Consider the following 144179-nt stretch of genomic DNA (forward strand, 5'->3'; position numbering starts at 1 on the left):
CCTTGCTGTCCCCAGTCCACCTGGCCATGCTGCTGCTCCAGTTTCAACTGTTCTGCCTTACTATTATTCGACCATGCTGGTCATTTATGAACATTTGAACATCTTGGCCACGTTCTGTTATAATCTCCACCCGGCACAGCCAGAAGAGGACTGGCCACCCCACATATGCTCTCTCTAATTCTCTCTTTCTTTCTCTCTCTCGGAGGACCTGAGCCCTAGGACCGTGCCCCAGGACTACCTGACATGATGACTCCTTGCTGTTCCCAGTCCACCTGACTGTGCTGCTGCTCCAGTTTCAACTGTTCTGCCTTATTATTATTCGACCATGCTGGTCATTTATTTGAACATCTTGGCCATGTTCTGTTATAATCTCTACCCGGCACAGCCAGAAGAGGACTGGCCACCCCACATAGCCTGGTTCCTCTCTAGGTTTCTTCCTAGGTTTTGGCCTTTCTAGGGAGTTTTTCCTAGCCACCGTGCTTTTACACCTGCATTGCTTGCTGTTTGGGGTTTTAGGCTGGGTTTCTGTACAGCACTTTGAGATATCAGCTGATGTACGAAGGGCTATATAAATAAATTTGATTTGATTTGAGTTGAGAGGGAATAATGAGAGGAAGGTAAGTTTTAGGTTTTATTTATTCTCATCAAAGAAAATAACTGAAATACAAAACAGTACAGGTACAAAACTGGTAAAAACGGTGTGCAGGTGAGGTTGGAAGCTCAGTTAAAAGCAAATGATATTTGTACATGATATACTCAGTATACAAGAAAAAACATGTTTGATTATGTGTGTGTCTGTGAGTTTAAGAGTTGATTCTTGGGTAGTTTGGTTCATCAGGCTGACCCACAATCTTCGCTTGAAGTTATTGAGGGATTTGGAGGTTTTGGCAATGTGAAGATAATAATTCCATAGTATGGTACCTCTGTATCTGATAGATAATTTACTATGTGCGTGGGGAGGGTGAAGGTTATCGTAATGTCTTGTGTTATATAGATGGATTTCAGAATTAACCTGGAATAATCCATTGAAGGGTTTAGGGAAAGGGAAAGGGGGATACCTAGTGTCGTAGCGTGACTTCCATTAAATGTGAAGACAGTCATATTATCAAATAAATCCTCTATGTGTAATTATTGCTTACGTGAAAAAGTAATCATGTAAACTTTAATTAACTAGGGAGTAGGGTCACCATTTGGAAAATGTATAAAGAGTCTCTATTTCCCAGATATTTTCGTATCTTATCGATTACAGTCTTCTATTAATGTATTACCTCATCAGTCTCATTCCTGAATGTCGCAAACCCTTGGATATCTGCACGAACTCTAGCATGATAAATCATGAATCAGCGATATACAAATTGGCTTAATTATTTACATACTAACTAACTAATCAATCACAGAATTACATAAACACATACACAATAGTTATACATTGGTTAAGGACATGATACACTGATAAGTCCCTGGTGGGCTAAGCCGATATGACGGCTTAGTAGACAAAGGAAAGGGGTGGGGCCAGCTCAAAAGCGGGAAACTCAGAGTGGACCCACGTCGACTACACTACACTCATGGAAATGCTAATACTTTGAACATGAACAACCGCTCATTCAAAAAGAAACTGCAATTGACATATTTACGAGTGTATGCCTTTGTTGTCCCTCTCTGTCATCGCCGGTCTGTCTGCTGGAGTCAACAGAAAGTCTGTGGTTTGTCCACCAGAGATCAAAGTCTTTCGTAGTTGTAGTTTGTTAGAATTTATACGTCAGAGTACCATTTGGAAACATTCTTGAGAATGGATCTTTCAAAGTACCATTGTTCTTAGATCGGAGACGTTTACCAGACTAAAGTATTTAAACAGCTGAAGCCGGAATAACTGGTATTTTGTTTGTATATTTCTTATAGCCATTTCAACATGGGAACTTCCATTCCTGCGTTTTTAACTAAATATACATTTTGTCACGAGCCCTTTTATTAACTCTGTGGAAAGGGGCGTTCCATGACGTTTGGTTATAATGTCTGTGCTCACGGGGCCGTGGCCACTGACTGATCATAAGTTACTATGAAAAACAATTGTCATTTGAAGACTAAGATCATATTGTTATCTTTCCAGAAGTATTCTTATGCTTAATCATTTGTTTCATACAACATTCAGATGCAAACCCCATAATTGAAAAGTATATACAAACAAAGAAACAGTAATGTGTGTCTCCTGTCCTTCACCAAATGAAACAAACTCGACATGACTGTTCCTCAATTATTCAACCTTTTGATGTCAAGGTTTGACCAAGTGTCTCTCTGTGTTCCACAGTCACATTCCAATCTCCATACTACAGAGCCCAGAAGCAGAGTATTTTACGACCGCCATAAAGCGGCCTATTCCACCTCTCCCCCTCTGCGGGAGAGAAAGAGGGCGCTGTAGGGCTGTCCCACTGTAATCTGATCCTTCAGATATTTACAGGAGAGTCATGACACTAGTCAGTTGTACAACTGAAAGCATTCAACTGAAATATGTCACATTTAACCCAACCCCTCTGAATCAGAGAGGTGCAGGGGGCTGCCTTAATCGACTTCCACGTCATCGGCACCCGGGGAACAGTGGGTTAACTGCATTGCTCAGGGGCAGAACAACAGATTTTTTCCTCGTCAGCTCGGGGACTCAATCCAGCAACTGTCTGGGAATTTGTAGATGGAAGTGCATAATTGGAGTTCATTAGTGTCGTAAATAGACAACATATTGAGTTGATTCTAGCCATCCCGGATCCGGGATCGTGAATACAGCCTCAAGCTCATTCCCATAACGCAACGTTAACTATTCATGAAAATCGCAAATGAAATGAAATAAATATATTAGCTCTCAAGCTTAGCCTTTTGTTAACAACACTGTCATCTCAGATTTTCAAAATATGCTTTTCAACCATAGCAAAACAAGCATTTGTGTAACAGTATTGATAGTTAGCGTAGCATTTAGCGTTAGCATTCAGTGGGCAACATTTTCACAAAAACAAGAAAAGCATTCAAATAAAATCATTTACCTTTGAAGAACTTCGGATGTTTTCAATGAGGAGACTCTCAGTTAGATAGAAAATGTTCAGTTTTTCCTGAAAGATTCTTTGTGTAGGAGAAATCGCTTCGTTTTGTTCGTCATGTTTGGCTACCAAAAACAAACGAAAATTCAGTCATCAAAACGCCTAACTTTTTTCCAAATTAACTCCATAATATCGACTGAAACATGGTAAACGTTGTTTAGAATCAATGCTCAAGGGGTTTTTCACATATCTCTTCGATGATATATCGTTCGTGGAAGTCTCCTCTCTCCTCTGAATCACATGGCTGAATGCGTGCAGCTGAAGATTACTCACCAATTTCGACAAAGGACACCGGGCGGACACCTGGTAAATGTAGTCTCTTATGGCCAATCTTCCAATGATATGCCTACAAACACGTCACAATGCTGCAGACACCTTGGGGAAACGGCAGAACGTGTAGGCTCGTTCAGGGCGCATTCACAGCCATATAAGGAGACAATGGAAAACATCGCCTCAAAAATTTTGCTCATTTCCTGTTTGAAGTTTCATCTTGGTTTCGCCTGTAGCATCAGTTCTGTGGCACTCACAGATAATATCTTTGCAGTTTTGGAAACGTCAGAGTGTTTTCTTTCCAAAGCCGTCAATTATATGCATAGTCGAGCATCTTTTCGTGACAAAATATCTTGTTTAAAATGGGAACGTTTTTTATCCATAAATTAAAAGAGCGCCCCCTGTATCCAAGAAGTTAAACAAAGGTGTAGATGGAGCCAGGTAATTAGAGGAGGTGGCAAGTCTTGCAAATATATTTTGTATGATGAATAATTTGTGTAGGTAGGAGGCTTATGCACTGGCCCAGACAATATTACAGCAAATATGAGATATGGGTAAATTAAGCTATAGTATAGAGTTAGGAAGCAAGCCTGATAAACCAAACCACTAATCTTTCTGATGATACCAACAGATTTCCTCACTTTGAGAGGAATCTAGTGGATGTGACTTGTTCCATTTCATTCCCTCCAATTGAGATTCTGGCTTCTTTTTTTTTTTTTGCATTTTTGTTATCTCATTTGATCTATCAGATTATATCTTTAACTTCTATGCCTACTCGTTAGCTAGAATTTTTTATTTTTTTATTAGTTTATTATCCAATAGGCCACAAAGTGTCCCTTCCTAGACCACAACTTACCCATCCCCCATTTGATACCTGGCTCTGCCCAGGTAACAACCTTGCCTACTCTAAACAATGACAAGATTAGTAAATGATCCTCATGTTCTGACATTATCATGTAGGAGCGCCCCTTTCATTCTCCACATGTCCAATTCTCCCTTGGGCGTCCATTCATGTCTATCCTGTATCAATTCTCTGTCAAGTGTCTTATCTACTTTAAGAGTTATCTATGCTGCTTTGTATTGTTCTTAAATATATATATATGTTTATCTATTTAAACACTAACCCCTTTCTCTCATTTCTTATTTCACAGACACCAGTCAATGCTACTATTTCGGTGTCACTCCTAATCTTGCTCATTTCCTGGCCCCATAACAGTCAGTAACAGTCAGTAACAACCATGTGTTGTTTCCAAATATCATCTAAGTGTCTGACTGTTTGGCTTGATCTAAAATCATGGATTTGAGAAAAAACATGTCTATGGTGGCAATCTCTAAAGTCCTTACATAACCTTAATCAACCCATCTCGATCCTATCAATAATCCTAAATCACCACAGATATCATATATCCCTGCCAACTTTAATACTATTTAAATAAAATCTTCTAATGGTCAAATAAAGCCAAAACGAATGCTAACCATATCATATCTCTTTTCTGTGCTAATAAAATATCTCCTTTGGGAATCCACTGTATTTGATCTAACAATAACATGGGTTATCCTTAATCCTTATCCTTAAAATCAGTCTCATCACTAATTTAATATATGTTGAATAGGGTGGGATACCTTATCTACAGTAATTTACCATCCCTAAGAACGGCAACATATTTATTTTCATTAATCATTTTAATGCTTATAAAATCACTATTTTTCTATCTATGTATTTTCCTGTCCAAACCTCAATGTACCATATCTTCCCCTATTTATTATCGATGATAAATAGGATTTTTGTTCCTGTTGCATCTACCAAATCAATAGTAGCCCATTCGAAACCTTCACAGCCAATGTTTAAAACAGAATCCTCAACATCTTCCTCTTCCTCACTAGAGTTTATTCCCCCGCTCCTCATAATTTGTGCTGCCTCAATTCCACTTTCTCCTCTGTGGTTCAAACTATAATTACGTCCAAGAGCTATACACTCCATTATAATTAATTTACCTTACAACTAGTATCCCAAATGACCACAAATTCATTATCCAAATGGTCCTCCCCTGTGGCTGATCAGACCACAAGGGAAAGCCATGATAGAGTTCAAAGGTTATACAACCCTTTTACAGTCATGTTCCATACTATATTAGACATATTAAAGAACCCTTTATTAGAACCCTTTCACATGTTTAATTAGAACTCAGAAAATAAAACTCCTAATATTCCATATGAGTGTACCCCTTTAAGATTTCTTGTCTCTGGGAAACATGGAAATCCCCTTAAACCCAAACGTTTACTATAAACAAAACCTAATAATTCTGATAATACTATTGTACTCCCTCAAATCATTAGTTTTACATTTCCTCAATGTTTCATGTAACTCATCCAGTCTTTCTCCAAATAGTCTCCCCAAAATACTTGATAGGAATACCCTGCCATTAAACGTGCACTGTCCCTTTAACATAAAATAATCTCAGCCAGCAATCCACTTTGCGGACCTTTCATTGTTCCCCATAATGAAAACAGATTCTAATGTTAATAGAGGATTAACTTCCTGTTTAAATTCACTGGTGTTATTTGAACAATCAAACCAAAATCAATAACTGGGAACTATTAAAAAACTTTTACGATACTATTCAGACCCCCCTCTCTTATAGCCAAATATAGCCCAGTGAACGCCACCAATCAGTGATGGCCACCTAGCAATTTCATTGCCAAATTTAGCATCTTTTCAGACTACCCCGACAAATTTAGCTACTTTTAAAAATGTGTTTGGAACTTTTAGCAACTTTTGAAAAGTGACTCAAAGCTATAATGCACGCATTCTCCCTCTAAATGACACAAACAATTTTCTCTGTCACCCTCAGTCACAACCTCCTTGCCTGGCTGCAAAAGTGCATTGTGAGTGATGTCATTAACAGGCACTCAGCCCAGCCCAGGCTGCAGCAACTTTCAACAAATTGCAAATCATTGTTGGCTAACTGCAGCAGCAGTAGTACAGGTTCGATAAACCAAACCCAATTCATCACAACTGTTGGATCTTGAATAGAACCCAATTTGTAAGTCGCTCTGGATAAGAGCGTCTGCTAAATGACTTAAATGTAAATGTAAACTTACAACATCAATCAACATCTCTCAATCAAAATTGTACAGCCAGAAGTACAGAAAAGAGTGTACCTGAACAACGTTCAAATCAATTTGAGTAACATTATTCTGTATTCAACGTAATGACACCGTTTTACGTTATCACGAAACAATTCAACCTACCTCTTGGCAAAGATATAAACCCTATTTGGATTGAGTTTTGCTTTAATTCTATCGTAAAAGTAAAATCAAACTTTCCCTACTCCAAAATTTAAACGTACAATGTACTTCGCTAAATTTATAAGAACATTTCTACCGTAATTGTCTATTCGTTGTTATTTGGAATTCATTAGATTTAGGTTACTGTCTCTTCTATGATTCAGAATTGTTAAATATGACTCCATTCCCAATACGTTATTCAAGCAGATAATTTAGGCAACAGACACCGTCTTGCATCGAAATTCGCTTCGCTATTATTTTGAATGAATTAGTTTCTCCATTTAACCTAAACAATCTATGAAAAAAGTTAAATTTATATCTTATACAAACACTAGCGACCGTATCTTTCTAGGCAAAACATACAAATGGTTTAATTACAATGAAAGACTCAGATTTTAGTCAGAGCATTAAAGCCTTTTTGAAATCTGACACGGCGGCTGGATTAACAACAAGTTAAGATTTATTTTGATTTATTGCACTTGTGATTTCATGAAAGTTAAATATTTATAGAAATGTAATTTGAATTTGGAGCTCTGCATCTCACCGCTAGCGTCCCACTGATCCATATGAAGTTAACATATTTGCAAAATTGATCTAATGATCAATTAGTCTTTTAAAATGATAAACTTGGATTAGCTAACACAACCTGCCACTGGAACACAGGAGTGATGGTTACTGATGATGGACCTCTGTACGCCTATGTAAATATTCCATAAAAAATCAGTCGTTTCCAGCTACAATAGTCATTTACAACAAACTTCTTAGGGCTAGAGGGCAGTATTCGGAGGTTCGGATGACTGACGTGCCCAAAGTAAACTGCCTATATGATATGGGATATGCATTTAATTGATAGTATTGGATAGAAAACACTCTGAAGTTTCTAAAACTGTTAAAATAATGTCTGTGAGTATAACAGAACTGATATGGCAGGCGAAAACCCGAGGCTAATCCATCCGGATTTTATTATTTTTGAGTTCCTATGGCTTCCACTAGATGTCAACAGTCTTTAGAAGGGTTTCAGGCTTGTTGTTGAGCTAGAATTTGTAGTTTTTCAAGGTGGCTCTCATTTGGACTGTAGTCTTGTGGTGCGCGTGGAGGAGGGCGCACACTTCGTTATTTATCTCCGGTATTGAACATACTATTCTCTGTCTTAAATTTTATAGTTTATTTACATATTAGGGTACCCGAGGATTGATTAGAAATTTTGTTTGACTTGTTTGGACAAAGTTTATTGGTAATTTTTGAGATTGCTTTGTCTGCATGTTGAACGACAGGAACGAGTGGATTACTGAATAAAACGTGCCAACTAAACTGACTTTTTGGGGATATAAAGAAGGACTTTATCGAACAAAACGACCATTTGTTGTGTAGCTGGGACCCTTGGGATTGCAAACAGAGGAAGATATTCAAAGGTAAGTGATTTATTTGATCACTGTTCCTGACTTTTGTGATGTCTCTGCTGGTTTGGAAAATGTTTTTAATGATTTTATTTGCGAGGCACTGTCCTCAGATAATCACATGCTTTCGCTGTAAAGCCTTTTTGAAATCTGACACAGTGGCTGGATTATCAAGAAGTTAAACTGATGTATGACACTTGTATTCTCATGAATGTTTAATATTACAAATTTTGTATTTTGAATTTCGCACTCTGCAATTTCACCGGGTGTTATCGAGATGGGGCACTAGCGTCCCACCTAGCCTTAAGAATATTTTTTAACCATGTCTACACTCTATTTCTGATAATTTTTATGTTATTTTAATGGACACAAATGTTTGCTTTTCTTTCAAAAACAATGACATTTCTTGTGAACCCAAACTTTTGAACGGTAGTGTACATCAATTTGACAATAACCGTTTCATGGAGCATTAACTTCTATATTACGTGCCAAAGAAACATTTCCATTCTCTGTAAATTAATGGACAATAAAAATACATCTTATCTTACTGTTATTATTGATGGAGATTAAAAATTATACTGTCTTTGTTGACTGTACTCAACTTTTATACGCTGAGTATACAAAACATTAACATGCTCTTTCCATGACATAGACTTGCTAAAGCTATGACCCCTTATTAATGTCACTTGTTAAATCCACTTCAATTGGTGTAGGTGAAGGGGATGAGACAGGTGTGCCATTCAAAAAAATGTAAGTGCCTTTCAACGGGGTATGGTAGTAGGTGCCAGGAGAACCGGTTTGTGTTAAGAACTGCAGCGCTGATGGGTTTTTCACGCTCAACAGTTTCCCATATGTGTCAAGAATGGTCCACCACCCAAAGGACATCCAGCCAAGTTTACACAACTGTGGGCTAGCATCCCTGTGGAACGCTGTCAACACCTTGTAGAGTCCATCCCCCGACGAATTGAGGTTGTTCTGAGGACAACTCAATATTAGGAAGTCATTTCTGGTGTCAGGTTCTTACTTTTCCGAGTAAATAACTCACGGACACTAGAGAAGCTTAACCAAGTTTAATTCTTCCCAAAGAGTCGACTGTAATTCAGACAAAAGACATGGCTTTCCCCGTGGTGGTATTCCTACCCCACTTTGGGTGGAGTCTCCTCCTTATGTCTAAACATTGCATCCTTCCTGCTAAGCAGGGAACTAAGTTATATGAGCCTTCAACGGTTTCTCCCCTTATCAGTACTGTCACATGTGATTGTTTTCCCTGCACTCAGCCCCTCCCAAGCTTCATTATGGCATACCTCATGTCCCTTGTGTAAATAATGTTCCTATACTCTGAGTACAACAATATTCAAAGTTTACTCCAGAATCCAACACTGGATACCAATCAAGAACCTTACTGTACTAGAATTCCATAAAAATTAGCAAAATAGCTTTTGTCAAAACTTTTTCTCAAGCAAGAATTTTGCTAGGCCTGTCTGGGAGTGGTCTGAGTGGGAAGGGGAAAACAGAAAACTAGTTGGCATAGATGGTGATGTCACCATGGAAAGCCGAAACTCCCCCATGCAAACCTGCTGATTAGAAGGTCTTGTGTAGATTGTATTTTCAACCAGCAATTATTTTCAACCACACTGATAAAAAAATATTGTTTTATCAGCTGTTGTACAATGTGATATAAAACACAGGAAAAAACGGAATTTTAACTGGACTGGGCCTATACATATTTCATATTATGGTTCATTAGATGTGATATTGTATCCATTTTTACGTTCATCTATTTTCTCATTGCATTAAGACATAATGCAACAGCTTCAAAACCCCACAACACTATTTGTAGTAATAAAACCATACACACTGTGAGTAACTTAATATCGAGGCCTAAGTGTCGTGATATGAATCATCTTTATTGAAAGAGTTTCATCGTTATTGTCATAACATTTTTTTTCAGCAGCTACAGAGTCATGTAGTGCATGCACTATCCCAAACACTATAATCAAACAAACAAATAAAAATACAAAGGTAGTTCCACTCGACTGTACGTTGGTACATTGTTTTTTAGTATTCTTTTTTAGTATATACTGTATTAGCCATTATTTTATGCTTGTGATTCCTGTAGCACGATGTACTACAATACCCATAATGCTCTGTAGGTGCTACAGTATCAGAGATATGACCAGAACATTTTTAATATTGATTTACAAATCAGACAAGAGACAAACAGACACTAAGTTTCATCATCATAATCACCATCCCCAAACCTTACAATTTCCACATCACAACCTACAGTGCAGAGATCCAACCCAGTATCTGTTCCTAGTTGGTCTGTATTGAGTTATACTAGGGTTCCCTTCGGATACTGTACACTTATTACACTCTGTTGTAAACAGTTTTACATCAATACATCAACCTTTTACACCTAGAGTTCAAACTCTAAGTACTAGTGTTTATTTAATAAGGAAAGGCTGCTTTCAAATATTATTCAAACAAGTTGTTTACCTAAAGCACACAATGCATTATTGATTTTAAAGGGGCTGTTCCATTACACACAAAAAACATGTGACATTTGCAGTTTTCACATGTTGACCTTAAATTTCACACGTGAAACCATATTTTCACATTAATTAAATGTAGAGTTCACATGTTAACATCACCTTTTCAACTCATGTGAATTGTAAGTTTACATTTGAAAAACATTAACGTGTGAATCTCTTTTGCAGTTTCACATGTAAGAAAACCCCATATGGAAATCTCACTTTCACAAGTGGAATTGCAAGTCAAAGTGTTTTTATCATTTTTGTCATTCAGCAGATGCTTTTATCCAGACCGACTTGCAGGAGCAGTTAGGGTTAAGTGTCTTGCTCAAGGGACATCGACAGATTTTTCACTTAGTCGGCTCGGGATTTGAACTAGAGACCTTTTGATTACTAGCCCAACTTGCCCAACCACTTATTCTACTCACATATGAAAAAGGTGGGGTTATATTGCAGTAGCAATGTTTTCCACAAATGATTACTTATTATTTCTGAGCTACACCATTATTATTGTAGTCCTCCATGGTGTTGCATTGATATACGTGTATACTTGGTCTGTGACCATTGGAAGAAGCCGAGTGAAAAAAAACAAAAGCTAGCTCTCCGTGTCTCCTTTTAATTTGGTTTGTACGCATAGTTACTTCATCAAAATCTAGAGAACTCAACACAGTTTAGTTAAACATGTTTTCCTGTCATTTTGATGTCTAATTGAACTGTTTTGACTGAGTGAAAAACAAGTGAGAGCTATTTGAAACTGTGTTAATGTGTTCGCTTTTGGAATGAATGTAAACAGTTACTTTTCTACAAAGAGATGATTTTGAATTGGGGCCTCCAGAGTTAATCAGTTAAATTGTGTTAAAGTAAACTCACTCACTTTTGTACATCGCCTTGGTCCGTACAATTGACCTTATTTTAGCGCCTAAAAAAACGTAATACTTCCAGATCAACTGTAATGTCAATACCATTGTAAAGCACAATTTCTCCCCTTTCCAACAGAATGCATGGCGAGACCTCCACGCTGCCTGTTTCTGCATGATTGAAGACGGCAATGAGCTCCTTCGGGTCTTTTTAAAAATGGCGGGTGGGGAAGCGAAACTAATGCGTGGTAGAGAGAAGGAGAGGAGATGTGTGAGAAAAGCCCTTTTTTCACTCGATCTGTCCAACTTAATCCCTTATCCCTCTAAAATGTAAATAAAACACTATAAAGAGTTTATATAATGTGTCATTACATACAGTGGGGAGAACAAGTATTTGATACACTGCCGATTTTGCAGGTTTTCCTACTTACAAAGCATGTCTGTAATGTTTATCAAATGTATACTTCAACTGTGAGAGACGGAATCTAAAACAAAAATCCAGAAAATCACATTGTATGATTTTTAAGTAATTAATTTGCATTTTATTGCATGACATAAGTATTTGATCACCTACCAACCAGTAAGAATTCCGTCTCTCACAGACCTGTTAGTTTTTCTTTTCTTTTCTCCACTCATTACCTGTATTAACTGCACCTGTTTGAACTCGTTACCTGTATAAAATACACCTGTCCACACACTAAATCAAACAGACTCCAACCTCTCCACAATGGCCAAGACCAGAGAGCTGTGTAAGGACATCAGTGATACAATTGTAGACCTGCACAAGGCTGGGATGGGCTACAGGACAATAGGCAAGCAGCATGGTGAGAAGGCAACAACTGTTGGCGCAATTATTAGAAAATGGAAGAAGTTCAAGATGACGGTCAATCACCCTTGGTCTGGGGCTCCATGCAAGATCTCACCTCATGGGGCATCAATGATCATGAGGAAGGTGAGGGATCAGCCCAGAACTACACGGCAGGACCTGGTCAATGACCTGAAGAGAGCTGGGACCACAGTCTCAAAGAAAACCATTAGTAACACACAACGCCGCCATGGATTCAAATCCTGCAGTGCACGCAAGGTCCCCCTGCTTAAGCCAGCGCATGTCCAGGCCCGTCTGAAATTTGCCAATGACCATCTGGATGATCCAGAGGAGGAATGGGAGAAGGTCATGTGGTCTGATGAGACAAAAATAGAGCTTTTTGGTCTAAACTCCACTTGCCGTGTTTGGAGGAAGAAGAAGGATGACTACAACCCCAAGAACACCATCACAACCGTGAGGCATGGAGGTGGAAACATCATTCTTTGGGGATGCTTTTCTGCAAAGGGGACAGGACGACTGCACCGTATTGAGGGGAGGATGGATGGGGCCATGTATTGTGAGATCTTGGCCAACAACCTCCTTCCCTCAGTAAGAGCATTGAAGATGGGTCTTGTCTGGGTCTTCCAGCATGACAACAACCCGAAACACACAGCCAGGGCAACGAAGGAGTGGCTCCGTAAGAAGCATCTCAAGGTCCTGGAGTGGCCTAGCCAGTCTCCAGACCTGAACCCAATAGAAAATCTTTGGAGGGAGCTGAAAGTCCGTATTGCCCAGCGACAGCCCCGAAACCTGAAGGATCTGGAGAAGGTCTGTATGGAGGAGTGGGCCAAAATCCCTGCTGCAGTGTGTGCAAACCTGGTCAAGAAGGAAACAGGAAACGTATGATCTCTGTAATTGCAAACAAAGGTTTCTGTACCAAATATTAAGTTCTGCTTTTCTGATGTATCAAATAGTTATGTCATGAAATAAAATGCAAATTAATTACTTAAAAATCATACAATGTGATTTTCTGGATTTTTGTTTTAGATTCCGTCTCTCACAGTTGAAGTGTACCTATGATAAAAAATTACAGACCTCTACATGCTTTGTAAGTAGGAAAACCTGCAAAATCGGCAGTGTATCAAATACTTGTTCTCCCCACTGTACCTATTTGAAGGTTTGTGTCGAATTAGGTTTTTAGGACGGTGCTAAATTAATCTTCAGAAGTAAACAGCGGCTTTGAGAGTGACGATCGCTTACAGTGATGACGCAAAAAACGACTAGGTATCCCCCTCTTACCCCCGTCACTGTCCATTTCTTGTTTTTAAACGATGAGAGAAGTGCTACACTTGGTGGAGAGAGATTGTAAGACAGAAATAGTTGCTTTATGCGTGCTGTACATTACGGCATGACACGTCACGATGTAACGGAGGGTCAGTTGTTTAAACTTTTCTCCAATACCATAGAGCCATTACCATGTCGATCAACGCTTGAATAGAAACGTAGTTCACACCCCATATTTTGAAGTCAACACAGTCGCTACAGTCCCATTACTTTTCTTTGCAGCCTCGTTTGAATGTTGCGGTTGCGCACATTTGTACGGAATGGGGTGAGTTTATGTTACCTTTTTTAATACCATGTCATTGTTGAATACTTGTTTCTGATTGGCTTGAAGGGCATTCTAGAACGTGCATTATGTACCTATAACGCACAGTATATTTGCAGGGTAGAATTCAATGGCTATAGTTAATTCTTACATGTTCTATGTTTGAGCTGCTTTTGAAAGCAAAAGTCGAATTTAAAACATTATTGACTTGGTGAATTAGACTTTCCTAATGGCAAGCTAGGACTGATGATTTGGTTAGCTAAACTACCAAGTCTGTTTGTTTCGTTACCATGGCAAGTACTGTACCTATCTAGTAAACTTGCTAGCTACTTCAGTGGATGTTGAACATATTTCTACTGACAAATGAACACATTTCTAGCAGCAAATGTGCTAAATTATAACCATGGTGTAAAAGGGATAATCAACTCAGGGCTCTATGTGATCTCTGGAAAATAATGCAACTCCATAGAAGGTCAGTTCCACTACTCTAGCCCTCATTGATTATACCTTACTTATACCATGGCTTTATTGAATACTCATTTCTGATTGGCTTGAAGGGCATTCTAGAGCATGCATTATTTCCCTATAACTGTCACGTCTACTCGTTTAGTGACAATCGGTTCTGGCAACCCATCATTACGCACACCTGGCAACCCTCATTATGCACACCTGCTCCCCATCATTAGGCACACATGGACTTCATCACTTCCCCTTCATCTAGCAACCCGGGGTCCACAAGAGCAGAAGGATGGCCCCGTGATCATCTGCCTCCTGGGTTAGGCTTGAGTATTCCATCATCATCACTTTCCGCAAAACCCCTTTTAGTATCGATTTCACTAGCTGGCTGTCCTTCATAACTCTAGTGGATTCCGGTACCACTGGGAATTTTATTGATCAGACCCTTGCCTCCTCACTGAACATCACGTCATACCCACTCAACCTCTCCGTTTCTGGTTCAAGCGCTGGATCATCGACCACTGGATTCTGGGACTATCACACACATCACAACACCACTCACCGTCCATACATCAAGAAAGCCTTCCCTTTCTCATCATCAATGCACTCGTACACAAGATCATCCTCGGCCTCCCATTGCTCCAAACGCCATAACCCCACCATCTCATGGTCTGGGATGTCTGTCACGTACTGGGCACCCGAATGCCTGAGGTCCTGCTTTCCCTTCCCCTGTGGTTCCACGTCGATTGAGAGTGTTGTTGTAGCCCAACATCCCAGAGGTACACCAAGGCGTGCCCCACCTGTCTCCCTCCTCATCACCCCTGGGACTGTGCCATCAACCTGCTTGCAGGCTCTGCGCCTCCGCATCTACTCTCTGTCAGTGGCTGAAACCAAGGCTATGGAGGAGTACACCCATGAGGTGCTCCAACAGGGTTTCATCCACATGTCCAACTCCCCTGTGTCGACAGGCTTCCTCTTCATGGCAAAGAATGATGGAGGGTTACGCCCGTGCATTGATTGCAGAGGTCTGAATTCCATCACCACAAACTACCGTTACCATCGCCGTTACCCTCGGATGAATGGAAAACAACTTTCAGCACAGTGTCTTATGGATTAGCCGACGCTCCATCAGTGTTCCAGGCATTTGTAAAAGAGGTGTTCCGGGACATGCTCGGACGCCAGGTGGTCATGTATATCCACAATCTCCTGGTCTACTCACCTACCTTGGAGGATCACATCGCTCACATCCCAGTAGTCCTGGAACGCCTCCTGGCTAAACACCTGTATGTCAAAGCGGAGAACTGCCAATTCCATCAGGAGGCCGTCTCCTTTCTGGGTTACCAGATTGGCCTGCAAGGAGTGAAAGTGGATGGTAAAGAAGGTAAAACTGTCAGGTCATGGCCAGTCCGAACCACCATAAAGGGGTTACAACGGTTTTTGGGGTTTGCCAACTTCTTCTACCACCATTTCATTAAGGACTTTAGCTCTATCGCCTCTCCTCTCACCTCTCTCCTCACGGGTATTCCCTGTAAGTTGGGGTGGAGTCCTGCAGCCGACCAAGCCTTCCACCTACTGAAGGGACGTTTCACCTCCACCACGTTGCTCAAATACCCAGATCCTACGCTGCGCTTCGTGGTGGAGGTGGACGCTTCAGATGTGGGTGTAGGGGCTGTCCTGTCCCAACAAGGAAATCCACAGAAATTGCCTCCATGTGCATATCACTCAAAGACTCCTGCAGAGGAACTATGACATTGGCGATTGGGAGCTCCTGGCAGTGAAGTTTGCATTAGAGGAGTGGAGACACTATCTGGAGGGTGCCAAGGACCCATTTCTCATCCTCACCGACCATTGGAACCTGGAGTACATGCGGACAGCGAGGCGGTTTCACCTGCACCAAGCAAGATGGGCCCTTTTTGTCCACTCGATCGATTTCACTCTGACATATCGCCCAGGATTAATGACGTAAATGTGGTCATTCGCCAGGCCCTGGGGAAGGAACCCGCACCCAGCTATCTGTCCTCCTGAGCGCATCTACGTTCCCACAGGGATAAGGGATCGGCTGCTGACCTGGGCGAACACAGCTGTCATCGCTGGACATCCAAGTATGAACCAAACTATTCAAAGTACTTCTGGTCTACCTTTGCACAGGACATCACTCGCTACATCTCCTAAATTCCTCTTCCGTATGTGCACAAACTAAATCACCCCGGCGCGCTCCAGCAGGGAAACTCCTTCCCGTGGCTCAATGTCCTTGGTCTCATCTGTCCATTGATTTTGTCACTCATCTCCCCTGGTTGTGGACAGAATATCTAAATCCTGCCATTTTAACCCTCTCTCTGGTCTCCCTACCGCTCTCTCTAACTAGACAATAATTTGTTCCAGGTGTGATATCCCTCCTAAATAGCTCGGGCTAGTGTTCCTATCAACTCAGTAAGGCCAGCAGGCTAGTGTTTAAAAAAAATGTATGTATTGGTATGTAACTGTTATGAAAGTTGTATTGCCAATTTTGTTTTGTATTTACACACAATTTTAAACGTGTACAAGACACTGCAACAAAATTTCCCAGTGGGGACAATAAAGTCAGTAAGTAAGTAAGGTTGCTGCGGTACTGTTACAGCAGGTCTCAGATCTGCCCCCAATTCATGTCACGGGTTTGGAAAGCCTTCATTTAGAAGCTAGGTGTCATGGTCTGCCTCACTTCCGGGTACCGGCCTCAGTCTAATGGGCAGGTGGAGAGGCTGAAGCAGGAGCTGGGGAGGTTCCTGAAGAGTCAATGCCAGGACCAGCAGGGGGAGTCGGCCCGATTCCTTCCCTGGGCGGAGTACGCTTACAATTCATTGCGTCACTACTCCACCGGGCTGACTCCCTTCCAGTGTGTTCTGTGTTATCAGCCAGTCCTGGCTTCATGGACACCGAACCAGACCGAAGCTCCTGTGGTGGACGAGTGGTTCAGGCACGCAGAAGAGGTTTGGAACAATGCCCACGTAAGCCCCACCTATGCCGTAAAATCCCTCCTGGACTCCCGATGTCGTGGGGGTTGGCTCCAGTACCTGGTGGACTGGGAGGTGTACGGTCCAGAAGAGTGGTGTTCGGTTCCGGTGGACGACATTCAAGATCCCAACATCATCCGAGATTTCTAACTTCGCCATCCGGACCGGCCCCGCTCTTCACACTCGGGCCATCCAGAGCGCACACTGGACACTCTGGACGAGGAGTAGTGTTGATTCGAGTGTTTTGACAGGTGTTGATCATTCGTAAATTCATCAGTGATTCTGCACTCTGGCACAGTCAGATGAGAGTGCTCTGAAATCGGTGTAGATAGCCAGAGCAAAGTTACGAATGCACCCTTTGAATCACTCTACGGTCTTTATTGTTAAACTCACCAACTGCACCTACTTCCTTACTCCCAGCGTCATTGTTACAATAATGCACTATTTAATTGAATGATTATGAAGTTCTTTCTTACACGTTCTATGTTTGAGCTGCTTTTGAAAGCAAAAGTCAAATTGAAAACATTGGCATTGTTGAATTCGATTTTCATAACAGCAAGCTACTGTTGGAGGACTGTAAATGTCAGCTAAACTAGCAGGTCTGTTTGTTTTGTTATCAAGGCAACTAGCTATCTAGTAAACATGGATGTACTCCTCCATAGTCGTCTTTGACTGCACATGGGCCCAGTGGCGGCCGGTCCATTATGGAGTCATTGTTAAAAAAATGTAAACAAAATAAATTATATAATTCATGGATTGTTTTAAATGTCCATAAAGTGTGTTCAATGTGTACATGTTACTGTTTCAAAAACAAGCTTGGTAACTCTCAGCAAGCAGCAGCTGTGTTCAGCCGCCCAGCACTTGGATTGCATTGCCAGTTTTGCTAATGGGGGAGACTGCATCAATGAGATTGCAGGATTTCATCACATGAATTTCACAACAAAAAGTAAATGGACCATCTTGGGGCACTGGAATGGGTGCTCAGGCCTTCGGCATCTGCTCTTTCAGGTACTAAACAGATGGCACTAAAGAGAAAATTTCAATGAACTTAAATAATCATGACAGTCATTGGGAGCCTGGGAGAATTTTTTTATTTAACCTTTATTTAACTAGGCAAGTCCGTTAAGAACAAATTCTTATTTACAATGACAGCCTACCAGGGAACAGTGGGTTAACTGCCTTGTTCAGGGGCAGAATGACAGATTTTTACCTTGTCAGCTCGGGGAATCAATCCAGCAACCTTTTGGTTACTGGCCCACCACTCTAACCACTAGGCTACCTGCCCCCTCAATAAGCCAGACGTTCATCCATCAAAGGACAGAGGGATACACTAGATATAACCTTCTCGCGTATCTGTTAGGATCAATAAAACATGGCTCTGTGCCTAATTCGCAACATTGCTTTTTGTTTCCCCTGCTATTCATCATATGCTAGCTAGTGGGCAAGCTATGTACTGGTAGTGTCACCAATGCACTCGTGAGCTGGCTGCTCGTGAGCTGGCTGCTCATTCTAATCTAAATAGTTGGCAATCAAAACAGTCGCAGCAGTGGTGATTCTGTTTTTACATGCAAAACTGAAATAGGTGTATTTATGCTGTTGTTGAAATGCACCGATCACTTTATATATACTGAGTATATAAAACATTAAGAACACCTCTTTCCATGACAGACTGACCAGGTGAATCCAGGTAAAAGCTATGATCCCTTAATGATGTCACTTGTTAAATCCACTTCAATCAGTGTAGATGAAGAGGAGACAGGCTAAAGAAGGATTTTTTGGTCTTGAGACAAATGAGACATGGTTTGTGTATGTGTGCCATTCAGAGTGTGAATGGGCAAGACAAAAGATTGAAGTGCCTTTGAAAGTGGTATGGTAATAGTTGCCAGGCTCACCAGCTTGTGTCAAGAACTGCAACGCTGCTGGGTTTTTCACATTCAACAGTTTCCCGTGTGTATCAAGAATTGTCCAGCCAATTTGGCACAACTGTGGGAAGCATTGGCATAAACAAGGGCCATCATCCCTGTGGAATGCTTTCAACACCTTGTAGAGTTCATGCCCCGATTAATTGTGACTGTTCTGAAGGCTCAGTGTATCTTTCCAAAAAAGAAACGACAAGTAATTTGAATGCTGCTTTGTGTACCAGCCCTGTCTACAACCAAAATGTATTCTGATTGATCAGTTAGCATTCAATAAACAATGAATGAATAAATAGTATATATTAACATAAGAACAACCATGTGCAACTCAAGAGTAAACATATATAGTAAATAACATCACATTCAACAATAAAAAATGAAATAATGAACAGTATAAAAATAGTTGCTACACAATTACTAAATCTGTTATTTTTTACCCAGTTATATTTTCTATTCTGTGTTGGTGAATGTAATTGAAAACCACTGGACACATCACAGCAGAACAAACATGTTGAGATGAAGGTACATCAGAAATCTAGAAAACCCTATAGAACCTTAGAACTCTATGGAACATATAGAACACTAGAGAATCCTAGAGAACCCTATGGAACCCCATGGAACCTACAGAACCTCCAACCCAGGTAGATAAAGTAGTATCTTACAGCTCCAAAGTATCTCTGTCTTTCTTTCTTCATAGAATATATATACTGTACAGTATATAGCTCCCTTCTTTCAGTCTTGTATTGATGCATTGAGAAGCACAACATTTTTTTTTTTAAATCCGGTCATTTTTTTTCACCAGACTTTTTATTTTTACTTTTAGTAGTTTGCATCCTAGCAGATAACTTATTTGATGAAAACCTTAAGAGTTACTGCAGTAGTAAGCATACATTAAAGCATGCATTACTCTGAAAGCAAGCCTTGAAGGGCTTGGTTGCTGCGTCAGCATAGATAGACATGCTTGCGTCTGACTGTAGTTGCTGTTATTCTATAGACAGGATAACATACACACATACAAGTCCAACAATGAACCTGCTGGAGGAAGTTTGTGTATGACCTATGATCTAACTCATCCACATTCATAAGCTATTTACTCTGAGTATGAAAGGGGTATGGTAATTTACAAAATAAATAAATATATGGCTCTGGGCCTGACTACTCAACCGGCCATAGGGAAGAGAAGAAGTCATCTGTTGTCTTAATGGTATTGTGGAAGTTAAAGAAACAGCTGTCTGCTATGTTAACCTGCTCAGTTAGCAAACAGTATCATTATTACTATGACATCAGTCAGCTGTGTAAAATACTTGTCCAATACAAAATCAACCTTAATGGGGTGCATATATACATCTATATTGTATACACTTCTATATACATGAATAGAATAGAGTGAAAAATGGTCATGTATGAATATGTTCACTTTTAAATTAAGACGTTGCCATGCTCTGCGTGTGTGTATTACTTCGATCAATCTCCAATTGCAAGGTGGTTGTTAGTTTCGGTTGTTGTCTATTGTCACGCCCTGACCTTTAGAGATCCTTTTTATGTCTCTATTTTGGTTGGGTCAGGGCGTGAGTTGGGGTGGGCATTCTATGTTTTGTGTTCTATTTATTTCTATTTCTGTGTGTTTGGTCGGGTGTGGTTCTCAATCAGAGGCAGGTGGTCTATTGTTGTCTCTGATTGAGAACCATACTTAGGTAGCCTTTTCCCACCTGCGTTTTGTGGGTAGTTGTTTTCTGTTGAGTGTGTGTATCACCTGTCAGAGCTGTTTCGGTTATTCCTTTTGTTATTTTGTATTTAGTGTTCAGTTTCGAATAAATAATTTGAACGCGTGCACCTTGGTCCTCACCTTCTTCCTATGAATGCCGTTACATCTATTTTCCAACCGATTCTCTTTGTGTTGAATAGAGGTATTAACCATGCTTATATACTCTTATTTTTGATATAGGTACAGAAAAGGCCAAAAGAGCCTAAAAGGATCATGTCTCGTCATTTACCCTCACAATGTACTGTACCTCCTAGACGGAGAAGAGCAGGATGAGCGCGCCCTATTGCCACACAGAACACTGCACCATCACGCTCCAATCCTCATTGGCTAGTACACCTTCAATTCATTCCAACAGGGTCAGAGGAATAGTAAGGGCTAAGAGGAAGCTCCCAATTCTAGGTTGTGTGTCGAATGGCACCCTACTCCCTTTATAGTCCACTACCTTTGACCAGAGCCCGACGGGAATAGGGTGCCATTTGGGACCTAAGCCTAGTGGTTCAGTTACAGAGTTTTCTATACTGCCATGGTTCCTTTGTATACACAATCCATACAGTAGGCCTACTATACATACCCCCATACCCACATAGTACAGTATGTTATATTCATATCACTTACAAAGTATTGGACAAATGGTTCAAGAGAGTGGACAGGCGGATAGCAAGCAGGAGAGGCAGAGGGGAAAAGGCGGAGAAAGGGAGAAGGTGGAGGGCTACAGAGAGTTCTACAGAGGGAGGAAGAGAGTTGGTGTTACTGGGAAAGAGGGGAGGAGGATAGAGGGGTGATCAGAGGGCCGTTGATCCGCAGCATGCGAATTTACGAGGTAAGTCTTGGCAGAACCGGACACCTGGAGAGGGAGAGAGAAGGAGAAGAATAAACAAGGCAGTGAGTCAAATAAGCACTGCAGGCTTAGATTACGTCTGATAATATAGTCTTTATTGTGAGTGGGAAGAACTGTGCAGTTGAATTTCACTAGACTAGCTGGAGTCTAATGCTGAAATTAACTCCTACTGTGCATCCCAAATGGCACCATATTCCCTATATAGTGCACTACTTTTCCATTTAGGACGCATCCATCGTTCCACCCAGCCAATTAGAAGGCAAGATGAAGCCATACTAATAACAATAATTCTTACATCTAAGTATATTAGGGGCTCTCTGGCCATTTGGAAATCAGCATAAGCACGTCCAGTCCAGTGCACTCCATCTTCTTCTCCCTTTCTATCTCCCTCTCCCGGAGAGAAACAGAGAGAGGGGTAGAAAGAGAGATGGAGAAAGAGAGAGGGCAGAAATACACAAGGCAGTGAATCTGCCATCTTAGATTGTCTGTATTGACATACTCATTCAATATTTAATATTCTCCCTCCCCCTCCTTACCTATCGAGCTGGGTCACTAGCTGGCAGTCTGTTCTGGCTGGATGACGTGGTGCAGTTTGGCTGGGTTCTCCTGGTTGTGGTTGTCGCAGTGCTGCACATCATTCCTGGAAACAGCAACCGCAGAGTGGACACTCAGAGACATGCTATACAACACCAGGCAGGGCAAGCGGGAGGCACTCAGGAAGGTAGGCCACAGCAGCAGAAGGAAACCAGCAGCAGCACAGCATAGCAGTGAGGCACAAATTACAAAATTACATATAGGTTTTCGTACCCTGTAAACAGTCTATGGACGAGGTATGACAGAAATCCATGCTTTGGTTTAGTTTCCCTGGCACTGTTTTCACATGCTAACATTTTAGCGTTCACTGCAGAAATCCCATTCAAGTCATGGGACAGATATGAGCATTTTTTGCGCATCATGGTCAAATCATCTGTAAGTGACTATGTTGAGCTTCACAATAGATTTTTGATACTTTTGCATGATTTGGACATGTGCAAAAAATGCTAGATACATTTTGGGATTAAGTAGGTTAAAATCTTATGAAAAGTAAGAGGATGTTTTATTTTTTTATTTAACTAGGGAAGTCGGCAACAAATTCCTATTCACAATGACGGCCTACCCCAGCCAAACTCGGATGATGCTGGGCCAGTTGTGTGCCGCCCTACGGGACTCCCAATCACAGCCAGATGTGATAGAGCCTGGATTCAAACCAGTGACTGTTGTGACAACTCTTGCACTGAGATGCAGTGCCTTAGATCGCTGTGCCAACTGGGAGCACAGAGGGACATTTCAAAATGCTGACGTTTGTATTTTAGCAAGGCTTGATTTATGGATTTGTCTATGTGGTCTTTATTCAAATGCACTTCATGTAATATAACAGGCTTTTCAACATTTGTGCACAATCTTTACTTAAAATATCAAAGGGACACACAAGGCACTAATTTTGTGGAACGACCCTGTTATCAAGCATGCCACATAGTAGTGTGGTGTAGTACAAGCCTGCAGGGGGATTCAATACATAACGGCAGCCAGGTCTGTGACAGTGGTGGGCAGTCTTACCTGTTGTCATTGATATCTGTAGTGTTCCCTGTGGATAGATGAAGCAGGTGTCAGGGTGAGGATGCAGTCAGGCCAGTGTATAGTGAACAGCGAGGAGTGCAGACCATAGAAATAGAATTACACTAATTATATCTACTGTATTTCTATGGAGCAGACCAAGTGAGGAGTGAGTTGAAGTGGGGAACATTCAATGCTGTTAACCTTACCGTTGACACTGTCAACATCCACCATTTCTGTAGAGTTGACTGTAGGGTCCTTCAATGTAGAGCCTTTTTCTGTAGTGTCCTTCTCTCTAGGGTGCTTCACTGGGGAGTTATCCATTGCGGCACTATTCACTGTAGTGTTATCCACTGTAGGGTGCTTCACTGGAGAATGATCTACTGTGGCGGCATTGTCCACTGTTGGGTTATCCACTGTAGTCTTCTGCACTGTAGTGTCCTTTACTGTGCCGTTGTCCACTACGGTGGTTTTGGTTGGCTCAGCTGGCAGCCTACAGGACAGACAGAGACCCATCAGTCACCTAGTCATGAATGTACAGTATTTCAATCAATCAATAATGTAAAATTACACTTCAGTGTCATGTTTGCACTTTTGTATAAAGCTCATACACAGCGAGCTCCATTCCTATGTTTGTACTCACGTCTTGGTCTGATGGAGGCTGGTCTCATTGGAGTGGTGATTGTTGGTCTGGGTGGGGTTGGAGTTAGATGCTGTAGCTGGGGGAGCGGCAGGGTGGCTGGTGTGATGGCTAGCTGTCTGGCTGGGGATCTGGAACATGGCGTTACTAAAATGGATGGAGTGTTGCTGTTCAGTAATGCGAACCCACGGGTTGGTGGGGGAGCAGAGTGGGAACTGGCCCGGACGGATGGGCTTGGCTGGGAAGAGCAAACAAAGCAATGTTGGTGTCAAAATCTTCATTGTCATCATCGTAGTTATCATCATCATCATCATGGCACATGGTTAATAAATAGATATGCAACACGACGGCAGATTAAAAACTTTGAATTTTTCAATTTAAATGATTATACTAAATTATTGAAACCAATAGAATTTTATATAAAATCAGCAAAAAAAGAAGTGTCCTCTCTGAGTTAATTTTCAGCAAATGTAACATGTGTAAATATTTGTATGAACATAACAAGATTCAACAACTGAGAAATAAACTGAACAAGTTCCACAGACATGTGACTAACAGAAATTGAATAATGTGTCCCTGAACAAAAGGGGGGGTCAAAATCAAAAGTTACAATCAGTATCTGGTGTGGCCACCAGCTGCATTAAGTACTGTAGAGCATCTCCTCCTCGTGGACTACACCAGATTTGCCAGTTCTTGCTGAGAGATGTTACCAAGGCACCTGAAAGTTCCCAGACATTTCTGGTGGGAATGGTCCTAGCCCACACCCTCAGATCCAACATGTCCCAAACATGCTCAATGGGAATGAGATCCGGGCTCTTCGCTGGCCATGGGAAAACACTGACATTCCTGTCTTGCTGGAAATCACGTACAGAACGAGCAGTATGGCTGGTGGCATTGTCATGCCTGAGGGTAATGTCACGATGAGTCTGCAGGAATTGCCTACAATGACAACAAGCTCAGTCCGATGATGCTGTGACAGACCGCCCCAGACCATGACAGACCCTCCAACTCCAAATCGATCCCGCTCCAGAGTACAGGGCTCGGTGATACGCTCATTCCTTCCACGATAAACGCGTATCCGACTATCACCCCCGGTGAGACAAAACCGCGACTCGTCAGTGAAGAGCACTCTTTGCCAGTCCTGTCTGGTCCAGCGACCGTGTGTGTGTGCCCATAGGCAACATTGTTGCCGGTGATGTCTGGTGAGGACCTGCCTTACAACAGGCCTACAAGCCCTCAGTCCAGCCTCTCTCAGCCGATTGCGGACAGTCTGAGCACTGATGGAGGGATTGTGCATTCCTGATATAACTTGGGCAGTTGTTGTTGTCATTCTGTACCTGTCCCGCAGGTGATGTTCGGATGTACCGATCCTGTGCAGGTGTTGTTACACGTGGTCTGCCACTGTGAGGACGATCAGCTATCCGTCCTGTCTCCCTGTAGCGCTGTCGAAGTACGGATATTGCAATTTATTACCCTGGCCACATCTGCAGTCCTCATGCGTCCTTGCAGCATGCCTAAGGCACGTTCATGCCGATGAGCAGGGACCCTGGGCATCTTTCTTTTGGTGTTTAGAAAGAGTCAGTAGAAAGGCCTCTTTAGTGTCCTAAGTTTTCATAACTGCTTCCTTAATTGCCTACCGTCTGTAAGCTGTTACTGTCTTCACGACCGTTCCAATTGTTTATGTTTAAATCCTTTTCAATGAAGATCTGTGAAGTTATTTGGATTTTTACGAATTATCTTTGAAAGACAACGTCCTGAAAAAGGGCCTTTTCTTTTTTTGCTGAGTTTAGTATGTATAATCTGGAAGTAGAAGCATAAATTCATTAGTTTGCTCCAATTAGTGTTAGTAATTTTTTTTAACATCATTACTATCATTGTGTGTGTGTTAGCTATCTGAGCTGCGTGTGTTTGGGTGTGAGAGACCTGTGTGTTACCTACCTGAGTGGTGTTCATGCATTTATGTTTATGCCTGTGCGTGTGTGTCCGTGTATCATTACCTATCTGGGCAGCATGTTGCCTACGGAGGGGGTTCTTGGCCCTCATAACGTCTTTGATACTCTCCACTTCCTGTTGATAGCGTCTACGGTCCTTCATGGCCCCCTCCTTAGCCTCTTTCAGTGCACCTTCCAACGCCCGCACTCTCTCAGCTGTAGACCGAAGACGCTTCTCCAGCTTAGGAAGCTCACAACGCAGGTCTGCATTATCGCGTACCAACTGGAGAGAAAAAAAGAGAGAGATGGGGAGGCAATAGTCATGAGAGTGATAAAAATAGCCTGAGGTCAACAACGCATCTAATATTCTCTATTGGAATAGACACTATATATACAAAAGTATGTGGATACCCCTTCAAATTAGTGAATTTGGTTATTTCAGCCACATCTGTTGCTGACAGGTGTATAAGGTCGGAAACACTGCCATGCAACCTCATAGACAAACATTGGCACTATAATGGCCTTACTGAAGAGCTTAGTGACTCATCGAGGCACCATAATACGATGTCACATTTTCAACAAGTCAGTTCTTCAAATTTCTTCCCTGCTAGAGCTGCCTCGGTCAACTGTATGTGCTGTTATTGTGAAGTGGAAAAGTCTAGGATCAACAACGATAGCTGCGAAGTGGTAGGCAACAGAAGCTCATAGAACGGGAAGGTTGAGTGCCGTAGCAAGTAGCATGTAAAAATCTTCTGTCCTCGGTTGCAACACTCACCACTGAGTTCCAAACTGCGTCTGGAAGCAACGTAAGCACAAATGTTCGTCGGGAGCTATATGAAATGGGTTTCCATGGCCGAGCAGCCGCACACAAACCTAAGATCACCAAGCACAATGCCAAGCGTCGGCTGGAGTGGTGTAAAGCTTGCCGGCATTGGATTCTGGAGCACTGGAGACGCGTTCTCTGGAGTGATACATTTTACCATAATTTTACCATAACTTTACCATCTGGCAGTCCGACGGACAAATCTGAGTTTGGCAGATGCCAGGAGAACATTACCTGCCACAATGCAAAGTGCCAACTGAAAGTTTGGTGGAGGAGGAATAATGGTCTGGGGCTGTTTTTCATGGCTTAGTTCCAGAGAAGGGAAATCTTAACGCTACCTCAGATAATGACATTCTACACCATTATGTGCTTCTAACTTTGAGGGGGGTTGAGGTCAGGGCTCTGTGCAGGCCAGTCAAGTTATTCCACACAGATCTCGACAAACCATTTCTGTATGGACCTTGCTTTGTGCACTGGGGCATTGTCATGCTGAAACAGTGAATGAACTTCTCCAAACTGTTGCTACAAAGTTGAAAGCATAGAATCATCTAGAATGTCATTGTCTGCTGTAGCGTTAAGATTTCCCTTCACTGGAACTAAGCGGCCTTGCCTGAACCATGAAAAACATCTGGAATGCCAGATGGTGAAGTGTGACTCATCCAGTGGAGGCTCCTTAGAGGCGGAAGCAGAGGACCATCCTCCTCAGTGAATTTCACAAAAATACAATTGTAAAACATTTAAAAAGTTATCCTGTTAAGATAAAACTATACTAAATATATTCACGTCATCAAATAACTGATTAAAACACACTATTTTGTAAAGGTCTACAGTAGCCTTAACAGCACTCTGTAGGATAGCACCATGGTGTAGCCGGAGGACAGCTAGCTTCCATCCTCCATGTACATTGACTTCAATACAAAACCTAGGAGGCTCATGGTTCTCACACCCTTCCATAGACTTACATAGTAATTATGGGGGAAGTCCGGGGGAAGTCCTCCAACCTCTCAGAGCTCTTGCAGCATGTACTGACATGTCCACCCAATCAAAGGATTAGAGAATGAATCTAGTACTGAAAGTATAAACTACAGATAGGTAGCACTGCGGTGTATAAAATGTGGTGAGTAGTTGACTCAAAGAGAAAGACAATAGTTGAACAGTTTAACAAATTATTTTCTTCCAAAATGAAGGAGAAGCAAGAGAAAAAGAGCAAGATATTTTTTTTGTTCACTTTCAGTTTCACATACTTAGCTAGCAAATGCAGCTAGCTTGTTTAGCCTACTGAAACACAATGCTCAAACAGAGGGATGCTATGTTAGCTAGCTGGCTATGACTTTCCAACACAACAAATCAAATCAAATTTTATTTGTCACATACACATGGTTAGCAGATGTTAGTGCGAGTGTAGCGAAATGCTTGTGCTTCTAGTTCCGACAATGCAGTAATAACCAACAAGTAATCTAGCTAACAATTCCAAAACTACTACCTTATTGACACAAGTGTAAGGGGATAAAGAATATGTACATAAAGATATATGAATGAGTGATGGTACAGAGCGGCATAGGCAAGATACAGTAGATGGTATTGAGTGGAGTATATACATATGAGATGAGTATGTAAACAAAGTGGCATAGTTAAAGTGGCTAGTGATACATGTATTACATAAGGATGCAGTAGATGATATAGAGTACAGTATATACGTATACATATGAGATGAATAATGTAGGGTATGTAAACATTATATTAGGTAGCATTGTTTAAAGTGGCTAGTGATATATTTTACATCATTTCCCATCAATTCCCATTATTAAAGTGGCTGGAGTTGAGTCAGTGTGTTGGCAGCAGCCACTCAATGTTAGTGGTGGCTGTTTAACAGTCTGATGGCCTTGAGATAGAAGCTGTTTTTCAGTCTCTCGGTCCCAGCTTTGATGCACCTGTACTGACCTCGCCTTCTGGATGATAGCGGGGTGAACAGGCAGTGGCTCGGGTAGTTGTTGTCCTTGATGATCTTTATGGCCTTCCTGTGACATCGGGTGGTGTAGGTGTCCTGGAGGGCAGGTAGTTTGCCCCCGGTGATGCGTTGTGCAGACCTCGCTACCCTCTGGAGAGCCTTACGGTTGTGGGCGGAGCAGTTGCCGTACCAGGCGGTGATACAGCCCGACAGGATGCTCTCGATTGTGCATCTGTAGAAGTTTGTGAGTGCTTTTGGTGACAAGCCGAATTTCTTCAGCCTCCCGAGGTTGAAGAGGCGCTGCTGCGCCTTCTTCACGATGCTGTCTGTGTGGGTGGACCAATTCAGTTTGTCTGTGATGTGTACGCCGAGGAACTTAAAACTTACTACCCTCTCCACTACTGTTCCATCGATGTGGATAGGGGGGTGTTCCCTCTGCTGTTTCCTGAAGTCCACAATCATCTCCTTAGTTTTGTTGACGTTGAGTGTGAGGTTATTTTCCTGACATCACACTCCGAGGGCCCTCACCTCCTCCCTGTAGGCCGTATCGTCGTTGTTGGTAATCAAGCCTACCACTGTTGTGTCGTCCGCAAACTTGATGATTGAGTTGGAGGCGTGCGTGGCCACGCAGTCGTGGGTGAACAGGGAGTACAGGAGAGGGCTCAGAACGCACCCTTGTGGGGCCCCAGTGTTGAGGATCAGCGGGGTGGAGTTGTTGTTGCCTACCCTCACCACCTGGGGGGGCGGCCCGTCAGGAAGTCCAGTACCCAGTTGCACAGGGCGGGGTCGAGACCCAGGGTCTCGAGCTTGATGATGAGCTTGGAGGGCACTATGGTGTTAAATGCAGAGCTGTAGTCGATGAACAGCATTCTCACATAGGTCTTCCTCTTGTCCAGATGGGTTATTTGGGCGGTAAGCAAATTGGAGTGGGTCTAGGGTGTCAGGTAGGGTGGAGGTGATATGGTCTTTGACTAGTCTCTCAAAGCACTTCATGATGTCGTTTAGCTCGGTCACCTTAGCTTTCTTGGGAACAGGAACAATGGTGGCCCTCTTGAAGCATGTGGGAACAACAGACTGGGATAGGGATTGATTGAATATGTCCGTAAACACACCAGCCAGCTGGTCTGCGCATGCTCTGAGGGCGCGGCTGGGGATGCCGTCTGGGCCTGCAGCCTTGCGAGGGTTGACACGTTTAAATGTTTTCCTCACATCGGCTGCAGTGAAGGAGAGACCGCCTGTTTTAGTTGCGGGCCGTGTCAGTGGCACTGTATTGTCCTCAAAGCGGGCAAAAAAGTTATTTAGTCTGCCTGGGAGCAAGACATCCTGGTCCGTGACGGGGCTGGTTTTCCTTTTGTAATCCGTGATTGACTGTAGACCCTGCCACATACCTCTTGTGTCTGAGCCGTTGAATTGAGATTCTACTTTGTCTCTATACTGACGCTTAGCTTGACGCTTGCAGAGGGAATAGTTACACTGTTTGTATTCGGTCATGTTTCCAGTCACCTTGCCCTGATTAAAAGCAGTGGTTCGCGCTTTTATGGAACTCTTCCAAATCAAGGTAAACTTTTGGTATTACAAATGTATTGCCACCGGGGCCTGCAGGTGTAACTGTTTACTGACTGTACACTAACGTTACTGCATGATTGTAGCCGGTTTACTAACGCGTTAGTTCTATTAGCCATGCTGACTATGCCGTTACTGTAGCTAATATGGTGACAATGATGTAGGCTGTTTGTAGAGGTTTGGTTTGGAAAGTTTTTTTCGCCTGGTCACATACAGCCGATGTGTGGTACATTGAAGTCCGAAGGGAAGAGAAGGAATACAACGTGCCTGTTATGAGAGTGAACTCAGTGAACACGTGATCGGGGTGTATTCATTCCGCTGATTCTGTTGAAAAACTTTTCCTAAAATAGAAGAGAATGGAACAAAACGGGGTTAAACATACCTGAAATTGTCCAATAGATGCTTTCGTGTTAAACTGTTGGACTAATGACTACACCCTATATCGGCTAGATGCGGGCAAGCGGTATTGAATGTCACCTCAAATTTGTCTCACGATCTGTGTGCACCTACATTGTAAACTTTCATTCATAGGCTAGGTTGAAGCAACCTTATGATGGGTAACGTAAACTCACCCCATTCCGTACAAATGTGCGCAACCGCAACATTCAAACGAGGCTACAAAGAAAACTAATGGGACTGTGTTGACATCAAAATCGGGGGTGTGAACTAAGTTTCTATTTAAGCGTTGATCGATATGGTAATGGCTCTATAGTATTGGAGACCCTCTGCTACATCGTGACATGTCATGCCGTAACGTACAGCACGCATAAAGCAACTATTTCTGTCTTACAATCTCATCCTTTAAAAACAAAAAATGGAAAGTGACGGGGGTAAGGGGGGATACCTAGTCATTTTTTGGATCATCATTGCATGCGATCATCATTCTCAAAGCCGTTGTTAACTCTTGGAACTACCCATCCCGGATCCGGGAGAATTGTCATCAACTACACTAATTAGCATAGCGCAACGGTCAAAAACTATTACTAGAAAATATTGATATTCATGAAATCACAAGTGAAATATAGTGAAACACAGCTTAGCCTTTTGTTAATCGCCCTGTCATCTCAGATTTTGAAATGAGGCTTTACAAGCCTAAGCAAGACAAGCGTTTGTGTAAGTTTATCGATAGCCTAGCATAGCATTATGTCCAGCTAGCAGCAGGAAGCTTGGTCACGAAAATCAGAAAAGCAATCAAATTAACCGTTTACCTTTGATGATCTTCGGATATTTTCACTGACGAGACTCCCAGTTAGACAGCAAATGTTCTTTTTGTTCCATAAAGACTATTTTTATACCCAAAATACCTCCTTTTGTTGGTCACGTTATGTTCAGAAATCCACCGGAACGACGAATGTTTTTCCAAATTATGTCCATAATATCGACAGAAACATGGCAAACGTTTTTATAATCAATCCTCAAGGTGTTTTTCAAATATCTATTCGATAATATATCAACCAGGACAATTGGCTTTTCAGTAGGAGCGAGAGGAAAAATGACTACCTCTGTCTTTTACGCAAGAATCACTCTGAGAGCCCTCAGCTGGCCACTGACGCAATGTAGTCGTTTACTCTCATTCTTCAAAATAAAGGCCTGAAACTACGTCTAAAGGCTGTAGACACCTTAGGGAAGCCACAGAAAAAGGAATCTGGCTGATATCCCCTTCAATGGGCAATAGGGATGCATAGAAAGACAGGGTTTCAAAATAAGAGTCACTTTCTGATTGGATTTTTCTCAGGATTTCACCTGCAATATCAGTTCTGTTATACTCACAGACAATATTTTTACAGTTTTGGAAACTTTAGTGTGTTTTCTATCCTAATTATATGCATATTCTTGCATCTGGTCCTGAGAAATAGGCGGGTTACTTTGGGAATTTTTTCCAAAATTAAAAATAGTGCCCCCTAGTTTCAAGAGGTTAACTTCTAAGATCACTTTAGCACTGCCCTAAAAATCCGATTCAACTGCGACACAAACCTTCAAATGGGTATGTAATGACACATTATATAAACTCTTTATAGTGTTTTATTTACATTTTAGAGGCGATAAGGTGATAAGTTGGACAGATCGAGTGAAAAAAAGCAATTTTCCCACACAACATCTCTCCTTCTCTCTATCACGCATTAGTTTCGCTTCCCCACCCGACAGGGGTCATTGTCTTCTTGAATTATGAAGAAATGGGCAGCATTTAGGTCATGTAATTGATTCTGTTTGAAAGGGGAGAAATTGTGCTTTACAATGGTATTGACATTACAGTTGATCTGGAAGTATTATGTTTTTGGGGCGCTAAAATAAGGGCAATTGTACGGACCAATATGCTATTATAGAAATAAGTCCATGCTCATAAAAAAAAATGGTCCTCCCTCATCTTAAACGACACTGAATGCCACTGGATTCATCAATCCAGAGAATGCGTTTTCACTGCTCCCGAGTCCAATGGTGGCGAGTTTCACACCACTACAGCCAACGCTTGGCATAGAGCATGGATGTGATTTTAGGCTTGTGTGTGGCTGCTTGGCCATAGAAACCCAATTCATGAACCTCTCGATGAACAGTTCTTCCAGAGGCAGTTTTGCAACCAAGGACAGACGGTGGCCTCATTCTGTGAGCTTGTGTGGCCTACCACTTCGCGGCTGAGCGGATGAAAGGTGGCATCCTATGACGGTGCCATGTTGAAAGTCACTGAGCTCTTCAGTAAGGCCATTCTACTGCCAATGTTTGTCTATAGAGATCGCATGGTTGTGTGGAGATTTTATACACCTGTCAGCAATGGATGTGGCTGAAATACTGTGTTAACAACCATCCAGGCGAGCTTCAATACCGTACAACTCTCCTTCCGTGGCCTCCAATTGCTCTTAAATACAAGTAAAACTAAATGCATGCTCTTCAACTGATCGCTGCCTGCACCTGCCCGCCTGTCCAACATCACTACTCTGACTTAGAATATGTGGACAACTACAAATACCTAGGTGTCTGGTTAGGCTATAAACTCTCCTTCCAGACTCACATCAAACATCTCCAATCCAAAGTTAAATCTAGAATTGGCTTCATATTTCGCAACAAAGCATCCTTCACTCATGCTGCCAAACATTCCCTTGTAAAACTGACCATCCTAGACTTCGGCGATGTCATTTACCTAATAGCCTCCAATACCCTACTCAATAAATTGGATGCAGTCTATCACAGTGCCATCCGTTTTGTCACCAAAGCCCCATGTACTACCCACCACTGCGACCTGTACGCTCTCGTTGGCTGGCCCTCGCTTCATACTCATTGCCAAACCCACTGGCTCCAGGTCATCTACAAGACCCTGCTAGGTAAAGTCCCCCCTTATCTCAGCTCGCTGGTCACCATAGCAGCACCCACCTGTAGCACGCGCTCCCGCAGGTATATCTCTCTGGTCACCCCCAAAACCAATTCTTCCTTTGGCCGCCTCCCCTTCCAGTTCTCTGCAGCCAATGACTGGAACGAACTACAAAAATCTCTGAAATTGGAAACACTTATCTCCCTCACTAGCTTTAAGCACCAGCTGCCAGAGCAGCTCACAGATTACTGCACATAGCCCATCCCTACTGTATTTATCTATTTATTTTGCTCCTTTGCACCCCATTATTTCTATCTCTACTTTGCACATTCTTCCACTGCAAATCAACCATTCCAGAGTTTTACTTGCTATATTGTATTTACTTTGCCACCATGGTCTTTTTTGCCTTTACCTTCCTTATCTCACCTCACTTGCTCACATTGTATATAGACTTATTTTTCTACTGTATTATTGACTGTATGTTTGTTTTACTCCATGTGTAAATCTGTGTTGTTGTATGTGTCAAACTGCTTTGCTTTATCTTGGCCAGGTCGCAATTGTAAATGAGAACTTGTTCTCAACTTGCCTACCTGGTTAAATAAAGGTGAAATAAAAAATAAGAAAAATAGCAGAATGCACTAATTTGAAATGAATGTCCACATGCGGCATGGTAGCCTAGTGGTTAGAGTGTTGGACTAGTAACCGGAAGGTTTCAAGTTCAAACCCCCGAGCGAACAAGGTACCAATCTGTTGTTCTGCCCCTGAACAGGCAGTTAACCCACTGTTCCTAGGCCATCATTAAAAATAAGAATTTATTCTTAACTGACTTGCCTGGTTAAATAAAGGTAAAAATGCATATAGTGTATTATGTTACATATGGATAGGCTTGAAATACAATTTCATGTGATCATAAAATCACATATTTGTAAACAACAGATGTAAACTAACATTGAAATGCTTATATACAGGCCCTTCCCAACAATGTAGAATACAGAAAACAAACAAAAATAATAACAGAAAACACAAGGAATGAATACACAATGAACAATGGTAACTTGGCTCTATACACACGGGTACCAGTACCAAGACTTAGTGCTCTGGTACCGTTTGCCGTGCAGTAGCAGAGAGAACAGTCTATGATTTGGGTAGCTACAGCCTTGACAATTTTTAGGGCCTTCCTCTGAAAACACCTTGCATAGAGGTCCTGGATGGCAGGAAGTTCGCAATACCCTTTGTAGGACCTTGTTATCAGATACCAGATTCTTCACTGGAGACGGTTGTAGACACAACAGGACCATCGCTGCAGCCATTTCTTCCAGTTCAGCTTGAATTAGTGGTTTATTGAAATAATAGAAAAATAAATATTGAAATGTTTGAGAAACTGCTCCGTCAGTGGATTATAAAATTAAGTGTTGATATTCATTAATATGAGAGGGGTTACATTTCCACAGCCCCATCCCTGAGCTGTACACCTAAATACATTTTGTGGACTGTGATGCGCATTGTCAAAAGTCACACTGGTGTCATCTTCCACAAAGCTTTGAAAAGTAGCTATGCGAGTGTATAGCCTAATGCAGATTTAATGTGGCCTACTGTTTAAGCAATTGAGAATCAGTAGATGCTGTTGATAAATGGTTTACAGAACTAAAACTACTATAACTTAGAAAGTTGAGACAAGGTTTTTCTATATAAGAGTGAAGTCGTGATGACAGGATTAATCAGGAACTGTTTTAAATATTCTCTGCATTCTGTTGTCCTCTTCTTGATGTCACTTCTTCCTGTTTCTCCAATTAAGGTATTTGTCTCTTTTAGTGTCTTTCCCAGATGCTTTTTGAATATTTGGCACTTGTTTTCATGTTTCTATGTCACGATCATCGTATGGAGGAGACCAAAGCGCATGGTGTGAATGCATACTTTAATGATTGACGAAAACACGAAGTACACTAAAACAAAACTAACTAACTAACTAACTAACACCGCTATAGCACCACTGTGCTAACATGCAACATAACACAGACAATAACCCACGAAATACCAAAAGAAGATGGCTGCCTAAATATGGTTCCCAATCAGAGACAACGATAAACACCTGGCTCTAATTGAGAACCAATCTAGGCAACCATAGACATATATAAACACCTAGATGGTATGCAACCCCATAAACTTACAAAACCCCTAGACAGTACAAAAAACACATACATCACCCATGTCACACCCTGACCTAACCAAAACAATAAAGAAAACAAAGAATACTCAGGTCAGGGTGTGACATTCTATGACAGTCAATATAAAAATGATTGTGATTAAGAGATGTAAAAGTTGAGCGATGTAATTTCCGGTCACAACTTGCAGACTTGTTTACGAGTTGCTGTGCGTTTTGTTGCCAACCTATTTTGCTACCTGACAACTCTACGGTTTTTACTTTTTAATTACCGTTTATATTTTTGTTTTTTTCCTCAACTTTTTCATTCCGGACACTTTATCTGGACACGGTTCGTCAGGACCTCCAACAGCCGAAGCTAAGTAGTAACATTAACATGATGCCTTCTAATTGCAGTCGCTGTACTCATAAATATACAGGAGAACGATCGCCTTATGGCGAGGATAGCTGTGCTACAATACAAGCCCAGCTTCAGACGCAATCGTTAGGCAAGGGTAATTTCAGTGTAGGAAAGGATGAAACAGCGTCTGTGCCACCAGTAAGTACAGATAGTAGTATAAATCCCCTGGCACAGTCCCCGCAGCCGGACAACTTTCTCACGGTTTCTGGAAGGAAATGCTGTAGGAATGCTCAACCGGTGTCGCTCATTCAGCCGACAGAAACTTTCAACCGGTTTTCCCCATTAAGCAGCGAGTCGGAGTCAGAGGCCGAGTCTTCTCTGGTCTCTACTCCTCCCGTTACGGGGTCTGAGACGCCGAAGCTTCCCACCATTAACTCTGACAAATTGAAAACTCTAGTCATTGGCGACTCCATTACCCGCAGTATTAGACTTAAAACGAATCATCCAGCGATCATACACTGTTTACCAGGGGGCAGGGCTACCAACGTTAAGGCTAATCTGAAGATTGTGCTGGCTAAAGCTAAAACTGGCGAGTGTAGAGAGTATAGAGATATTGTTATCCACGTCGGCACCAACGATGTTAGGATGAAACAGTCAGAGATCACCAAGCGCAACATAGCTTCTGCGTGTAAATCAGCTAGAAAGATGTGTCGGCATCGAGTAATTGTCTCTGGCCCCCTCCCAGTTAGGGGGAGTGATGAGCTCTACAGCAGTCTCACAACTCAATCTCTGGCTGAAAACTGTTTTCTGCCCCTCCCAAAATATAGAATTTGTAGATAATTGGCCCTCTTTCTGGGACTGACCCACAAACAGGACCAAGCCTGACCTGCTGAGGAGTGACGGACTCCATCCTAGCTGGAGGGGTGCTCTCATCTTATCTACCAACATAGACAGGGCTCTAAGTCCTCTAGCTCCACAATGAAATAGGGTGCAGGCCAGGCAGCATGCTGTTAGCCAGCCTGCCAGCATAGTGGAGTCTGCCACTAGCACAGTCAGTGTAGTCAGCTCAGCTATCACCATTGAGACCTTGTCTGTGCCTCGACCTAGGTTGGGCAAAACTAAACATGGCGGTGTTCGCCTTAGCAATCCCACTAGGATAAAGACCACCTCCACTCCTGTCATTATTGAAAGAGATCATGATACCTCACATCTCAAAATAGGGCTACTTAATGTTAGATCCCTTACTTCAAAGACAATTATAGTCAATGAACTAATCACTGATCATAATCTTGATGTGATTGGCCTGACTGAAACATGGCTTAAGCCTGATGAATTTACTGTGTTAAATGAGGCCTCACCTCCTGGCTACACTAGTGACCATATCCCCCGTGCATCCCGCAAAGGCGGAGGTGTTGCTAACATTTACGATAGCAAATTTCAATTTACCCCCCAAAAAAAGACGTTTTTGTCTTTTGAGCTTCTAGTCATGAAATCTATGCAGCCTACTCAATCACTTTTTATAGCTACTGTTTACAGGCCTCCTGGGCCATATACAGCGTTCCTCATTGAGTTCCCTGAATTCCTATCGGACCTTGTAGTCATAGCAGATAATATTCTAATCTTTGGTGACTTTAATATTCACATGGAAAAGTCCACAGACCCACTCCAAATTGTTTTATGAGCCATCATCGACTCAGTGGGTTTTGTCCAACATGTCTCTGGACCCACTCACTGTCACATTCATACTCTGGACCTAGTTTTGTCCCATGGAATAAATGTTGTGGATCTTAATGTTTTTCCTCATAATCCTGGACTATCGGACCACCATTTTATTACGTTTGCAATTGCAACAAATAATCTGCTCAGACCCCAACCAAGGAACATCAAAAGTCGTACTATAAATTCACAGACAACACAAAGATTCCTTGATGTCCTTCCAGATTCCCTCTGTCTACCCATGGACGCCAGAGGACAAAAATCAGTTAACCACCTAACTGAGGAACTCAATTTAACCTTGCACAATACCCTAGATGCAGTTGCACCCCTAAAAACTAAAAACATTTCTCATAAGAAACTAGCTCCCTGGTACACAGAAAATACCCGAGCTCTGAAGCAAGCTTCCAGAAAATTGGAACGGAAATGGCGCCACACCAAACTGGAAGTCTTCCGACTAGCTTGGAAAGACAGTACCGTGCAGTACCGAAGAGCCCTTAATGCTGCTCGATCATCCTATTTTTCTAACTTAATTGAGGAAAATAAGAACAATCCGAAATTCCTTTTTGATACTGTCGCAAAGCTAACTAAAAAGCAGCATTCCCCAAGATAGGATGGCTTTCACTTTAGCAGTGATAAATTCATGAACTTCTTTGAGGAAAAGATTATGATTATTAGAAAGCAAATTACGGACTCCTCTTTAAATCTGCGTATTCCTTCAAAGCTCAGTTGTCCTGAGTCTGCACAACTCTGCCAGGACCTAGGATCAAGAGAGACGCTCAAGTGTTTTAGTACTATATCTCTTGACACAATGATGAAAATAATCATGGCCTCTAAACCTTCAAGCTGCATACTGTACCCTATTCCAACTAAACTACTGAAAGAGCTGCTTCCTGTGCTTGGCTCTCCTATGTTGAACATAATAAACAGCTCTCTATCCACCGGATGTGTACCAAACTCACTAAAAGTGGCAGTAATAAAGCCTCTCTTGAAAAAGCCAAACCTTGACCCAGAAAATATAAAAAACTTTTGGCCGATATCGAATCTTCCATTCCTCTCAAAATTTTTAGAAAAGGCTGTTGCGCAGCAACTCACTGCCTTCCTGAAGACAAACAATGTATACGAAATGCTTCAGTCTGGTTTTAGACCCCATCATAGCACTGGGACTGCACTTGTGAAGGTGGTAAATTACATTTTAATGGCATCGGACCGAGGCTCTGCATCTGTCCTCGTGCTCCTAGACCTTAGTGCTGCTTTTGATACCATCGATCACCACATTCTTTTGGAGAGATTGGAAACCCAAATTGGTCTACACGGACAAGTTCTGGCCTGGTTTAGATCTTATCTGTCGGAAAGATATCAGTTTGTCTCTGTAAATGGTTTGTCCTCTGTCAAATCAACTGTAAATTTCGGTGTTCCTCAAGGTTCCGTTTTAGGACCACTATTGTTTTCACTATATATTTTACCTGTTGGGGATGTTATTCCAAAACATAACGTTAACTTTCACTGTTATGCGGATGACAGACATCTGTACATTTCAATGAAACATGGTGAAGCCCCAAAATTGCCCTTGCTAGAAGCATGTGTTTCAGACATAAGGAAGTGGATGGCTGCAAACGTTCTACTTTTAAATTCGGCCAAACAGAGATGCTTGTTCTAGGTCCCAAGAAACAAAGAGATCTTCTGTTGAATCTGACAATTAATCTTAATGGTTGTACAGTCGTCTCAAATAAAACTGTGAAGGACCTCGGCGTTACTCTGGACCCTGATCTCTCTTTTGAAGAACATATCAAGACCATTTCAGGGACAGCTTTTTTCCATCTACGTAACATTGCAAAAATCAGAAACTTTCTGTCCAAAAATGATGCAGAAAAATTCATCCATGCTTTTGTCACTTTTAGGTTAGACTACTGCAATGCTCTACTTTCCGGCTACCCGGATAAAGCACTAAATAAACTTCAGTTAGTGCTAAATACGGCTGCTAGAATCCAGAATAGAACCCCCAAAAATTGATTATATTACTCCAGTGTTAGCCTCCCTACACTGGCTTCCTGTCAAAGCAAGGGCTGATTTCAAGGTTTTACTGCTAACCTACAAAGCATTACATGGGCTTGCTCCTACCTATCTCTCTGATTTGGTCCTGCCGTACATACCTACACGTACGCTACGGTCACAAGACGCAGGCCTCCTAATTGTCCCTAGAATTTCTAAGCAAACAGCTGGAGGCAGGGCTTTCTCCTATAGAGCTCCATTTTTATGGAACGGTCTGCCTACCCATGTCAGAGACGCAAACTCGGTCTCAACCTTTAAGTCTTTACTGAAGACTCATCTCTTCAAGTGGGTCATATGATTGAGTGTAGTCTGGCCCAGGAGTGGGAAGGTGAACGGAAAGGCTCTGGAGCAACGAATCGCCCTTGCTGTCTCTGCCTGGCCGGTTCCCCTCTTTCCACTAGGATTCTCTGCCTCTAACCCTATTACAGGGGCTGAGTCACTGGCTTACTGGGGCTCTCTCATGCCGTCCCTGGAAGGGGTGCGTCACCTGAGTGGGTTGATTCACTGATGTGGTCATCCTGTCTGGGTTGGCGCCCCCCCTTGGGTTGTACCGTGGCGGAGATCTTTGTGGGCTATACTCAGCCTTGTCTCAGGATGGTAAGTTGGTGGTTGAAGATAACCCTCTAGTGGTGTGTGGGCTGTGCTTTGGCAAAGTGGGTGGGGTTATATCCTTCCTGTTTGGCCCTGTCCGGGGGTGTCCTCGGATGGAGCCAGAGTGTCTCCTGACCCCTCCTGTCTCAGCCTCCAGTATTTATGCTGCAGTAGTTTATGTGTCGGGGGGCTCGGGTCAGTTTGTCATATCTGGAGTACTTCTCCTGTCCTATTCGGTGTCCTGTGTGAATCTAAGTGTGCGTTCTCTAATTCTCTCCTTCTCTCTTTCTTTCTCTCTCTCTCTCGGAGGACCTGAGCCCTAGGACCATGCCCTAGGACTACCTGACTTGATGACTCCTTGCTGTCCCCAGTCCACCTGGCCGTGCTGCTGCTCCAGTTTCAACTGTTCTGCCTTATTATTATTCGACCACGCTGGTCATTTATGAACATTTGAACATCTTGGCCATGTTCTGTTATAATCTCCACCCGGCACAGCCAGATGAGGACTGGCCACCCCACATAGCCTGGTTCCTCTCTAGGTTTCTTCCTAGGTTTTGGCCTTTCTAGCTAGTTTTTCCTAGCCACCGTGCTTCTACACCTGCATTGCTTGCTGTTTGGGGTTTTAGGCTGGGTTTCTGTACATCACTTTGAGATAACAGCTGATGTACGAAGGGCTATATAAATAAATTTGATTTGATTTGATTTGAAATGCATTTTTATATGATTGAATTATTTCTACCAAATCGAAATCTAACTTATGAAAATCAAAGGTTGTAAAAGTAGGACAGGCCTTTGTAGAATAATTAGCACCTGTTTTGATGTTTCTCTGACAATCATTGCAAACGTTATTGCGAACAAGAGATTTAAATGCATTTTTATATGATTTGACTATTTATATCAAATCAACACTTTACTTCTTATGCAAATCAAAGGTTGTAAAAGTAAGACAGGCCTTTTTAGAATAATTAGAACTTGTTTTGATGTTTCAATGCAAAAGTTATTGAGAACAAGAGATTTCACGGAGAATGTCTGTTAATGTCTGTTAATGTCTGATATAAAACCTACTTTACCTCAGTCCACAGCCAGCACAGGCTGGAGCGAATTTAGCTACAGTAGCTATGCCAGAGGTAACGTTAGCTGGGATTAACAATGCAAGAATGCAACGACTTTCTATAAATGCATTAACTGGATTGTGTTTCGGAATTAACTTAGCTATATGTCACGTTGTCGATGTAATTTATTGACAGTAGGCTATCCATTGTAGCGTACAGCCGATTTGTTTGATAAAGTTAAAACAAAATGCAAGTCTATTGTTCTTGGATCTACGCGGTAAAATGCTAGTAAAATAAACTGATAGATTGCCCGAAAATAGACTGACTGTGCATTGTTACCTCTGAAATTGTGACATTTATAGTTAACAAGTGTCTATTTAATGTTGATAAGTTTAAATCTGTGCCAATATGTATAGGATAGTTACTATGATAAATATGTAAAATGCATGAGCAGCCAACTAAGGGACTAAAGGAAATTAAGGGGATTGTGAGGGAAAGCTAGGTAGAGAGGAGGAGCAGGACAGCCTTTTTTTACACACATGTTTTATGGAGCCATTAAAAGTTATTGTACTCAATGTCTTTTTACTGGTAAGTATTTTTGAAAGATATGACAACTTTGTCTGATGAACATGTTTGTGTCCACAGGACTGTGTCCACAGGAGGCCCAGACTGCTCTCACACAACCCGACACGGTACATTAAGCAAGGGCTCAACACAACCATCCAACTGCTATTTTCATGTAGTATTTACGATTTACCTTCAATGTCCCTCATGCTTTGTGTAATGTATCTGTCATGTATTGTCATGTTATGTCTTGTTCCTGTTCTTTCTCTTCACTTCGTTTCCCCCTGCTGGTCGTATTAGGTTACCTTCTCTCCCTTTCCTTCCCCCAGCTGTTCCTCATCTCCTCTAACTACCTGGTTTACTCTCTCCCACCTGTTCCCTTTTTTCCCTCTGATTAGGTCTCTATTTCTCTCTCTGTTTCTGCTTCTGTCTTTGTCAGATTCTCGTTTGCTTCACCCTTGTCCCGTCCTGTCGTAATCTGCCTCTTCATCAGATGCTACGTGTGATCAGGTACCTCTGTCCTCTACAACCCGCGCCTACCCGGAGAGACCAGCAGTCTGTTGCCGCTAACCCTGCTATTCTCCTCTGCTGCTAGAAGGTGACTCTCCTGTAAAGATCAGAGGACTTTATGATTTATTTGTCGCCCTCTCTGCGGGTTGTCTATTTTGACAACCGATACATCTGAAGAGGATTTATGTCTTCCCTGTGTTTGGACATTAAAAGACTCTGTTTCTGTTAAACCGCTTTTGGGTCCTCACTCACCTGCATAACAGAAGAATCTGACCAAGAATGGACCCAGCGACTTCGGATCCTCTCCACTCAGCCGTCGAGATCCAGGGAGCGATGCTAGGCAGACACGAGCAGGAATTGTCTGCTGCTCAACATGCCGTTGAGACCCTGGCCGCCCAAGTCTCCGACCTCTCGAAACATATTCACCATCTCCGCCTCGATCCACCGGCTACTTCCAGGGCTTCCGAGTCTCCGGAGCCCAGAATTAATAACCCGCCGTGTTACTCTGGGGAGCCCACTGAATGCCGCTCGTTCCTCACCCAGTGTGATATTGTGTTTTCTCTCCAGGCCAACACGTACTCCAGGGGCACAGCTCGTATCGCCTACGTCATATCTCTCCTTACTGGACGGGCTCGTGAGTGGGGCACGGCAATCTGGGATTCGAGGGCTGAGTGTACTAACCAGTATCAGAACTTTAAGGAGGAGATGATACGGGTTTTTGATCGTTCTGTTTTTGGGGAAGAAGCTTCCAGGGCCCTGTCTTCCCTATGTCAAGGTAATCGATCCATAACTGATTACTCTATAGAGTTTCGCACTCTTGCTGCCTCCAGTGACTGGAACGAGCCGGCTTTGCTCGCTCGTTTTCTGGAGGATCTCCGTGCGGAGGTAAAGGATGAGATTCTCTCCCGGGAGGTTCCTTCCAGCGTGGATTCCTTGATTGAACTCGCTATTCGCATAGAACGACGGGTTGACCTTCGTCACCGAGCTCGTGGAAGGGAGCTCGCGTTATCCGTTGCCCCCCTCTCCGCATCACTACCATCTTCCTCCACTGGCTCAGGTGCTGAGCCTATGCAGCTGGGGGGTATTCGCATCTCGACTAAGGAGAGGGAACGGAGAATCACCAACCGCCTCTGTCTCTATTGCGGTTCCGCTGGTCATTTTGTCATTTCATGTCCAGTAAAAGCCAGAGCTCATCAGTAAGCGGAGGGCTACTGGTGAGCGCTACTACTCAGGTCTCTCCTTCAAGATCCTGTACTACCTTGTCGGTCCATCTACGCTGGACCGGTTCGGCAGCTTCCTGCAGTGCCTTGATAGACTCTGGGGCGGAGGGCTGTTTTATGGACGAAGCCTGGGCTCGGGAACATGACATTCCTCTCAGACAGTTAGGGGAGCCCACGGCCTTGTTCGCCTTGGATGGTAGTCCTCTCCCCAGGATTCAGCGTGAAACGCTACCTTTAACCCTCACTGTCTCTGGTAATCATAGCGAAACCATTTATTTTTTAATTTTTCGTTCACCTTTTACACCTGTTGTTTTGGGCCATCCCTGGCTAGTGTGTCATAATCCTTCTATTAATTGGTCTAGTAATTCTATCCTCTCCTGGAACGTCTCTTGTCATGTAAAGTGTTTAATGTATGCTATCCCTCCTGTTTCCTCTGTCTCTTCTTCACAGGAGGAGCCTGGTGATTTGACAGGGGTGCCGGAGGAATATCACGATCTGCGCACGGTGTTCAGTCGGTCCAGGGCCACCTCCCTTCCTCCGCACCGGTCGTATGATTGTAGTATTGATCTCCTTCCGGGAACCACTCCCCCCCGGGGTAGACTATACTCTCTGTCGGCTCCCGAACGTAAGGCTCTCAAAGATTATTTGTCTGTAGCTCTCGACGCCGGTACCGTAGTCCCTTCCTCCTCTCCCGCCGGAGCGGGGGTTTTTTTTGTTAAGAAAAAGGACGGGACCCTGCGCCCCTGCGTGAATTATCGAGGGCTGAATGACATAACGGTTAAGAATCGTTATCCGCTTCCCCTTATGTCTTCAGCCTTCGAGATCCTGCAGGGAGCCAGGTTTTTCACTAAGTTGGACCTTCGTAACGCTTACCATCTCGTGCGCATCAGGGAGGGGGACGAGTGGAAAACGGCGTTTAACACTCCGTTAGGGCACTTTGAATACCGGGTTCTGCCTTTCGGCCTCGCTAACGCACCAGCTGTCTTTCAGGCATTAGTGAATGATGTACTGAGAGACATGCTGAACATCTTTGTTTTCGTTTACCTTGACGATATCCTGATTTTTTCACCGTCACTCCAGATTCATGTTCAGCACGTTCGACGTGTCCTCCAGCGCCTTTTAGAGAATTGTCTTTATGTGAAGGCTGAGAAGTGCTCTTTTCATGCCTCCTCCGTCACATTTCTCGGTTCTGTTATTTCCGCTGAAGGCATTAAGATGGATCCCGCTAAGGTCCAAGCTGTCAGCGATTGGCCCGTCCCTAAGTCACGTGTCGAGCTGCAGCGCTTTCTCGGCTTCGCGAATTTCTATCGTCGTTTCATCCGTAATTTCGGTCAGGTGGCAGCTCCTCTCACAGCCCTTACTTCTGTCAAGACGTGCTTTAAGTGGTCCGTTTCTGCCCAGGGAGCTTTTGATCTCCTCAAGAAGCGTTTTACATCCGCACCTATCCTTGTTACACCTGACGTCTCTAGACAGTTCATTGTCGAGGTTGACACGTCAGAGGTGGGCGTGGGAGCCATTCTTTCCCAGCGCTCCCATTCTGACGACAAGGTCCACCCTTGCGCGTATTTTTCTCATCGCCTGTCGCCGTCGGAACGTAACTATGATGTGGGAAACCGCGAACTGCTCGCCATCCGCTTAGCCCTAGGCGAATGGCGACAGTGGTTGGAGGGGGCGACCGTTCCTTTTGTCGTTTGGACTGACCATAGGAACCTTGAGTACATCCGTTCTGTCAAACGACTTAATGCGCGTCAGGCTCGTTGGGCGCTGTTTTTCGCTCGTTTCGAGTTCGTTATTTCTTATCGTCCGGGCTCTAAGAACACCAAGCCTGATGCTTTATCCCGTCTCTTCAGTTCTTCAGTAGCCTCCACCGACCCCGAGGGGATTCTCCCTGAGGGGCGTGTTGTCGGGTTGACTGTCTGGGGAATTGAGAGGCAGGTAAAGCAAGCACTCACTCACACTCCGTCGCCGCGCGCTTGTCCTAGGAACCTTCTTTTCGTTCCGGTTCCTACTCGTCTGGCCGTTCTTCAGTGGGCTCACTCTGCCAAGTTAGCCGGCCACCCCGGCGTTCGGGGTACGCTTGCTTCTATTCGCCAGCGTTTTTGGTGGCCCACTCAGGAGCGTGACACGCGTCGTTTCGTGGCTGCTTGTTCGGACTGCGCGCAGACTAAGTCCGGTAACTCCCCCTCCTGCCGGCCGTCTCAGACCGCTTTCCATTCCCTCTCGACCGTGGTCTCACATCGCCTTAGACTTTATTACCGGACTGCCTTCGTCAGCGGGGAAGACTGTTATTCTAACGGTTGTCGATAGGTTCTCTAAGGCGGCTCATTTTATTCCCCTCGCTAAGCTTCCTTCTGCTAAAGAGACGGCACAAATCATCATTGAGAATGTTTTCAGAATTCATGGCCTTCCGTCAGACGCCGTTTCGGACAGGGGTCCGCAATTCACGTCTCAATTTTGGAGGGAGTTTTGCCGTTTGATTGGGGCTTCCGTCAGTCTCTCTTCCGGTTTTCACCCCCAGTCTAACGGTCAAGCAGAACGGGCCAATCAGACTATTGGTCGCATCTTACGCAGTCTTTCTTTTCGTAACCCTGCGTCTTGGGCAGAACAGCTCCCCTGGGCAGAATACGCTCACAACTCGCTTCCTTCGTCTGCGACCGGGCTATCTCCTTTTCAGAGTAGCCTCGGATACCAGCCTCCTCTGTTCTCGTCCCAGCTCGCCGAGTCCAGCGTCCCCTCCGCTCAGGCTTTTGTCCAACGTTGTGAGCGCACCTGGAAGAGGGTCAGGTCTGCACTTTGCCGTTATAGGGCGCAGACTGTGAGAGCCGCTAATAAGCGTAGGACTAAGAGTCCTAGATATTGTCGCGGTCAGAGAGTATGGCTCTCCACTCAAAACCTTCCCCTTAAGACAGCTTCTCGCAAGTTGACCCCGCGGTTCATTGGTCCGTTCTGTATTTCTCAGGTCATTAATCCTGTCGCAGTGCGACTTCTTCTTCCGCGACATCTTCGTCGCGTCCACCCGGTCTTCCATGTCTCCTGTGTTAAGCCCTTTCTTCGCGCCCCCGTTCGTCTCTCCCCCCCCCCATCCTTGTCGAGGGCGCACCTATCTACAGGGTCCGTAAGATTTTGGACATGCGTCCTCGGGGCCGTGGTCATCAGTACCTTGTGGATTGGGAGGGGTACGGTCCTGAGGAAAGGAGTTGGGTTCCATCTCGGGACGTGCTGGACCGTTCGCTGATCGATGATTTCCTCCGTTGCCGCCAGGTTTCCTCCTCGAGTGCGCCAGGAGGCGCTCGGTGAGTGGGGGGGGGTACTGTCATGTATTGTCATGTTATGTCTTGTTCCTGTTCTTTCTCTTCACTTCGTTTCCCCCTGCTGGTCGTATTAGGTTACCTTCTCTCCCTTTCCTTCCCCCAGCTGTTCCTCATCACCTCTAACTGCCTCGTTTACTCTCGCCCACCTGTTCCCTTTTTTCCCTCTGATTAGGTCTCTATTTCTCTCTCTGTTTCTGCTTCTGTCTTTGTCAGATTCTCGTTTGCTTCACCCTTGTCCCGTCCTGTCGTAATCTGCCTCTTCATCAGATGCTACGTGTGATCAGGTACCTCTGTCCTCTACAACCCGCGCCTACCCGGAGAGACCAGCAGTCTGTTGCCGCTAACCCTGCTATTCTCCTCTGCTGCTAGAAGGGGACTCTCCTGTAAAGATCAGAGGACTTTATGATTTATTTGTCGCCCTCTCTGCGGGTTGTCTATTTTGTCAACCGATACATCTGAAGAGGATTTATGTCTTCACTGTGTTTGGACATTAAAAGACTCTGTTTCTGTTAAACCGCTTTTGGGTCCTCACTCACCTGCATAACAGTATCTCTATCTAATCCTCTCTTCCCACTGTTTCTGTTGCAGTCTTCAGATATCAGGCAGAGGCTAGCAAAAAACACTCAAACTGGACCTGAACTGAACTGAAAAGAAGAGCGACCCAGGGATGTGTGCTTTGGGGACGTTTAAAAGAATGTGACTGGCAGAATGGGTGTTGTATGTGGAGGATGAGGGCTGCAGTAGGTATCTCAGATAGGGGGGAGTGAGGCCTAAGAGGGTTTTATAAATAAACATCAGTGGGTCTTGCGACAGGTATACAGAGATGACAAGTTTACAGAGGAATATAGAGTGCAGTGATGTGTCCTATAAGGAGCATTGGTGGCAAATCTGATGGCCGAATGGTAAAGAACACCTAGCCACTTGAGAGCACCCTTACCTGCCGATCTATAAATTAAGTCTCCGTAATCTAGCATGGGTAGGATGGTCATCTGAATCAAGGTTAGTTTGGCAGCTGTGGTGAAAGAGGAGTGATTATGATAGAGGAAACCAAGTCTAGATTTAACCATATGTCCAATCCAATAGTTTCAGAAAAGTAGTCACTTCTTGAGATCTGTATTAAAATATTTAGTTTAAGTAGTTGCGTTCTCAGATCTGAATTCAAATAGTTTAAAAAAGTAGTAACTTTCTGAGATCTGTATTCAAATGGTTTTAAAGTTTTAATTTTGTGTTGTCCTCCAGGAAAAATGTTTCTTTCCACAAAGCATAGTTAACTATAGTTATCCCAGGTCTGGTGTGAGTGCCAGTCAGCAGGTAAATCTACCAAAAGAAAGTGTGTGTGTGTGTATATGCGAAAGCATGTTCCTGTGTCTGTGCACACACTGTGTGCGTGTCCATTCGACCCAGTCTGTAGAGCCACCTCTATGTATTACAGCAGCAGCAGTATAAATAACATTACATTTCCTGCTGCTGTGTTTTTAGAGGGACTTTTATCTGGTTCTGCAGTACAGGGTGATTGATGTAGCTGGCTCTACAGTACTTAGTACCCAGAGGAGAGCAATGGTACAGCCAGGACAAAAATAATTTGTTTTGTCCCTTATGTCCCTCTCCTACTTATTCTGCTCTCTTTGAATTCCCCTCATTCTCTCACTGGTGCTCAAACACTAAGTCATAGGTGCACTTTTAGAAAAAAAGGTGCTAAGTAGAACCATTCAGGGTTCTTCGGGTTTGTCCCCATTGGGGAACCCTTTTGTTGCTGGGTAGGACCCTTTGCAGAGGGGTTCTATCTATAAACCTCTATGTAGGGTTCTTCAAAGAACCCCCTGTATATGGTTCTACCTAGAACCCTCTATGAAGAACCATTTTATAATCTAAAACATTCTTCCTCGAATTGTCTATGAAGGGTTCCACCGAGAACGCTTTTATCTTTGGAGGGTTCTTTATAGAACCGGTAGAACCCACCAATCTTAGCCTTTCCCCAAAATAATTTTTACGACAATACATATGTATATCATAAGGCCTTTCTTTGAGGGCGTAGTTATACCCTAACACAGTGGTGTTAGGAATCTCCAGGATTACAGGCCACATCAGGCTTGCAAGTCACATTATGCTGGCTTGCAAAGTGATGTGTAATTCCTATTGGAATCCAGCTAGAGTTAGGATAGCCGACAAGCGGAATTGTTAATCACACGCAACCTGCATTCAGCCAGGGTAGGGAAGATTTAATACTGAGACCTCAATCATCTAAACTGGAACAACCAACAGGTGCAATAAATCCAATTACTAACAGATTGGATTAGTTTAGAAATCTGTATGTTATTTATGTTTGTGTAGCATAAAATTGATCAACCAATCAATGTACATATTACAGTAAAACAAACAATTCTGAAAATTTCCTGGCAAATTATAATGCTGGGAATTATGCTGCGCCACTCGGGAGGCCCATGTAGAACCCTTCCTGCCTTCCAAAGAATCCTTCTTGCCTTTCAAATAACTATTTTTTCCAAAAACAATTCTGAGGATGTTAACGGTTCTAGGTAGAACCCTTTGACTTACAAAGAACCCTTGTCTTCCAAAAAGGGTTCTTCTGATCAGAACAGTTTTTGGTAGAACACTATCCCTCCTCAAATAACCTGTTTGGAACACTTTTTTCTAAGAGTGTGTGTTTGGAATAGAAATGGGCTTTGAAGTTTTTATGCAGGCTACAACTAGGGCCAGGGCCTGTATTCAGAAAGAGTCTGAAAGAAGGTCCCTGCTGTTCTTATATAATCTAACTCATTATGAACCTTAAAGACAAACCAGGGGGCCAATGTATCTTTGCATATCAGAGTAAGACTGCTGATCTAGGATCAGGTCCACCTGTCCATATTATCTTATTCATTATTTTTATTATAATGTTATTCAATTAATCACTATTTCAGCACTCCTACTCTGAGACTTTGTCAAGAGTCCAGGCCGCTCTGCTCCACACACTCAACACATTCATCCACCTACCTGTTTGTGAACTTTTGTAAGCTGGTCCAGGTTGTTCTCGAGAAAGGAAATCTTCTGCTTCTGGTGGCTACATCCCCCGCTATCATCTGGCTCCATCTCTGAATGCTGCAGCGGGAAGAAACAGAGAAACAGAGAGAGAGAGAGAGAGAGAGAGAGAGAGAGAGAGAGAGAGAGAGAGAGAGAGAGAAACAGAGACAGAGAGAGAAACAGAGAGAGAGAGAGAGAAACAGAGAGAGAAACAGAGAGAGAGAGACAGAGAGAGACAGAGAGAGAGAGAGAGAGAAACAGAGAGAAACAGAGAGAGAGAGAGAGACAGAGAGAGAGACATAGAGAGACAGAGAGAGATAGAGACAGAGAGATAAAGAGACAGAGAGAGAGAGAAGGAGATAACGAGAAAGAAAATGAGAATGTGGTTAAGATCACACTAGATATCATTAACTATTAAATCATTTAGATTAATGGTCACCAACCGGTCGATGGATCCTAGGCATTCCTAGTCGGTCACCAGACATTTATGTAAAAAACCCAACGATGTAGTCAACCTTGCATTCCTATTTCTTTTATTCGTATTGAGCTGTTTGCGGTAGGTGCATTTCATTCAGCAGCCCTAGCGCCGGGAAGGCAAAGTGTTCCCATTTTTAACCATTTCATGTGTCTGAAGATAGAGCTCTGTCTACCCGGCAGGTCCAGAGAGCAAATCAAGTGCACCGATAGGCCTACCGCTGGCCAATCAGATAGCTCAGATCACTATGTCTGCACAGTCGAGCCATAGACTGTAAAAAGAAGTGACAAATGCACAGCAAAGTTGATACAGTGAGATTTCAAAACGTTTAAAACCATGAGAAGAGAGAGACTCAACGTATACAGCAAAGAGCTGCTGTTTTTATGAGTAAGTTCATGTTTAACCTCTTGAATTTCATTTTTGGATGAAAAACATTCCCGTTTTAAACAAGATATTTTGTCACAAAAATATGCTCGACTATGCATATAATTGACAGCTTTGGAAAGAAAACACTCTGACGTTTCCAAAACTGCAAAGATATTGTCTGTGAGTGCCACAGAACTAATGCTACAGGCGAAACCAAGATGAAATTTCATACAGGAAGTGAGACAGATTTTTGAGGCGCTGTGTTCCAATGTCTCCTTATATGGCTGTGAATGCGCAAGGAGAGATCCTACACTTTGTCGTTTCCCCAAAGGTGTTTGCAGCATTGTGACATATTTGTAGGCATATCATTGGAAAATTGACCATAAGAGACTACATTTACCAGGTGTCCGCTTGGTGTCCTCCGTCGAAACTATTGCGTAATCTCCAGGTGCATGTTTCCATTTTGAACAGAGGAGAAACCAAACTGCCACGAGTGACTTATCATCGAATAGATAAGTGAAAAACACCTTGAGGATTGATTCTAAACAACGTTTGCCATGTTTCTGTCGATATTATGGAGTTAATTTGGAAAAAAGTTCACGTTTTAATGACTGAATTTTCAGTGTTTTTTCTCAGCCAAACGTGATGAACAAAACGGAGCGATTTCTCCTACACAAATAATATTTTTGGAAAAACTGAACATTTGCTATCTAACTGAGAGTCTCCTCATTGAAAACATCCGAAATTCTTCAAAGGTAAATTATTTTATTTGAATGCTTTTCTTGTTTTTGTGAAAATGTTGCCTGCTGAATGCTAGGCTTAATGCTATGCTAGCTATCAATACTCTTACACAAATGCTTGTGTAGCTATGGTTGAAAAGCATTTTTTGAAAATCTGAGATGACAGTGTTGTTAACAAAAGGCTAAGCTTGTGAGCCTATATATTTATTTCATTTCATTTGCGATTTTCATGAATAGTTAACGTTGCGTTATCGTAATGAGCTTGAGGCTATAATTACGCTCCCGGATACGGGATTGCTCGTCGCAACAGGTTAAGTTGTTATTCAGCACTGTCTTGGTTCAACACTTTTATAAGCCATAACATGTGCTTTCTCGCTACTTCCACTGATGCCACAAGTTCTGAAGCTGCAATAAATTAGTATAGCAAAGTGTTTCCGGTAAGCTTGCATTGCTACTATTAGCGGCTTGTGTCTTTTTTAATATCGAGGAATATTTCACTTTCTCTGGTCATAGGAGTAACAACATGAATTGGGGCATGAGGCAGAAATAATGCAGTGCGACTTGAGTTTCGCTATCAAATGGGAGATTACCCTTTTTCTTAGCGGAGGGAGAGTGGAGGGACAGTGAGGTGAGTAGAGTGTGAGGCAGCCTCACACTGCTCCCTCCATCTGCCTCATTGCCTGTATCCGTAATGGGTCAGCGGTCAAACGACCTCCACTCATCACTGTCAAACGCTCCCTGAAACAGTTCAGCGAGCAGGCCTTCTAATCGACCTGGCCAGGGTATCCTGGAAGGATATTGATCTCATCCCGTCAGTAGAAGATGCCTGGTTATTTTTTTTTAAATGCCTTCCTAACCATCTTAAATAAGCATGCCCCATTCAAGAAATTTAGAACCAGGAACAGATATAGCCCTTGGTTCTCCCCAGACCTGACAGCCCTTAACCAACACAAAAACATCCTATGGCGTTCTGCATTAGCGTCGAACAGCCCCCGTGATATGCAGCTTTTCAGGGAAGCTAGAAACCATTATACACAGGCAGTTAGAAAAGCCAAGGCTAGCTTTTTCAAGCAGAAATTTGCTTCCTGCAACACTAACTCAAAAAAGTTCTGGGACACTGTAAAATCCATGGAGAATAAGAACACCTCCTCCCAGCTGCCCACTGCACTGAAGATAGGAAACACTGTCACCACTGATAAATCCACTATAATTGAGAATTTCAATAAGCATTTTTCTACGGCTGGCCATGCTTTCCACCTGGCTACCCCTACCCCGGTCAACAGCACTGCACCCCCCACAGCAACTCGCCCAAGCCTTCCCCATTTCTCCTTCTCCCAAATCCAGTCATCTGATGTTCTGAAAGAGCTGCAAAATCTGGACCCCTACAAATCAGCCGAGCTAGACAATCGGGACCCTTTCTTTCAAAAATTATCTGCCGAAATTGTTACCACCCCTATTACTACCACCCCTGTTCAACCTCTATTTCGTGTCGTCTGAGATTCCCAAAGATTGGAATGCAGCTGCGGTCATCCCCCTCTTCAAAGGGGGGGAACACTCTTGACCCAAACTGCTACAGACCTATATCTATCCTACCCTGCCTTTCTAAGGTCTTCGAAAGCCAAGTGAACAAACAGATTACCGACCATTTCAAATCTCACCATACCCTCTCTGCTATGCAATCTGGTTTCAGAGCTGGTCATGGGTGCACCTCAGCCACGCTCAAGGTCCTAAGAGATATCTTAACCGCCATTGATAAGAAACATTATTGTGCAGCCGTATTCATTTATCTAGCCAAGGCTTTCGACTCTGTCAATCACCACATCATTATCGGCAGACTCGACAGCCTTGGTTTCTCAAATTATTGCCTCGCCTGGTTCCCTAAGTACTTATCTGATAGAGTTCAGTGTGCCAAATCGGAGGGTCTGTTGTCCGGACCTCTGGCAGTCTCTATGGGGGTGCCACAGGGTTCAATCCTTGGACCGACTCTCTTCTCTGTATACATCAATGATGTCGCTCTTGCTGCTGGTGAGTCTCTGATCCACCTCTACGCAGACGACACCATTCTGTATACTTCTGGCCCTTCTTTGGACACTGTGTTAACAACCCTCCAGGCTAGCTTCAATGCCATACAACTCTCTTTCCATGGCCTCCAATTTCTCTTAAATACAAGTAAAACTAAAAGCATGCTCTTCAACCGATCGCTGCCTGCACCTGCCCGCCTGTCTAACATCACTACTCTGGACGGCTCTGACTTAGAATACGTGGACAACTACAAATACCTAGATGTCTGGTTAGACTATAAACTCTCCTTCCAGACCCACATCAAACATCTCCAATCCAAAGTTAAATCTAGAATTGGCTTCCTATTTCGCAACAAAGCATCCTTCACTCATGCTGCCAAACATACCCTTGTAAAACTGACCATCCTACCAATCCTCGACTTTTACAAAATAGCCTCCAATATCCTACTCAACAAATTGGATGCAATCTATCACAGTGCCACCCGTTTTGTCACCAAAACGTCACCACCATTGCGACCTGTACATCTCTCGTTGGCTGGCCCTCGCTTCATACTCGTCGCCAAACCCACTGGCTCCAGGTCATCTACAAGACCCTGCTAGGTAAAGTCCCCCCTTATCTCAGCTCGCTGGTCACCATAGCATCACCCACCTGTAGCACACGCTCCAGCAGGTATATCTCTCTGGTCACCCTCAAAACCAATTATTTATTTGGCTGTCTCTCCTTCCAGTTCTCTGCTGCCAATGACTGGAACGAACTACAAAAATCTCTGAAACTGGAAACACTTATCTCCCTCACTAGCTTTAAGCGTGAGCTGTCAAATCTACCATTCCAGTGTTTTACTTGCTATATTGTATTTACTTTGCCACCATGGCCCTTTTCCCTTATCTCACATCGTATATAGACTTTTATATATATATAGACTTTTGTACTGTATTATTGACAGTATGTTTGTTTTACTCCATGTGTAACTCTGTGTCGTTGTATGTGTCAAACTGCTTTGCTTTATCTTGTCCAGGTCGCAATTGTAAATGAGAACTTGTTCTCAACTTGCCTACCTGGTTAAATAAAGGTTAAATAAAAATCCCCTCAGACTGACCATCAGATGCAGGCCATCATCCAGTAACAACAATAAAAGCTACCATCACTCCAGTAATTAAAAACAATATATAAATATGGTCACATAGCTATGCCTCCTCACAAGTACATTGAACAAAAATCTAAACGCAAAATGTAAAGTGTTGGTCTCATGTTTCATGGGCTGAAATAAAAGATCCCAGGAAATGTCCAGATGCACAAAAAGCTTTTTTCTCTAAAATGTCCTGCACAAATTTGTTTACATCCCTGTTAGCGAGCATTTCTCCTTTCCAAGATAATCCATCCACCTGACAGGTGTGGCATATCAAGAAGCTGATTAAACAGCATGATCATTACACAGGTGCACTTGGTGCTGGAGACAATAAAAGACCACTCTAAAATGTGCAGCTTTGTCACACAACACAATGCCACAGATACATGTATCTAAAGATTCGAGGTGGCATGCAATTGGCATGCTGACTGCAGTAACGTCAACCAGAGCTGTTATCAGAGAATTTTATTTTAATTTCTCTACCATAAGTCGCCTCCGACATCGTTTTAGAGTATTTGGCAGTGCGTCCAACCGGCCACACAACCGCAGACCGCATGTGTGGCGTCGTGTGGGCGAGTTGTTTGCTGATGTCAACGTTGTGATCAGAGTGCCCCATGGTGGCAGTGGGTTTATGGTAAGGGCAGGCATAAACTACGGACAATGAACACAATTGCATTTTATCGATGGCAATTTGAATGCAAAGAAATACAGAGATGAGATCCTGAGGCCCATTGTTGTGCCATTCATCCGCCGCCATCACCTCGTGTTTCAGAATAATAATGCACCGCCCCATGTCGCAAGGGTCTGTACACAATTCCTGGAGGCTGAAAATGTTCCAGTTTCCACCAATATCCAGCAACTTTGCAAAGACATTGAAGAGGAGTGCATACGCACTGTGACAAACATATGCTTATCTGTATTCCCAGTCATGTGAAATCCATTGATTACGGCCTAATGAATTAATGTCAATTGACATATTTTCTTATATGAACGGTAACTCAGTAAAATCTTTGAAATTGTTGCATGTTGCACTTACAGAATATTTTTGTTCAGTGTAATACAACAAATTATACAGTGTGATCATACACCTAAAAAAAATGATATAATAAAAAAATGGTCTGTGAAGAACAACATTGACAGGGCAATTCAAGCTTAGCCAATATACAGAGATAATGTATTGGGCCTACTGCACAAACCTCATTGCTACAGAACTGTTTTTAACTGGTTAATATTGCATAACATAAGCTGATGTTTTTTAAGTCATGTTTTTTTTTAAAGCTGAGCGGTAGATCTCTCCCTCCTTTACTCCCTCTCTTCGTCCTTTACTCACTTACCCTTTTGACTCGAGTTGTGAGGTCTTGAACAAAAAGCTTCCGCAGGTTGTGCAGGGTCTGGAGTTCACGGGCCTGTGGAATAAAGAGAGAGAAAAAGACAGGAAGAGAGAGAGAGAGAGAGAGAGAGAGAGAGAGAGAGAGAGAGGAAAGAAGAAGGGATATAGGCACGGAGGGTTGGAGAGAGAGAGAGAGAAATAGAGAGAAAAGGAAAGTGGGAAAGAAGAAGGGATAGAGGCATGGAGGGTTGGAGAGAGGGAGAGAGAGAGGGAGAGGGAGAGGGAAATAGAGAGAAATGGAAAGGGGAAAGAAGAAGGGATAGAGGCACGGAGGGTTGGAGAGAGAGAGAGAGAGAGAGAGAGAGAGAGAGAGAGAGAGAGGGAGAGAGAGGGAGAGAGAGAGAAATAGAGAGAAAAGGAAAGTGAGAAAGAAGAAGGGATAGAGGCATGGAGGGTTGGAGAGGGAAAGGGAGAGGGAGAGGGAGAGGGAAATAGAGAGAAAAGGAAAGTGAGAAAGGAGAAGGGATAGAGGCACGGAGGGTTGGAGAGAGAAAGAGAGGGAGAGAGAGAGAGAGAAACAGAGAGAGAAATAGAGAGAAAAGAAAAGTGAGAAAGAAGAAGGGATAGAGGCATGGAGGGTTGGAGAGAGAGAGGGAGGTGAGAGGAGATATGGCGAGAGAAAAACAAGAGGTTTGCACAAAGAGTGAGCAAAGAGAGAGAAAGAGGAAGAAAGAGGTGCATTAATAAATTGTGATCAAATTCTCCTACAGTGGATTAAATTGAATGTCAGAGAGAGAGCGAAAGTGAGAGGGAGTGAGGGAGAAAGATACTCACCACAGTCTCTTCCAGTCCTTTAAGGTCCTGCTTTGACTGCTCGTGGCGCTCATGAAGAAATCTGGCAAAATGTGGAAGGAGCAAATAAATACAGTTGAAGTCAGAAGTTTACATACACCTTAGCCAAATACATTTCATCTCAGTTTTTCACAATTCCTGACATTTAATCCCGGAAAAATTCCCTGTTTTAGGTCAGTTTTTTAAAGAATGTGAAATGTCAGAATAATAGCAGTGAGAATTATTTATTTCAGCTTTTATTTCTTTCATCACATTCGCACTGGGTCAGAAGTTTACGTACACTCAATTAGTATTTGGTAGCATTGGCTTTAAATTGTTTAACTTGGGCCAAACGTGTCGGGTAGCCTTCCACAAACTTCCCGCAATAAGTTGGGTGAATTTTGGCCCATTCCTCCTGACAGAGCTGGTGTAACTTGGTCAGGGTTGCAGGCCTTCTTGCTCGCATACACTTTTTCAGTTCTGCCCACAAATCTTCTATGGGATTGAGGTCAGGGCTTTGTGATGGCCACTCCAATACCTTGACTTTGTTGTCCTTAAGCCATTTTCACACAACTTTGGAAGTATGCTTGGGTTTATTGTCCATTTGGAAGACCCATTTGCGACCAAGCTTTAACTTCCTGACTGATGTCTTGAAATGTCGCTGCAATATAATCACATAATTTTCCTACCTCATCATGATTCCATTAATTTTGTGAAATGCACCAGTCCCTCCTGCAGCAAAGCACCCCCAAAATATGATGCTGCCACCCCCGTGCTTCATGGTTGGGATGGGGTTCTTCGGCTTGCAAGCCTCCCCCTTTTTCCTCCATACATAATGATGATCATTATGGCCAAATAGTTATATTTTTGTTTCATCAGACCAGAGGACATGTCTCCATAAGTATAATATTTTTCCCTATGTGCAGTTGCAAACCGTAGTCTGTATTTTATATGGCATTTTGGAGCAGTGGCTTCTTCCTTGCTGAGCGGCCTTTCAGATTATGTCAATATAGGACTCGTTTTACTGTGGATATAAATACTTTGTACATGTTTCCTCCAGCATCTTCACAATGTCCTTTGCTGTTGTTCTGGTATTGATTTGCACCTTTCGCATCAAAGTACGTTCATCTCTAGGAGACAGAACGCATCTCCTTCTGAGCGGTATGACGGCTGCGTGGTCCCATGGTGTTTATACTTGCGTACTATTGTTTAAACAGATGAACGTGGTACCTTCAGGCATTTGGAAATTGCTCCCAAGGATGGACCAGACTTGTGGAGGTCTACAATATTTTTTCCGAGGTCTTGGCTGATTTCTTTTGACTGCCCCATGATGTCAAGCAAAGAGACACTGAGTTTGAAGGTAGGCCTTGAAATACATCCACAGGTACACCTCCAATTGACTCAAATTATGTCAATTAGCCTATCAGAAGCTTCTAAAGCCATGACATAATTTTCTGGAATTTTCCAAGCTGTTTAAAGGCACAGTCAACTTAGTGTATGTAAACTTCTGACCCACTGGAATTGTGATACAGTGAATTATAAGTGAAATAATCTGTCTGTAAACAATTGTCGGAAAAATGTAAAACTCTGAAAAACTTGTCCCAGAGCATGTTTTGTTTTGTTTGTTTGTTTGCCTGCTTGAGTGTGTGAGTGCGTGCGTGCGTGCGTGCGTGCGACTCAGAGCATGTTCAGTCAGCTAAATGTTAAGGGTTCTTGGTGGTCTCATAATGGTAAATAAACAAACTGCTGGTCTCAATTCGCTCCCTACCCCCCTGGCCATAACCTTTCAATGTTTACTGATCTGTAAGGTGGAAGGAATGTGTTGGGAGCTCTGCAAATATTGAAGGGTTAAGGGTATTTCCCTTGAGAGGTGCAGAGTGAACCAACCGGCTGCGCCAGGCGCCAACCGGTGCGCCCCATGGTGCTTTAGCGTCAGCGACGCTGCGTTCAAAGTTCAAGTAAATTGCACTCTGTGCTGCAGCCGGCTTGCCTATTTCAGGTGAAAGGCCTTTTAGGGCTAAGACTGTGGGGTTATTTGTGGAGTTATAGGGTTCTATCAACAACCGTTTTCATCTGAAGAACCCTTTTTGGAATACGAGGGTTCTTTGTAAGACAAACTGTTCTACCTTGAACCTTTTTCATCCTAAGAACAGTGAAACAACAGTGTATTGTCTGGCACACAGAAAATTGGCCAGTGTTACCTAGTGTTGATTCAGGAGGTGAATTAACTATGTGAAGAGTTAAATTAACACTCGGTGGTGTAACCCCAGTGTTGATGTTAACAACCAGAGTTAGGTGTGCTATCTCTTTTTTTTTCCAAGGGTTCTAACTAAAACATTTAACATCCTAAGAACTGTTTTTGGAAGAAAGTTTATTTGAAAGGAAGTAAGGATTCTTTGGAAGGCCAGAAGGTTTCTACATAGAACCAAATATAATATTTCCCAGCATGATCTATAGCAGGAAGATTTTCTGAATTGTTCGTTTTACTGTAATATCTGTGGTTTTTATTGGTTGATTAATTTTATGCCACACAAAGATAAATAACACAGTTTTCTAAATTTAAATCAAATCAAATTGTATTTGTCACGTGCCGAATACAACAGGTGTAGACCTTACAGTGAAATGTTTACTTACATGCCCCTAACCAACAATTCAGTTTTAAGAAAAATAAGTGTTAAGTAAAAAATAGATAAGTAAAAAATAAAGTAACAAATAACTAAAGAGCAGCAGTAAAATAACAATAGCGAGCGTATATACAGAGGGTACCAGTACAGAGTCAATGTGCAGGGGCAGCGGTTAGACGAGGTAATTGAGGTAATATGTACATTTACAGTAGGTATAGTTAAAGTGACTATGCATAGATAATAAACAGCAGCATAAAATGGGAGGGGGGGGCAATGCAAATAGTCTGGGTAGCCATTTGATTAGCTGTTCAGGAGTCTTATGGCTTGGGGGTAGAAGCTGTTAAGAAGTCTTTTGGACCTAGACTTGGCACTCTGGTACCGCTTGCCATGCGGTAGCAGAGAGAACAGTCATTGACTAGGGTGGCTGGAGTCTTTCACCATAAAATGGTGAAAGACTCCAGCCACCCTAGTCAATGACTGGCCCTAAGGCCTTCCTTATGGTAACTAATCAAATCTGTTCATTTTCTAAACTAATCCAATCTGTTAGCAATTGGATGTGTTGCATCTGTTACTGAGATGGTTGGTCCAGTTTAGATGATTGAGGTAATGTCAGTATTTAATCTTCCCGACCCTAGTAGTCATTCTGAAAGCAGGTTGGGTGTGATTAACAATTCCACTTGTCGGCTGTCCTAACTCTTGCTGGATTCCAATAGGAATTACATATCACCTTGCAAGCCAGCATAATGTGACTTGCAGGCGTGATGTAAACCAAGAGATTCCTAACACCACTGTTTTAGGTTATAACTAGGTTATAACTATGCCCTATAACTACGTAATGTATTGCCGTAAATATTTACATTTTAAAAGGCAAATAAGGAAGGTGGATTCTACCCGTTCTAGGAAGAACCCTCCAAAGATAAAATGGTTATTGGTAGAACCCTTCATAGAGGGTTCCAGGAAGAACCTTTCCTAGAGTATTCTAGGCAGAATCATATACAGGGGTTCTTTGAAGAACCTTACATATAGGGTTCTAGATAGAAGAGTTCTACGCAGCACGAAAAAGGGTGCCCCTATGGGGACAAACCGAAGAACGCTGTATAGTTCTAGTTATGAATTTTTTTTAAAGAGTGCACCTATGACTTAGTGTTAGCACACCAATGAGAGAGTGAGAGGAGTTCAAACAGAGCAGAATATGTAGGAGAAGAAGAAAAGGGACAAATCAAATTATATTTGTCCTGGCTGTGCCGCTCGTCATTTCTATCCTCTGGGCATATTTTTTTCTACGAGTGTAGTGTCAGCCTATAAGGAGGTGGTAAGTGAAATGGCATTGTGGTACATGAAAAACAACCTCTCCCTCAACATCAGCAAAACACAGGAGTTGATTGTTGACTTCAGGAAGCAGAGGAAGGAACGTGCCCTGATCCAATGCAGTAGAGAGAGTCAGCAGTTTTAAGTTCCTCGGCGTCCACATCACCGAGGACTTGACATGGAACAACAATACCACCACTTTTGTCAAGAGGGCGCAACCATCTCCAAATGGTTCTACCTAGCACAAAAAAGGGTTTGCCTATGGGGACAAACCGACGAACCCTATATGGCTCCAGTATAAAAGTGTATGGAGTGAATTGAGATGGTCTAAAAGAGACTCACGTCAGCTCCTACAGTTGCAGGGTCATCTGACTCCTGAGACGGTGTGTGTGACTTACGTCAGCTCCTCCAGTTGCAGTGTCTTGTGGTGCTCCTGACTCCTAAGACGGTCAAAGTCGCTCCTCAGCCGCTCCAACTCCAGATGAAGACGATGGTTACGACTGATCAGGACAGAAGAGGAGGGAGGACAATATATGAGAAACAGTTTGGTGTAGCCTTCCTAGTCTAGAATGCCAGAGGGTTAACTTTACCACAAATGTCATACGTTTAGATCCCATTTTATGAGGAAATGGTTCTGGTTATGACTGATAGACAGGAGAGGAGGGTGAAAATGAGGGTGGAGAGAGGGCAAAGACAGAGAGCGTAGATGCTGTAAGGAACAATCTGATGTTAATACACTTCTAGGGGGTTAACTTAACAACAATTGAAGTACATTTACTTCCAAAATGGTCATGAAATGGTCATAAATGGGACAAAATGTTGGATTTTATGTCTAAAATGTATATAATGAATATATAAATCTGTGGAATAGATATACACTTGCTATGCTCTTACAATAAAATGGGATAGGAAAGTATAAGGCTGAGGCTGAGATTCTGGGTAGACATTTAGAGATTATATAGGTGATTTTTCAACATGTGGTGCGTTGTTAAAATAGGCGTGTTAAAATATGCAGGCAGATGCTATGTTGGTTGGATAACAGGTAGGGTATAGAATAACAAAATAAAGGTACTGACAGGGAGGGCGTCACACAGCAGCACAGCTGCTATCTTGTGACTGAGGTAACACTGTGAGCATAACAAAGAGAGGGAGAGGTCGGTACTGGCTCAGCGAGGTCGTCAATGATCTTTGTAACCAGCACACTAGCACAGAAATCTACAGATGGAGGTAAGGTTGTGAGTCAGGTTAGGTAGAATGACAATGAGAGAGCAATGGGAGGGAGGAGAGAGGGAGAGAGGACAACAGTACAGATACATAGCGTGACAGAGCATGACAAGGGTAGAGGCTGACAGTAAGAAGGAGATGAAAGTACTGATTCACAGAGGTCGTCACACAAAGCAGTACATTTTGCAGGCTATGTAGTGAGGTGACACTGTGAGGTAGAGTAGAGAATGACAATGAGAGGGAATCAAAGGGAGAGAGGGGGAGAGGAGGGAAGTGTCAAGGCTCTCCTGACAGTGGAACAAAGGACCCATCAGCTAGGCAAATGCTTTAACATAGTCAGACCCCCTGTCTCCCACAGAAGGGGGGGGGGGGCTGTGCCGGTCTTGACACCTTAACACTGGGTCGTACATTTAGAGAGAATGAACTTTCTCTTCCTTGAAACTCCTTTGTTACTGAGAGACTCTTGCCAACCAAAATTTTTTTCTCCACGTCACGAATGGTTAAAACTACAAGACCAGACAGCGTGGAGCGGTGGCTACCCGGCAGAAAATGGTGATACCCGTACATTGCCGGGTTACTACTGGCATGTAAAGTGGTTGGGAGCTGAACCTTGAATAATCAACCATTGATTCCAAAAGATGTGAGACTTTAGTCTACACGTTGAAATAGTGAGAAACTGAAGCTCTCAACCTCAACACTAGAAAAGAGGATAACCTCACCTAGGAGACCAAAAACGTTCACAGTCTGCAGCTGAAGTCTCAGTTCCAACAAACACTCTACTAACAGAGAAGCTCTACAAAGAAGAAGGACATTGTGACCTTAGGTGGACAATAAGAGCCTCACAGCGAGCCGCTACCCATAGACGGATCAATTGGTTTCAACAGAGAGACAACAGAGAAAGACATCTACGCATAAATACAGTATATGGCATTTCTTATCCGAATGAGCGGTGGTTAGGGTGCTAAGTATTCTGGTTACTTGAAGCGTAGTTTCCAAATGTATTTACGATAAGTTGACTCTCTTTGTCTCTGTCTCTCTTTATCTTTCCCCACCCCCTTTCCATTGTATAACAAGCCGTCATATCGTGTCAGTCCACTAGGGACTTTTATTTCATGTAAATGTGTATGTGTCTACTGTGTTACTATTTAGTTAGTTAGTAAATAAATAATTAAGCCAATTTGTGTGTTGATGTATGCGACATTCGGAATGAGACTGATGAGGTAATGATTGATGTAAGCGATATCTATATATCTTTAGAGTTTAAGTCGGGAGATAGTAACTTGTTAAACAACTTTCCCGTGGTGCCACAAATTACTTAATTGTTACATGATCAATTTAATTTAGTAAAAATTAAACATAGTTAATTGATTCAATAAATAACAGTCATCAGGTTAATGATAATCACGTCACGACAAGAGGGAACGGGAGCAAGAGAAGAAGATGATGAGAGAGAGGAGGAGAGGAAGGTACTTACTCAGTGAAAGGGAGATGAAGGTTGAGAGAGTGACAAACGGATATCTGAGGAGAGGGGGAGAGGGGGATAGAGGGTTATGGAGGGGAGAGAGGTACTGACTCAGTGAGGTCGTCAATGATCTTCTGTTTCTCGTTGATGTCGTCTCGGAGACGTCCCAGTTGCTTGTGGTGCGTCTCACGGTGAGACTCCATCTGCTGCACCAGAGCCCTCTTAAATAGGGAGAGAAACAGACAGTTAGCACTCACACACAAACACAGGGAGACAGACATGCATACACACACACACACGCATGCACGCACGCACACACACACACACACACACACACACACACACACATACACACAGCGTTTAAAACACAAAATACATTGAATAATGATAATTTTATAATTTCCACCACATAGTCAGTAAGCATAGTTACCTTAACATCAGCAGACTCTTCGATGTCCGCCTGGTTCTCTCCCTTTGTCACCTCTGACATGCTCTCTGAAACGCACACAAATATTTGCATTTCAGCGTATGCCTACAAACAAGTCACTTTACTGTCATTTCACTCGTCATTTCAGCGTCGCTGGAATGCATACACAGTGTTGCACTAATTGTAGTGTCCGTCATTGAGTCATGTACCCTGGGCCAGAAGTTTTACTTTGCACCTGGAGTTTAAAACTCAGTTTAACACTGCACTGCATTATGTTGTAGTCATTGGGATGTCAAATTTACCTTGGGCATGGAGTTTGGCCAGCTCTTCACTCAGAGAGTCATAGTTATCCTCCAGCTGTCTATTCTTCAGCTCTATGTTCTGCATGTACTCTGTCAGGGAGTGGATCTTCGCCTCATGCTGCACACACATAAAACACAATCAATGATACAACCAATGTTATGACCAATGAGAATCAACCTCACACCCTAAACAAGATGATGAGGTGCAGGAAGATACTTGAATGAAAGCATAAGGTAACATCCACACATCTGGCATCAGAGCAAATTAGCTTTCCACTTGAATGACTAAGCGCTCCAGAATAAGCTGAAAGGTGCACTCAGACTAAATGAAGAGTTTCATTCCCAAATGCTATATATCCATTTTCAGAAATGTTGGTAAATTACCTTGGATTGTTTAAAGAACTTATAAAAGATTGGTGTGTTTTCACTGTCTAATCACGGCATGGGGTTGACATGTAGAGTATTTGTTTATAGCATATCCAACTACCTCATCCCCATACTGTTATTTATTTTATTTTGCTCCTTTGCACCTCAGTATCTCTATTTGCAAACTCATCTTCTGCACATCTATCACTCCAGTGTTAATTGCTATATTGTAATTATTTTGCCACTATGGCCTATTTATTGCCTTACCTCCCTTATCTTGTTAGGGACTAGCTCCCGCTGTGGGGATTAAATCAGCGGAAATTTCAAGTGCGCCACATATAGTTTTTGATAAAACTCAAACTTTCATTAAAATACACATACAAGGTACTGAATTAAAGCTACACTCGTTGTGAATCTAGCTACTGAGTCAGATTTGTAAAATGCTTTTCGGCGAAAGCATGAGAAGCTATTATCTGATAGCAGGCACCCCCAAAGTACTACAACGCCACTTAAAACGACAGATTTTGCGGTAGCCGGCTCTACCCAAAACGCAGAAATAAAATATAAAACATTCATTACCTTTGACGAGCACTCCTAGATGTCCCATAAACATCACTATTGGGTCTTTTTTTCGATTAAATCGGTCCATATATAGCCTAGATATCGATCTATGAAGACTGTGTAATCAAGGAAAAAACTGAGTTTGATAACGCAACGTCATTTTTTAAAATTAAAAAAGTCGATGATAAACTTTCACAAAACACCTCAAAATACTTTTGTAATGCAACTTTAGGTATTAGTAAACGTTAATAAGCGATCAAATTGATCACGAGGCGATGTATATTCTATAGCTGTACGTCTGGAAATAATGTCCGGGTAAATCTCAACCAAAATATCCAAGAAAAAAATCCTAGGCAAATGACAAGACTGTTGACATCGTTTGGAAGCTGTAGGTATTGCAACCTCGGCCCCATTTAATGTGGTTCACCTTTATCAATTGTTTGAAGTGGCGCATGGATATATTTTTCCATTTTCAGTGATCAGATTTTCCTCCACTTTTCGATGAAACGCACGTTCTGTTATAGTCACAGCCGTGATTTAACCAGTTTTAGAAACGTCTGAGTGTTTTCTATCCACACATACTAATCATATGCATATACTATATTCCTGGCATGAGTAGCAGGGCGCTGAAATGTTGCGCGATTTTTAACAAAAAGCTGCGAAAATTCGCATGAGCCCTAACAGGATTTATCCTACCTCATTTGCACACACTGTATATATAATTTTTCTATTGTATTATTGACTGTATGTTTGTTTATTCCATGTGTAACTCTGTGTTGTTTTTGTCGCACTGCTTTGTTTTATCTTGGCCAGGTCGCAGTTGTAAATGAGAACTTTCTCAACTCTCCTACCTGGTTAAATAAAGGTGAAATAAAAACGAAATAAAAAAACAGACTTGTGGAGGTATACATTTCTTTTCTGAGGTTTGTATGATTTATTTTGATTTTCCCATTATGTCAAGCAAAGAGGCACTGAGTTTGAAGGTAGGCCTTGAAATATATCCACAGGTACACCTCAAATGATGTCAATTAGCCTATCAAAAGCTTGTAAGCCATGACATAATTTTCTGGAATTTTCCAAGCTGTTTAAAGGCACAGTCAACTTAGTGTATGTAAACTTCTGACCCACTGGAATTGTGATACAGTGAATTATAAGTGCAATTATGTAAGGGGTGTGTGTTGGTGGCAGGGAAGTCAGGCGCAGGAGAACGAACCTGGTATAAACGGAGTTGTTTAATAAATGCTGACAAAACTCCAAAACAACCAAAATGTACAAAATAACAAGTGGGTACAAAAACCTGCCGCACACCAACACTAACATGCACATCACATACAAACAAAACAATTTTCCAACAAGGACATGAGGGGAAACAGAGGGTTAAATACACAACATGTAATTGATGGAATTGGAACCAGGTGTGACGGAAGACAAGACAAAACCAATGGATCAGTGATGGCTAGAAGGTCGGTGACGTCGATCGCCAAACACCGCCCGAACAAGGAGAGGGACCGACTTCGGAGGAAAGTGTGACAAATTATCTGTCTGTAAACAATTGTTGGAAAAATTACTTGTGTCATGCACAAAGTAGATGTCCTAACCGACTTGCAAAATCTATAGTTTGTTAACAATAAATTTGTGGAGTGGTTGAAAAACGAGTTTTTAAATGACTCCAACCGAAGTGTATATAAACTTCTGACTTGAACTGTAGGTGTTCCTTTAGTCCAGTTGGGAAAGGGCAGTGTGGAGTGCGATTGGTTCGCGCATGCTCTGAGTACACCCCTGGTCTGATCCGGTGGCCTTGTGAATGTTGACCTTTTTAAAGGTCTTGCTCACATCGGCTATGGAGAGTATGCTCAACATGTTTGTACATACTCACAGAGTTTTTTTCCTTAATGTTAAACTCAAATGGGAAGTTACATGCAGCCATTTAGGAAGCATATCAAACACAAGCAAGACACAGACACAAAGTCTAATTAGCAATTTAATGTTATGTTTTCATCATCATTGCAAACATTGGCTAGGCACGAGGCAGACAGGCAGTCAGTAGTGGTGTTTTTTCAGCAACTCTGGCTGGTGGCTATGCTATGGCAGCAACTACAGTACAAAGATTAGCCTACATCAGGGGTGGGTAACTGGCGGGCCGCATGCAGCCCGCGGCCCCCCTTTTGTAGGCCTGCAACCGGTCAAAAGTCACTCTCACTCAGATATCATATGAAAAACTGCAAACAGTTCTCTCCAACCTAAGGCAAAATGTGTAGAATTTCAGGAAATGAGTTATAATGTTATAACATTTTAGGATCTTCTTTTGCTAGCAAGTTGGATGGGCCCCTCCAACAAATCTTCACTTAGGGCCCCCAAAAGGCCGGCTCTGACTGCATACGTGGAGATGGATGTGGGATGCAGACCTCTGAGCCACTGTGGCCCCTCCTGATGAGTTATGATTTTTTTGTGTTGCCCATCCCTCACCTCCATCACACAAAACACAAAGGGTGTTCTTTAATGGAAGCCTCTCCAAGATAATCCAGGTAGAATCAGGAATTCCACAGAGCAGCTGTCTAGGTCCCTTAATTTTTTCAATCTTTACTAACAACATGCAACTGGCTTGGAGTAAAGCCAGTGTGTTTCTGTATGCGGATGACTCAACACTATACACGTCAGATACTACAGAGACTGAAATGACTGCACTTAACAAAGAGCTGCAGTTAGTTTCAGGATGGGTGGCAAGGAATAAATTAGTATTTCAAAAATCTAAAAGCATTGTATTTGGGACAAATCATTCACTAAACCCTAAACCTCAACTACTGTAAATCTTATAATGAATAATGTGGAAATTGAGCAAGTTGAGGTGATTAAACTGCTTGGAGTATCCCTGGATTGTAAACTGTCATGGTCAAAACATATTGATACAACAGTAGCTAAGGTGGGGAGAAGTCTGTCCATAATAAAGTGGTACTCTGCTCTCGTAACAGCACTATCAACAAGGCAGGTCCTCCAGGCCCTAGTTTGTCCCACCTGGACTACTGTTCAGTCGTGTGTTCAGGTGCCACAAAGAAATGTGCATTTGGCTCCAAACAGGGCAGCACAGATGGCCCCTTGGATGTACACAGAGAGTTAACATGAATAATATGCATGTCAATCTCTAATGGCTCAAAGTGGAGGAGAGACTGACTTCAACACTACTTGCATTTGTGAGAGGCATTGACACCCATTCATACCCCACAAGACATGACACATTAGCAATCATTTCTAGTGAAAAAAACACAAATATATGTTTTTTTTGTGGAAATAGCGTTTTGGAAATAAACGTATTCAAATGTACTTCTAGTATACCCTTGATTCTTCTGCATACTAAAATGTACTCTGAGTATGCCCTGTCCCTGACCTGTGAGATGAGGAGTTGGCAGGAGGACAGCTCTCTTCCTGTCTCCTCCATCTTCCTATGACACTCCATCTGAAGGTTCTCCAGCTGACGACAGCGTTTCACCATGGACTTGACCTCCGACTTGATCTTACTGATGTAGAGACGGGCCACCGTAAACTCCTCCTCGATCGCACCCGTTATTTCCATCGGCTGGGGGAAGAGACAAAGATTACCATTATCATTGATTCAATATGTTCCTATTTGTTTGCTTTGGCAATGTATATGGTTACACTTTTCCACGCCAATAAGGCCTTTTGAATTTGAGAGACAGAAAAAGGAGATAAAGAGCTGAACAGAGAGTAGGAGAGAGCAAATGAAAGTAAGAAAGAAAGAAAACGGAAGACAGAAAGAAAGAGAATGAGGCAAAGAGAAAAACCTCTGCCGTTTATTTGTAAAAGCAAACATCCATTATATTACAGATCATTTAGCAAACGCCACATCAATTACCATCTAAATATGACAACGATGATGTTGTTGACAGAAAACTCTGCTCTATCTCCTTGACAACTGGCATGCTGTACTTCCGCTGAGGGCCTTATGGAGTGAAACTTCAAAGTAATGTTTTTAATACTAGAAAAAGATGAACTCTTAAAATCATAAAATGAGAGATAGCTGTGCCTATCTGGGCCTGTATTCAGAAAGTATATCGGGAGTGATGACTGGATCACGTTTGCCTTTTAGATCACAATGACTAAGATACAGTGGCAAGAAAAGGTATGTGAACCCTTTGGAAGTACCTGGGTTTCTGCATAAATTGGTCATAACATTTGATCTGATCTTCATCTAGGTCACAACAATAGACAAACACAGTCTGCTTAACCTAATAACACAAACAATTATGCGTTTTCATGTCTTTGTTGAACACACCGTGTAAACATTCACAGTGCAGGGTGGGAAAAGTACTCTTGGATTTAATAACTGGTTGACCCTCCTTTGAAAGCAATAACCTCAACCAAATGTTTTCTGTAGCTGTGGATCAGAACTGCACAATGGTCAGGAGGAATTTTGGACCCTTCCTCTTTACATTACGTTTCAGTTCAGCAATATTCTTGGGACGTCTGGTGTGAAGTGCTCTCTTGAGGTCATGCCACAGCATCTCAATCGGGTTGAGGTCAGGACTCTGACTGGGCCACTCCAGAATGCGTATGTTCTGCTGTTGAAGCCATTCTGTTTATTTATTTCTGTATTTTGGGTCATTGTCCTGTTGATTCACCCATCTTCTGTTGAGCTTCAATTGGCGGACAGATAGCCTAACATTCTCCTGCAAAATGTCTTGATAAAATTGGGAATACATTTTTCTGTCGATGATAGCAAGCTGTCCAAGCCCTGAGGCAGCAAAGCAGCCCCAAACCATGATGCTCCCTCCACCATACTTTACAGTTGGGATGAAGTTTTGATGTTGGTGTGCTGTGGCTTTTTTTCTCCACACATAATGTTGTGTGTTCCTTCCGAACAACTCAACTGTAGTTTCATCTGTCAACAAAATATTTTGCCAGTAGCGTTGTGAAACATCCAGGTGCACTTTTGCAAACTTCAGATGTGCAGCAATGTTTTTTATGGACAGCAGTGTCCTCCGTGGTGTCCTCCCATGAACACCATTCTTGTTTAGTGTTTTACGTATCGTAGACTCGTCAACAGAGATGTTTAGCATGTTCCAGAGATTTCTGTAAGTCTTTAGCTGACACATAACTTCATTGAGCTTTCTGCGCTGTGCTCTTGCAGTCATCTTTGCAGGTCGGCCAATCCTAGGGAGAGTAGCAACAGTGCTGAACTTTCTCCATGTATAAACAATTTGTCTTACCGTGGACTGATGAACATCAAGGCTTTTAGAGATACTTTTGTAACCCTTTCCAGCTTCATGCAAGTCAACAATTCTTAATCGAAGGTCTGAGATCTCTTCTCGAGGCATGGTTCCCATCAGGCAATGCTTCTTGTGAATAGCAAACTCAAATATTGTGAGTGTTTTTTATAGGTCAAGGCAGCTCTAACCGACATCTCCAATCTCGTCTCATTGATTGAATTCCAGGTTAGCTGACTCCTGACTCCAATTAGCTTTTGGAGAAGCCATTAGCCTAGGGGTTCACATACTTTTTCCTACCTACACTGTGAATGTTTAAATGATGTATTCAATATAGACAAGAAAAGTGTGTTAATATGTGTGTTATTAGTTTAAGCACACCATATTTGTCTATTGTTGTGACTTAGATTAATTATCAGATTAAACCAATTTATTCACATACTTTTTCTTGCCACTGTATATGGACTGGGGAACCTAGCCTCGACCTCCAGTGTTCTAGGAGAGTGTTTAGAGTCTAGATCAGCACTCCTATTTTTTATACAAGTGTACACGCTTAGAATTATTGGTGACTCAAGGAACCCTGGTGATCCTCGTGGAACCCCTGGAATTCCTTAAGCAACCATTGCTAGTCAATGGTTCATATTCGCACCTTCAGTTAGTTGAGGGGTTCATAGAGGAAACTTGAATGGTTCAATGTAGGAACGGGTTCCTGGTGGAGCCCTGGAGTGGAGGCGTGGCTTAGTAGTGGCGTGGCTTTAAGATAGGTGCGGCAGTTGGCCTAGTGGTTAGTGCGTTGGGTCAGTAACCGAAAGGTTGCTAGATTGAATCCCTGAGCTGACAAGGTAAAAATATGTTGTTCTGTCCCTGAACAAGGCAGTTAACCCACTGTTCCCCGGGAGGCTGTCATTGTAAATAAGAATTTGTTCTTAACTGACTCGCCTGGTTAAATCAAATAAAAATATAGATATTTTTTGGGCCACCTGTTAGAGCAAATGTCATTACTCTTAGGTTGTACTGCCATTAGACGTTAAGGTTGAACTCTGACAGTTTTGTCGTTTCAATTAAGCTAACAGAGGTGTATGATCCCCTCAAAAGCCTTTGCAAATCCCAAAGTTACCCCTTTATTACTGTATGTAATCAGCAATGTTAATATTATATTAGAATATATACTGTAAAAAATACCCAAGAAACATTTTAATTTGCCCAAACTTAACATGATGAACAGGAATGACATTTAAGCTAAAGGGTGACCAAAAAAAATATCTGAATGCCAAACCTCCAATAAGCTAGACCTTCAGTCTGATAGGCTGCCACCTCTACATTACATTATTAAAAATACCCTTTTCAGAAGGGGAACCTTTTTCAGCGGGAAAGGTTCTGCCTGTACGGCAACCCAAATTGTTCTTTCAGGTACCTTTACTTCTGTCACGTTCTGACCTTTATTTCCTTTGTTTTGTATTTATTTAGTATGGTCAGGGCGTGAGTTGGGTGGGCAGTCTATGTTTGTTTTTCTAGGTTTTGGGAATTTCTATGTTTCGGCCTAGTATGGTTCTCAATCAGAGGCAGGTGTCATTAGTTGTCTCTGATTGAGAATCATACTTAGGTAGCCTGGGTTTCACTGTGTGTTTGTGGGTGATTGTTCCTGTCTCTGTGTTTGCACCAGATAGGACTGTTTTGAGTTTTCACATTTCTTGTTTTTTGTAGTCAGTTGTTCATGTGTACCTTAACGCATTAAAAAGAACCATGGACACTTACCACGACTCATATTGGTCCTCAGATCCGTTTCGCCTCTCCTCTTCGGAGGAGGAGGAGGAAATTCATTACAGAATCACCCACCACAACAGGACCAAGCGGCGTGGTGAAAGGCAGCAGGAGCAACCGCAGCAGCAGGAGAAGCAACAGAGGCAGCAGCAGCAGCAGCAACAGCAGCAGCAGCAGTGGGAGAGGCTGCACTACTTGGAGAACATGGACTATACTACTTGGGAGGAAATAGACAGGTGGGCGGTCGACCCAGGGAGAGTGCCGGAGCCCGCCTGGGATTCGATGGAGCAGTGCGCGGAAGGTTACAGGAGAATGAGGTTGGCGAAGCAAGCACGGCGGCGCGGACGGAAGCCCGAGAGTCAGACCCAAAAATGTCTTGGGGGGGGGCACAGGGGGAGTGTGGCAGAGTCAGGAGTCAGACCTGAGCCAACTCCCCCCGCTTATCGTGAGGAGCCAAGGAGGAGCTCAGAACCAGAGCTGGTGTTGGAGGTGAGCGAAGCAGAGACTGCGAAGGAGTTAATGGGGAGATTGGAGGAGAGAGGTAAGAGGGAGTTGCTGTGTTGGTGCATGAGACACGGAATTCGCCCGACGGAGCGTGTCGAGGATTTGATGACACCTGGGTCAGCTCTCCATACTCGTCCTGAGGTGCGTGCTAGTCGGCTGGTGAAGATGGTGCCAGCCTCACGCACCAGGCCTCCTGTGCACCTCCCTAGCCTTGCATGTCCTGTGCCAGCTCAGCGCTACAGTGCGCCTAGCAGTGCTAACCGTGGCGGGCGTGGTACTGGTCAGGCACCGTGCTATGCGGTGGAACGCACGGTGTCCCCAGTACGCGTGCTTAGCCCAGTACGCTACATCTCAGCTCCTCACATCTGCCGGGCTAGACTGAAGATCCAGCCAGGGCGGTTGGTGCCAGCCCTGCTCTCAAGATCTCCAGTACGCCTTCACGGTCCGGTCTATCCGTCACCACCTCCACACACCAGCCCTCCGGTGGCAGCTCCCCGCACCAGGCTTCCTGTGCGTGTCCTCGGCATAGTACCACCAGTGCCAGCACCACGCATCAGGCCTACAGAGCCTTCCTCCTCTCCAGCGCTGCCGGAGTCTCCCGCCTGTCCGGCGCTGCTGCCGGAGTCTCCCGCCTGTCCGGCGCTGCTGCCGGAGTCTCCCGCCTGTCCGGCGCTGCTGCCGGAGTCTCCCGCCTGTCCGGCGCTGCTGCCGGAGTCTGAGGTGCCAGAGTCCCTCAGCCCAGAGGCGCCAGAGCCCCTGCCCCTCTGTCCCGAGCTGCCCCTCTGTCCCGAGCTGCTGCCCCTCTGTCCCGAGCTGCCGGAGCCCCTCTGCCCAGAGCTTCTGCCCCTCTGCCCAGAGCTTCTGCCCCTCTGCCCAGAGCTTCTGCCCCTCTGCCCAGAGCTTCCGCCCCTCTGTCCCGAGCTTTCGCCCCTCTGTCCAGTGTGGTCATTGAGAGGGGTGGTCATGGTTAGAAAGCCACGGAGGCGGACAATAAAGCGGACTAAGACAATGGTGAAGTGGGGTCCACGTCCCGCGCCAGAGCCGCCACCGCGGACAGACGCCCACCCAGATCCTCCCCTATAGGTCAAGGTTTTGTGGCCGGAGTCCGCACCTTTGGGGGTACTGTCACGTTCTGACCTTTATTTCCTTTGTTTTGTATTTATTTAGTATGGTCAGGGCGTGAGTTGGGTGGGCAGTCTATGTTTGTTTTTCTAGGTTTTGGGAATTTCTATGTTTCGGCCTAGTATGGTTCTCAATCAGAGGCAGGTGTCATTAGTTGTCTCTGATTGAGAATCATACTTAGGTAGCCTGGGTTTCACTGTGTGTTTGTGGGTGATTGTTCCTGTCTCTGTGTTTGCACCAGATAGGACTGTTTTGAGTTTTCACATTTCTTGTTTTTTGTAGTCAGTTGTTCATGTGTACCTTAACGCATTAAAAGAACCATGGACACTTACCACGACGCATATTGGTCCTCAGATCCGTTTCGCCTCTCCTCTTCGGAGGAGGAGGAGGAAATTCATTACAGAATCACCCACCACAACAGGACCAAGCGGCGTGGTGAAAGGCAGCAGGAGCAACCGCAGCAGCAGGAGAAGCAACAGAGGCAGCAGCAGCAGCAGCAACAGCAGCAGCAGCAGTGGGAGAGGCTGCACTACTTGGAGAACATGGACTATACTACTTGGGAGGAAATAGACAGGTGGGCGGTCGACCCAGGGAGAGTGCCGGAGCCCGCCTGGGATTCGATGGAGCAGTGCGCGGAAGGTTACAGGAGAATGAGGTTGGCGAAGCAAGCACGGCGGCGCGGACGGAAGCCCGAGAGTCAGACCCAAAAATTTCTTGGGGGGGCACAGGGGGAGTGTGGCAGAGTCAGGAGTCAGACCTGAGCCAACTCCCCCCGCTTATCGTGAGGAGCCAAGGAGGAGCTCAGAACCAGAGCTGGTGTTGGAGGTGAGCGAAGCAGAGACTGCGAAGGAGTTAATGGGGAGATTGGAGGAGAGAGGTAAGAGGGAGTTGCTGTGTTGGTGCATGAGACACGGAATTCGCCCGACGGAGCGTGTCGAGGATTTGATGACACCTGGGTCAGCTCTCCATACTCGTCCTGAGGTGCGTGCTAGTCGGCTGGTGAAGATGGTGCAAGCCTCACGCACCAGGCCTCCTGTGCACCTCCCTAGCCTTGCATGTCCTGTGCCAGCTCAGCGCTACAGTGCACCTAGCAGTGCTAACCGTGGCGGGCGTGGTACTGGTCAGGCACCGTGCTATGCGGTGGAACGCACGGTGTCCCCAGTACGCGTGCTTAGCCCAGTACGCTACATCTCAGCTCCTCACATCTGCCGGGCTAGACTGAAGATCCAGCCAGGGCGGTTGGTGCCAGCCCTGCTCTCAAGATCTCCAGTACGCCTTCACGGTCCGGTCTATCCGTCACCACCTCCACACACCAGCCCTCCGGTGGCAGCTCCCCGCACCAGGCTTCCTGTGCGTGTCCTCGGCATAGTACCACCAGTGCCAGCACCACGCATCAGGCCTACAGAGCCTTCCTCCTCTCCAGCTCTCCCGCCTGTCCGGAGCTGCTGCCGCCTGTCCGGCGCTGCTGCCGGAGTCTCCCGCCTGTCCGGCGCTGCTGCCGGAGTCTCCCGCCTGTCCGGCGCTGCTGCCGGAGTCTCCCGCCTGTCCGGCGCTGCTGCCGGAGTCTCCCGCCTGTCCGGCGCTGCTGCCGGAGTCTGAGGTGCCAGAGTCCCTCAGCCCAGAGGCGCCAGAGCCCCTGCCCCTCTGTCCCGAGCTGCCCCTCTGTCCCGAGCTGCTGCCCCTCTGTCCCGAGCTGCCGGAGCCCCTCTGCCCAGAGCTTCTGCCCCTCTGCCCAGAGCTTCTGCCCCTCTGCCCAGAGCTTCCGCCCCTCTGTCCCGATCTTTCGCCCCTCTGTCCAGTGTGGTCATTGAGAGGGGTGGTCATGGTTAGAAAGCCACGGAGGCGGACAATAAAGCGGACTAAGACAATGGTGAAGTGGGGTCCACGTCCCGCGCCAGAGCCGCCACCGCGGACAGACGCCCACCCAGACCCTCCCCTATAGGTCAAGGTTTTGTGGCCGGAGTCCGCACCTTTGGGGTGGGGGTACTGTCACGTTCTGACCTTTATTTCCTTTGTTTTGTATTTATTTAGTATGGTCAGGGCGTGAGTTGGGTGGGCAGTCTATGTTTGTTTTTCTAGGTTTTGGGAATTTCTATGTTTCGGCCTAGTATGGTTCTCAATCAGAGGCAGGTGTCATTAGTTGTCTCTGATTGAGAATCATACTTAGGTAGCCTGGGTTTCACTGTGTGTTTGTGGGTGATTGTTCCTGTCTCTGTGTTTGCACCAGATAGGACTGTTTTGAGTTTTCACATTTCTTGTTTTTTGTAGTCAGTTGTTCATGTGTACCTTAACGCATTAAAAAGAACCATGGACACTTACCACGACGCATATTGGTCCTCAGATCCGTTTCGCCTCTCCTCTTCGGAGGAGGAGGAGGAAATTCATTACAACTTCTATGAAGGTGCCTAGTGGTTACTGTGTTGGGCCAGTAACCGAAAAGGTTGCAAGATCAAATTCCTGAGCTGACATGGTTAACAATTTTTGTTCTGCCCCTGAACAAGGCAGTTAACTGTGGCCGTCATTGTAGATAAGAATTTGCTCTTAACTGACTTGCCTATTTAAAAAAAAAAGTGTAGTCTTGGTAATAGCAGACCACAGGAAGTTGGTGTCACCTTAATTGGGGAGAATGGGCTTGTGGTAATGACTTGAGTGGAATCGGTGGAATGGTATCAAACACATGGTTTCCAGGTGTTTGATTCCATTTGCTTCATTCTGGCCATTATTATGAGCTGTTCTCCCCTCAGCAGCCTCCACTGTAGCAGACGTACCAGTTTGATGTCCTTTTTGTTAAGTAAAAGTCAGGTATCAAGAATCAACAATCAAGCAAAGTGAAGTCAACTCAGAAATCATCTTTTTACAACTAAAGTAAAGTACTGACCAGTTTGATGTCTTTGTTGCCTACAATGGCACTAAACTCAGAGAGGTCCCTCATTAGGCCGTTGAGAACCTCAGCGATGCGTTTCCTCTGATGACTGCTCACTTCCTGTAGACGAGACAGCTCTGCCTCAATTCGCATCAGGTGGGCCTGGAGTTGGGAAGAAAAAAGAAGAGACTGTGACTTATCTTTTTTCATTTATCCTATCCCCCTGAGACACACACATCACCAAAGGAATAGAATGATAGATAGAACTGTAGATAGATGGATGCATGGATGGAGGAAAGGCACTGTATAGAAATACACATTTAGATTGATGGATTTATCAAAAGGTTACAGTAATGCACATAGGGATGGACGGATTGCTGGTTGTGTGGATGGGCGGATGGGGACAGATGTACGTAAAGGACGGACGTCCCTCTGACGTACCATTTTCTTGGCCAGTTCCTCAGCCAGTAGTTTGTTCTGTAGACTCTTATCCTCCACCTCCTGGCTCTTCTCGTCGTAGTTAACAGCCAGCTCCTCTAAGGCCTGTAGAACCTCCTTCACCTATAGACCACAAGTGAAATCAGTAACTGACTTTATTATTGTAATTTACTGGCTCTATATGTATTCAATTGTCAAAGAAATTCAATCAATCACTCAATTAATCGGCCAACCAACCTCCGCCTTGGCAATGTCACTCTCCATCTGTAGTCTGCCCAGCTCTGATGATGACACCTTCTCACTGTCCCCATGGGAGGAGACCAGGAGCTGGGAGTTACACAAAAACCCAATAACCATCACTCACTTATCTTCGATAGCTCATTAGAGCATAGCACCTCAACATTTGGGCCAGTTCCCCAGGCTGAATAACCATAACCATAGCATTAGAAATAAAATAAAAGTGATGACAGATTATCCAACGTGAGTTTTCAATACAATTGCCAAATGAAATTACACTGAACAAAAATAACTGCAGCATGCAACAATTTCAAAGAGTTTTACTGAGTTACAGTTCAAGGAAATCAGTAAATTGTAATAAATTAATTCAGGCTTAATCTATGGATTTCACATGACTGGGAATACAGATACGCATCTGTTGATACTTTTAAAAAAGTAGGAGCCTGGATCAGAACACCAATCAGTATCTGGTGTGACCACCATTTGCATCATCTCCTTTGCAAAGAGTTGATCAAACTGTTGATTGTTGCCTGTGGAATGTTGTCCCACTCCTCCTCAATGGCTGTGTGATGTTGCTGGATATTGGCGGGAACTAGAACAGGCTGTCGTACAAGTCAATCCAGAGCATCCCAAACATGCTCAATGGGTGACATGTCTGATGAGTATGCAAGCCATGGAAGAACTGGGAGATTTTCAGCTTCCAGGAATTATGTACAGATCCTTGCAAAATGGGGCCGTGCATTATCATGCTGAAACATGAAGTGATGGTGGTGGATGAATGGCAGGACAATTGGCCTCAGGAGTTCATGATGGTATCTCTGTACATTCAAATTGCCATTGATAAAATGTATTTGTGTTCGCTGTCAGTAGCTTATCCCTGGCCTTAACCCCACTGTCACAATGGGGCATTCTGTTCACAACTTTGACATCAGAAAACCGCTCGACCACACAAGCCCCTAATTGCTGTCTGTCATCTGCCTGGTACAGTTGAAACCAGGATTCATCCGTGAAGTGCACACTTCTGCAGCGTGCTAGTGGCCATTGAAAGTGAGCATTTGCCCACTGAAGTAGGTTACGACAACGAACTGCAGTCTTGTCAATACCCTGGTGAGGCCGATGAGCACGCAGATCAGATTCCCTGACATGGTTTCTGATAGTTTGTGCAGAAATTCTGCATTTGTGCAATCCATAGTTTCATCAGCTGTCCGGGTGGCTGGTCTCAGACAATCCTGCAGGCGAAGAAGCCGGAATTAGAGGTCCTGGGATGGCGTGGTTACATGAGGTCTGCGGTAGTGAGGCCAGTTGGACGTACTGCCAAATTCTCTAAAACAACATTGGAGGCGGCTTATGGTAGAGAAATTAACATTCCATTCTCTGGTATCAGCTCTGGTGTACATTCCTGCAGTCAGCATGCCAATTGCACGCTCCCTCAAAACTTGAGACACCTGTGGCATTGTGTAGTGTGAATTATCTGCACATTTTGAGTGGCCTTTTATTGTCCCAGCACAAGGTGCACCTCGGTAATGACCATGCTGTTTAATCAGCTTCTGTCTGGTGGATGGGTTATCTTGGCAAATTAGTGCACAAAATTTGAGACAAATAAGCTTTTTGTGTGTATAGAACATTTCTGTGATCTTTTATTTCAGCTCATGAAACACTTTACATGTTGCGTTTATATTTTTGTTCAGTATAAATGAAATGAAATCACCCTGCAGATTCATTTTTCATTTGACAGTATTTTTGGCACAGATTTCCGCTCTTTTGCTTGGCAAAAATGTCAATTAATCATCTCCTGCCAACTACTCAGTCTAAGTGGAGCTCAGATGGGCTGAATAACAGAGGGATAGAGGAAGATAGATGAGGAAGAACATTGGGCTGAGTAGAGGGAGGGTGTTGTACCTCTTCCTGGTCCAGCATCTGCTCCTTCAGCTTCTCCGCCAGCTGACTCTGCTGGTTGATCTCATCATCCTGTGTAGACACACAAACAAACACACACACACACACACACACACACACACACACACACACACACACACACACACACACACACACAGTGAAAACCAGGTATGTCATACAGAGCATTATGGGTAAAGTAGTTCATCATGCACATAGACAACCCACATGAAAAAATACTACTGCCCTGGGGCGGCAGGGTAGCGTAGTGGTTAGACATTGGACTAGTAACCGAAAGGTTGCAAGTTCAAAATCCCCGAGCTGACAAGGTACAAAATCTGTCGTTCTGCCCCTGAACAGGCAGTTAACCCACTGTTCCTAGGCCGTCATTGAAAATAAGAATTTGTTCTTAACTGACTTGCCTAGTAAAATAAAAAAATTGTACTATTACTATATTTTTTTATACCAGAACATTGTTGAATACTTGTTGCTGATTGGCTAGAAGGGCATTCTAGAATGGACATTAAAACCAGATAACGGGACAGTTGTAAAAGGAATCTGGACAGTTGGAAAATGTTCACTAGGTGCTCTATGTGTGGTTTAGGAACCTCTTAAAAGAGGCTGTGAATTTTTTCAGATTTTTGTTAAAAATCGCGCAAAATTTCAACGTCCTGCTACTCATGCCAGGAATATAGTATATGCATATGATTAGTATGTGTGGATAGAAAACACTCTGAAGTTTCTAAAACTGGTTAAATCATGTCTGTGACTATAACAGAACGTGTGTAGCAGGCAAAATCACAAGGAAAACTGTTCACAAAAAACACACAAAAAAATATCCCTCCGCCAGTCTCTGTGTTGTCTATGGCAAGGGAAAATAGATAGGGCCCAGTTTACAATGCCTACAGCTTCCACACGATGTCGCCAGTCTTGGCAATTGGGTTGAAGTTAATCCTTGGTGAAATGAAGAATAGGCACTTCCTGTAATCGGGTACACAGGAGGAAGTTTTGGAAGAGAGAATATCGAATATAAGATTTCAAGACCTGCTGCTATTGAATACAGATCGCCCCGTGATCAATTTGATTGATTATTAACGTTTACTAATACCTAAAGTTGGATTACAAAAGTAGTTTGAAGTGTTTTGTCAAAGTTTATAGGGAACTTTTTTAATTTAAAAAAATTACGTTGCGTTTTGGAAAGGTGCTTTTTCCTGGATCAGACGGGCTTCATAAATGGACATTTTGGGTATACATGGACGGATTTAATCGAAAAAAAGACCAAATTGTGATGTTTATGGGACATATAGGATTGCCAACAAAGAAGCTCGTCAAAGGTAATGAATGTTTTATATTTTATTTCTGCGTTTTGTGTAGCGCCGGCTACGCTAATTCTTTTGTTTACGTCCCCTTTGGGTATTTCGGGGGGTTGCATGCTATCAGATAATAGCTTCTCATGCTTTCACCGAAAAGCATTTTAAAAATCTGACATGTTGGCTAGATTCACAACGAGTGTAGCTTTAATTGAGTACCCTGCACGTGTGTTTTAATGAAAGTTTGAGTTGTATCGAGTACAATTAGTTGTCACTCTGAAATTTCCGCTGATGTTTATCCCTGTACAGGGACAGCAGCCATAATAATGTCTTAATGTTCTATCTTTTATGGATCTGGCTGTCAGCAGCAGGAGGTGGCAATTGCCCATGTATTTATCCATGTAATGTTTATAGCTAGCTAGCTAGCTGATAATATTTTCAAACTAGTACCAGTAGCACAGTATCAGTTGGCTAAATGTACTCTTTTATTTGTAGTTAGCTTTCTAACACGATCCCCTTTTCAACATTGTTTCTAAGAGTTTCTAATGCTGCTGACAGATATAATAGGCTACATTGAATGATTGACCAATTCAAATTACCTAGCTAGCTAAAGACAGGTCATGTCAATTTGGCTAGTTATGTTTTTTCTCAATCACGTACAAGCAATTTTGGGATCTGTGTTGAAACGTATCTATAGCAGAACAGCAAGTGTATGTAAACCTCTGACCCACTCGAATTGTGATACAGTGAATTATAAGTGAAATAATCTGTCTGAAAAATGACTTGTGTCATGCACAAAGTAGATGTCCTAACCGACTTGCCAAAACTATAGTTTGTTAACAAGACATTTGTGGAGTGGTTGAAAAACGAGTGTTAATGACTCCAACCTAAGTGTATATAAACTTCCGACTTCGGCTGTAAGTATGGCTGTAATAATCTTTTTGCAGGCAGTTGTGTTCTTTTGATGCATCAATATCTATCCTGCAATTTTGACAGTATAATATAGCTTTGATTAATGTATTTATGTTTTGAGAAGGCAACTACATATTGAAAAATAATTTACTGTTTAGCAAAAGGACACATAGTTCTTTAATGCATGTTGTGAACTCTATTTTGAAAATCATTTTTTTTTAAATGATTGAGAAAAGCTATAACAAGCTAACTTTCAGGGGATGAACTAGATAGCTAGTGATCTCATTGATTGATTTGCTTGACATCTATTAGTGGTGATGACAGTAGTCAAACTGGAACTTTACCTGAATGAGTTTTGACTCAAATACTTGTCAATGTCAAGCTCTTTCCAAAACAAAAGCCTAATCTCTGACGAAGCAAGATAAATGACACAAGTTGTTTGCTTAGCTAGCTATCTACAGTACATGCCAAATAGGTAGGCCAACCACACGTATCTAAAAATACATGATCAATTGATGACAACCTATATTATTCTACAGTATACTACAAAATTCCATAGTATGTGCTACACATGATCGAGGGATACTACAATGTAGTATAGTATTTTACCAGAGGATGCTGGTGGGAGGAGCTATAGTAAACTGTAGTATTTTTTATGTGGGAATGACACTCCACTTATGTCACATCAAGCACCAACTTCAAATAGATGTTACATTTTGTGTGTGAACCCCCTCACCTTGTCGTCCAGCTGCTTGTAGAGCTTGCGTATCTCCTCCTCATACTTCTGTCTTTCCTCCTCTGAGATCCTGATCACTATAGAGGAGGAACTGTCTTCTCTAGGCAGCCGACTCAGACCGGAGGAGGAGCTCTCTTCTCTGGGGAGCCGACCCAGACTGTCTTCTCTGGGTATCAGACACTCAAGAGGCACAGCACCAGGACACAACTGATCCAGCTCTGAGTCCTCCTCATCTGAGGGAGGGACAATGGATCATGAGAAGGACAGGCCTCATTGGGGGAGGTATGGGTGTAGGGGTGGGTGCGTGTGTGTGTGTGTGTGTGTGTGTGTGTGTGTGTGTGTGTGTGTGTGTGTGTGTGTGTGTGTGTGTGTGTGTGTGTGTGTGTGTGTGTGTGTGTGTGTGTGTGTGTGTGTGTGTGTGTGTGAGAGATCTTCTTTAGGGCTAGCCAAGGAGGCCCGATGTGTGTGTCCCTCTCTTTATGTGGATCTGGAGCAGCAGACAAAGTGTCTACAGTCTAAAATATATGAGTCCATGTGTGTCTTGAGTATGTGTGTGTCTACAGTATATAATGTGCCTCTTAGGATATGTTAATTTTTTTCTTTACCCTTTATTTAACTAGGCAAGTCAGTTAAGAACAAATTCCTATTTACAATGACAGCCTAGGAACAGTGGGTTAACTGCCTTGTTCAGGGGCAGAACGACAGATTCTTACCTTGTCAACTCAGGGATTTGATTTAGCAACCTTTCGGTTACCAGTCCAATGCTCTAACCACTAGGCTACCTGCCGCCCCAGGTAGCCTAGTGCTCTGAGGATTACTGAAATATAAGAATCCATAAAGCATAAAGGCACAAAGAAATCTGCCTCCAGGACACCGGGTGAGAAGGCAATTAATCTTTGAGAGTGTGTGTTCGTGTGTGTGTTTGCCTGCTCGTGCCGCGTGTTTTTTTCGTGCATGCCTGTGTGTGTGTCTCAGTGTCTATGTGCCTGTGTGCCGGTGTGCGTGTCCGTAGGTGGTCTCACCATTCATCCACCTGTTAAGCTCAGACTCCAGCCTCTGTACCGTCTCCTTCATCATCCTGTTCTTCTCCTTCTCCTTCTCATACTTCTTCTTCCACTGTTCTGCCGTCAGCTCCAGATTCACTGACGCTGTGTTCCTGATCGTCTTAGCTCTGGGGGGATAGAGAGAGACAGAGGAGATGGTAGTGAGGCGTAAAGCTGTATGAGTTAGGTAGAGATTGTGTAATTGTATGGATTCTATTTTTCTGGATTGCCTTAGTGATTCAATGGAACACGCATAGGTAATGACTCAGTTGGATGAAAGATGTAGGAGAATGTAGTGATGTATAGATAGGCTCTGTAAGTTTGACATGACATTGTTCTTAGGTACAGATTCTATAATTGTATAGATTCACTCTTGCCTAAATCTGTCCAGAATAAGCCCAATGTGTTTATACGGGTTTAAAGGGGAATGGAAACACTATGAATTAAAACGCCAGCTAACTGTAACTGTAAATCGCCATATTGGCATTGTTGCGTCACTGGCAGGAGAGAACATATTGGAACTCCCAAAAATGTCTGATTTTACTGAGTCTGAGAAGGAGTTTATGACAGAGAATTAAATCATTTAAGTTAGGGAGCCAATAAACCTACTGAAGCCATTCATGTTTGAGCCGATCGTTGCCCCAGATCTCGTAGCAATAACAACACATACAGTATATGCTGCCTGAAACACCTCAGCTAGAGGGTCGGCGTAGGCAAACACAAACTGGTGTGAGTGGGGATGCTGCCAGGTAATGGCTAGAGTAGATGTGTGTGTGTTGTAGAGAGATGGTGGTGATACAGCACAAAAATCCGGGAGATGGTGGCTGTTATTACATCCAGTCAGAGGTTCCTGTCAATCTCTCTGGATGGCGATGTATTTACTGGACGTGTCGGTGCTCAAAATATATAATCGGTATCCTATAACAATGTTGATCATCAGCGCTGTTTGGCGCGTTGGTAACACATTTACATTTAGATCAGACGACCGGGGTTCCAATCGCAAACAACATCATGATTCATGAAATCTCATTCTAACCAATAATGGGGCATGCTCATTATATATACATTGTGATTAAGTTTCGGTAGCAGGTTAACTTTTTTTAATGATTTTGTTTGCAGAGCATACAGGCTGACAGTTTATCGCCATTTCACCCTATGGGCAAAAGAGAGAATTGGACGAGATGTATGGCGTCTCATCCCTGCATGTGTCGTTCCTTCCATAAGGCGTGCATAGCCAGAAGCAAAGGCATTGAATAAAAGTTTGAATTAAACCAGTTAATTTGGTCAATCTAGCCTAGCCTAAGACATCTACATACTGGAGGGTAGAGAGAGAGAGAGTCCTCTCCTGCTTAATTTATGACCGGGTGTGGAGGTGTCAAAACCATCCAGCATCTAGTGGATGCTCACAGGACAGTCATGACAACTACATGACCAAAAGTATGTGGAGACCGGGACCATCTCATTACAAATTCATGGGAATTGATATGGAGTTGGTCTCCCCTTTGCTGCTATAACAGACTCCACTCTTCTGGGAATGCTTTCCACTAGATGTTGGACCATTGTTGTACCCCAAACTGTTGCCACAAAGTTGGAAGCACAGAATCGTCTAAAATGTCATTGCACACTGGAACTAAAGGGGCCAAGCCAAACCATGAAAAACAACCCCAGATCATTATTCCACCTCCACCAAACTTTACAGTTAGCACTATGCATTTGGGCAGGTAGCGTTCTCCTGGCATCTGCCAAACTCAGATTTGTCTGTCAGACTACCAGACAGTGAAGAGTTATTCATCACTCCAGAGAATGCGTTTCCACTGCTCCAGAGTTCAAGCCGTTCACTCCAGCCGACGCTTGGCATTGCGCATGGTGATTTTACACTTGTGTGCGGCTGCTTGGCCATGGAAACCCATTTCATGAAGCTCTCGAAAAAACAGTTATTCTACTGATGTTGCTTCCAGAGGCAGTTTGGAACTTGGCAGTGAGTGTTGCAACCTCAGACAAATTATTTTTACGCGCTACACACATCAACACTTCAGCACTTGATTGTCCTGTTCTGTGAGGTTGTGTGGCATACCATTTCGCAGCTGAGCCGTTGTTGTTCCTAGATGTTTCCACTTCACAATAACAGCACTTACAGTTGAACGGGGCAGATTTAGCTGGGCAGAAATTTGATGAACTGACTTGTTGGAAAGGTGGCATCCTACGACAGTGCCACATTGAAAGTCACTGAGGTCTTCCAATGTCTGTCTATGGAGATTGCATGGCTGTGTGCTCGATTTTATACACCTGTCAGCAACGGGTATGGCTGAAATAGCCGAATCCACTAGTTTGAAGGAGTGTCCATATACCTTTGTATATATACTGTATATTGATGTTTTGCCAAAATTATATAGTTACTCCTCTAAATAAAATCTATCAAATTACTTCACCAGAGAGAATGACTTAGCCACAGACGATCATTAGCTTCTTTCTGGATTGTTTCAAATCAAGTCGGTAGGCCTATGCCTATTTGGGAAGCTCGCAATTTCGGTAGCCCGTGACAATATACCAAGTTGAGTATTGAGTTGTGGCTGTCAGTAATAAGCATCTATGAGTAAAGATAATGTGTCTTGAGTATAATTTTAAATATGAGACAAGGAGAAGGGTGTGTGGCTAAGATATGGCTCATCTCTCTTCAGAATGTATGCAATCAGCTGTTTCCTGACAATTGTTGTGCATTCATTGTTTTATTGTGTGAATATTTGCCCTTTGATTGTTTATTTTTATAAATTCCACAAGCACATATGGCCTAGTAAATGTACCGTTGATCCCAGTCACATTAATTTCTGTTAATGCATGTATTAATTACATTAGCTTACTGTTCTCATTCTCAGAGTGGAAACGTTGTTTGCATAGTTCACAACCTGCTACACTTGTGAGAAAAAGGTTTTGATTAATTTCATAACCATTTGAGTTGTCTTCTTTGGAGTGCTCCATGTGAGCAATGAGCATGTGTCCGTTTCTCTATCCTGATAATGCACTCATAGCAGTACCTGGCCTGCTGCACCCAAATGTAGGAAAGGGATGTCTGATTTCTGATTGTATTAACTCACCACGTCTACCACTAATAAGATGAGCCTCTCAGTAATTTTTCCTTCACCTCATAGCCGACAGTCTGTTTTTCTAACATCCACTGCGAATGATAATAGTTCCTCACAAGCTAGGTTTTCATCCTTTTGGCAACATGATTTTCATTGGAATATTGTAAAGTCTGCATAAAAAGCATTTTCCCACCAGAGATGTGTTTCCATCCAAGTGACTTGTTGTGGATACAAGGCTGTGCGTGATGACATAGTGCACATAAACATTTTAAAAATACAAGTTAAATGGGTTCCCATCGTATTTTCAACTCTACTGATTATTTTAGTCACAAAAGAAAATGTGCGTTAAATTATAGCGAATGTGCCACTCTGGTCTTGGCACATGTGTTCTAGCCAACAGCTGGCAGATACAGTGTGGGTATAGCCTACATGATGAGATTATTATGGACAAAATAGTGAGTTTGTCTTTAATTGTCAAGCCAAGCATCGATCATCATGTCACCAGAATAAGATCCTCGATATTTATTGTAGTGAAGCTTCAAGCTTATCACCATATACTTTCACCACCCTGTGAAGTTCACCATAATGTATTTAATCTGTAATAGAGGGTTTCCCAACCTTGTGAAAATACTGGAGGAAACGGGTAGAAAAGTATCTATATCCACAGTAAAGCGAGTCATATATCGACATAACCTGGCCGCTCAGCAAGGAAGAAGCCACTGCTCCAAAACCGCCATAAAAAAGCCAGACTACGTTTTGCAACTGCACATGGGGACAAAGATCGTACTTTTTGGAGAAATGTCCTCTGGTCTGATAAAACAAAAATAGAACTCTTTGGCCATAATGACCATTGTTATGTATGGAGGAAAAAGGGGGAGGCTTGCAAACTGAGGAACACCATTCAACCGTGAAGCACGGGGGTGGAAGCATCATGTTGCGTGTGTGCTTTGCTGCAGGAGGGACTGGTGCACTTCACAAAATAGATGGCATCATGAGGTAGGAAAAGTATGTGAATATATTGAAGCAACATCTCAAGACATCAGTTAAAGCTTGGTCACAAATGGGTCTTCCAAATGGACAATGACCCCAAGCATACTTCCAAAGTTGTGGCAAATGGCTTAAGGACAACAAAGTCAAGCTATTGGAGTGAACGTCGTCTACTCCTTTCATCTGCAAAACCCCCAGTCTTGCTCATTATTCAGTACTTGGCTAAGGTGTTTGTAAACTTCCGACTTAAACTGTATTTAAAAATATATTTGAATACATATCTCAGGAAGTGACTAATTTCTGAAACTAATGGCAGGGCTGTATCTGAAACTACATGTGGAAGATAGAAATAGAATGAATAGAGCACACACAATCTCCTATCAGGTATTCCCAAACTGCGGTATGCACAATGCCGTCGGGGGTACGCCAGATAAAAATGTGATTCACATTTTCAAACAGTCCAATTTTCCAACGGGCTATACATCTAGGTGCGTTTTTTTCCTCACCTGAGTAGCCTCGTTTCACTGCCAAAAATAAAATTGAACCATCTAGTGTTCAGCGAAATAACAACATAATGTCAAAAACAGGTAGCCTAGTCAAATAACTAACATCCAATCACATTAACCATTACTATCTCGCAGGAATTCCACTAACGAGAGTAGCCAAATGCAGCTGCTGCTCATGTTGGTATCTGTACTGATGGCTCAAAAGCCATAACAGGGAGACATAGTGGAGTGGTAACACGAATGGTGCAAGCAGTTGCTCCTGACGTCACTTGGGTACACTGCAGCATCCACGGAGAGGCTCTTGCTGCCAAGGGAATGCCTGACAGCTTGTGAGATGTTTTGTACACTGCAGTGAAAATGGTGTATTTTGTTAAAACCAGGCCCTTGAACTCTCGTGTATTTTCTGCATTATGCAATGATATGGGAAGTGACCATGTAACACTTTTAAAACATACAGAAGTCCACTGGTTAAATTGAGAGACGAGCTTAAAGTTTTCTTTACTGACCATAATTTTCACTTGTCTGACCGCTTGCATGATGACTAGCTTCTCATACGACTGGCCTATCTGGGTGATGTTTTTTCTCGCCTGAATTATCTGAATCTAACTGTACTCAATGTGCGGGACAAAATTGAGGCTATGATTAAGAAGTTGGAACTCTTCTCTGTCTGCATTAACAAGGACAACACACAGGTCTTTTCATCATTGTATGATTTTTTTGTGTGCAAATGAACTCAAGCTTACAGACAATGTCAAATAGCGAAGCACCTGAGTGAGTTGGGTGCGCAATACGTTATCCCTTTCATGCCCTGCCTCCAGTCCACTTACTGATATCTGAACAAGAGAACCTCATCGAAATTGCAACAAGCGGTTCTGTGAAAATTTAATCAGAAGCCACTGCCAGATTTCTGGATTGGGCTGCACTCAGATTATCCTGCCTTGGCAAACCACACTGTTAAGACACTGACACCCTTTATTTTACCTTTATTTAACTATGCAAGTCAGTTAAGAACAAATTCTTATTTTCAATGATGGCCTAGAAACAGTTAACTGCTTTGTTCAGGGGCACAATAACATACTTTTACCTTGTCAGCTCAGGGATTCGATCTTGCAACCTTTCGGTTACAAGTCCAACGCTCTAACCACTAGGCTACCTGCCGCCCCAGATTCTCGGCCCTCACTAGCATGAACTAAATACAGGCATAAACTGTGTGTGGAAAAGGATTTAAGACAGACTCTCTCCAATACAACCCAACATTGCAGAGTTATGTGCATCCCTTCAAGCACACCCGTCTCTTTTTAACCTGTGGTGAGTTATTCACAATGTCTGTTGAACAAATAAGGTTTCATATGTAAGATGGTTAAATAAAGAGCAGAATTATTGATTATTATTAAATTATTATTTGTGCCCTGGTCCTATAAGAGCTCTTCACACTCATTCTTATGTTTAATAAATGTATTGTATAGTGTGTGGCAGGCTTACAATGATGGCAAAAAAAACTAATTTGAGAGTGCGCTGACCCTGGTTCTAGAGGGGGTTTGAAGGGGTATGGGACTATAAAATGTTTGGGAACCACTGTATATTCCAATCTATCTGACAGTCATATTGGATCTATGCAATATATTTCTATCTGAATATTTGTAAGTCCATTCTCCTGAATATTCATTGCCCCAGGTGTACATAATCAAATCAAAACAAATAAGAAATTATATTTTGTATATTTTACAAGTATAAATAAGTTGTGACGTTCAAATACTATATGACTCTTTCAACATGCGACTGAAAAGGTTGAAAGATGCAATTCATTGTATGATACCTGAAAACGCTGCATCGTTTGCATTTGCAAATATGCAAATAGACAGTTAGATCCTTAGCAAAAACAACTTTGAAACCTCTTTCTCCATCTGGGGGTAAGTGTTCACATGGTAAGTGTTCACACAATACCATATTTAAAGGGATAGTTCACTCGGAATACAAACTAACATGATTTTCCACCTACCTTGGCAGTAGTTGATTAAAGGCCGTTTTGGAATATTTTGTTTCCTTTCGAGACTTATTAGCCATATTTTTTACTGTTGGCATTCTCAGTAAGACTTAAAATCAACAACAATGCACTATTGTAATAATCAACGTTACTACACATGTAAAATAACTTTGTCAAGTGTTACTGCGTTACCTTATGTCTCACTCATTATGAAAATATATTTGTTAGTCATTGTGAAGCTGCAAAAGGGGTCTACTCTAAAGTTGACATTCCATGCCCCTTATGTATTTAATTCCAGGCTATAGCCTATATATGAAGATTCACATAAGAGCCCTTCAAACCAATTGATTACGATCATAATGTATATTTAGACTAATTCAACTAACTGTTGTAGTTTTTGTATCTTCATCCAATATTTGTCAGCCATCAAATACATATTTGTGTGTGTTCAAATGACTTGCTTATATTCAACTACCTTAAAACATGATTTGGTTTTCTGAGAGGTATTCAAAATACTTTCCAATATTTTTTGTTTTTCTGAGACCTGTATTTGTATTTCAAAGAAAGTAGTTGCCTTTTAGTTAAAACTGACTACATAGAGTATTTGAAAATTTGGCATTTTCAAATAAAGTACAAAATACCATTATTTTCTGCCCAGGTCTGTGTGAATGTGTGAGTGTGTTCCTGTGTTTTTATTTATTCCTTATTTTACCAGGCTATCTGCGCTAATGTTGATATTTTGTAGAAAGCCATTGTTGATACTAGCCAGATTGCAACAGCTACAAGATCTACAAGATGACAAAGAAACAATGTAATTCACTCTCCATAATCCCATACTGCCAGTGCCAGTTCACTCTCCATTACCCCATACTGCCAGTGCCAGCCCATAGCCATATAGTATGATTAGCTACAGTAGCTAGCTAGCTAAGGACACTGCAATAACTCAGCAGCTAACACAGGCAGCTGTTGGAAACTAGCTAATCCATTGTGATTTTATTATCATATTAATACCAGCTACAGTGGTTAGCTAGTGTGGAATAATTATTTAGTGTTGTGTGCATTGCATCTGTGCACTTAGCTAGCTACCATCCGTGGATAAACTGAGAAAATACCCTATTCTTTATTTTTTTTGTTAGCTCCCCCACGAGGGGGTTCGTGCTCTCTGATTGGCTCAAAGTCAACTTGTTGGCCACTGATGACTGTTGCGATTCTACAATTGTGGCCAAAAGTTTTGATAATGACACAAATATTAATTTTCACAAAGGCTGCTGCCTCAGTTTGTATGATGGCAATTTGCATATACTCCAGAATGTTACGAAGAGTGCTCAAATGAATTGCAATTAATTGCCAAATCCCTCTTTGCCATGCAAATTAACTGAATCCCCCCCAAAACATTTCCACTGCATTTCAGCCCTGCCACAAAAAGACCAGCTGACATCATGTCAGTGATTCTCTCGTTAACACAGGTGTGAGTGTTGACGAGGACAAGGCTGGAGATCACGCTGTCATGCTGATTGAGTTCGAATAACAGACTGGAAGCTTCAAAAGGTGGGTGGTGCTTGGAATCATTGTTCTTCCTCTGTCAACCATGGTTACCTGCAAGGAAACACGTGCCGTCAGGATATTGCTGCCAGTAAGATTGCACCTAAATCAACCATTTATCGGATCGTCAAGAACTTCAAGGAGACCGGTTCAATTGTTGTGAAAGCTTCAGGGCGCCCAAGAAAGTCCAGCAAGCGCCAGGACCGTCTCCTAAAGTTGATTCACCTGTGGGATCGGGGCACCACCAGTACAAAGCTTGCTCAGGAATGGTAGCAGGCAGGTGTGAGTGCATCTGCACACACAGTGAGGCGAAGACTTTTGGTGGATGGACTGTGGTCAAGAAGAGCAGCAAAGAAGGCACTTCTCTCCAGGAAAAACATCAGGGACAGACTGATATTCTGCAAAAGGTACAGGGATTGGACTGCTGAGGACTGGGGTAAAGTCATTTTCTCTGATGAATCCCCTTTCCGATTGTTTGGGGCAACCGGAAAAAAGCTTGTCTGGAAAAGACAAGGTGAGCTCTACCATCAGTCCTGTGTCATGCCAACAGTAAAGCATCCTGAGACCATTCATGTGTGGGGTTGCTTCTCAGCCAAGGGAGTGGGCTCCCTCACAATTTTGCCGAAGAACACAGCCATGAATAAAGAATGGTACCAACACATCCTCTGAGAGCAACATCTCCCAACCATCCAGGAACAGTTTGGTGACGAACAATGCCTTTTCCAGCATGATGGAGCACCTTGCCATAAGGCAAAAGTGATAACCAAGTGACACGGGGAACAAAACATCGATATTTTGGGTCCATGGCCAGGAGTATCCCCAGACCTTAATCCCATTGAGAACTTGTGGTCAATCCTCAAGAGGCGGGTGGACAAAAAAAAACACAAACTCCAAGCATTGATTATGCATGAATGGGCTGCCATCAGTCAGGATGTGGCCCAGAAGTTCATTGACAGCAAGTAAGGGCGGATTGCAGAGGTCTTGAAAAAGAATGGTCAACACTGCAAATATTGACTCTTTGCATCAACCTCATGTAAATTGTCAATAAAGGCCTTTGACACTTATGAAAGGCTTGTAATTATACTTCAGTAGCCCATAGTAACATCTGACAAAAAATCAAAAGACACTGAGGCAGCAGACTTTGTGAAAAGTTATATTTGTGTCATTCTCAAAACTTTTGGCCACTGACTGTACAAGTAGAATCAGTAGGTTCGCCGCTACCGGGTTGGAACGCAGCAGGTACCACTTTTGTTCTTTCAAGAGTAGGAACAGCCTACCACTGTTATAAGTACCTATCAGAAGTGAGATTCTCGTGTTTGAGTTTATTTGAGTTTATTTTATTTTTACAGGGACAGTGCACATTAATCAATGTTTCAGTAGAAGTGCCGGTTTTAGCCAGCCGGCTAATTTTCAACCTCAGTCACTGAGCAGGTTATTAAAAACAATTGCAATACAGACAATCAATGAGCAGTGAGCACACGCAGAGCAACATAGGACAAGTAAGACATCTCATACAGACAGAGCAACATAGCACAAAAAGCAACCAAACAAAATCCATAAAAGCAACAAAGTGTTTCCACACCTCACAAGCTACAGACAACAGACAACATGGAAAGTGACAATACACGGCTAGGGATTATGTTCACAAATCTGATTGGCCTTTAGCCATGTCTTCATGATTTTTTGTGAACGTGTGATAGGTGGTGCAGTTATGGGTGTCTGATTGCAGTGTATTCCAGACATGGGAAGCTCTCACAGAGAAAGCGGATTTACTAAAGGTGCTTTTCCTTAAGGTCACCTCTCATGGCAGACCTTGTGGAACTGCTGCCATATGTTTGGGATTTCTGTTTAACAAACTGTTTAACTTCCTATCAAGCACTGAGAGCCTTCTTGTAGACAGACTGAATGGGTTTTAATGTTGTACAGCAAGCTTGGGCCCAACTAGTCAAGCAGTATGTTAAGTGGGGGAGTATCATAGATTTGAAGTACAGTTTTGCTACCTCTGTAGTCAAACAATTTAGTATAAATCGGAAATTAGCTAGGTTCAATGTGGTTATTTGAATTACCTTTTTCACCTGCTTTTTAAAAGAGAGGTTGGAATCCAAGGTACTTAAAATCAGATACCACCTGGAGCTTCGCCTCTGACACATAGACATCTGGCTCAGTAGCATCTGTTGCCCTCTTTGTGAAGAACATGCAAACAGTTTTTTTCACATTGAGATGCAAACACGAGTCACTGAGCCACTTTGTAACCTGGACCATTACAGTAGTGAGTTCTTGTGCAGCTTGTTGTTTGCTCTTTGCATGCACATATATCACTGTATCATCTGCATACATTTGAACTTCAGACCCAGTACAGACAAGAAGGCAGATCATTAATGTACAGGCTGAACAGGAGGGGCTCCAGTATTGACCCTTGGGGCACGCCCACATCATAGCTAAGAGTGGGCGACAGCTCATTGCTCACTCTGACACACTAAGTTCTGCCTTCAAGGTATAATTTCATCCATCTCAAGGCATCGGGGGAAAAGTTGAACTTGGACAATTTTGTGATGAGAATCTCATGGTTAACAGTATCAAAAGCCTTCCTTAGGTCCAGAAACACAGCCCCAACAACGCCCCCTTTGTCCATCTTGGACTTCACACAGAAAGCAGTTGGCCGTTTCTGTGGAGTGTTTCGCTCTGAAGCCAAACTGCACGGAGTGTAATGTGAAGGGGCTGTTGTTGAGGTGGGCATCAGGTGTTCTGCTACACACTTTTCAAAAATCTTCGACACCACAAGTAGTATACTAATGGCCTGTAGTTACTCACGTCAGCAGGGTCACCCGATTTAAAGATGGCCGTTATTATGGCCGACTTCCATACCCCTGGAAACACCCCCTGACCAATAGATGTGTTGGTGACCTTAGTAATGGGGCCAATGAGTGACTCTATGTAGTTTTTAAGAAAGGTAGAGTCCAGCCCAAACACATCTTTGGCTTTAGAGTTATTTAGTGAGCTATAATCACCTTGTTCACCTTTGACTGAGAAACCTCCCTTATGATGAAGACAGGTTGAGCATCATTTACTAGCATTGAGCCCAAGAAACCAGTGGAGGGGTTCTGTGTCAGTACCTTGACAGAGTCAATAAAGTAGGAATTGAAGGCTATTGCAATTTCGAATCTATCCTGTGTTAGATTGTTATTCACCATGATTTCTAGTCTTTTTGTAGTGTTACTATGGTCTTTCCCTGTAAACTTTTTTAGATTCTCACAGATCAATTTAGAATTTCCTTTTGCTTCACCAATTATGTTAATAAAAAAGTTTGCCTTGGCCTGTCTGATTTCTTTCATCACCTTATTTCTAAACCTACATCTGTCATGCTCTAATTTGGATTTTGGGCCTTTTTTTTAGCATAATCTCGTTCTTTCATCAATTTCCAGATTTCCCCATTTAGCCAAGGAAGAGTGCTCTTTTGGCCAGGTTTGGATTAGATTTTTTTTAGGAAACCATTTATTGTAGTCTGGATTGTGGATAGAAAAACCTGACTATCAGCTTCCTCATCTGTATAGGACAAGAGATCATTCCAGTTCCTTTCCTTAATTGCGTTTTCAAAATAATTGAATTCACTCTTAGGTATTCTTAGTTAATCCGGCTTTCTAACAGTGAAGAGGTTAAACCTGCTCTTAGACAGCTTTCTGGCTATAAGTGTCAGATTATGATCAGATAGCCCAGTAACCATATTGAATGATTTAGTCACACTCTCTGGTTTATTACTGAACACCAAATCAATCTGTGTTTTAGAGGAACAAGTCACCCTGGTTGGCCCTTTAACTAGCTGTGTAAGGTCAAAGGTATTAGTGATCCATTTGAGAGTTTTCCTACAAGACTTGTCTTCATAATTAATGTTAAAATCTCCCATTAAGATGACCTCTTTCCCCTTTCCCAATAAGGGTAAAATACATTTGGGGAGACAGTGTAACATTCAGGCCAATACATTCTAGTTCATTATCACATGACCAATAAATTTGTTTACATCAGATATGTTTTTTAATGTAAATCATCACACCCCCTCCTCTTCCTTCAATCCTGTCTCTCCTGAAAACATTGTAGCCAGGCACAATCAAAGCAGCATATGGAGAGTTTTTATGGAGCCATGTCTCTGAGAGGCAGAGGAAGTTGTCAGGATTTCACCTAGGGGTCATGATTGGGGCTGTACCAAATGATTGATGTATTGATTATGCTTATGTTGTATTAAAAGAAGGGGATGGGTTATAAAACCACTCCCTCCTTACATTTATAGGGTCCTAGACTACAGATTAACAATGTATATACATTATGAGGTTTTAACATCTCTCCAAGATGGCGTAGCAGTCAGACGTGTGTTTTGTCTTGTCCCGTCCTGTATAGTGTAAATATAGTTTTTCCTCGTTTTTTTTCTGTATATATTTCGTACATACTTTAATCTCACTTTCCAACTACAGGCTGAATATACTCTCCTGCAACCCGCATCACCCAATGTGGTACGGATCTGCTTTTTCTATACTTTAGAATCGGAACCCTCATCAGAAGCTAGCCGCTAACTAGCTACTAGCTAGCCACTGCTAGCGGTCTTCAACGCTAACTAGGACACCAGCGCGACATCTACCCAAAGCATATCAGACTGCTTTTTCTCTACCACATCTCCGGATTCCTACCGCAAGCTCTGAACCTTTATACCGGATCATCGAAAATAGCTAGCTGCAATCCGAGTGGCTACTCCTGGCTAACGTCTCTGTCCCAGAGCAAGCACCAGTTAGCCTGGAGCTAGCCTCGAGCTAAGCCCATCTCCCGACTAGCCGAAGAGGTCCAAAAATACCTAATTTGCCAATTGGCCTGGACCCTCTACTGACCCTCTACTGCCGACACGGAGCCCCGCCGATCCATCACGACTGGTCCGCCGACATAATCGTCCGAGGGGTTTCAACAGGCTTTTCCGCTGCGACATCGCCAAAGATCCATCTGCTGGCCAAGGCCCGCGAGCTTTCTGAATCGCTGTATCTCCAGCTCACCGCATGAAGAGGAATAAACAGACTCACCCCATCGCGACGTCCCCCAAAGGTTAACTCTCTAGCCCTCGCTATCTCCCTGCTTGCTAATTCGGCCTGCTAACGGCTAGCTTGTCAAGCTCCGGTCCGCTAACTGCTACCTTGTCTAGCTCGGGCCTACGAACTGTTAGCTTGTTAGCACAGGCCTGCTAACCGTCTGAACCACCGCGTCCCAATCACTCTCTGACCCCATTTACTTTCTATCTCTTTTTGATTTTTAATTTGTTTATACCTTCCGGAAACCTGCCTCACCCAATGTGATACGGAATCGCTATTACTTTTACTCTTATTTTTATTTTTATGACACACTCAAGAACCTCCAGACGCTAACCAGCTAACTAGCTACAAGCTAGTTAGTCATTGTTAGTTTAAAAAAAAAAAAAAAAAACTGGATAACACTCGCCAGCCCAGCCCCCCTGCCCATCCACCGCTGTCCCCTGGACACTGATCTCTTGGCTACATAGCTGACGCACGCTGGACTGTCCATTAATCACGGTACTCCTTTCTGCTTGTTTGTCTTACCTGTCGGCCCCGTTGCCTAGTCAACGCCATTTTACCTGCTGTTTGTTGTGCTAGCGGATTAGCCTCGCCTACTGTTTTTAGCTAGCTTTCCAAATTCAACTCCTGTGATTACTGTATGCCTCGCTGTATGTCTCTCTCAGATGTCAATATGCCTTGTATACTGTTGTTCAGGTTAGTTATAATTGTTTTAGTTCACAATGGAGCCCCTAGACCCACTCTGCATACCCCTGTTACCTCCTTTGTCCCACCTCCCACACATGCGGTGACCTCACCCATTTACAACCAGCATGTCCAGAGATACAACCTGTCTCATCATCACCCAGTGCCTGGGCTTACCTCCGCTGTACCCGCACCCCACCATACCCCTATCTGCGCATTATGCCCTGAATATATTCTACCATGCCCAGAAACCTGCTCCTCTTATCCTCTGCCCCCAACGCTCTAGGCGACCAGTTTTGATAGCCTTTAGCCGCACCCTCATACTACTCCTTCTCTGTTCCGCGGGTGATGTGGAGGTAAACCCAGGCCCTGCATGTCCCCAGGTACCCTCATTTGTTAACTTCTGTGAGTGAAAAAGCCTTGGTTTTATGCATGTCAACATCAGAAGCCTCCTCCCTAAGTTTGTTTTACTCACTGCTTTAGCACACTCTGCTAACCCTGATGTCCTTGCCGTGTCTGAATCCTGGCTCAGGAAGGCCACCAAAAATTCAGAGATTTCCATACCCAACTATAACATCTTCCGTCAAGATAGAACTACCAAAGGGGGCGGAGTTGCAGTCTACTGCAGAGATAGCCTGCAAAGTAATGTCATACTTTCCAGGTCCATACCCAAACAGTTCGAACTACTAATTTTGAAAATTACCCTCTCCAGAAATAAGTCTCCCACTGTTTCCGTCTGCTTACCGGCCACCCTCAGCTCCCAGCTGTGCCCTGGACACCATTTGTGAATTGATCGCCCCCCATCTAGCTTCAGAGTTTGTTCTGTTAGGTGACCTAAACTGGGATATGGTTAACACCCCGGCAGTCCTACAATGTAAGCTAGATGCCCTCAATCTCACTCAAATCATCAAGGAACCCACCAGGTACAACCCTAACTCTGTAAACAAGGGCACCCTCATAGACGTCATCCTGACCAACTGGCCCTCCAAATACACCTCCGCTGTCTTCAACCAGGATCTCAGCGATCACTGCCTCATTGCCTGTATCCGCCACGGAGCCGCAGTCAAACGACCACCCCTCATCACTGTCAAACGCTCCCTAAAACACTTCTGTGAGCAGGCCTTTCTAATCGACCTGGCCCGGGTATCCTGGAAGGACATTGACCTCATCCCGTCAGTTGAGGATGCCTGGTCATTCTTTAAAAGTAACTTCCTCACCATTTTAGATAAGCATGCTCCGTTCAAAAATGCAGAACCAAGAACAGATACAGCCCTTGGTTCACTCCAGACCTGACTGCCCTCGACCAGCACAAAAACATCCTGTGGCGGACTGCAATAGCATCGAATAGCCCCGTGATATGCAACTGTTCAGGGAAGTCAGGAACCAATACACGCAGTCAGTCAGGAAAGCTAAGGCCAGCTTCTTCAGGCAGAAGTTTGCATCCTGTAGCTCCAACTCCAAAAAGTTCTGGGACACTGTGAAGTCCATGGAGAACAAGAGCACCTCCTCCCAGCTGCCCACTGCACTGAGGCTAGGTAACACGGTCTCCACCGATAAATCCACGATTATTGAAAGCTTCAATAAGCACTTCTCAACGGCTGGCCATGCCTTCCGCCTGGCTACTCCAACCTCGGCCAACAGCTCCGCCCCCCGCAGCTCCTCGCCCAAGCCTCTCCAGGTTCTCCTTTACCCAAATCCAGATAGCAGATGTTCTGAAAGAGCTGCAAAACCTAGACCCGTACAAATCAGCTGGGCTTGACAATCTGGACCCTCTATTTCTGAAACTATCTGCCGCCATTGTCGCAACCCCCATTACCAGCCTGTTCAACCTCTCTTTCATATCGTCTGAGATCCCCAAGGATTGGAAAGCTGCCGCAGTCATCCCCCACTTCAAAGGGGGAGACACCCTGGACCCAAACTGCTATAGACCTATATCCATCCTGCCCTGCCTATCTAAGGTCTTCGAAAGCCAAGTCAACAAACAGGTCACTGACCATCTCGAATCCCACCGTACCTTCTCCGCTGTGCAATCTGGTTTCCGAGCCGGTCACGGGTGCACCTCAGCCACGCTCAAGGTACTAAACGATATCATAACCGCCATCGATAAAAGACAATACTGTGCAGCCGTCTTCATCGACCTCGCCAAGGCTTTCGACTCTGTCAATCATCATATTATTATCGGCAGACTCAATAGCCTCGGTTTCTCGGATGACTGCCTTGCCTGGTTCACCAATTACTTTGCAGACAGAGTTCAGTGTGTCAAATCGGAGGGCATGCTGTCCGGTCCTCTGGCAGTCTCTATGGGGGTGCCACAGGGTTCAATTCTCGGGCCGACTCTTTTCTCTGTATATATCAATGATGTTGCTCTTGCTGCGGGCGATTCCCTGATCCACCTCTACGCAGACGACACCATTCTATATACTTTCGGCCCGTCATTGGACACTGTGCTATCTAACCTCCAAACGAGCTTCAATGCCATACAGCACTCCTTCCGTGGCCTCCAACTGCTCTTAAACGCGAGTAAAACCAAATGCATGCTTTTCAACCGATCGCTGCCTGCACCCGCATGCCCGACTAGCATCACCACCCTGGATGGTTCCGACCTTGAATATGTGGACATCTATAAGTACCTAGGTGTCTGGCTAGACTGCAAACTCTCCTTCCAGACTCACATCAAACATCTCCAATCGAAAATCAAATCAAGAGTCGGCTTTCTATTCCGCAACAAAGCCTCCTTCACTCACGCCGCCAAGCTTACCCTAGTAAAACTGACTATCCTACCGATCCTCGATTTCGGCGATGTCATCTACAAAATGGCTTCCAACACTCTACTCAGCAAACTGGATGCAGTCTATCATAGTGCCATCCGTTTTGTCACCAAAGCACCTTATACCACCCACCACTGCGACTTGTATGCTCTAGTCGGCTGGCCCTCGCTACATATTCGTCGCCAGACCCACTGGCTCCAGGTCATCTACAAGTCCATGCTAGGTAAAGCTCCGCCTTATCTCAGTTCACTGGTCACGATGGCAACACCCATCCGTAGCACACGCTCCAGCAGGTGTATCTCACTGATCATCCCTAAAGCCAACACCTCATTTGGCCGCCTTTCGTTCCAGTACTCTGCTGCCTGTGACTGGAACGAACTGCAAAATCGCTGAAGTTGGAGACTTTTATCTCCCTCACCAACTTCAAACATCAGCTATCCGAGCAGCTAACCGATCGCTGCAGCTGTACATAGTCTATTGGTAAATAGCCCACCCATTTTCACCGACCTCATTCCCATACTGTTTTTATACTGTTTTTTTTTATTTTTTTATTTACTTTTCTGCTCTTTTGCACACCAATATCTCTACCTGTACATGACCATCTGATCATTTATCACCCCAGTGTTAATCTGCAAAATTGTATTATTCGCCTACCTCCTCATGCCTTTTGCACACATTGTATATAGACTGCCCATTTTTTTTCTACTGTGTTATTGACTTGTTAATTGTTTACTCCATGTGTAACTCTGTGTTGTCTGTTCACACTGCTATGCTTTATCTTGGCCAGGTCGCAGTTGCAAATGAGAACTTGTTCTCAACTAGCCTACCTGGTTAAATAAAGGTGAAATAAAAATAAAATAAAAAAATATTGTTGCACAGTTGTTTTCTAGTTCTCTCTCTCTGCCTCTTATAAAGAGACCCCTCTGAGAAATGTGTGACTGAGACAGAACTCTGCAAGGGAGTGTAGGAGATAAGACTAGTCAGACATTCCACTATAAATCAAATTGGACAATTACTGCTAAGCTTTTAGATAACACGAAAAGCCTTGTTCATATAGATGTGACTATATGGTTTTGGTCTCATGAGTAAAAGGTAATGACGTAGGCAGTGACATCACTAAGGCTGGACTTCGGGTTTAATAAAAGCAACTTAAGACCTTTTCTATTTTGCAGAACTTACTCAGAAACATGTGTGCTATGTTCCTGATTGTCAACGTCTGTCTGCAATTGCATTAATAAAGGTTTTGAATGATTTAATTAAAGATATTGTCATAAGGCTAATTTCACCAATTTCACAAGGAACAAGGAAACGAACCCCAACAGAGTCAAGGTTGGAGTCTGTGAGAAGATGTTGAATTTGATCACTTTCTGGAATGACACTACGAATGTTCAAGTGCCCCCCTAGTAGTCCCTTGGGCTTAGCTCGTGGGCCCCAGATGACTCGAGAGTGATTTACACGTAAAAAAAGTCACATTTTCTGTGTTTTCTGACGGCTGGGTTTAGGCCGTTTTGTTTAGTTTTGATTAAGGGCAGTTTGGTTAACAATCCCTCCCGCTTGCACTGGATGTGGGGAACTAATTAAGACAGCTTGCATACCAGAAACAGAGTCAGGGATCGCATATAGCAACTTGGGTATGTTTGAAGAGTCAAATTCCATCCTGGAGCCAGGTGAGTCGAGAGAAACCACGGCGACGATCAGTGGACGAGGCCACCCACTGCTTTCCACTCCTGTGAGTATCGCTGGCTCGGTCATGTTAGGCCCAGGATTGAGTTGCACATCCCCAGAGAGCAGGAGGGTAGTGAACAGGTAGTTTAACAGTTTCCGATAAATGTTGGACTTGTGTTTGTAATGCCTAAGCGGTTCAGTGGAATAGGGAGCGAGGTAGACTTGGCTATTATTCAGAACATTATGGTATGCTGTGTACTGTCCGTTCCCGTGGACCGGTGTACCAATGTGTTTGGTGTTGATATTCTCCAGCAGTAGATTGATTGTGTCATCCCAGCAAGGATGCACTGAGATTATCAGTAGAGAAGCTACATAACTGACAATCATGGCAATGTACTGGAGATAAAACACATAATTGCGCTTTAAGTCTTTGCATGAGTTACTTAGTTGGGGTCGACGAACACCTGATGTTTTAGATAAAATAACAGCATTCGTAGGAGAAGCGGCACCTGCCGCACCATTCTCCCTTCCATCTGCCATTTTGTTTCATGCTTTACAGCAACGACCAAGGAATGTGCATGTGTGTGTCCGTGCATGCATCCGTGTGTTTTACCGTTGTCCAAACATGAGTGTGGACTTGGTCTCCTGGTCGTTGTAGCTGGATGGAGAGCAGCAGATGAACATGGTGGTCCTGCAGTTCCCCCCTAGAGAGTCCTGCAGGATACGGGTCATCTTACTGTCACGGTATGGCACATGAGTCTTCTACAGGGGGGGGGGGTTAGAGTAGAATATACATGAATCGCTGAACCGGTCACATTCTACATCATTGAGTCCACATTCCAGTTTCCTTCTATTTTTTTTATATCTTTTTTTTTATTAATTAGAAAATCCATTAATTTACATTTGATTTCACAACACCAAGATGAAGAATCATGGATGTAATAGGACTAGACTTACGGTTCCCTCGGCCAGAGCAGAGATGACGTTTCCTAGAGAAGATAGAGACTTGTTGATGTTCTTAGCTTCATCCAGCACAGCTCCCTCTGCTCCTGTCTTACTGACCTGTGGAAGCACAATACAAAAAAAACATACAGTACAAAAGATTATGCACAGAAACGTCACACACATTTTGTACTGTGTGTAATAAAGATCAATCAATATATACTGTACAGTCAGGTCCATAATTATTGGCAACCTTGATAAAGATGGGCAAAAAGACAAAATAAATACTAAGTTACTAAATTGTATGCAACATTTTTTGGGAGAAATTATTAAAATGTTTACTAATACAATTGCTCAGAGAAAGATATTTCGCTTAACAACTAAGAACAAAACAAATCTAGAAAATATAGGAGGAAAAATGATTGGCACCCCTGTTTCCAATATTCTAGCACGCTCCCCTTGCGAGGGTAACGACACTGAGCCTTTAAAAAAAATGATTTATGAGATTGGAGAACACGTGGGAGGGATCTTAGACCATTCCTCCATACAGAATCTTTCCAGATCCTTGATATCCTTCATCTACTGTTATGGACAGCCCTCTTCAATTCAAACCACAGGTTTGTCCAGAGACGAAGATGGTCATGGCAAACTTGAGACCTTTTGGTGTTTCCTTATGAATTTTGATTAGTGCTTGGGGTTCTTGTCTTGCTGGAAGATCCGCTTGCGGCCAAGTGTCAGCCTCCTGGCAGAGGAAACCAGGTTTTTGGTTAAAATATCCTGGTACTTGGTAAAGTTCATGATGCCGTTGACCTTAACAAGGGCCACATGAACAGTGGATGCAAAAAATAGCCCTATAACTTCAAAGATGGTTCACAATATTTTAACATAACACCGTCTGGAGTTTTATAGATGGCATTGGCACTTGGATTGGAACCGGTGCTATGGTCAGATGACCTGAAAAAATAGAGCTCTTTGGCCACACACACCAGTGGTGGGTTTGGCATTGAAAAATAAGCATATGCAGAAAAGTACATGATACATGCACCTACGGTAAAATATGGTGGTGGATCTTTGATGTTATGGGGCGATTTTGCTTCCGCTCGTCCTCAGGTCCTTGCTAGTTCACCAATGACCTATTACTGGAGACCTGAGAGCTGAGTGCCGATACAACGCTAATAAACACACTTGGGACTATATTAAGTGCTGTGTGCAGAATCTACTTTTTTCTGCTGTAGTCAGCAGCAAGAACACTGGTCCCAATGCACATAGGTATAAATTAAGTTGCTAACTGTGGCCAATACAGAGTAGAAAGAAACCCATTTTAACATGGCAGACCAGTTGTACTGATCTGTGACTGAGATGGATGGAAGGAAAAGATAACAGAACAGCCAGATGAAAGAGAGAGAACACATCTCTTGGGATGCAATAAAGATGGTTCATTAGTTACCCTAGGTAACTAGACTAGGTCTTCACCTCACCTCCTCACCTTACCTTATCAGCCAGGTATATAATTCAATCACTAAAGGCCAGTTTCTCCGACAAAGATTATGCCCAGTCCTGAACTAAAAATGGAAATTCTTTATTCAAATAGGTTATTCTGTGGCCCTAAATGTCTAGACGCATACTAAGTGTATTGGGATACAATAAAGATGCTTTGTTACCATTAACTACAGTAGGCTTTAACCTCCTCACCTTCTCACTCCCAGCCAGGTCCACCAGGTAGAGCTTCCCACACAGTTTTTGTTCTGTCTCCACGTGCTCCTGCTTGATGTTGATCAGGAAGATACTGTGACTCCTGGAGCTGTGCTCATTCATATCTGGAGAGGGGAGGAAAGGAGAGGTGATGTGATGTGATGTGAGGAGAGGTGTTTGTGTGAGAGTGGAGGACACAGTATATATAAAAATATATAAAGATAGAGAAAAAATATATATAAAAATATAAAGATATATAAATATAAAGATATATATAAGATTATAATATAATAATCTATATAAGATTCTACAGATGTGACTTTACACTTCACACTATAAATTGTACTGGCAGACTGCCAGAGTGGTGGCGGGACATACTGGTGACAGCAACATGGCAGGGATGTAGCAGGGATGTAGTAAACACTATGTCAAAAAACCTGCCACATACAGACTCTACAGATCATTTTTAAAGTGTCAGTGTCAGAGTGTCATTGGGACTTACTGGTGACAGCAACATGCCGGTTGGCTTTTCCTTCATCAATAACATCCATCACCTCCTCTGGGCTGGAGACAAAGCGCTCAGTGCAGCCCTGAGATTCCACAAATAAATGTTAGAATTGTTCGAATTCATTCCTGTTCACAAGAACAGGAATGACCTGCTATAATAGGCTACCTGCTATAATGACTAACACCCTGTAGCACTAACATATGTAACCATGAAGTGCATTGAAATGGTAGTTAGGTCACATCAATGCCACCATCCCAGACACCCTAGACTCAGTCCAATTTGCATGCCTCCCCAACAGATCCATAGACGACGCAATCTTAATTGCACTCGAAACTGCCCTCACCCACCTAGATAAGAGGAATACCAACAGTGCATTCGGAAAGTATACAGACCCCTTCCCTTGTTCCACATTTTGTTAAGTTACATCCTTATTCTAAAATGGATTAAATACATTTTTTCCTCATCAATCTATACGCAATACCCCATAATGACAAACTGAAAACAGATCTTATTTACAGTTGAAGTCGGAAGTTTACATACACTTAGGTTGGAGTCATTAAAACTCGCTTTTCAACCACTCCCCACATTTCTTGTTAACAAACTATAGTTTTGGCAGGTCAGTTAGGACATTTTTCCAACAACTGTTTACAAACAGATTATTTCACTTATAATTCACAGTATCACAATTCCAATAGGTCAGAAGTTTACATACACTAAGTTGACTGTGCCTTTAAACAGCTTGGGAAAAATCCAGAATATTATGTCATGGCTTTAGAAGCTTCTGATAGGCTAATTGACATAATTTGAGTCAATTGGAGGTGTACCTGTATTTCAAAGCCTAACTTCAAACTCAGTGCCTCTATACTTGACATAATGGGAAAATCAAAAGAAATCAGCCAAGACCTCAGAAAAAAAATGTAGACGTCCACAAGTCTGTTTCATCCTTGGGAGCAATTTCCAAAAGCCTGAAGGCACCACGTTCATCTGTACAAACAATAGTACGCAAGTATAAACACCATGGGACCATGCAGCCGTCATACCGTTCAGGAAGGAGATGCGTTCTGTCTCCTAGAGATGAACGTACTGATTGCGAAAAGTACAAATCAATCCCAGAACAACAGCAAAGGACCTTGTGAAGATGCTGGAGGAAACAGGTACAAAAGTATCTATATCCACAGTAAAGCGAGTCATATATCGACATAACCTGGCCGCTCAGCAAGGAAGAAGCCACTGCTCCAAAACCGCCATAAAAAAGCCAGACTACGTTTTGCAACTGCGCATGGGGACAAAGATCGTACTTTTTGGAGAAATGTCCTCTGGTCTGATAAAAACAAAAACAGAACTCTTTGGCCATAATGACCATTGTTATGTATGGAGGAAAAAGGGAGAGGCTTGCAAACTGAGGAACACCATTCAACCGTGAAGCACGGGGGTGGAAGCATCATGTTGCGTGTGTGCTTTGCTGCAGGAGGGACTGGTGCACTTCACAAAATAGATGGCATCATGAGGTAGGAAAAGTATGTGAATATATTGAAGCAACATCTCAAGACATCAGTTAAAGCTTGGTCACAAATGGGTCTTCCAAATGGACAATGACCCCAAGCATACTTCCAAAGTTGTGGCAAATGGCTTAAGGACAACAAAGTCAAGCTATTGGAGTGAACGTTGTCTACTCCTTTTATCTGCAAAACCCCCAGTCTTGCTCATTATTCAGTACTTGGCTAAGGTGTTTGTAAACTTCCGACTTAAACTGTATTTAAAAATATATTTGAATACATTTCTCAGGAAGTGACTAATTTCTGAAACTAATGGCAGGGCTGTATCTGAAACTACATGTGGAAGATAGAACTAGAATAAATAGAGCACACACAATCTCCTATCAGGTATTCCCAAACTGCGGTATGCACAATGCCGTCGGGGGTACGCCAGATAAAAATGTGATTCACATTTTCAAACAGTCCAATTTTCCAACGGGCTATAAATCTAGGTGCGTTTTTTTCCTCAACTGAGTAGACTCGTTTCACTGCCAAAAATAAAATTGAACCATCTAGTGTTCAGCGAAATAACAACATAATGTCAAAAACAGGTAGCCTAGTCAAATAACTAACATCCAATCACATTAACCATTACTATCTCGCAGGAATTCCACTAACTGCTGCTCATGTTGGTATCTGTACTGATGGCTCAAAAGCCATAACAGGGAGACATAGTGGAGTGGTAACACGAATGGTGCAAGCAGTTGCTCCTGACGTCACTTGGGTACACTGCAGCATCCACCGAGAGGCTCTTGCTGCCAAGGGAATGCCTGACAGCTTGTGAGATGTTTTGTACACTGCAGTGAAAATGGTGTATTTTGTTAAAACCAGGCCCTTGAACTCTCGTGTATTTTCTGCATTATGCAATGATATGGGAAGTGACCATGTAACACTTTTACAACATACAGAAGTCCACTGGTTAAATTGAGAGACGAGCTTAAAGTTTTCTTTACTGACCATAATTTTCACCATAATTTTCACTTTCACTTGTCTAGCAAAGGACCTTGTGAAGATGCTGGAGGAAACAGGTACAAAAGTATCTATATCCACAGTAAAGCGAGTCATATATCGACATAACCTGGCCGCTCAGCAAGGAAGAAGCCACTGCTCCAAAACCGCCATAAAAAAGCCAGACTACGTTTTGCAACTGCACATGGGGACAAAGATCGTACTTTTTGGAGAAATTTCCTCTGGTCTGATGAAACAAAAATAGAATTGTTTGGCCATAATGACCATCATTATGTTTGGAGGAAAAGGGGAGGCTTGCAAGCCGAAGAACACCATCCCAACCGTTAACCACTTTTTACTAGGATTAAATGTAGGAATTGTGAAAAACAGAGTTTAAAAGGTTTTTGGTTAAGGTGTAAACGTCCGACTTAAATTGTACATAAGTACTCAGACCCTTTGCTATAAGACTCGAAATTGAGCTCAGATGCATCCTGTTTCCATTGATCATCCTTGAGATGTTTCTACAACTTAATTGGAGTCCACCTGTGGTATATTCAATTGATTGGACATGATTTGGAAAGGCACATGACAGGTTCCTCTGTGGAGATGGGAGAACCTTCCAGAAGGACAACCGTCTCTGCAGCACTCCACCAACCAGGCCTTTATGGTAGTGGCCAGATGGAAGCCCCTCCTCAGTAAAAGGCACATGACAGTCCGCTTCGAGTTTGCCAAAAGGCACCTGAAGGACTCTCTGACCATGAGAAACAAGATTCTCTGGTCTGAATAAACCAAGATTGAACTCTTCGACCTGAATGCCAAGCGTCACATCTGGTGGAAACCTGGCACCATCCCTACGGTGATGCATGTTGCATCTTGCTGTGGGGATGTTTTTCAGTGGCAGGGACTGGGAGACTAGTCAGGATCAAGGGAAAGATGAACAGAGCAAAGTACAGAGAAATCCTTGATGAAAACCTGCTCCAGAGCTCTCAAGACCTCTGGACTGGAGTGAATGTTCACCTTCCAACAGGACAACAACCCTAAGCACACAGCCAAGACAACGCAGGATTGACTTCGGAATAAGTCTCTAAATGTCCTTGAGTGGTCCAGCCAGAGACCGGACTTGAACCCGATCAAACATCTCTGGAGAGACCTGAAAATATTGAAGCTTCCCATCCAACCTGACAGAGCTTGAGAGGATCTGCAGAGAAGAATGTGAAGAAACTCCCCAAGTACAGGTGTGCCAAGCTTGTACCATCATACTCAAGAAGACATAAGGCTGTAATCAACAAAGTACTGAGTAAATGCTCTGAATACTTTATTTTTACAAATAAATGTACAACCATTTCTAAAAAACTGTTTTTGCTTTGTCATTATGGGGTATTGCATGTAGATTGATGAAGGACTTTAAAAAAATCTATCTATTTTAGAATAAGACTGGAACGTAACAAAACGTGGAAAAAGTCAAGTGGTCTGAATACTTTCCGAATGCACTGTATGCTGTGAGAATGCTGTTCATTGACTACAGCTCAGCATTCAACACCATAGTCCCCTCCAAGCTCGTCACCAAGCTTGGGACCCCGGGACTGAACATCTCTGTCTGCAACTGGAACTTGGAATTCCTGACGGGCCGACCCCAGGTATTGAGGGTTAGACGATATCACCTCCGCCATGCTGACCATCAACACAGGGGACCCACAGGGGTGTGTGCTTAGTCCCCTCCTATACTCCATGTTCACCCATGACTGCGTGGCCAGGCACGACTCCAACACCATCTTCAAGTTTGCTGACGACACAACGGTGGTAGGCCTGATCACCGGCAACGAGGAGAAAGCCTAACGGGAAGAGGTCAACCTCCTCAACCTCTCCCGTAATGTCAGTAAAACCAAGGAGCTTTATTGTGGACTACAGGCAACGGGGGGGTGTAGTGGAGTGTCAAGTTCCTCAATGTCCAAATCACTAAGGATGTAAAATGGTCCAAACACACAGACATACAGTCGTGAAGAAGGCGCAACAGCGGCTCCTCCCCTTCTGGAGGTTGAAAAGATTTGGTTGTACTGCTGCACCATTATACTGCTGCACCATTGAGAGCATCTTGACTGGCTGCATCACTGCTTGGTATGACAACTGCACCGCAGGTGGTAGTGCGGACAGCGCAGTACATCACTAGGGCCGAGCACCCTTCCACCCAGGACTTATATCAGGCGGTGTGAAAGGAAAAATGCTCTGAGAATTGTTAAAGACCCCAGCCACCCAAGCCATAGACTGTTCCCTCTGCTTCCGCACGGCAAGCGGTACCGGAGAAGCAAGTCTGACACCAAGAAGCACCTGAATAGCTTCTATCCCCAAGCCATAAAACTGCTAAATGACAAACAAATTGGCTACACGGACTATCTGCATTGACCCTTTTTTTACACTGACTATGCACACTCACAGGACTCTACACACTCTCACACACACATTCACAGTGACACTCCAACACACACACACACACACACACACACACACACACACACACACACACACACACACACACACACACACACACACACACTGACTGTACGCACACACACAATCTTTGTATACTCTGCTGCTACTCCGTTTATCATATTTCCTGATGCCTAGTCACCTTACCCCTATACATAACTACCCCTACCACTCCAGTATCCCTGCACATTATAAATATGGTATTGGCACTGTACAGTATTAGATTACTTACTTTCTCGTGTTCTTCTTATTTATATTTCTCGTGTGTTTTTGCTCTACTTACTTTATTGTACTACGAATATTGATTATTGCATTGTTGGGAAAGAGCTGGCAAGAAAGGCATTTCACTGTACTTGTGCATTTGACAATTAAACTAGACATTTGAACATTTGAATTAGTTGGAATTGTTTCCTGACGTAATAATGTTATCATTATGACGATGACACTTAATGTAGAACCCATCACAGATGAGACCCACAATTTACAGATGGCCAGTTAGTTAACATCCCATCAGCAGTCTGACTCACCTTCACATATGGAACCCTGTTCTTGTCCTCATGCACTGCCAGATTGGTTTTAGTCACTGAGAGAGATGGGTGCAGAAGAAGAGAGATGTCATTATTACCCTACAAGTACAATCACCAGAACTGGACAGGAACACCTGTTACTTACAGCATTTTCACACATAGTTCTGAGCTATAGTTCGATTCAAAGTTTGATTATTTGTTACATTGTATTTTTTCTTCTTCTTTTGGTCCGGTGGATTTCACATTGCCAAATGTCAAACGAATGAATAGGTCAAAACAAAACGATGAATTCATGGAAGTAATTTGTTTATTGGAGAACAACTCTCACGTTAAATCCATCTATGAGAAGCATAAGCATGAGAAGCTTGTGTCTCCCAAACGTCATATTACTTTGGTCTTCCAACAACATGCAAAGCTGCTCTAACTGCGACTTGAATAGACTATATTCGGTAGCCTACATGCCCGGTATAGCCCGTGTTCCCTAATCTGCAACGGATGCGCTCATAAATGTAATGCTACTCAGAGATATCAAGTTATGGTATTGTGCTCGCAATCAAACAACCAATAATACTACGGTGAACCACACCACAGTACAAATGGAATCAACCGAGATCACCCCTTTTGAGCGAACCACGTTTCAGAAAAACCGCACCAAATCAATTTGGTGTGAAAGCCCTCTAAATTCAGAGACTTTACTTTCATATTTGTCCAAAGGCCCAAAACAGTCAAATCAAATCAAAACGCATTTGGAGTGCATTTCAGAGACACTTTACAAACACAGACACAACAGTTGCTTTATGTTTCAACTTTGTGTTTTTGATGGGAGATCATATTCAATCAGAACAGATTTACATCAAGGCTGTGTATACGCTCAGAGGTGTGTGTGTAATCTTTTTGTGTGACTGGAGTGTTTCTAAGCCTGACAAATCTGTTGCTGCTCTGACTCGAGCCCTCCTCAGGCCCTGACTTCCAATTTAATTTCAACTGGAAACAAGCGGTAAAACAGACTAGGGCCATGTATGTACAGGTAGTTACATTATGTTTCAGGTTTGTGTGAGAGATCATATCCAATCAGATCAGATTTATGCCAAGGCTGTAGATACTCTCAGAGGTGTGTGTGTGTGTTGTTTTCTCTTTCCATCAGTGTTGTTTGTCTGCTTTCTCCCTTATTACCTCCTGTCCTTCCTTAGTGATCCACTGTTCTCTTGCTCTCTTTCCCCCTTCCTCTGAGCCCCCCCCTCTCTCTCTCCAGAATGTAGATGGGAACTCTCATCTCATCACTGCCTTAGGCTGCTGTCATATTGTCTGCATCCCAATGTCACCCTATTCCCTTTATAGTACACTATATAGTCAATAGGGTTCCATTTAGTATTTTATTTATTGCCTTTATATAACCAGGTACGTCTTTGAGAATACATTAATTGCCTCTGGCTGGTGTGATTTACTAAGATAGACATCTACCATATACTTACAGGGAGTCTAGCCACAGCCCCTCTAGAACCTCACATATACTATCATAAGGGTATCATTTTACTGTTGCACATACAAACAAAATACTAAATTGAAGTGGAAATGACAAGTCACATTGAAAACGGCAGTGTGTGTGTGTGTGTGTGTGTGTGTGTGTGTGTGTGTGTGTGTGTGTGTGTGTGTGTGTGTGTGTGTGTGTGTGTGTGTGTGTGTGCATGATTTTAGTGCTGTGAATACACTTACCATCCAGAAGATCTCTGATTTTGTCCATGTATATTTCAAAATAGGACACCTGGGGAAGAGAGGAGAGAGCATATTGAGAGAAATGAATCTTCGAGAGGACAGCGGACTGATTATACTAATATGTCAAATATGTTAAAGTGGTCTTCTTGGCTCACAGGCATTCTGATAGGTCTAGTCTCTTGTGAGCAGAGAGATTAGTTTCTGCGTGCCGAGTATGCCAGGTATTAGTTGTGAGATATTATAAGATTTATTTAGGCAAATGTACAAATATGACAAGATACTAATGATTTATTAATATCCTGTGTCTATGCATTCCATAATTCCAGAGGCTATGCACACAGACATCATACACAGTTCATGGTGAGGTGATGCAGTAGACTGATTTAGTCCAGATGTTTATGCTTTAAGTAGATATTGATGTTTGGGATGTGTTATTGCACATTGTGCACCATGCATATTCATCAACAGTAACTCCAGTGATTATAGAGTGCTATAGCTATGATGGATTCAGACACACAGTTTTCAGTTATGGTGAGATGGTGCAATAGCCTGGTCCAGTGATCTGCATGCTATGGCAGGACAACTATAGCCAGAATAGTTGTCTGAAGCACATCTTTACCAGACTACTGGTGCGGACACATTCACATTTACAGTGATTACAGAGGGTCATGGTGGATTCTGACATCACACTCTCATGTATGGTGAGCTGGTGTAGTAGCCTGGTACAGTGATATGTATGCTATGGCAGGACAGTAATATCCAGAATAGCCGCAATACTGGCCCAAACACAGCAACTTCAGTGATTACAGTGGGCTATAGCTATGGTTGATTCAGACAATACACATTAGTTCTCAGTTATGGTAAGCTGGTGCAGTAGTCTTGTGCAGATCTATATTTATTGCTCGACAAAATAGCCAGAAGAGCGTAGAGACATAGTAGAGACACATTCACATTCACAGTGTCTACAGTAATTCCAGAGGGCCACTGTGGATTGAGGCATCACACTATCAATTATGGTGAGTTAGATGGTGCCATATAGTGGAGGCTGCTGAGGGGAGGACAGCTCATAATAATGCCTGGAATGTAGTAAATGGAATGGTATCAAACGTGGTTTCCATGTGGTTGATACCATTCCATTGACTCCATTCCTCAGAAGCCTCCACTGGTCCTCGAGTGTGGTCGGGTCCCAGATGTGCTTTAGCTAACACCTCTGAACTATTGGAGCATGACAATGATAACCATAGGAGTTGTCTGGAGCACATAAACTCATAGAAAAAAAGTGCAACCTAGAACCTAAAAGGGTTCTTCGGCTCTCCATATCAGAGAACCCTTTTTGGTTCCAGGTAGAACCCTTCTGGAAACAAAAAGAGTTATCTCATGAACCCTTTCGGGAACCCTTTTTTTTAAAGAATGTGGAGATGTGGGACACCACCATGTCTACTGGTACAGAACATGTTGTTACTACAGAGCAGAGGTTCATGATGGAAGATATCACACAGTTCTCAGGTATGGTGAGCTGGGGTGGTCGTCTAGTACAGACTATCGTACAGTACAGACTATCCCCGGACTATCGTGGTCATGAGGGTCATGTTTAAGGGGTGTGCTCATCCCCAGTGCCACTATCTTGATTGTGGAGGAGGTGGTTCTTATGGCAAGGATGACCTAGACGACTGACACATCCTAATAATAACCATAGGAGTTTTCTAGAGCACATAGAGCAGTGGAGGCTCCTCAGCGCAGGAAGGGAAGGACCATCCTCCTCAGTGAATTTCATAAAAATAAAAATAGTGAAACATTAAAAAAGCTATCCTTTTTAGATAAAACTATACTAAATATATTCACGTCACCAAGTGATTTATTAAAACACACTGTTTGTTTTGCAATGAAGGTCTACAGTAGCCTCAGCAGCACTCTGTAGGGTAACACCATTGTGTAGCCAGGGGACAACTAGCTTCTGTCTTCCTCTGGGTACATTGACTTCAATACAAAACCTAGGAGGCGCATGGTTCTCCCCCCTTCCATAGACAACCATAGTAATTATGACAACTTCCGGAGGATGTCCTCCAATTTACCAGAGCTCTTGCAGCATGAACTGACATGTTGTCCACCCAATCAAAGGATCAGAGAATTAATCTAGTATTGAAAGTATAATCTACAGCTAGAAAGCACTGTAGTGCATAAAATGTTGTCAGTAGTTGTCTCAAAGAGAGAGAAAGAAAATAGTTAAATAGTTTTGAACAAATTCATTTCTTTATCAATGAAGGAGAAGCAAGAGAGAGAGAGAGTGAGAGAGAGAGCTATAATTTAGTCATTTTACTTTCAATTTCACTTACTTAGCTAGCAAATGCAGATAGCTAGTTTAGCCAACTCAAACGCCCGGCTCAAACAGAGGGATGCTATGTTAGCTAGCTGGCTATGAATATGAAACCCTGGAACTCATCCAAGTCAAGGTAAGCTTTTGGTTTTACTAATGTATTGCCACCGGGTCCCGCCGGTGTAACTGCTAAATTGCTTACTGACTGTACACTGTACTGCATGATTGTAGCAGATTTACCAACGCGTTAGTTCTATTAGCTAGATTGACTATAACGTTACTTTAGCTAATGTGGTGACAACGATGTAGACTGTGTGGTTCGGCTTGGAAATGTTTTTTCACCTGGTCACATACAGCTGATGTGTTGTGCGTTTAAGTCCACAAGCGGAGGGAAAAGGTAAGAGGAGGAGAGCGCGTAGATGCGAGAAGGAATAATACAATGGGCTGCTATGAAAGTGGACAGTGTTTGCATGTCATTCACTCCACCAATTCTGTTGAAAACGTTTCTTAAACAGAAGCAAACGAAACGGGGATAAACATACCTGAATTGTCCAATAGAAACTGTCGTTTGCAACTTTTGGACTAATGATGTCTGTCACCTCAAATTTGTGTAGCAACCTCATGATGAGTATAGGTAAATGAGTATCATGTATTAGTCCAAATATATCCATGTTACATTGAACTGGGTGAATGGAATATGAATGACAGTTATCCAATATGCTGTAATAGAAGTAAGGTCAAAAAAGTCCTCCCTCATCTTAAACAGCACTGACCGACACTGACATAGAGATCGGGTACACCACCGAGCAACTGGTGCAGAAAATGTTGTCACTACAGACCAGAGGGTCATGGGGGAATACAGACATACTGTTCTCAGTACTGGTGAGATGGTGCAGTAATCTGGTCCAGTAATCTGTATCCTATGGTGTGATACAAATAGGCAGAAGAATTGGCTAAAGGACATTCAGATTTAGGACACCAGACAGTGTTTTTAGAGACATCATCAACTTGATAGATGTTGAGATAAAACAGACGGCAAGACAAAATTAAAAGTGGCAGAGCGATTTGAGGCAAAGTGAGGCCCAGAGGGGCAATGTGTGGTCCGGAGTCGGCTGCACTACCACTTGACCAGACTATGGGACTATTGGTGCAGACAGACAGTGTTGTCAGCAGAGTACAGACCTTGATGTGGAACTCAAGGTTTTCATCCATTGCGAATATGTGATTGAAGATGTCCTCTGCAATTCTAGGGATGATTCCCATCCCATGAGGGTCATGCAGCTTGCCCTGAAAGAAGACAGAAGGGATGTGGGAAAAGAAGATGAGACGTCAGAGAAGACGAGAGGAAGAATGGATAAGATAAAAACACTTGGGGGAGGTCACTTGGCAGAGGTTAAAGGAGAGTAAAAGAGTAGGGGGAGTTAGAGAGGAGAGGGGGAGGAAAACATTGTGAAAGGAAGAGGGGGAGAGAGAGAGAAGCGGAAAAGAAGGATGAACAGGGGACAGGGACTTAACTTGGAGGAGAGTCCGCGGATATTTAGAGGAGAGGAGACAAGATGGTAAATCATTTAAAGCAAGGGGACTTCAACTACTGGAGTGTACAATGATTTATGCCAGTTAGTGTTTTTTTAACCACTCAACTAATCATCAATCCATTGATTAGTTCTGATGGATTCTAGGTTCTGACTCCTAAAACTTGGAATAGGGTTAATTATCAGGTATCCTGTTGAAATATTGAGTGCTATGGTTTAGAGGGTCAACACCAGAAGTTATTGGTTATCTGCAGGAGGAAGGTATATGGTGGGTGCAATTAAGCTTGGAATGTACTAGGGAAAACGATCACATGTGGCAGGCATTGATGAGGGGAGAGAGCCATAGATTAATGATGAAGGAGGTCGAGGTCAGGTCACGTTAAGGGAGAAGGAACAGTTTATTGCCCTATCACTTAGTTTCCTGCCTTGAAACGAAGATACAATGTTTAGCGAGAAGGAGGAGACTCCACCCAATGTATATGGTATGTATACCACCACCGGTGGAACCATGTCTTTGTCGGTTCAGCTGTTCGACCCTTTGGGATGAAAAAACTTGGTTTGAGCTTTCATAGTGTCCGTCGAGTTCTTACTCTGGTAATTAGAACCTAACAGTTCGATAAGGTGTGCTTTGCTGGGCTGGAATAAAATCGTGCAACCGGCAGGGTACTACCCGAGGACTGCAGCTGAGAATCACAGGTTTATATCACTCTACATAAAGAACACTCCAGTCTACGTCCCAAACTGGACAAAAGTAGTGCACTTTATAGGGGATAGGGTGCCATTTAGGATACAGGCCAAGTCTAATCTCTGTGGTGATGTGGTCTACAAAAACATACCTCCATGGTGTGTGTTTTTCCAGAGGAGGTCTGTCCATAGGCGAAGATGGTGCCATTGTATCCCCCGAGTACATCTAGAGACAGGAGACAGGGAATACAGTACGTTCAAAAGAACAGCACATCTATAAAGTAGGAAAGATACAGGACAATGGACAATAGATGTTAGATATAGGAGATAGGAGACAGGAGGCAGAATGCAGGAGAACAGAGGCAGAATAAGGAGACAGGAGTAGGGAGAGGATGCTAGACATAAGACAACAGCCTCCTCATTCAGCCCATAGCAACAAGACACTGCACCAACAAAGATTGCCCACCTACAGAACAACACACACACATACGTGCTCACACACACACGCACACGCACGACCACACACCCACACCTACAGAGAGCATGATACAGCAAGCACTAACAAGCAGCACAACCTCTATTTTGTCAGTCAGTGGGCAGAAAGTCAAACATACATACCAACTACCAGGCTAGGAGCCGGAGGGAACCATAACTTCTTTCATCCTATACCATTTCATTTCACACTCCTTTTATCTTTCCTTATTTCTGTTGCTTTCCCTCTCTCTCTGTCTCTCTACATCTGTCTCTCTCTCTCTTTCTTTCTTTGTCAGCTATTCTAGTCATGCTGGTGCTGGAGCGAGCCGAACCGTGACATAAACAAGTAATTCAAGACACATGGAATCTGTCTCTGAGAGGAGAGGAGAGGAGAGGAGGAGAAGGACGATAAGAGGCCAGAGCCAGAGAGACAATTAGGGCCAGTGCAGCTGGGGGGGGGAGAAAGAGAGAGAGAGAGAGAGAGAGAGAGAGAGAGAGACAGAGAGAGAGAGAGACAGAGAGAGAGAGAGAAAGAGAGAGAGAGATCCAATTATCTCTGTACTGCAGACACACTGAGTTAGACCAGCTCTATGGCATCTCTTTCACTCTGTTCTCCCTTCCTTTCCTTTCTTCCTTGTCTACAGTATGTTTCACACCTCACACCTATTTTCCTTTCCTCTCATCCTTTCTTTTTGTTCTCCCCTCTCTTCTTTATTACTACCTTTGATTTCCTATGCTACGCTCTGGCTGTGTTCTCATCTGTTTTCTCTATTTCTCTTTCTTCTGACAGTGCTGTTCTTTCCCTTTCATTAATCTGTCCCAGGCTCAATCACAGGCAGACAGCATAGCACTCGTTTGTCATGTTAGACAACGGGATTGAAATCTGCAATCTACACTGTCTTTCTATGCATGTGGGAAAGGAGAGGGAAGGCTGGACAGCAAGATGACAGAGAGGGGAGAGAGAGATACAGAGAGAGTGAGAGAGAGAGCGTGCAAGGAGGAGAGAAAGAGCAAGGGAGAGACTGAGAGCAAGATAGATAGCTCACATTTTTTTATTCAAGATAAGCTTGCACATTATTGTTACTTTAATTTCTTTTCATCAGGGCCTAAATAATACTGGAATTAAATTTCAGAAACAGAAAGTGCATGCAATGAATGGTCTATCAGCTATCAGTTGTTCTATCAGCTACGGTCTGCTCTGGACTCACCTTTGACTGTATGTTTGGGACAAGTGTTGTACATACACTACCGTTCAAAAGTTTGGGGTCACTCAGAAATGTCCTCACCAGTCTCAACGTCAACAGTGAAGAGGCGACTCCGGGATGCTGGCCTTCCAGGCAGAGTTGCAAAGAAAAAGCCATATATCAGACTGGCCAATAAAAATAAAATGGGCAAAATAACACAGACACTGGACAGAGGAACTCTGCCTTGAAGGCCAGCATCCCAGAGTTGCCTCTTCACTGTTGACGTTGAGACGTTGAGACTACACACTCTAATGTTCTTGTCCTCTTGCTCAGTTATGCACCGTGGCCTCCCACTCCTCTTTCTATTCTGGTTAGAGACAGGGTGCGCTGTTCTGTGAAGGGAGTAGTACACAGCGTTGTACGAGATCTTCAGTTTCTTGGCAATTTCTCGAATGGAATAGCCTTCATTTCTCAGAACAATAATAGACTGACGAGTTTCAGAAGAAAGGTCTTTGTTTCTGGCCATTTTGAGCCTGTAATCGAACCCACAAATACTGAATCTCCAGATACTCAACTAGTCTCAAGAAGGCCAGTTTTATTGCTTCTTTAATCAGAACACACTTTTCAGCTGTGCTAACATAATTGCAAAAGAGTTTTCTAATGATCAATTAGCCTTTTAAAAAGATAAACTTGGATTAGCTAACACAATGTGCTATTGGAACACAGGAGTGATGGTTGCTGATAATGGGCCTCTGTACGCCTATGTAGATATTCCATAAAAAAAATCTGCCGTTTGCAGCTACAATAGTCATTTACAACATTAACAATGTCGACACTGTATTTCTGATCAATTTGATGTTATTTTAATGGACAAAATAATGCTTTTCTTTCAAAAACAAGGACATTTCTAAGTGACCCCAAACTTTTGAATGGTAGTGTAGATAGAAGTACATATAGACACAGAGAGATAGAGAGAGAGAGAGAGAGAGAGAGAGAGAGAGAGAGAGATGGAGACATACAGAGATGGAGAGGCTGGCACTCACCTTTGACTATCTGTTTGGCGCAGGTGTTGTACACCTGTTCCTGTGTTGTGTTGGTGGGGAACACCCGGTCAAACACATAGGACTTCCCCTGTGGAGCCAAGACAGACAGTTCCTGGGTCAGTCAATACATCAAAACAAACACACAGACAAACACCGTCTCTGGCTCTGGATGCATCTCAAAAGGCACCCTATTCCCTGAACAGAAAACATGCACTACTTTTGACCCAATTCCCCATATATTACACTATTTCCCTATGTATTACACTATCATAGGGCTCTGGTAAAAGTAGTACACTATATAGGGAATAGTGTGCATACAGAGACAAACACAGCCCTTAACACGGTCCATGAGAATGTTGCTGTAGGGAATGGGGGCCTATTGGTAGATGTATTTTTTTTTAAAGCAGACATTGAATAACTCTTTCAGCATGATGAAATTATTAATTACACTTTGGATGTTGTTTTTCACCTTTATTTAACCAGGTAGGCTAGTTGAGAACAAGTTCTTATTTGCAACTGCGACCTGGCCAAGATAAAGCATAGCAGGGTGGTGATGCTAGTCAGGCGTGCGGGTGCAGGCAGCGAACGGTTGAAAAGCATGCATTTGGTTTTACTAGCGTTTAAGAGCAGTTGGAGGCCACGGAAGGAGTGTTGTATGGCCTTGAAGCTCGTTTGGAGGTTAGATAGCACAGTGTCCAAGGACGGGCCGGAAGTATATATAATAATGAGTGCGTGTATCAATACACGCACTCATTACAAAGATACAAATGTCCATGTTAACAATTGCCGGAGAGGAAGGAAACCGCTCAGGGATTTCACCATGAATCCAATGATGACTTTAAAACAGTTACAAAGTGTAATGGCTGTGATAGGAGAAAACTGAGGATGGATCAACAACATTATAGTTACTCCCCAATATTAACCTAATTGACGGAAGAATAAACATATTTCAAAACATGCATCCTGTTTTCAACAAGGCATTAAACTAATATTGCAAAACATGTGGCAAAGCAATTAACATTTTGTCCTGAATACAAAGTGTTATATTTGGGGCACTCTTCATATTTTCAAGCATAGTGGTGACTGCATCGTGTTATGGGTATACTTGCAATCGTTAAGGACTGGAGAGTGTGTGTGTGTGTGTGTGTGTGTGTGTGTGTGTGTGTGTGTGTGTGTGTGTGTGTGTGTGTGTGTGTGTGTGTGTGTGTGTGTGTGTGTGTGTGTGTGTGAGTGTGTGGTAAATGGTCTCTGCGGCATGCGGCAAAGTCAGGGATTGAGGTATTGAGGGACGGAGGAACGGAGAAATAGAGGGATGGAAGGATGGCGGGACAGAGGGGTGGAGGAATGGAGGAGCGAAGGGATGAAGGGGCGGCCCTCCCTCCATCCCATCACTCCACCCCTCCCCTGCTGTTAGCCAGCACAGATTCAGTAATTAGTCCATCTGCCTCACTTTTCCTGCTATCATCTTCTCCCTTTCTCCTCCCCTCGCCTCCTATTCACTGCTCTCTCTCTCCTAAACCTGCTCCTCCTTTCTCATATTCTTCCTCTCTCATAGCCCTCTCCCTTCCTTCTCATCCTCTCCTCTCATCATATCTCTCCTCCTTTCTACTGCTCCTCTTACTATGACCTAGTTGAATAGACGTAGAGTGTTTTTTGTACATCCCATTTAAAATAAAAAGTTTTTCAAGTATCACAATTTCACCGCCGGTCAATATCTACTTACTCACTGGCTTAAGAGTTCAGTTAATAGTTTCTGCTGCAGACAAGGAAATACATGGTTACATGGAGACATTTTCCTGAGGTCCTGATATGACATAGTTGAATAGGTAATAAACTCCATGTTTTTCGTAATCTGAAATTGGTTTCAAATAACTGAAACAGTTGTCAACTGTCACAATTGCACCGCCGAGCTCGCCAGGTGCAAACACACTTTCCATTAGGTCTGATTACCGTTGGGCACGGGTCCAAAGGATGTGCTCCACACAGAGCAGAACCCTGCACTGAGCAGAAAAACAGAAAACGTGTTGGCCTTTACCAGGGGCTTGTAAAATGAAATGAAATGCTTTTATGATATAATGAGGATCAAAAACATCCCAATTGCTTTGCTAAAATGTTTGTTATCCTGATCTCCCTCCTTAAAGCTAATCTACTATGTTGTTTTGTTCTGTTCTGCTGCAGATACATGACAATTCGGATGTTCAAAACACAAAAACACTAAGCTAAGCTGGGACTGTGTCAGTACACTCTTAGAAAAAATTGTTCCAAAAGGATGCTTTGGCTGTCCCCATAGGGAGGACCCTTTTTGGTTCCAGGTAGAACTCTCTGTGGAAAGAGGTCTACATGGAACCCAAAAGGGTTCTACCTAGAATAAAAAAGGGTTGTTCTAAGCGTTCTGCTATGGAGACCAGAATAACCCTTCTGGTTCTAGATAGCAACAACAACAAAAAATCTAAAAATGTACATACACTGTATACATGTGTTTGTGTGTGTGTTTGTGTGTGTGTTTGCGTGCGTGCGTGTGTGTTTGTGTGTTGCATGTGAAACACATCTGGCCTCCCTTTCTTCAACAGCCTCCAATCTGTTGTTAGCGTGAGAGTGGGGGAGTGGGGGGAGAGCTGGCTATGAGAGAGGTTCTGGGCTGTAGGGGAAAACAAAGAGAAGGGTAGAAAAGGAGGAGAAGACAGGCCAGAAGGGAGATGGGAGGGAGGGAGAGGCGGTGGTATGGAGGGGTGGAGATGGAGAGACACTGCAGTGAAAATCTCCATAATGAAACAGACCTCAGTCACTGGCCAGCCCTCCATCCCTCCCCCCCGTCACTCCATCCCTCCCCTCCTCCCCTGCTGTTAGCCAGCACAGATTGAGTAATTAGTCCATCTAGCCTCACCTTTCCTCCTATATTCTCACTTTCTCCTCCCCTCTACTCCTACAAGTTCCTCTCCTCTCCTCCTTTCTCATCTTCTTCCTCTCTCGTCCCCTCTCCTTTCCTCCTCATCCTCTCCCCTTTCATCATACCTCCCCTCATTTCTCCACCTCCCTTCTTAGCTCTCTGTGTAGATTGGCTAGGTACATATTTTCCATAAAACTATATTTAGAATCATGCACTTCACTGAATTATACATGTTTAACAGTTGTGACACAAGAGCCTGAAATGTTGATATTCTCTTCGGAGTTGCTCTGCGTTCCATTCTGGAACATGTTCCTGTTCTATTCTGGTGTTGTTCTGAGCTGCAATGGGCCTAAAGACTGAATCTGCTTCCCAAATGGCACCTTATACATACTGTCCTACTTTTGACCTGAGCCCTATAGGTAAAAAGTAGTGAACTATATAAGAAATAAGGGGGGCCATTTTGGATGCAGACCATATCCACTGACTCATTGGCTTTAAACTCAGATTCAGGTAGTTCTACAAGTATTCTTAGGATGCTCAGTTATTAATTTCTGCAGCAGACAAGGAAATCATATACAGTGTGTAGAGGAGATAATTTCCTGAGGTCCTACTATGACCTAAAAATACTTCCCATTTAAACTGAAAAGGTTTTCAAGTGTCACAATTTCACCACCGGTCAATATCTACTGACTCACTAGCTTTAAGATTTCAGTTAAATATTTTTGCTGCAGACAGGAAAATACACAGTATACTGTATGGAGACATTTTCCTGAGGTTCTGATTTGACATAGTTGAATAGGTAATAGACTCCATGTTTTTTGTCATCTGACATGGGTTTCAAATAACTGAAACTGTTTTTTAACTGTCACAAATAAACCTCAGAGCTGGCCAGGTGAAAACAAGCTTTCCATTAGGTCTGATTACCATTGGGTACAGTTCCAAAGGATTTGCTCCACACAGAGCAGAACACTGCACCTAGCAGAACAACTGAAAATGTGTTGGGGCTTGTGAATGACATGAAATGCTTATATGATGTAATGAGGATCAAACATCCCCATTGCTTTGCTAAGCCGTTTCTTATTCTGATATCCCTGCTTAAAGCTAATCTGCTATTTTGTTTTGTTCTGTTCTGCATACATGTGCTATATACGTTTCTCCATTATGTGTGTGTGTGTGGTTTTGTTTGTGTGTGCTTGTGGGTTGCATGTGAAATACAGCAGGCCAAGGCCTCCCTTCCCGCAATCTGTTGTTAGCGTGACAGTTGGGGAGTGGGGGAGAACTATAGGGGAAAACAAAGAGAAGGGTGTGACAGGGGAAGGAGGGAGGGAGGGAAGGGGGAGAAAGAGAGCTCGAGAGAGAGCAGCTAAATGTAAATGGAGGTCTGGAAGGGAGAAATGGGCTGAGCTTTGGGGACCATCAGAGCTCTGCTGCTCTGCTCTCTCTAACCAGACAGAGGCCTTGGCGCATGTGTGTGTGTGTGTGTGTGTGTGTGTGTGTGTGTGTGTGTGTGTGTGTGTGTGTGTGTGTGTGTGTGTGTGTGTGTGTGTGTGTGTGTGTGTGTGTGTGTGTGTGTGTGCACGCTAGACTCAGGGGTGGGCAACTCCCGTCATCTGGGGCCTGATTGGTGTCACACTTTTTCTCCATCACTAGCAAACACAGCAGCTAGAGGGTTGGGCGTGGTGGGTTTAACCGGGGCAGCAGCTACATAGCCACGGCATTTGCTTCCTTTTCACACTCTACTACCTTCCCTCTCATCTATCTCTCGCTTCTCTCGCTTTGCATGTCAATGCATCACTGGCTACATCTTGTGGGTTGGTAAAAAATAAAAAATAAAAAATAAACAGATTGATAAATAAGAGGCTTTGGGATTTGGTGATAGTCACTGCATGTGTTGTTCCCTCCCACTTGACTTGACTCTGCTGTGGCGGGGGGGAAAAGAGATTGTCTCCTCTCCTCCTCTCAGAGGTATGAAGGGCCCTACACACGGGACGTTTGTGTGTGTGTCACACGGGATCGCCTGCTTACACCGGATGCAGCCTGCTCTCAGGGCAGGTCTCTGGGCAGCTATAGACTGCTCTGGACACAGAATCTACATGGTTCTGGGATGCTGGCTCCCTACAGCTAAACCACAGACAGACAGATAACAACATAATTCAACTCCCCATCAACAATGGCAGGCACAAGAATACATTACATGAAAATAATAAATTACAGAAGGGTCAAATAAGCTCTCTCTCGCTAGAAAATGCCTGTTAAACTGCTACACAATCCGTGGATACCACCAGGCTCTCTAAATAGGAGGCATATTTATACACCATGGTTACAAATTACAATACACTGGGTAGGCCTACACGATGGTTGCTAAGGGAGACATATGCAAATTCTGCAGAAAAAAAAGAAAAGAAAAAGGAAATACTTGGGTTTATCTTTCAAATCAAATTTTATCCCAAAGCTTTCGCTTAGATAACTAGACGTTTCTCACTATCGTTATGCTTTGATATAAATAGCAGTTTTTTTAACACTCAAAAACTGGAGCAAATAGTATTTTATGGAACTGGAGCACTGCATTATTCATTAAGAGGCTGTGAGAGAGAGAACGAGAGAAAGAAATAGGAAAGAGCGAAAGAGCAGAGAAATGGAAAGGTTCTCTTTTTTTTATTTAATTTTTTAGGTGGATCAGCTTAATATTGCGGAAAGAATGTTGCTTCCAATGTAATTGTCTGCATCATTTCCAATCCCCCATATTTTTGGGGTAAATATATATATCCATACACGCATGCATACACAGTATATACACATATAGACATACACATACCTATATAGACATACATACTTTTTTAAAGAATCTACCTTTATCATTATTCCCCGCAAACCCTACCGCCGATCCCCCAATTGAAGTAAACTAATAAACACTTCTGCTTCTACCTTCAATCCATACATCTTATACACATTCTACAGACACAGTCTACTTTACAATAGTTCTCTCTTGTTTGTTCTTAGTCCTTCCTCTATTTCTGATGTTCATCCAGTTTGATTTCTATTTGTAACTATGCAATTTCACAAAAGTTCCGAACCTATATATATTCTACAGATCCCGTATGCTTTACATTGTTTATCTTGTTATTAGTCCCACCCTTCAGCTCCATTCAACACCTCCCATCTGTCTCTCAACATCATCCATTTCGGATTTCTACTTGCCATATATTTTTCAACTGTGCTGTGATGCTTCACAAAATAATTTAACCTTCCTATTCTCATAGCTTCTACAGATTGTAAATTAAAAATAAACATGTTTGCTAAAATAATTATTATATTATTGATTGATTGACCACGGATTTTCAAATCACCCAGTATTGCTATCTGTAGTGTTAGTTCTATGCAAATGTTGCAATTCTTCAGCCATTCCTGGACTTGTGACCAAAAATGAGCTACATATGGACAATACCAAAATAAATGATCTAATGACTCTGCCTCCTCACAGCAGAATCTGCAGAGCTGGGAAGATTGTAATCCCCCATATATATAACATTCTATTAGTTGCAAGAATTTTGTATAGTAATTTATATTGAAAAGTTTTGAATCCGGCGTTGTTTTGCGTATCAATTCATAAACCATGTTCCATGGAATGGGTACATCGAAAATCTCTTCCCAACTATTTTGCAATTTATATGGCATAGCTGTCAGTTTTTTGGTCCTTAAATGAAATTGGTATATGTTTTTATTTATCACACTTTTCTTTAACCATTTATGTTCTTTAATACAGGGCCGACATACAAGTTCCTTATATTTTTCCCCTTCTACTTGCCTCTTCCATTTTTGTGGTAATGCTGCCATTAATTGGTTGTAATTTTGGGTAGAGCAGACATTTCCATATGTCTGTGTCAGCTGCATGTGTGACATAACTCCAGCAGTCCTATTTATGATATTATTCACTAAAATTATACCTTTTTTAAAAATGTCTTCGATAAATATTGTTGTTTTTTTTATCAATTAGTATATTTGAATTTAACCACAATATTTGTTGTACTATTTGTTCCGTCCTTGCAGGTGGATTAAACTGAAATTGCAACCAACTTTCTAAGGCTTGTTTAAAAAATAAAGATATTTTCGAGATAATTTCCTTTTCAAACAACCGAAAGTGAGCCGGTGTAATCTGAATAAAGGGGAAAAGGCCCTTCCTGAATATAGGATGAGACATTCGTACCAATTGACTAGAGAACCAGTTTGGATTTAAGTATAACTTTTGTATGACTTATGCCTTTAGTGAGAGGTCTAATGCTTTAATATTTAATATTTTCTGCCCACTGAATTCATATTCGTTATATAAATAGGCCCTTTGAATTTTATCTGGTTTGCCGTTCCAAATCAAATTGAATATTTTTTGTTCATATAATTTAAAAAGCAGGTCACTAGGTGTAGGCAAAACCATAAGCAAATAGGTAAACTGTGATATAACTAATGAGTTCAAATTAATTCAGGGTGATTTTTCCACAAATAGACAGGTATTTTCCTTTCCATGGTAGCAAGATCTTATCTATTTTTGCTAACTTTCTATAAAAATTTATTGGAGTGAGATCATTTCTTTCTTTTGGGATTTGTATACCGAGTATGTCCACATCTCCGTCAGACCATTTAATTGGTAAACTACATGGTAATGTAAAATGTGAATTTTTTTGTGATCCAATACGTAATATGATACATTTATCATAATTTGGTTTTAATCCAGAGAGGATAGCAAAACTATCTAGATACTCTAAGAGGCCGTGGAGAGACTCCAATTGTGGCTTTAAAAGAAAACATAAATCATCAGCGTACAATGACACCTTAGTTTTTAAGCCACGGATTTCTAATCCCTTAATATTATTGTTTGATCTAATCTTTGCAGCTAACATTTCGATGGCAATAATAAATAGATATGCCGATAGTGGACAACCTTGTTTTACTCCTCTAGATAGTTTTAAACTTTCTGAGATGTAGCCATTATTTACTATTTTACACCTAGGGTTACTATACATAACCTTAACCCATTCAATTTCCCAAAATTGAAATATTCTAGGCATGTTTAAATAAACTCCAGTCGTACTTTATCAAAAGCCTTTTCAAAATCAGCTATGAAAACCAGGCCTGGTGTCCCCAGGAAAGGTTATCTTTGTTCCTGGATCGATTTTCACAATTTAAGTCAGGAGAGGAGAGCTAAGCTAGAGAAGAGAGAGAGAGAGTAGTCAAAAGGAGAGAACAGCTAAAGAGAAGAATATTTCCCTTGGTTCCCTAAGTCTGCAGTGAGGAGAGAGTGGGCGAGAGAGAGATGAAGTGAAGGGATAGAGAGAGGGAGAGGGAAGAGAATCCCTGGGAAGTGACTAATCCAGGGGAACAAATGCCACCTAGCCCCCACGAAAGAGATTGTCATGGTCCCCTCGACAGCAGACACACACAGAGAGGGTAAGAGAGGACGAAAGAGAGTGAGGAGTGAGAGAGCGACAGAGGGAGCGAGGCTGTGTCCGACTAGCAGCGCAAGGGGGGGGGGGGGCGGGTGAGAGAGGAGCCTAAGTGAGCCCATTTCTCATTTTAAATGCCAGTTCAAGCCTTGATACAGCCATGAGTGAGAAAGACAGGCATGTCAGATGATGGAAGTGCTTTCGTATCAACCTGACACTTCTGAGTTTTACTGTACAGTCTTCCAGTGATGTGCACATTAACATGGATGGGTTTAGCGGACAGACACTACAGCCGACACACAAGCACACAGACAATCAAAGTTAACAAAAAAATGTGTTTAAATCCACTTGAATTACATACATTCAAATACATGTAATTAATCAACCACAACCTTAGGGGAGAGCTTAATTTTAACCCCTCAAACTAAGAGTCTGTGTCCTGATGTTACACCTTTTCCACCCTGAAGTGTTACCTTGCACAGTTACTGACATGTATTTGAAAGTGGGGTAGAGAGTCAGGACTCGGGACACATCCAGAGAATCTACCCACTGGGCAGAAACTGTTTGAACGTAACATATTCTGAATTGGAATTTAAGTGGAAAATACATTGGATTTGAAAAAAGTATCAACATAAACTGTTGTTGAGGGTGAAACTTCAACCACAGGTAACCAATTTTCAACATTGACAAACCTTGTATGAAATATTTTGAATGTATACCTTTTGAAGAAATATCCACATTAAGAAAAAAACTACAGGCTGGTCAACACCTATTACTGGAGAGTTGATCTAAAACTTCTACAGCTACCCCTTGGTCTCCCATCCAGGGTTTTAACCAAGCTAGGCCCTACTCAGCATAGACATTTGACACCGACTGTTACCAATGTGCTATTGTGAGTGTAATTGTTAAGAAATCTCCACTTAATAGATTCACTGTTGCTATCAAAGTCATTTGAAAAGGTAGGTTTGATATGGATATATTATTACTGTACAGTCTTCCAGTTAATTCGGAAAACGCTAACTAATTAAATAAACTTTTCCCATGGTGCCCCAAATTCTTAATGAGTCAATTGTTACATTATTAATTTAATCTACCAATGATTAAACGTAGTAGGTACAGTTGAAGTCGGAAGTTTACATACACTTAGGTTGGAGTCATTAAAACTAATTTTTCAACCACTCCACAAATTTGCAGATTTCTCCATTTAGCCAAGGAAGAGTGCTCTTTTGGCCAGGTTTGGATTTGATTTTCTTTAGGAAGCCATTTATTGTAGTCTGCATTTTGAATAGAAAAAAAACGGACTATCAGCCTGCATATCTGTATAGGACAAGAGATCATTCCAGTTAATTCCCTTAATTGCGTTTTCAAATAATTTAATTCACTCTTAGGTATTCTTAATTGATCCGACTTTCTAACAGTAGAGAGGTTAAACCTGCTCTTAGAAAGCTTTCTAGCATAAGTGTCAGATTGTGATCAGTAATCATTCAGTAATCTTGCTCTGATTTGTCTTCCTGAGTTTCCCAGAGATCAAATGTAGAATAGTTTTGTTTGATCAAATCCATTTCTATATTCAAATTTAGCAACTGTGTACTACAGTTTGAACCCCTGCAGTCTCTAGATGACTGTTATTTATTTAATCAACTATGTTGAATTGTTACCTGATTAAATTAATCACAGTCATCAGATTCATGAAAGTAAAGTCACGACATATTGGAGCCCTCGTGTGAGGAATCTAAGACAAAATTAAGCCTTACTGTTGAACAGTCTATATGAATTGTCTAGCAAATTATGTTATACACCAATAGAGCTGTAGGTAGGATTATCGTTGAGAGTGAGTGATTCCTTTTGACTAAGATACTAGAAAGATTGCCTCCTGTGTTGTATACGCGACAAAGGGTCAGAGTGAGTAGACTCACCAATTATTAATTCCTAGAGCTAGGAAATATGGACCAGGCGATTAAGGAAATTTAAGAAAATATATTTGTATAGCAAAGCAAAGTATTATATCTCTGTCTATCATGCTTTAGAAGCGTGAGTATACACAGTGAATATTTCTTTATGTTATCGCATGTTTTTCGGTAACAATACTAGTAAGAAAATCAGATTGGGTTGAACATGAGACGTCGTTAGTAAAACCCTGGTCCCGTATTGAAGGGGACCTTGTTTGTGCTTGAAAGTTAACATTGTTGTGCAAGAACGGCTAGCTTTGCATTAGATGCTAAGCTAACAAATAGAGAGCAGCCATTTTCCTTTGTTCACAGCGAACTCCCACGCGTTGTGGGAATCCAGTGTCATTTCAGGTTTCAGCGTGAAATCCTATGCCTTGGCCGACGCAAGTCCCGCCTCTGCTGGAATTCTTTTGAATTCAGCTCTCTGGGGTACGTGACCCCTTGTGCTGAAGAGTCAACAGTATTTTCTTTTGCAAAAAAATAGAATTCCAATGTGAGGGCCAATGTCTTCTCACATTTGTAAGAACTGGTTACACTTTAATAATATCCAACCAATCTCAACGGATTGGATGTCATTGTCTCATTCATGCCAAACAAACCAATTAAACCAGTTTGATCACTCAGATAATGACCAAATGAATTTGTTCCAACCAATGAGATATCAACTTTTCTACATTAACCTAGATACAACAACACTTTCTGGTTAATTAAAGTTGAATTCCCAGATAGCCTATATAGGTATGATTAATATTTAACTTTACTTAATCAATTAAATTTGCTTTCGCAATTTCATTGAAGCCCAACTCCCACATTACTGATCCAGTATTGACGGAAGTCCCACTTTTGCTGGAATTCCGTTTGGTTTCAGCTCTCAGGGGTAAGTGACCCCTTGTGTGAAAAATCGGCAGTCATTTTTTGTGGAATAGAAATTCCAATGTGAGGGCCAACGTCTTCTCACATTGGTAACAACTGGTTACACATTAATAATATCCAACCAATCTCAACTGATTGGATGTTATTGTCTCATTCGATTTAACAAGGAAGTTAAATGCCAAACAAACCAAACAAACCAGGTCATTCACTCAGATAACGACCAAATTAATTTGTTCCAACCAATGAGACATTGTTGTTCTGATTAAAGAAGCAATAAAACTGGCCTTCTTTAGACTAGTTGAGAATCTGGTGAATCAGCATTTGTGGGTTCGATTACAGGTTCAAAATGGCCAGAAACAAAGACCTTTCTTCTGAAACTCATCAGTCTATTCTTGTTCTGAGAAATTAAGGCCATTCCATGCGACAAATTGCCAAGAAACTGAAGATCTCGTACAACGCTGTGTACTACTCCCTTCACAGTACAGCGCAAACTGGCTCTAACCAGAATAGAAAGAGGAGTGGGAGGCCCCGGTGCACAACTGAGCAAGAGGACAAGTACATTAGAGTGTCTAGTTTGAGAAACAGACGCCTCACAAGTCCTTAACTGGCAGCTTCATTAGTACCTGCAAAACACCAGTCTCAACGTCAACAGTGAAGATGCGATGCAGGAACAGGAACTCGATTTAACCAAAAATAAATATGATGAAGTCCATGTCAAACTAGATCAATCTGACGAGTTACCTAAAAACAGGAGCACGCAACTTGAATACGTGTGCAGTTTTGATGAACGTTACTCATAGCAATAATGTTCTAGTCCAAATGTTGCAGACCAAAGAAGATCAATTAATGAACACAATGACAAAGTTGGATGACAAAACAGCTGAACTCATTGAAGTCACTGACCAAATGATTGATGAGAGAACCCAGGTGAGAAAGATGGAAAAATGTATCTCCATGCAAGCGGAGGAAATCTCATCACTGAATCTCTCACTCCGCACTCAAGACCTCTACCTGCAAACCATGACAGATAAGTATGAAAACGAACAGAGCAAGTGCGACACTCACGTGTCTAAAATAAGTACTCTGTGCGCCCAAGTAGACTCTGCTATGCTGATAGGTACCATCTGGAGGAATTCCAGAACAGTCATGTGCTACAGCGTGACTAATCAACCAAGCAACCAAGCTCACAACCAGAGCACGGTACACAAAGGAGTGAAGACGACAGAAGGTTTTAGACTTTTACCTCTCTCAGGTGTCCCTCAGTCTTCTCCTCTTGGCCATTCGGCACAGAGTAATATGGCACTTCCTTGCCATCAAAGCCAAAGCTTGGCTTCTCCTCTTGGCCTTTCGGCCCACAATTCCCCAGAGGATGAAGCCAACCCTCTCTGCGCACTTGGCATGGAACGCCTTGACAAAATCTTCAAGGGTAACAAGGGTAACAAAGGGATCAATGACGATGCTCTCTAGAAGCTCTACTAAGAGAAGTACAAAAGTGCAAACAATTTGAGCAAAGAGGAAAAAGGTGAGTCACCATGACTAGTCGTGGATTTCCCGGACAACAGGTCCGCCAAAATTAAGACAATTTATGAGGACGTAAACAATCAAATTACTCCCGCTCTCATTCGAGACCCTATCCAGGACCCGCTAAATCTAGAAACAAGCCCACAGGATTTGTCTATAGACTCAGATACAAGGGTAAAGTTTAGCCAAGACCGTGGACATATATAGAATATAGTCCATTAGATGATTAAGGTATATCTTTTGTTTGTGTTTTAATTCATTTTTGTTTAATTTTATTTGACACTTAGGAAGTGATAGAGCCACAAACAACTTCCCCATACAACCACCAGTTAGTGCCACAACGCCACTCATTTGGGAAAGAAATGTAATGATGTATTTCATGTGTGTTGTGCGTTATTAACTTCTGTCTAAGTTACTGCCTAGATCCACCAGCCTGGACAACTGGATGATGGTCAATAACACAATAGAAAAATCTATATACAGTGTGTGCAAATGTAGTAAGATTAGGGAGGTAAGGCAATAAATAGGTCATAGTGGTGAAATAATTACAATTTAGCAATTAGATAGAAAGTACAGAAGATGAATGTGCAAGTAGAGATACTGGGGTGCAAAGGAGAAAAAAAACAATGAGGGAATGAGGTAGTTGGGTGTGCTACTTCATGTCCACGATGACGTAGCAGTGCAGAAGTGGTTTGTAGTCCTCTCATGTACTTTTGTATTTTTAGTCTTTTTTTTGGTATATATTTCAATTTATTTTCAATCTCTTTTCCATTTTTACATTCAATATACCTTCCAGTAACCCGCCTCACCCAATGTAACACGGATCTGCAATTATTTTTTAGACCTTATAGCCAGAACCTCCATGAGAAGCTAGCCAGCTAATTAGCTACTAGCTATTTACTAGCCTTTCCTTCTGCACAGACACCAGCCATTTCTTTAGCCTGGATATACTCACCAGCATCGGACTGTTTTCTTCACTACAATGCCGGATTCCTGCCGTAAACCCAGGAGCATTATTCCTGATCATCACAGCTTGCTAGCTGCCACTGAGTGACACAGCCCCAAAGCTAGCCCTGAGCCAGGCCCACCTCCCGGCCTACTCTGTGATCACCCGGCTACTCCGCCGATGCCTTCCGGACTCTACCCCAACATGGCTAGAATCCACCACTCTGCCGGATCCTTGTCGTAAGCTCTGGACCTGTGCATCAGATCATCGCTGCTACCGAATGGCTATAGTGGCTAACGCCCCTGCCCCGAAGCTAGCACCAGATAGCTGCGAGCCAGGCGCATCTCCCGGCTAGCAATCAAAATGGCTACAACTACAATTACCTCTTTCGCCATCTGGTCTGGACCCTTTGTCGACACAGCACCCCACCGTACCACCACGACTGATCTACCGACTTAACTCTATCCGCTGTAACCGGCCTTCGCCGGACGTCGGAGCAGACACTTCTACTTACCCCAGCCTGCTAACTTTAAACGCTGTGTCTCCCATGTGCAAGCGTAGTAACAACTAACAACTACTCCATCTATTGCTGTTCACTGGACCCTATGATCACTTGGCTACATAACCGATGCCTGCTGGACTGTTCATTAATCATGGGACTCCATTTTGTTTATTTATCTCTCAGCCCCAACTCAGGCCCTGTGTGTAGTTAACCGACCCTCTCTGCCCATTCATCGCCATTTTACCTGTTGTTGTTGTCTTAGCTGATTAGCTGTTGTTGTCTTACCCGTTGTTGCCTTAGCTAGCTCGCCCAATCAACACCTGTGATTGCTTTATGCCTCGCTTTATGTCTCTCTAAAATGTCAATATGCCTTGCACACTGTTGTTTAGGATAGTTATTATTGTCTTAGTTTACTGCGGAACCCCGAGTCCCACTCAACATGCCTCAGATACCTCCTTTGTCCCACCTCCCACACATGTGATGACCTCACCCAGCATAACTAGCTAGTCCAGAGATGAACCCTCTCTTATCATCACTCGGTACCTGGGTTTACCTCCACTGTACCCGCAACCCACCCCTGTCTGTACATGATGCCCTGAATCTATTCTACCACAACCAGAAATCTGCTCCTTTTATTCTCTGTCCCCAACGCACTAGACGACCAGTTTTGATAGCCTTTAGCCGTACCCTCATCCTACTCCTCCTCTGTTCCTCGGGTGATGTGTGTCCCCAAGCACTCTCATTTGTTGACTTCTGTAACCAAAAAAAGCCTTGGTTTCATGCATGTTAACATCAGAAGCCTCCTCCCTCAGTTTGTTATACTCACTGCTTTAGCACACTCCGCCAACCTTGATGTCCTTGCCATGTCTGAATCCTGGCTAAGGAAGGCCACCAAAAATTCTGACATTTCCATCTCCAACTACAACATTTTCTGTCAAGATAGAACTGCCAAAGGGGGAGGAGTTGCAATCTACTGCAGAGATAGCCTGCAAAGTTCTGTCATTCTTTCCAGGTCTATGCCCAAACAGTTCGAGCTTCTAAAATTAAAAATGAATCTCTCCAGAAATAAGTCTTTCACTGTTTCCACCTGTTATAGACCCCCCTCAGCTCCCAGCTGTGCCCTGGACACCATATGTGAATTGATTGCACCCCATCTATCTTCAGAGTTCGTTCTGCTAGGTGACCTTAACTGGGATATGCTTAACACCCCGGCAGTCCTACAATCTAAGCTAGGTGCCTTCAATCTCACACAAATTATCAAGCAACCCACCAGGTACAACTCTGAATCCATAAACATGGGCACCCTTATAGATATTATCCTGACCAACTTGCCCTCCAAATACACCTCTGCTGTTTTCAATCAGGATCTCAGTGATCACTGCCTCATTGCCTGCATCTGTAATGGGTCAGCAGTCAAACGACCTCCACTTATCACTGTCAAACCCCCTTCTGATGACCAGGTGGCGAATCGCATCTCTGCATGTCTGGCAGACATATCAGTGTGGATGACGGATCACCACCTCAAGCTGAACCTCGGCAAGACGGAGCTGCTCTTCCTCCCGGGGAAGGAGTGCCCGTTCCATGATCTCGCCATCACGGTTGACAACTCCATTGTGTCCTCCTCCCAGAGCGCTAAGAACCTTGGCGTGATCCTGGACAACACCCTGTCGTTCTCAACTAACATCAAGGCGGTGGCCCGTTCTTGTAGGTTCATGCTCTACAACATCCGCAGAGTACGACCCTGCCTCACACAGGAAGCAGCGCAGGTCCTAATCCAGGCACTTGTCATCTCCCGTCTGGATTACTGCAACTCGCTGTTGGCTGGGCTCCCTCCCTGTGCCATTAAACCCTACAACTCATCCAGAACGCCGCAGCCCGTCTGGTGTTCAACCTTCCCAAGTTCTCTCACGTCACCCCGCTCCTCCACTCTCTCCACTGGCTTCCAGTTGAAGCTCGCATCCGCTACAAGACCATGGTGCTTGCCTACGGAGCTGTGAGGGGAACGGCACCTCAGTACCTCCAGGCTCTGATCAGGCCCTACACCCAAACAAGGGCACTGCGTTCATCCACCTCTGGCCTGCTCGCCTCCCTACCACTGAGGAAGTACAGTTCCCGCGCAGCCCAGTCAAAACTGTTCGCTGCTCTGGCCCCCCAATGGTGGAACAAACTCCCTCACGACGCCAGGACAGCGGAGTCAATCACCACCTTCCGGAGACACCTGAAACCCCACCTCTTTCAGGAATACCTAGGATAGGATAAAGTAATCCTTCTCACCCCCCTTAAAAGATTTAGATGCACTATTGTAAAGTGGCTGTTCCACTGGATGTCTTAAGGTGAACGCACCAATTTGTAAGTCGCTCTGGATAAGAGCGTCTGCTAAATGACTTAAATGTAAATGTAAATGTAAATCAAACGCTCCCTGAAACACTTCAGCGAGGAGGCCTTTCTAATCGACCTGGCCGGGGTATCCTGAAAGGATATTGATCTCCTCCCGTCAGTAGTTAAATGCCTTCCTCACCATCTTAAATAAGCATGCCACATTCAAAACATTTAGAACCAGGAACAAATATAGCCCTTGATTCTCTCCAGACCTGACTGCCCTTAACCAACACAAAAACATCCTATGGTGTTCTGCATAAGCATCGAACAGCCCCATGATATGCAACTTTTCAGGGAAGATAGAAACCAATATACACAGGCAGTTAGAAAAGCCAAGGCTAGCTTTTTCAAGCAGAAAATTGCTTCTTGCAACACAAACTCAAAAAAGTTCTGGGACACTGCAAAGTCCATGGAGAATAAGAACACCTCCTCCCACCTGCACACTGCACTGAGGATAGGAAACATTGTCACCACCGATAAATCCACCATAATTTGAGAATTTCAATAAGCATTTTTCTGCGGCTGGCCATGCTTTCCACCTGGCTACCCCTACCCCGGTTAACAGCACTGCACACTCCACAGCAACAAAATAGCCTCCCATACCCTACTCAATAAATTGGATGCAGTCCGTTTTGTCACCAAAGCCCCATAGACTACCCACCACTGCGACCTGTACGCTCTCGTTGGCTGGCCCTCGCTTCATATTCATCGCCAAACCCACTGGCTCCAGGTCATCTACAAGGCCCTGCTAGGTAAAGTCCCCCTTATCTCAGCTCGCTGGTCACCATAGCAGCACCCACCTGTAGCACGAGCTCCAGCAGATATATCTCTCTGGTCACCCCCAAAATCAATTCTTCCTTTGGCCGCCTCTCCTTCCAGTTCTCTGCTGCCAATGACTGGAACGAACTACAAAAATCTCTGAAACTGGAAACACTTAACTCCCTCACTAGCTTTAAGCACCAGCTGTCAGAGCAGCTCAGATTACTGCTCCTGTACATAGCCCATCTATAATTTAGCACAAACAACTACCTCTCCCCCTACTGTATTTATTTACTTATTTTGCTCCTTTGCACCCCATTATTTCTATCTCTACTTTGCACATTCTTCCACGGAAAATCTACCATTCCAGTGTTTCACTTGCTATATTGTATTTACTTCGCCACCATGGCATTTTTTTTGCCTTTACCTCCCTTATCTCATCTCATTTGCTCACATTGTATATAGACTTATTTTTCTACTGTATTATTATTGACTGTATATTTGTTTTACTCCATGTGTAACTCTGTGTTGTTGTATGTGTCGAACTGCTTTGCTTTATCTTGGCCAGGTTGCAAATGTAAATGAGAACTTGTTCTCAACTTGCCTACCTGGTTAAATAAAGGTGAAATAAATTATAAAATAAAAGCCAATCTCTTGCTATTGGCTAGAGCTCCAAGCCCTTTTATATTGGATCAACAAGATCAGATTGCAGCAGAAAATATACATTCTATATGGTAGCTACAGTTTACAAGCACGGAGAAGCCAAACCTACAGAAAATCTCTATTTGTGAAAACACTGGCCCTGTATTGGCTAGCTAGAGAGATCTAATCTAGCCAACCTCTTGCTCTTATCCAGAAATCCAAACCCTTCTATAATGGATCATCGACACTAGCCTAGCCTGGAATCCAAGTGAAATACCCCTCAATTGTTTCAATGAAGTGTGTTGATATAGCTTGGAATCCCAACTAAATATATCTTTGTTTCACTATTATACTGTTTCACTACACTGAAATAATATAATAGTGGGCAATGCAAACTGATACTCAGGATTCCAAGCTACATTAACACAGATTGCAGCAGCAGGAAAAAAAATGGATAGCGAGCTAAAGATGGGATAGGCCACACTTTTCATGCATGGATAGACCAAACCGACATCAGAAGCTAACAAGCTGTATCATATTATACCATTAATGTAAGCCCCATTTGTGACTACAGTACATATGGTGGTTGATCATAAATCATACCAGAACAAGACAGTGAGGGTAAATAAGTGTGCTACAACCATATTCACCCCATAGTGAGTGTGTGAGTGTGTGAGTGTGTGAGTGAGTGGAGTGAGTGTGAGTGAGTGAGTGAGTGAGTGAGTGAGTGAGTGAGTGAGTGAGTGAGTGAGTGAGTGAGTGAGTGAGTGAGTGAGTGAGTGTGTGTGTGTGTGTGTTATAATCAATAGTGTTACATCAACATTAATATGCTAATGCCGCCAGCTAAATGTGTTGGAACAGAATATCGTCATCTTTGAAATTTACACAGAGCCCTAGTTGAGTGAGCAGTATTGTATTCATTAAAGGTGAACACTGTTACACAGAATCACTTTCATAAAAGAACGAGGCAGATAATTAAATTAACCAGAAATTGAGGGAGCAATAGAGAAAAGGAGGAGAGAGGGAGGGATAAAGAGAAGGAGGAGAGGTAGATAAGAAGAGAGAAATAGGCTACCGCGTTGTTGTTGCCAAGAAGCAAAGCATCTCAAGAGATCTCAAACATTAGGAAAGATTTCATTCAGAAACAGATTTAATTCAGCCAGCCCGAAGATATAGTATCTCCCACTTTAACTACATTTGGTAAAGGATTTGATTATTAGGCAAGAGGAACATCAAAGAAGAGGAGAAGAGCGTTAGGGAAAGAGGGAAGGAGAGGAGGTTAAGAGGAAATGGGTGACCGTTGTTCTTGTCAAGAAGCTAAGAACAGGTCCGCCAAAATTAAGACAATTTATGAGGACGTAAACAATCAAATTACTCCCGCTCTCATTCGAGACCCTATCCAGGACCCGCTAAATCTAGAAACAAGCCCACAGGATTTGTCTATAGACTCAGATACAAGGGTAAAGTTTAGCCAAGACCGTGGACATATATAGAATATAGTCCATTAGATGATTAAGGTATATCTTTTGTTTGTGTTTTAATTCATTTTTGTTTAATTTTATTTGACACTTAGGAAGTGATAGAGCCACAAACAACTTCCCCATACAACCACCAGTTAGTGCCACAACGCCACTCATTTGGGAAAGAAATGTAATGATGTATTTCATGTGTGTTGTGCGTTATTAACTTCTGTCTAAGTTACTGCCTAGATCCACCAGCCTGGACAACTGGATGATGGTCAATAACACAATAGAAAAATCTATATACAGTGTGTGCAAATGTAGTAAGATTAGGGAGGTAAGGCAATAAATAGGTCATAGTGGTGAAATAATTACAATTTAGCAATTAGATAGAAAGTACAGAAGATGAATGTGCAAGTAGAGATACTGGGGTGCAAAGGAGAAAAAAAACAATGAGGGAATGAGGTAGTTGGGTGTGCTACTTCATGTCCACGATGACGTAGCAGTGCAGAAGTGGTTTGTAGTCCTCTCATGTACTTTTGTATTTTTAGTCTTTTTTTTGGTATATATTTCAATTTATTTTCAATCTCTTTTCCATTTTTACATTCAATATACCTTCCAGTAACCCGCCTCACCCAATGTAACACGGATCTGCAATTATTTTTTAGACCTTATAGCCAGAACCTCCATGAGAAGCTAGCCAGCTAATTAGCTACTGGCTATTTACTAGCCTTTCCTTCTGCACAGACACCAGCCATTTTTTTAGCCTGGATATACTCACCAGCATCGGACTGTTTTCTTCACTACAATGCCGGATTCCTGCCGTAAACCCAGGAGCATTATTCCTGATCATCACAGCTTGCTAGCTGCCACCGAGTGACACAGCCCCAAAGCTAGCCCTGAGCCAGGCCCACCTCCCGGCCTACTCTGTGATCACCCGGCTACTCCGCCGATGCCTTCCGGACTCTACCCCAACATGGCTAGAATCCACCACTCTGCCGGATCCTTGTCGTAAGCTCTGGACCTGTGCATCAGATCATCGCTGCTACCGAATGGCTATAGTGGCTAACGCCCCTGCCCCGAAGCTAGCACCAGATAGCTGCGAGCCAGGCGCATCTCCCGGCTAGCAATCAAAATGGCTACAACTACAATTACCTCTTTCGCCATCTGGTCTGGACCCTTTATCGACACAGCACCCCACCGTACCACCACGACTGATCTACCGACTTAACTCTATCCGCTGTAACCGGCCTTCGCCGGACGTCGGAGCAGACACTTCTACTTACCCCAGCCTGCTAACTTTAAACGCTGTGTCTCCCATGTGCAAGCGTAGTAACAACTAACAACTACTCCATCTATTGCTGTTCACTGGACCCTATGATCACTTGGCTACATAACCGATGCCTGCTGGACTGTTCATTAATCATGGGACTCCATTTTGTTTATTTATCTCTCAGCCCCAACTCAGGCCCTGTGTGTAGTTAACCGACCCTCTCTGCCCATTCATCGCCATTTTACCTGTTGTTGTTGTCTTAGCTGATTAGCTGTTGTTGTCTTACCCGTTGTTGCCTTAGCTAGCTCGCCCAATCAACACCTGTGATTGCTTTATGCCTCGCTTTATGTCTCTCTAAAATGTCAATATGCCTTGCACACTGTTGTTTAGGATAGTTATTATTGTCTTAGTTTACTGCGGAACCCCGAGTCCCACTCAACATGCCTCAGATACCTCCTTTGTCCCACCTCCCACACATGTGATGACCTCACCCAGCATAACTAGCTAGTCCAGAGATGAACCCTCTCTTATCATCACTCGGTACCTGGGTTTACCTCCACTGTACCCGCAACCCACCCCTGTCTGTACATGATGCCCTGAATCTATTCTACCACAACCAGAAATCTGCTCCTTTTATTCTCTGTCCCCAACGCACTAGACGACCAGTTTTGATAGCCTTTAGCCGTACCCTCATCCTACTCCTCCTCTGTTCCTCGGGTGATGTGTGTCCCCAAGCACTCTCATTTGTTGACTTCTGTAACCAAAAAAAGCCTTGGTTTCATGCATGTTAACATCAGAAGCCTCCTCCCTCAGTTTGTTATACTCACTGCTTTAGCACACTCCGCCAACCTTGATGTCCTTGCCATGTCTGAATCCTGGCTAAGGAAGGCCACCAAAAATTCTGACATTTCCATCTCCAACTACAACATTTTCTGTCAAGATAGAACTGCCAAAGGGGGAGGAGTTGCAATCTACTGCAGAGATAGCCTGCAAAGTTCTGTCATTCTTTCCAGGTCTATGCCCAAACAGTTCGAGCTTCTAAAATTAAAAATGAATCTCTCCAGAAATAAGTCTTTCACTGTTTCCACCTGTTATAGACCCCCCTCAGCTCCCAGCTGTGCCCTGGACACCATATGTGAATTGATTGCACCCCATCTATCTTCAGAGTTCGTTCTGCTAGGTGACCTTAACTGGGATATGCTTAACACCCCGGCAGTCCTACAATCTAAGCTAGGTGCCTTCAATCTCACACAAATTATCAAGCAACCCACCAGGTACAACTCTGAATCCATAAACATGGGCACCCTTATAGATATTATCCTGACCAACTTGCCCTCCAAATACACCTCTGCTGTTTTCAATCAGGATCTCAGTGATCACTGCCTCATTGCCTGCATCTGTAATGGGTCAGCAGTCAAACGACCTCCACTTATCACTGTCAAACCCCCTTCTGATGACCAGGTGGCGAATCGCATCTCTGCATGTCTGGCAGACATATCAGTGTGGATGACGGATCACCACCTCAAGCTGAACCTCGGCAAGACGGAGCTGCTCTTCCTCCCGGGGAAGGAGTGCCCGTTCCATGATCTCGCCATCACGGTTGACAACTCCATTGTGTCCTCCTCCCAGAGCGCTAAGAACCTTGGCGTGATCCTGGACAACACCCTGTCGTTCTCAACTAACATCAAGGCGGTGGCCCGTTCTTGTAGGTTCATGCTCTACAACATCCGCAGAGTACGACCCTGCCTCACACAGGAAGCAGCGCAGGTCCTAATCCAGGCACTTGTCATCTCCCGTCTGGATTACTGCAACTCGCTGTTGGCTGGGCTCCCTGCCTGTGCCATTAAACCCCTACAACTCATCCAGAACGCCGCAGCCCGTCTGGTGTTCAACCTTCCCAAGTTCTCTCACGTCACCCCGCTCCTCCGCTCTCTCCACTGGCTTCCAGTTGAAGCTCGCATCCGCTACAAGACCATGGTGCTTGCCTACGGAGCTGTGAGGGGAACGGCACCTCAGTACCTCCAGGCTCTGATCAGGCCCTACACCCAAACAAGGGCACTGCGTTCATCCACCTCTGGCCTGCTCGCCTCCCTACCACTGAGGAAGTACAGTTCCCGCGCAGCCCAGTCAAAACTGTTCGCTGCTCTGGCCCCCCAATGGTGGAACAAACTCCCTCACGACGCCAGGACAGCGGAGTCAATCACCACCTTCCGGAGACACCTGAAACCCCACCTCTTTCAGGAATACCTAGGATAGGATAAAGTAATCCTTCTCACCCCCCTTAAAAGATTTAGATGCACTATTGTAAAGTGGCTGTTCCACTGGATGTCTTAAGGTGAACGCACCAATTTGTAAGTCGCTCTGGATAAGAGCGTCTGCTAAATGACTTAAATGTAAATGTAAATGTAAATCAAACGCTCCCTGAAACACTTCAGCGAGGAGGCCTTTCTAATCGACCTGGCCGGGGTATCCTGAAAGGATATTGATCTCCTCCCGTCAGTAGTTAAATGCCTTCCTCACCATCTTAAATAAGCATGCCACATTCAAAACATTTAGAACCAGGAACAAATATAGCCCTTGATTCTCTCCAGACCTGACTGCCCTTAACCAACACAAAAACATCCTATGGTGTTCTGCATAAGCATCGAACAGCCCCCATGATATGCAACTTTTCAGGGAAGATAGAAACCAATATACACAGGCAGTTAGAAAAGCCAAGGCTAGCTTTTTCAAGCAGAAAATTGCTTCTTGCAACACAAACTCAAAAAAGTTCTGGGACACTGCAAAGTCCATGGAGAATAAGAACACCTCCTCCCACCTGCACACTGCACTGAGGATAGGAAACATTGTCACCACCGATAAATCCACCATAATTTGAGAATTTCAATAAGCATTTTTCTGCGGCTGGCCATGCTTTCCACCTGGCTACCCCTACCCCGGTTAACAGCACTGCACACTCCACAGCAACAAAATAGCCTCCCATACCCTACTCAATAAATTGGATGCAGTCCGTTTTGTCACCAAAGCCCCATAGACTACCCACCACTGCGACCTGTACGCTCTCGTTGGCTGGCCCTCGCTTCATATTCATCGCCAAACCCACTGGCTCCAGGTCATCTACAAGGCCCTGCTAGGTAAAGTCCCCCCTTATCTCAGCTCGCTGGTCACCATAGCAGCACCCACCTGTAGCACGAGCTCCAGCAGATATATCTCTCTGGTCACCCCCAAAATCAATTCTTCCTTTGGCCGCCTCTCCTTCCAGTTCTCTGCTGCCAATGACTGGAACGAACTACAAAAATCTCTGAAACTGGAAACACTTAACTCCCTCACTAGCTTTAAGCACCAGCTGTCAGAGCAGCTCAGATTACTGCTCCTGTACATAGCCCATCTATAATTTAGCACAAACAACTACCTCTCCCCCTACTGTATTTATTTACTTATTTTGCTCCTTTGCACCCCATTATTTCTATCTCTACTTTGCACATTCTTCCACGGAAAATCTACCATTCCAGTGTTTCACTTGCTATATTGTATTTACTTCGCCACCATGGCATTTTTTTTGCCTTTACCTCCCTTATCTCATCTCATTTGCTCACATTGTATATAGACTTATTTTTCTACTGTATTATTATTGACTGTATATTTGTTTTACTCCATGTGTAACTCTGTGTTGTTGTATGTGTCGAACTGCTTTGCTTTATCTTGGCCAGGTTGCAAATGTAAATGAGAACTTGTTCTCAACTTGCCTACCTGGTTAAATAAAGGTGAAATAAATTATAAAATAAAAGCCAATCTCTTGCTATTGGCTAGAGCTCCAAGCCCTTTTATATTGGATCAACAAGATCAGATTGCAGCAGAAAATATACATTCTATATGGTAGCTACAGTTTACAAGCACGGAGAAGCCAAACCTACAGAAAATCTCTATTTGTGAAAACACTGGCCCTGTATTGGCTAGCTAGAGAGATCTAATCTAGCCAACCTCTTGCTCTTATCCAGAAATCCAAACCCTTCTATAATGGATCATCGACACTAGCCTAGCCTGGAATCCAAGTGAAATACCCCTCAATTGTTTCAATGAAGTGTGTTGATATAGCTTGGAATCCCAACTAAATATATCTTTGTTTCACTATTATACTGTTTCACTACACTGAAATAATATAATAGTGGGCAATGCAAACTGATACTCAGGATTCCAAGCTACATTAACACAGATTGCAGCAGCAGGAAAAAAAATGGATAGCGAGCTAAAGATGGGATAGGCCACACTTTTCATGCATGGATAGACCAAACCGACATCAGAAGCTAACAAGCTGTATCATATTATACCATTAATGTAAGCCCCATTTGTGACTAC

The 144179-nt window shown here is 43.1% G+C and overlaps 1 protein-coding gene across 1 annotated transcript; it reads right to left on the reverse strand.

Annotated features, from left to right (window-relative positions):
• Nucleotides 1-18363: 18363 nt before the first annotated feature.
• On the reverse strand, nucleotides 18364-116718 carry LOC115135305 (kinesin heavy chain-like). The gene is made up of 28 exons (XM_029669862.2): nucleotides 116649-116718; nucleotides 115463-115567; nucleotides 111967-112015; nucleotides 110254-110309; nucleotides 104754-104841; nucleotides 104252-104376; nucleotides 102575-102679; nucleotides 102231-102379; nucleotides 83318-83466; nucleotides 82296-82528; nucleotides 79344-79412; nucleotides 77445-77534; nucleotides 77211-77330; nucleotides 76785-76931; nucleotides 68683-68871; nucleotides 64374-64491; nucleotides 64075-64139; nucleotides 63756-63865; nucleotides 61357-61458; nucleotides 57030-57090; nucleotides 56200-56271; nucleotides 50110-50214; nucleotides 26036-26252; nucleotides 24042-24276; nucleotides 23608-23891; nucleotides 23402-23429; nucleotides 22342-22445; nucleotides 18364-21811 (listed from the first exon to the last, which is right to left on the reverse strand). The coding sequence occupies exons 1-27, from the start codon at nucleotides 116652-116654 to the stop codon at nucleotides 22358-22360; spliced, it is 3165 nt and encodes a 1054-aa protein (XP_029525722.1). The 5' UTR covers nucleotides 116655-116718; the 3' UTR covers nucleotides 18364-21811; nucleotides 22342-22357.
• Between the last annotated feature and the right edge of the window lie 27461 nt (nucleotides 116719-144179).

This window comes from Oncorhynchus nerka, linkage group LG2 (genome assembly GCF_034236695.1).
Source record: "Oncorhynchus nerka isolate Pitt River linkage group LG2, Oner_Uvic_2.0, whole genome shotgun sequence".
Classification (NCBI taxonomy): Eukaryota; Metazoa; Chordata; class Actinopteri; order Salmoniformes; family Salmonidae; genus Oncorhynchus; species Oncorhynchus nerka.

What these genes read in the sequence shown, in the direction of transcription:
- LOC115135305 (XM_029669862.2), bottom strand. An exon ending in AAGGACTGGAAGAGACTGTG is followed by an intron (nt 56,272 to 57,029) that starts GTGAGTATCTTT and finishes TTTATTCCACAG; the next exon opens with GCCCGTGAACTCCAGACCCT. An exon ending in GCAACATGCTGCCCAGATAG is followed by an intron (nt 24,277 to 26,035) that starts GTAATGATACAC and finishes TGCTCTTCCCAG; the next exon opens with CCAAGCCCATCCGTCCGGGC.